Below are 113,568 nucleotides of genomic sequence, written 5' to 3'. Positions count from 1 at the left end.
TGAAGGCAAGCATTCATCTGGTGCACATTTATTATGGCATCAGGCCCCTCTCACCCCCGTCCCCTTGTAGGTGTCAGGACATCATTGTGATCATTGGTGGGTCTATGTAGTTGTAATGTCAGGGCTGTACTTTCAAATGGAAATCAGGCAATTATGCTCCACATGGAGAAATCTGACAGATGCAGAGGTTTTACACCACTGGCTGTGTCATGGGGACAAAGGCAGCCAGCGCTCCCAAGGGATGGTTAAATAAATAGAATATGTTCCAAGAGCGCAGAGAAATCCAGGAATAATTAACTGCGTGATGAGAGTTCATAGATCCTGCGGCTGTTTAACTTCAAAATGTGATAATGATATGTCAACCAGCCGCTTAACTCACCCTTGTAAAGGCGGCATCAGAAAACCCGTCACAAAGTGCACTTCAAACAGAGGTGGGCGCTGCTCTGCGCATCTGTTTCCCCGTTTCCAAATGCAAAGCCTCAGTGTTTTCTCTTGTTTTGCTTCCCCTGCTCGGAGGGCTCCAGCTGGCTTGAGGGGAAGAGGGGCTGGCGGTAGCCCGGTGTCTACCTGGTCGAGCAGCGTCCAGTCAACAGTCCGCGTTAGATGCTTAGAGGCTCCTGTGGGAAACTATGCTGGCGATGCTGTCGTGGCTGCTACTGGCCCAGCACATGTTTTGTGCCGGGCACCAGCCACGTGTTCTGGCCCTGCGAGAGTGAGGTAGGTGCCATGAGAATCCACTTTTTACAGACGAGGAAACAAGCACAGAGGTAAGAGCTGGGCCCTGCCCGACTCTGGTCTTAGCTCTTGGCCGCTGGTTTGAATGCTCTTAAGGTTTCAACAAATACATACTAGCTCTTATAAAGCTAAACAGGAGAGATGTAAAAAAACACTAAAACTGATTTTGTCCCCCTAAAATATCCAGCTATTTAAACAAATGATTCGCTTGGAGCCTGAAACATGCAGTAAGATTCACTCAGTGTGTCCCAAACTGGACTGGAGTGAACCTATATTACCAAAAAGTAAAGTGCCCCAAGAGCCATTGCTCTTTTCTGTCCGCTCTGGACTTCGCAGCCCCTGAACTTCCCCACTTTGTCATGGCCTTGGACTAGGCTAGGCTGATGCCAATCGGAACTGAGAAAAAGGAAAGACATCTTTTATAAAAGGCATTTTTTTAAACTAAGCATATGGTAAAATAAATAAAATAGGTTTATGTAGGAATCTCTAATGCTTTCCCAGATCAACAAATGCCAATGAGTCCCCACTATAGAGAGAATACATGAATCAAACAAAGCAGGGGGTGTCAGGAAACATCTACTAATTTGCCAGCAACTAATAAACACCAGTCCCAGCATACCTTGTTTTATCTTATTCAATGGTGGAAAAACTTTTAAGGAGATTCGAAATCATTTAGAGCATCAGTTTTGTCTTATATTAGGAAAAAATTAAATTTCGTCTTATGGAAAAATTAATTTGACCTTTTTCATCTCTATTGAACACATTTGTTTGGAAATACTATTATAAACTTGCATTCCAGGAATGAAAAACATCATTAAAGTATCTTCTTCAATAAAGACCTGAATGAAAAAGGATTGAAAATACTAATGACAAGCACAAAGGAGACCAAAGTCACAAATCACTCGAGAATGGATCACTCAGGCACTCAACAAAGCAACAAGAACACCATCCCGTGGGCAGGACCAGCCAGACTGAATCACTCCCCCATCACAGCAAGGCCTTGTTCCATAGAGACTGAGCACTAACGAACTAAGAGGAAAAAAACCAGAGCGTAGAAAATGGGAAGACCAATTAAAAATCAGGAATTAAAAAAAATTTAAATCAAGAAGAACTAAAATGGAGATTAACATCCTCAAAATATATGTCATAGATACTGTGATTCAACTGGTTAATGTCTATAATCAGTTCTTGGCATATCTTTCCACAAAAATTTGTCTTTGTTATAAGTTCTTCACATCAAAGAAATTTTTTTTTAAATTAAGCATTTGACCAAAAGAAAAATAAGTTTACAGAGAAGCCTCTAACACTGCCCCAGGTTCAAGAAGGGCCATTTTGAAACTTCAAGATGCCCAGATTTGCAGGGATAATTTATTAATTGAACCTGAGCTGTCTACTAATTTGCCTGTGATTGATGAATGAGCAGAAACACACACATTTAATCATTACTCATTTTAGCTTCCCAAATATCAAAACACTTAGAAAACCATTCAAAATCTTTGTGGCCATCAACTCATGACAGAAAAATATTTAAAAGTCCCCTGATCAAAAAGGAATTGGTTTTGCCTTTTTCTTTAACACATTTGAAAATATTATTATAATCTTGTGACTGTGGCTCAAAGTGATTGTGACTGGCAAATCAGAATTGATTTTGACCCAGCTCTTCTGAGAAATAGTGTGTTTGTGTGTGTATTTGAATATTAACCATGCTGTCAGGTAACATATGTATCGTGACTGTGTATGTGGCCATGTAAGCATATTTCCATAATACCTTAGCATCTTCAGTACAGCAAGCTGCTGGCCAATGAGGGTACCGATAAATAAGCAGGGATGCAACGGTGCACGAGAACTTTCCATTAGCCATTCCAACAAAAACACATCAAACTTCTTTACACGTGATCGTGGGCAATGTGAACTTTGAAAAGCATGCCCTTTGTTGAAAGAAATAAAATGAGACAGTGGGCAGACCATATCAAAACCACATGTGGGATTTTTCAGATTTCAGTCTTCGTAACCCTTAAGAAAATCCTTTTCAGACTGAGCCACGATTACTCACAGAAGTGAGTCACAGTCCTTAGAGGGACTGGGGTGGAGAAACGGTTGAAAGCCTCTGATTTATATCCAAATGTTAACAGTGGCCATCTTCAGGGGCTAGAATTACGGGTGACTTTATTTTTCTTCTTCATGTGTTTGCGCTTTCCGAATAACAATGTAATGGGTTTCCAGCAAGATGTTTAAATGGGTGGGTGCCAGAGCCAAGCCACCAGATTTGGAGCCTGGCTCTGCTGCTCATTGGCTTGTGCAAATCACTTTCCACCTTTGGACTGTTGATTTTCTCTCCGTAGAATGGCAACATGACAATGCCCGCAACAAACACGTGTGATGCTGGTTAGCAAGATAATGGTCACAAGCACATAGTGCCTTGCACGTTTATTGTGCAATAGATGTTGACTAGTTTTTTAAAAATTCCTTATACAGCCCATGTCTGTATGGTTTCTTACGAAAATAGGAAAAAAGTGAAAATCCCGTCTCACTGACGATGTCTATATTATTTTCATGTGCCCCATTGCCTGATCCCCTGCTATAAGTGAGCACCCCCTCCGTTCCTTGCATGCCACACTTCCCTGTGTTTTTCATTCATAGCACTTATTGCAACCAGAAACTAATGTGTTTATACACTGGAATCAGCCATCATGTTGATTTTAAGCTACCGATAGTTTAACAAATGGCTTGCAAAACTCCTGAATGTTTAACAATTGGCTTTCATGAGCCAGCACACCCCTGACTATCTTTGACTTTGACGATTTCGACATTTGAAATTGTATTTTAAATGGTAGTTTGGGTTTGACAATGAAGGACAATAAACCCCCTGTCCATACCCTCAGGCCAGCACAAATATGACAATTTGTAGGCAATGTTACCAGCTGTAACTAACCATATAACTGATGGACCATTTTCTGAGTTGAATTATTATGGAGGTAAAACAGAAGATTCCTTGGAAACCTATAGGACTGTAAACATAGGACCCCTTATTACTTCCTCAAGTAGCTCCAGCGCTCTGGGGAAAGGAGCAAGGTTGAGTACCTTTGGATTTTTAAGATCCAAGTATTTTCTAATTCACTTCAAAAGTCAAAATAATATAGAAAGACATACATTAAGATGTCTCTCTCCTATCTCTACACCTGTGCACCACTGTTACCATTCCTGACAATCACTTTTTGTTTTGTTTATATTTTAAGAAAATAGAAGTAAGCACACATAGGTGTTTGTATTCTCCACTCCTTCCTGTGTTACTCACCAGATACTTTTACAGTGTTCTCCACTTAGCTTTTTTCAATCAACAACAAAACCCAGAGTTTTTCCAAGTCAGTATATGGAAAGCATCCTCATTCTTTGTTATAACTGCATATGCTTTCATTATGAAGCACGTAAAAGATAGCCCTAAATGCTGTGCTTCTCTTCTCATTGAGTGGTGGATTCTTGTATATGTGGTGGCCTTAGTGACTTGTTTGGCTAACAGAATACAGTGCAAGTGAGGCTGTGTTTGTAGGTCAGGCATGAAGAAGATGTCTGTTCCCATCTCCTGCCACTCGGGACACCTTCCCTGGGAAGCTGGGTGCTTGGGGAGAATTCTGATGCCCCTCAGACGTCCATGCTATGAGGCAGCTCAAGCTAGCCACATGGAGAGACCTTGCACAGAGAGATGCTCGGCTGGTCCCAACTATTTCAGCCATGCTGGCCCACCCCCCAGACATCACAAGGAAAACGGTGGAAACCTCAGATAATTCCAGCCCTACCACCTGCAACTCCATGAGAATGCCTAAGTGAGAAGTACCCAGCTGAGCCCCATCAACCCAGAGACTAGTGAGAAATAATACATTGCTGTTCTAACTTCTATATTTTGAGGTCCTTTGTTACCTAGCAATTGATAACCTGAACACATTATGCAGGTACCTGTGATTTATTTAATTAGCCCATCAAAGATGAACATTCAGGTTGTTTTATTTTTTATCTTTTTTTATTTTTGCTATCTTTTGTTATTTCAACCAAAGATATAATGAATAATCTTGCCTGTATATCTTTACACTGGTGCAAGTATAAGTTCCCTGAACTGAAATTAGTGAGGCAAAGGAAAAATGCATTTTGCAACCTGATTTCCATTCATTTAAAGTGTCCACTTCTTTGCCCATTTTTCTACTGGCTGGTTCTTTTACTTCTCAGTTTCTAGAAAATTAGTTCTTTGTGATGAGGTGCAAATATTCTTTACTTCACTTATTTTTGAACTTTGCTTATGTTGATTTTTGCCATAAAGAAATTTTAGTCTCCCAAATTTCTTGTATTACTTTTAGCATTTAGTCTCAGATCCACTTGGAACTTGTTCTGATGCATACATATAGTTACTAGTTACAAAGTTATCTTGGTAGTATTAAACACAGGGACGTTTTATTTAGGGAGATTTGACATCTTTATGAAATTCATTCCTTTTATTCAAGAATGTGGTATACCTCCACATTTGTTTAAGACTGCTTTTGTGTATTTCGGGATCAATTTAAAGTTTTTTTCATATAGATCTGGAACATTTCTTAGGTTTATTCTTGGTGACTTTAGCTTTTTCTGTTGTTACTGTAAGTGTAAAAAGGGTTTTTGTTTTTTTTTTTTTTTGCATTACATCTTCTAACAAGTTGTTTAAACACTTGAAATCTTTTGAAAATTATATTGATTTTACATTAAGCTACCTTACTGAAATCTTTTCCTAATCTTCAGATGATCCTTTTGGGTTCTCCAAGTATACAAATTATAACTTTACTTTTCAATTTTTGTATGTCTAATTTCTCTTTTCTGACTGTTTATAGCATTTAAATCTTATTCCTGCCTTTAATAGGAATGCTATTGGTATTTCTCCTTTAAACATAATGTTGACTTTCAATTTGGTTTGTGTTAGGGAAGTACACATCTGTTCCTAATTCACGGAATTTTTTACATCAATAATGGACGTTGACTTTTGCTTTTAAGCATCTAAAGAGATAAATACAGATTTTTCTTTGATCGTTAATATGGTGAATTCACAGAACTAGACTTCCTAACATTGAACTGAAACGAAGCAGGACCCTGTGGTCCTCCCCCACCCCCCATGTCCTCAGCCTGCCTTTTGTCTGTAGAAAAACTTTAGCCAAAGAATAAGTTTAATCAGAGAAGTGAGAAAATGCAGAAACAAAGAAAATCGGTCAAACAGGACAAAACAATAATAGTTTAGTCAGTAAGCAAAGTCAAGGACCTTGAGTTCCTTCTCAAGGGCTATAGATAATATTCTGAGCCATGTTCTGTGAGCTGTCTTAGAGATACTGAAACCCCCACCAGGTGGAAGACGTTAACTACATGATGACCAGACTGTAGCCATGAAACAAGCTGCCACAATTCCGAGAACGGGCCTCAAGGAAATGGGAACAAACTGACCCTGGAACGAAAGATTAACTGTACTTAAAACAATCAAGATGATGCTGATCAGACCACTGAAGACCAATTTCAAAATGACTGTCAGAGCTGACTGTGCTGTTTCTGTCAACACATGTGGCCCCCTCCTTCCTGTCTGTCTGTAAAAGCTCTTGCCCACTGGTTGTCAGTGGGGGTGGCGGTGGGGGTGGGGGGAGTTGGCTTTCGGACAGGAGTTCCCCCTCCCCCACCTGTTGCTGGCCTCCGAAATAAAGCAAACTTTCCTTTCCACCAACCTTGCCTCTTTATTGGCTTCTGAGCAGCGAGCAGCCGGAGCCCACTTTCCGTAACAGAATCACCTTTGCATTGAATAAACCCTGCTTTGTCACATTATATTCTTCTTTTGAGTTGCTTGAGTCTATTTGGTAAGATTTTGTTTCCCATTTTTTGCATCAGTAAAGTTTTTCTTTTCAGTTGTACAATTATTACCAGGTTTTTGCATCAATATTATGCTCTTTGTGTCCTCTTTAATAAATCTTTTTTTATACCTATATCCATTTTACTTTGCATGCTTTTTCTCATTTTGACTCTCTAAGCTCCTTACTTTAAGCTTTTATTGTTGTCTCTTTTTCCTTCCAATTCACCCTTGTTTCTTTGGTTTCTTTTTCCTCCCATTCTACCATGGACCTGGCCATCTCACACATTGTCCCTTATTGTCCTATCACTGCCAATTGATTCCTGCGTCTCTGTTTTATGTCCAGGCTTTGTAGAGGTAACTGCTTCATTAAATGTTTTACATTTGCAGTAAAAAATTTTTTTTTTTTTTTACTGTTTTCGTCTGCTCTCTGGCAATATTTCGTCTGCTGTTTATTTTTCCCCGATTTCTTTTGGTTTTCTATCTTTAAAATAACTTGGGTTTGTTCTTTTTGACGTTTCACCTTTGAGGCAGGCGAGTTTTTCTTGGACCAGATATTTGCAGGGCCACATCCCAGCCTAGCAGGAATTTTCATTATGAACCAAGGTCTTGTGCTGGTTATGGATATATTCGCCCCAGCCAATAAAGACGAGCAGCTAGGGTTTTTCAAAAAGCATCTTTTTTCCCTACTGCTTGTAGGTGAGGCGTTCCCTGCAAATGTGCAATTTTTTTAAGCCCCATCACCTCTACTTTCCACAACGAAACTGAACCCAGGAGAGTTTTGCTGCCCTATTTGTACGTTGTTCCTCTGCTGTAAACTGGAGGCTTAGATTCTGTTCCTCCCCTCTTCTTACAAATGCATTTTGCTGACTCATCCTGATTTCTGCAGTCAAGTACTGGCCTCTCCTCTCTCTCCTATATGTTCCCCTACTTTTTCCAGCCCATCCACCTGTTTTGTTGTTTTGGGTTTTAACCCCCTCCTATTCTTCCTGAAAGTGGAAATTAAGTCTTCATTGCTTATTTTCCTTTTGCTTTCTACAACTTCAAAGAAGAAAGAAAAGACCCCCCCCCCATCTTAAACCAGAAAGCTACACGAACGTTAATATTTCAAATTTCGACATGAAAAGCCTAGATGATTGAAGCAGCTAATTTTGAAAGTCTTTTAAAGAAAAGCGAGAGGACAGAGGATTCATTTTCCAGAATATATAGATAGCTTGAAGCCTATATAGATTTGTGGCCCAACCAGGCTCATTTCCCTGACGCTCAGCAAGCCAAAACGCTGAGACAGCGAGGTTTGCAGCAAGGAGAGACAACCGAGCAAAGTGACCTCAGATCTATCTCCCCGAAGGCAAGGGGCGCAGGGATTTATGGGGTGGAGAATAAAGCAGCAGGGCAGTCTGGGGCGTGGGGAACGTGGGGAAAGGTGATTGGAAATAAGGAAACGGTGGGGGTAATTGACATTCTGTGCAGGTGTAACTAGGCTACAGGCCTCTGCGCGCTTAAAAATGGAGGCACTTAACACCATCTGAGGGTGGAGTTCTCAGCCCTCTGACCTCAAAAGGTCACCTCCAGAACACTCGCGCATGCCCGGTTGGAGGGTCTGTGGTCCTAGCAGCCTTAACTGGCTCTGCTCCAACTAGAGACGCAGGTGATGCCAAGTTTCTGGAAAACAACTCAGGCAAACATCTTGTTGAGGCCCCGTGCTTCCTGGAGGATGTGCAAGTCTTTTGTAGTAACAATTAAAACAACCTTGATGCGGAAAGACAGGTTACACGTGAAATGGATTTCACTGGTGATTACCCACGGTTTCAGATTTAAAGTAGTCAGGGTATTTTCTTAGTTTATCATTTGGGCAAGTCATCTTCTCTCTGGACCTTATTTTTCCAAAGAGGAGCAAGGTTCTCTGAAGCCTTAAGACAGGGTGGACAACCCAAGGTTTAACTCCAAGAACAGATCACGGGTTGGTGGAATCTAGGCTCGAGGCTGCTTGGATGGGGGATCAGCTTTGGCCTCTGAAATGTCAAGTGGAGAACAAACTTCTAGAGAGAAATTACTAGGTGCCTGGCTCTGGGCTAGCAACTTTACATGCTAACATTCCTTGGAGCACGTATTATTACCAGCTCCCTTACATACCTCCATGGTAAGAGGGGTTCAGGGGGTTAGATAACTTATTCAGGATGGCAGAGCCAGGACTGGAATCCTGGCCTTTCTGGTTTGGGGGCCAAATGTTCTTCCCAGAGCAGCTCTCACAGGTATGAAGGCCTATCCTGCCTGACATGCACTGGCTGTGGTCACATTTTTAGTCTCCAGGGCCCTTGTCTCCTGCCTCGCTTCCCATCTCCATGGCAATTATTTAAAAACCAGACCTTTTAATACTTTTAATATGTACTGATTTAGTTTCTAATCCTGAATGCAACCAGCATAACTGGATCCCCTCTGCTCTCAGTTCCCTGATAACCAAATCCAGGCTGTGTTAAGGTAACCAGGTTCTGCCTGCCTAGGCCAGTCCTCCGGAAACTACACTCTAAATAACAGGGTATTCATTTACTAGCACTTTAACAAAATTATTTAGACAAATCATCCACTTAAAAAATAGACCAAATAGATCTTTGAAGACCCAAAGCATCTTCTACCCAGATCATTTCTTAAAAACAAGACAAACAAAAAGCCATTGGTGCTTTTGTTCACGTTTAAAAAAAATAAGATGCTGCATTTTGACCATTTTTCATTGTTCACTAATGAAATCAATGCAAATAACCTTGCTATATGTTTGTTTGTTTGTTTTAAAAAAAGGTCAAAAATTCATTTCCTAAAAATACCTTTGCTTAGAAATTCATTTTACCTTATGAACTTCCTTGGCCTTATAAACCTGTCAGCAGAGCAAACTGGGAGCCAGTTTCCTGTAGCCATAAACTCCACCAGCCTTTTTACAAGTCTTTATTCTTTGGAAATGTAAACGCTTGTGTTGAAAAGTATTCGCTGGGAAGATAAATGAGCTGCAAAATGATTAGTGCCCATTCAGTGATTAGTTACCTCTGCCTGGCTTGTTAGCAATGTAAAACCCACTTGAGGGCTTTGAAAGTTGACGCCTTTCTTAGCACCTGCGTAAATGAGGTCTCCTGACTTCACTCCTGTCCCGCCTGGGCCTGCCCAACCCCAGGGACCCTAGACAGGCCACGTCCTCCCAGGCCTCTCAGCCAGCCTTTGTGGACTCTCCCAGGGGCAGAGATTCTAACCACAACCTATCTTGCCATTTTCTATTGCCGCCTTTAGGCCACAGTGCCAAGCAGAGGAAAAGTGAAATTACATCCCAAAGGGATTCTCTGAGGAGCTGACTGCCTCAGGAATTCTCCTCCACGTTTCCCCGTGAGCACAGGGCAGGTGGGTGCACAGTAGGTGCACGCACTTTGCGCCTTTGGGCCTGGCCTCAGGCCACACCCGCCTAAATCCAGTCGCTCCAGCGCAGGCCCACCTTCTCCACGGTGCCCTCCCTCTTCACAGGGCTCCTCTCTTCTGTTTGAGAACCTACATTTCCATCCAGTTCAAAGACAAACTGCTCTGCTAACTTTCAAGACCTAGATAACCTTCCTCACCCAGTTTATCACCCACTGGATTCCCCGAGCAGCCCTGCTGGGTGCTGTGAGGGAGAGAGAAATCCCAGCTCTGCCAATTAATGCGGATGCGTCTGAAGTCGGCTGCCTTCCCCAGAGAAGAGCGCAAAACTGGCAATGGGTGGGTTTACGTTTACTGGAGGAGAGTGTTTCCCCAAGGCAGTAAATGACATGCACGCCCTCATCACGGATAATGAGCTCTAACTAAATATTCAAAATAAAATTCATTAACCTCATTTTATAGGTCAGTGAAGCCTACAAGGGGGAGGGCGGCAGCCACGTGGTGGTGTAGACAGCAGATCATTGTTAAAACAGCATTCTCAGGGATGACTTTGCACGGTAGGAATGTTCTTAGTCCTTCGTGACCTGCTCTGAAGTGGCTCTGATTTCTGCGGTTTTGAGTTCCACCTTTTGGTTTGTCCTAGCGGCTCACCTCCGGTGCTGTTGAGATAAAAGGTGTTGTTTCTTCCTCTGATCAGTGTGCCTGCCTATTGGGTGTGAGCTAGGAAAGCAGAAAACAGAAATTTTAAGAGGTCTTCCAAAAAATCAGAATAGATGGGCCTTGAGTGGGAGCCCGGACCTTAGGAAATGTGATTGTCAACGTGGAGATGAGGGGAGGGAGGGAAAGAAGGGGAGTGAGGGTATCAGGAGGGGCTGCACATTGAAATCCTGGGGCCCAGACCACCCCACACACCAATTATATCAGAATCTCGAGGGGTGGGCTCCAACATCAGTTGTTTTTAAAGCCTCCAGGTGATTCCAAAGTTGCACTGCTCCCAATACTGAGGCGCTCTACTTGATCCAACTGGCGGGCAGCGGACAGACATGGTGAGGGAGGGAGGGGACAGGAAAGTCGGAAACCGCATCTAGGGCAGGGGGGCGGGCCCACGGCTCCCCACCCCTGTCACAGATTCAGAACATTCATCTTTGTGAGAAAGAAATTGCGACAGGCTTTGACATTGCTAAATTTCCTGAATCATTTTTTATTCTGCCTTTTTCACAAGTATGTACATTCTTTGGGCCATTAGAATGTAGTTGATAAGTTCTATTTTAGTTCTTTTGAGAATTTCCACAGGATAGGCTTAGCCCTGGTTCTCTGAGGTCATTTTCCTTTCTAAAAATAGGTAGTAAATCACTTATGAAATGTCAAATACTGTGCAGGGTTCTGGGGATACAATGGTGTGTTGAGCAAGACCATGCTCACATTCAAATATTTGCTGTGAGGACTCACAGGGGTTTCTGCAGTTGTATTCACAGCGACGATTTATTACAGCCATGTGATGAGGGCACACAGCCGAATCGCAAGGGAAAAGAAGCAGGCGGAGTGGGAGGAGGCATGTGCAGCCTTCCTCAGGCTCGTCTCACCCCTGGAGGGGTCAGGCCGAGTGCACCCCGTAGCCAAGTGCGGCCACGGGCAGGCAGTACTGCCGGGGAGCCCACTGGAGACTTTCTGGCCTCAGGTCTTTATTGGAGGCTGGTCAAGTGGGCACCCCCTGGCCAGCAGCAGGTTCCTAAATTCCAGAGCCCCAGAAGGAAAGCAGGTGTTCACCACATTGTGTGTGCCGTCTGGGGCACCGTGGACTGTCGGAGGATCTCAGGGTGAGGAGCCCTTCAGCAGCCAAATTCCCAGACATCCACCAAGGGCCAACCTTGCAAGCAGGCAAGGATGGCCGTCTCGGTCCTGCTGTGTGACCTCTTCCCTGCAGAAATGCTAAGCTGAAATGGTCTCTGCCTTCCTGAAGCTCTCTGTGTAGTTGGACGGAGAAACATGTATCTAAACATTATGCCTACAGACATCACCAGGTCTCTGTGAAAGTTCCAGGAAGGAGAGGTACCAGGTGCCAGGAGAGCTGCCGCAGGGAGTCTGATGTGGCCTGAAAGGTCAGCGGAGTTTCCCAAAGGCTCCCCATGGTCAACTTGGGAAGGTCAGAACTTAGTTAATTCACAAGTGCTTGCAGAACCTTTCAGGTGAGAAACAGCCTGTCTAACAGCTGTGGAGCCAGAGTGAGCATCTGTAAAGCAGCATGGCTGTAACTGAGATGGAAGGGCTGGAACTCCAGCAGGCAAGGCCTTGCTGGTCACTGGGTGGGGAATGGGGGGCTTCACCCTAAGAGTAGTGAGAAAGCACTGAGAGGCTGGAAGTGAAGCAGGGGGTATGTGTATGGGGCGGCCAGGTGGGGACTTCAGTTCTTACTGCGAAGTTGAGTAGTTTGGTTACTATTTGCTAGGGAAGAAAATCAGAAAAGGCCATGGATCAACAAATGTGAGGATGTTTTCTGTGCTTTCTTTTCATCAGTCATGGTTTTTTTCCTGTTTTTTTATTTGTTTTTGTTTATTGCCTCACCTCAGTTTTGTATGGTAATTGTACAAAATGTACACCTCAGACAGATACAGTAATTCTCAGTTCTGGTTGTGAAATACCCCAGAGCATGTGCAATGATTTCCGGGGCTCTTAGTAAATCTTCAAAGCAAAATTAATTAATTTCACCATCCGTGTACATGTCAAAAACACACAATTTAAAGCAAAAGATATATTTTGAAAGGAGAACTGATTTGCTCAAAGGCACACAACACACTCCAGAGTAAAACTCAGCAGTTGCTTGGAGCCAAAATATATGTACACTGACCTTCAAGGATAGTGTTTGGCATTGTGCAAGGAGAGGGCAGAAAAAGCCGGGTTTTGACTCCACAACTGCATGTTGCACTGTGTGTCAGGTCTTGATTCTTGTCCAAATGACCTGGCTTTCAAACAGGTAATTTCTGTGGAGCACTCCCTCTTGGAAGCCTGTGCTACAACCCGAATTCCACAACTGACTCCAAGGACTGGGTTTTTGGAGACAAGGATTCACTACGACTACACCACATGCTCAGCTACAGAGGTGCGGGGGTGTTAAAGGAGGTGTGTACAAAATTAGAATACTTTCCAGAACCTACTTACCTGATGGAATTAGAGAATCAGAAACAAAATTATTTCCCAAAGAAGAGGTTTGGGGTCCTGTTTGAGGCACGAAGATCACCCGAGCTGCTTCCACCTGAATTCTCTTGCAGGTCACGCTGACGAGTCAGCAAAAACTCCCGGACAGGCATGTTTGCACAAAACCTCCCACCACCCCCAAAACATAGTCACTGCGCATCAGAATTCTCCACTAAATTACTTTTTGGCATCTACTTCTAACTTTCCCTCGTATCCTATGCCTGCACTCTAAATAATAATAGTAATGCACGTATTGGACAAATCTTTTAAAAATGAAGCCATGTTTACAACCCCAACAGATCATAAAATGCACATGTTTGGGTACTGTTATGAACTGCCAAACTGATAGAAAGGTCAGGCTTTCTTTTTTATTTTTTTATTTTTGGGGGTGTGCGCACCATTTGGCTTGCAGGATCCTAGTTCCCTGACCAGGGATTGAACCCTGGCCACGGCAGTGAATGTGCAGAGTCCTAATCCCTGGACCTCCAGGGAATTCCCGTTTTCTTTTTTTAATAAGGGTAGAAACTTGGTTTGTCATAGCTTCTGGTGTGGAATCTAGTACTTACAGCCACCATAGGCAAACCTAAAAGTGCTCTCTTAACGCCAGGAAAGCAGAGCAGGCCAACAGGGTCAAGCTTAAGCAATGACCCAATTTTCACAATGAGCCCTCTCTTCCCAAAGTTTTGAGATCTGAAGCACTAGACTGTTTAAAGTCCATACCTTCATGGTGCGTAGGCTGGGGCAGAGGGGTGATGTGGTTTGAATTCCTCGGGGCAGAATCACACTCAGGGTGCTTTCTAGTTCCATGACGGTGGCCTCCAGGGGGGAGTTGCCGCTGCCGGAAGGCACTAGTGGTATTGATCACAGAAACAAAGCATCCCTGGTTAGTCCTTTCACATACATCTTCTGGCATTTGGTGATTTTCTAGACAGTGCAGAAGACAAAGTTGTAGCCCTTGGGGAGTGCCTTAAATCACTTGAGAAGCAGCTGAGACTTGCCATGGGTCTGCTGTCACTTGGCTCTTTTCTGTCTTTGTGCTGCCACCTAGGGAGAAAAGGAGAACAGATGTTGCATCCTGGTGAGGAGAAGCATCACCTGCAGTCCCGAGGACCATCTGCACTTTCCAGAACAGAAAAAGCAAGTCTGGCTGGTTTAGTCCTGAGATTGGCAGCTGTGCACTTGTGCTTCAAAGAGAAGCCCTCGGGTGAAGGAAGGGTGACCTCATTCTGGGGCTAATGTTAGGCTCCTGGAGGTGGGTGAAACACACATTTTCCTTCCAGGGTTCAAATGGCATGAAATACAAAATAATGTTGAGGCTGCCCAAACTCAGGGAATGGACACCCTCATTATAGAAAAAGAAAATGAAAATTCACAAAACACACGGGGAAAAAGTTCTAATGAATAATTCTTAAACCATGTTTTCTTCTCTTTTCCTTAGGCAGATGCAATTGTATAAAAAATAAATATAGACTTAATACCCTCCTGAAGAATGCCACAGAACAAGTGTAATTACTGAAAGCTGATTTCTTACTGAGGACAAAGTCAAACATAATTGGTCATTGATTCTGGAGCTCTAAGTTATCCAAAAAGATGTTGATGGCAATCAGATTTGTATGCCATAATGTGGGTACGATATGACAGAGGTTAGCCCTTCACTGACCACCCGCCTCACCAGGACTCTGTCCACTTCCCTGCTCAGCTTCTTCCACAGCCCCCGGCAATACCTGACAGCCCATCTCTCCACTCCCCTAGAGCAGAAACTTCTCAAAGACAGGTCTTTTTGTCTGCCACGTGCACAGCTGCATCTCTAGCGCCTAGACCACATTTGGCACAAAGCCGGTGCTCCATATATGCTCTTAAAAGAATAAACGAATCTAAGCTTGTTCCTTGGCCTTTTTTTTTCTTTTGAAAGAACTTATAACTTGACAAACTTTAATTCTACACATTCTGGTTAAAACACCTGTGTAAGGTAACAGTTCTCTTAACATCTGTGAAGAAACTCTGATTCTTCTGTAGATCACATTTGGTGCGTCCTTCCGCCCCCTCCCTGTCTCAAATAGGCTTGATTAGTGTGAGACCATCAAAATAACATTTATTAATGAAAGTACAGTAAATGCTAAAAAGCTGACAGCTGAATTAAAGACTTGACATGCAAATGCATCAGCTAAGTAGAAGCTTTTCTTGAATTCTGGCTTGGCACTGCTGAGGATAAACTGACCTGCAGAATGCGTTATGGGGAGCAGAGCAACAAGCTGAAGCAGGATAAATCTGATTTTTTCCTTTCTGAGGATAAAATTCACAATTAAAACAGACCACTGAAGGATAAATGGCCATGAAGCTATACGCACAATGTTAAGAAGCTTGGGGAGGCATCAAGGAGAGAGGGTGGGCTTGCGGGTGGAAGGGCCGCATTGGCCTTGGCCACTCACGGTCTGGGCGACCTCACTTTGACCATCTATAAAACAGGGATACGCCCCCTTTCTGGTCTACCTTAGAAGGCTGTTGTAAAGATTAATTTAACTACTGATATGGTATTGCTGTAAAAACTGTAAATGAAACTATTAAACATAAGGTACTTTTTATCAGCCTAATGACCCCGAGGAGTGTATAAACTGGAGGAGTGTATAAATCTGTGTATAAAAAGGTGTATGAATCTAATCATTTCTTCCTTATTCAGATGAAGTCAAAGCCTGTGGACATCTTCCAAGGACACTAAAAAAGAGCCTTTCACTTGCCTTCCTAGACCCAGAGCTCCTTGTCTTCCACCAAGAGTTTCAACTGTACAATGCACTGAACTCTGGAGATCTCCAAATTTTGGATTAGTCCTGGAGAAAGAGCTATTTGGGAAAAAAAAAATACGTGATACAAGGCAGCTAGTTAAGTTAGATCAACTTTAAGAACAGAGAAAGTCAATCTTAACCTATATGAAGAGGCTGTCTTTCAAATCTGGTGAAGAGGTGACTTCCCAGGATGTAACAAAAGTTGAAGCTGGGGCCTCTGGGCAAAGGGAATAAATTTGGGTGGAGAGTCTGGGAGTCAGAAGTCCTGAGTGTAGGTTCTGGATCAGTTATTTAGTAGCTGTGTGACCTTGGGCAAATCAGATGACCTTACCTTTCTCAACTGTAAAATGGGGGAAATAATGTCAATTGTGTCACATCATTCCTGGAAGGATTTTAAACACATAAATTCATGTGAAAAGTGCTTAAAAATTGCAGGCACTTTGCCACTCTTTGTTACTACTTTCCAAAAATTGTGCTCTTTGCATTTCTTTTCACTGCAAAATAATATAATCTATGGAAAATGAAGAAAAGAGTCAAATATATACCAGGAACACAACAGCCAGGGTGAACATGATGGTGTATTTGCTTCCAGGGAAGCAGATGAGATAATCCACCCAAGGAGCTCAGAAGAGGACCTGGTGCGGGGTGAGCATAGGACAGGTGCGAATCCAGAACACAGCCTCGCGAGTGTGGAGGAGATGAGGCTCCCTAGATGCAGTGACTGCAGGGCAGGACATCAAACGACCCAACGATCCAGTCTCATGTCACACGGAAGACACCACTGTGGGCCAGCCATGCTTGTCCACAGGTCAGAGTTAAGGCAGGATTAGGACTACAACCAAGTATAAATCCAGCTCCTTTAAATTGATTTGCTTTTTAAAAGGAAACTTTTTAGTTTAGTTTGAAACATGGTTGGTCATTTTCACTTCATTTCCATTTGTTTACTATTATTGTCATAAGTTTGTATGCAGTGTAAACACTGTACATTTAGTAAATGTAAATGGGTATATTTTAGCTTCTCACTTCCAAACTGCCTTTGTGTCTGACTAAGGGCCCAGTTAAGAGAAATAGGATCCTGGGAATGGACAGTGGCACACTAAAGATAGACCCAAACCTAGGAAACACAGTCCCACTTGATACCCACATTCAACCTGAGGGAGGGGACTCTCCTTGGAAGTGAGAACCCGAGAAGCACAAACCTGGAAGATTAAAGAGCCTGAGAGCCAGAGTATAAGGAAAATTTAAATCGAAGATAAACCAGGCACAAAAAAGGAAAGAATGTCGTAATCTGAGATCAGTTTCAGAAATACAAATGGTTTGATGAAAATGATGGAGGCTCTTGTGTGTGTACACAAGTGGTTCCAGAGTTTGCAGAAATTTTTTGAAGCTTTCCCCAAACTCAGCACATTAATCAAAAAGATAAATGATATAAGTAAGAGAAGCAAAGTGCCAAAGGATTTGAGTAAGGTACGGTACCCCATGTTTGGTGTAATAAAGTCTAAAAAAGTCTCTAGTTTGAAATTCTTTAAATTTGAAAGAAGGATAGAGCATATATATGTATGTGTGTATATACGTATATATGTTTGTGGGTGTGTGTGTGTATATGTGCATGTGTCTGTATGTAAGTGTGGGTATATAAAATGTATCACATACTTGAAGAGAATAGATCTTCAGTGTACACACACACACACACACACAGTAAATATGTGAGGTGATAAATATGCTGATTAGCTTGGTTATGGGAATCATTTCACAATGTATATGTGTATCAAACATCACATCGTACACTTTAAATATATACAATTTAATTTGTCAATTATACCTCAATAAAGCTGGAAAAAAACAAAAGCTTCTATGACAACAAGGAGTATATACACCACATATATAGTCAAACTTCAATAATGTAGGCATGGGCTTTATGTGAATAAGCTTTAAATGCCATATGAAAGCAAGTTTATTAACAGCACAGATGTAAACAATATATTCTAACTTCAGATGTTCTGAGGCAGATACAATGACTACAGTAAGTGCAGTTGAATCAACTGACTGAAGAAAACTCACAGCTCTTTATCCAGAGATTAAAGATTATATCTATTTACTTCCATTAAGCCTATATAAGGAGTTTATGAATATGTCCTTAGATTTCAAATGTAAGAGCACCACAGAAGACCACTGAGAATGAAACCTGAATTTCAAAGTTCAGCCATAAGATGTCAAGGAACCCAATGTTATATTGCAGAACAGCTTTCTGAGGTGTCCAGTAGAGACTGATTCATTGACAGATGGATGGACGATCTCATGCCTTTACAGAAGGCCTGCTCTGTGCTTTCCCGTGCCCTATGGTGGATGCTGTGAACATCACTGTGACCTAGTCAGGCGAGGTTCTGTGCAGAGGGTGAGGCAGGAAGGTGGGATGAAGAGTGACAAGTAAGAGGGCTGGAAGCAAGTGAGGAAGGTCAGGAACTGAATCTCTGAAAAAGTGTTGTTTGAGATAAGAAATGACATGGTGGAGCCAACCCTGTGAAGATCTGTGGGAAGGATATAAAAGATAAACAAGTCACACAAAGGCACTGGTGTGGGAACAGTGTGGCATATTCAAGGACCAAAAAGAAGGTCATATAACAGCTTAGACATTTCGAAAGACCAAGGCTGATCACGACTTTGAAACTTGGGGAAAAAAAAGTCAAGTCTCAACTAGTGAGGAGTTCTAAGGATCTTACCTTCAATAGCGATGATAATTTGAGCGTGTAAGTACCCTTCTCTCATCCTTTGCCCTTTGGGTTGGGTGTCACTCGCCTGGCTCCTATGGCGCCCTGCCTACAGCTACAGCTGCTGTGCGGATTAATGAGCTATTATATGTTAAGTGCTCAGAACAGTGCCAAGCACATAAATGCTACACAGTGTTTGTTGTTATTAGTATCATTAGTTATTAGTATTATGAAATGATCACATGAGAAACAGGATATTGGCACAATTTCAAGGTATCTCAAAAATGGAGGGGCATTTCACAAAATAACTGACCAGTACTCTCAAAGTGTCAAGGTCATTGAAAGACTGAGAGAGACACTACAAAAAAGAGGAGATATGTATGCTAACGAAATGCAACGTGGAAAGATGGATTGGATCCTGGAATAGAAAAACAACACTGGTGTAAAAATATGTGAAACTCAAACCAGAGGATAGATTAGTTAATAATATTGTATTATTGTAAATTCCCTGGTTTTGATAACTGTACTGGTCATATAAAGTGGTAAGATTAGAGGAAGCTGGGGGAAAGGTATATGTAAACTCCACTGTTTTTGCAACCTTTTTGTAAGTCTAAAATTACTTCAAAATAAAAAAGTAAAGATAAAGGAAAAAATTGGCATAGAAATGTCAGAGATGTTGGAACCAGCAGACAAGAACATTTAAGCGCTATTGTTAACTACAACAAACTATTTGAAGGAAAACACAAAGAGGAAAGACATAGGAAGATATAAAAAACAGCCAAATGGAACATCTAAAGGTGAAAATTCCAATATATGACATAAAAATTCACTAACTGAGGTTAACAGAAAATGAAACACTACAAGACAAAGTAAAATTGAAAATAAAGAACAGAAACTCAGTAAAAGAACCTGTGGGACATCAAGTAGTTTAGCATACATGTAATTGGAGTCCCAGAAGCCAAGGGGGTGAAGAGAAAAGGGGGCGGTAGGTGAACAGAAAAATATTTAAAGAAATACTGGCCAGAAATTTTCTAAATTTGATGAAAATAATCAAGAAAACAAAGAAAAGACACAAATAACCAAATCAGGTATGAAAGAAGGAATATCACTACAGGTTCACAGACATAAAAAGGAGAATAAAAATATAAGAAACAACTTATGCCAATAAATTTGACAACTATATGAAATAGATACATTTCTTGAAAGACATAAATTACTAAAACTGGCACAAGAAAAAGAAGAAAGTTAGAATAGCTCTATGTGTATTACAGAAATTGAACTAGTAATTTAAACCGCCCCCCCCCCCCCCCCAAAAAAAAATTCCAGGCCCAAATAGCTTCACTAGTGAATTCTGTCCAACATAAAAAGAAAAAAACAATACTAATCTCACAGAAATGCTTTCAGAAAATGGGTCATGAGAGAATAGTTCCCAATTCATTTAATAAGCCAGTTTTACTCTGATACCAAAACTTGACAAAAATCATTACAAATAAGGAAAACTACAGACCAATATCCCTCATGAACAGAGATACAAAAATTGTTAACAAAATATTAGGAAATAAAACGCAACACTATATATGAAGAGACCAAGTAGAGTTTATCCCAGGAATGTAAAAGTTCAACATTCAAAAATCAATCATTATATTTCACATATTAAAAGATATTTCTTTACTAAAGGAAAACTACATGATCATCTCAATAGATGATGAAAAATTATTTGATAAAATTCAGTACCCATTCATGATTAAAGCTCTCAGTGAACAGAAGAGAACTTCCTCAGTCTGATAAAGGAAAACTACAAAAACCATACACATAGATCAATAGCAGCAGCAAGCACACCTCTTGCCTGGGATCTTGGTTTCTAAATACCATTCTCCTGTAAAAGGAATCCTGGCTTCTGGGGAAAAAGCTGATTCCAGGGCTTGGACAGGGAAAATACATGAAGAGACTGCAATACCCTCTTGCAGAAGAAGTAATGAAGTAAAACGATGGAAACATACCAAAAAGATACAGTAGCCAGCTTGAAGGGATTCCTACTGGCCCTTCTGGGACAATATGAGGAACAGAATAATGTAATTTAACATACTGGATAAAATAACCTACAAGTCCATACTGATATAAGCTCATAAATGAATAAGTAAGTAGAGAAGGGGAAGCTCTTCCTCGTAGAAGAATGCCAAAATAAATAAATATAAATATGAAATAAATAAATATAAAAGAAATGATAGAGTTGGAAAAAACATCAGTAGTTTTATTTTAAAACTTGTGGGTGAATGTTGAATGACGAATAAGATACTTAAAAGTCCCAGAGTATTTGCTCACAAATTACTGATCAATTACAAAGAGAAAAATAATAACTCTACAGCAGATAAACCTGGTGGACACCACCTTAATCAAGCGATCAAAGTTAACATCCCTAGTATGGGGTCATGTGGCTCATGACATGGTGCACTAAGAAAGGCACAGCATTACTTCTGTGGGTGCCCAAAAGGTAAAACTTGGATCTAGTCAAGAGAATACATTTGGCAAACTCAAAGTGAGGAATGTTCTACTAAATAACCAGCCTGTGCTCTTGAAAAATGTCAAGGTCAAGTAAGACAAAGAATAGGTGAGAAATTCTTCCAGATTAAAGAAGATGACAAAAGAAGGCTCAGTGCTAGACAGTTTTACCACTGATGATTTTTTTTAAATTTTCCAGAAATAGAATATTCTTAAGCAAAATTATTCCTTCCAGAATATTGGGAAAGATCGAAAGCCAGCATAATTCTAAAAGTAAAACCTAACAGCAATATTGCTTTTGAATATAGATGCAAAAATTCTAAATAAAAACCTAGGAAACCTAATTGAGAACTAGGTTTGACAATGGTTAAACCAGATAGGGAGCATCCACGATGCTATCTATCCTGTATCTTCTACCAGGTAGAGTTCGGTGTAGGAACTCAAGTACAGTTTAATTGTGATAAAAACTCCATGACTGGGGGCGGAGTCAAGATGGCAGCGTGGGAAGACGTGGAGATCGAGTCTCCCCACAAATAGATCACTTACTGGAGGCCGGCGGGGGACCTGAGGCCCAAGCACACCACAGGAACCTCGGAGCAACCAGGTAGGACCTGGGGGAAGTCAGGGGGGTGGGGAAGGGGAAGTTGGACGGACCGGCGCCCCTGGGGGGAGGATGGGTAAGGGGGGAGGTTCCGGGCTGGAGGGATCATTGGGGGCTGGGGAGATCAGGAAACAGCAACTGGGTTTCTCCCGCCTAGGAGGCCAGGAAGCCTGCTGAGGTCTCCGGCTTAGGGGCCTACTGGGTTCCTCAGTGGGGTCCTCCACCCTCCAGGGCCCCCTCTGGGTTGCCTGGGTCCTGGGGATGTGAGAAGGAGGGAGGAGGGGCAAGGAGGTGGAGAGGTGGACAGGTTGGGGGTGAGGGCTTTGAGATCGGGGACAGGGAGTCGAGAGGGCGTTTCACCTGCCCTCTTGGCCAGGGAGGCCGACTGGGCTCCTGGGCCTGGTCCTTCACTCTCCGGGCCCCCCTCCGGCACATGGGTCCTGGGGGTGTTGGGGTGGGGAGGGAGAGAGGCAGACAGTGGGGGTGGGAAGGGATCTCTCCAGGTCAGAAGAATAGGGGAGGCGTTGCTGGGTATTTCTTCTGGGGGGGTCCTCCACCTTCCAAGGCTCCTCCCAGCTGTTGGTCCTAGAAGTACAGGAGGGAAGCAGTGGGGGCAAAAGAAGAGAGGTGGAAGAGGGGAGGGACGCTCTGGGATCAGAGGATTGGGGGAGGAGCAGAAGGCATTTCCGTTGCCCACTGGCCTGGGAAGCCTGCTGGGCTCCCAGGCCTGGTCTCCAACTCTCCAGGGCCCCCTCCCAGACACATTGGTTCCGGGGACGTTGGAGTGTGGCAGGGGAAGAGGAAGAGAGACAGACTGGTGGTGGGACATTCCAGGAGCAGAGGACCAGGGGAGGTGCGGAGGGCCTTTCCCCTGCCCATTTGGGCCCAGTGGGGCTGCTGGGCTCCCTGGTCTTGTCCCTTGGTCTCTCTGGCTGAGTGAGTCGTACAGGCATGGGAGGGAGGGAAGAGAGGAGAAGAGGAAGAGAGGCAGACAGTGGTGGGGGGGACCTTGCAGGACCAGAGGATCGGTGGGATGCTGCAGGAAATCTCCCTACCCACTTGGCACCGGGAGGCCTGTTGTACCCCCCAGGCCTGGCCTTCGGTCCTCCAGGGGCCCCTCTAGGTCTCACTGGTCCTAGGGGTGTAGAAGGAAGACAGGGGAGAAGAGGAGAGGCGGGCACGGGAGAGGGCCTTCTGGGATTGGAGGATCAAAGGAGGCAGAGAAGGTATTTCCCCTGCCCACTAGCTCTGGGAAGCCTGCTAGGCTCACAGACCTGGTCTTTCACACTCCAGGGCCCCCACCAGCTGCTTGGGACCTAGGAGAGTGGGGGGTGGAGGAGAGGAAGAGAGGTAGACAGGGACCCTACAAGACTGAGAGTTCTGGGGAAGTGCCGCAGGCGTTACCCAAGCTCAGTTGGCCCTGGGAAGCCTGTTGGGCATCAGAGTCTGGTCTCCTGCCTTCCAGTGCCCCCTGCAGCTGTGAGGGTCCTTGGGGAATAGAAGAGAGGGGGTGAGGAAGAAGAGAACCCAAGGGGGAGGGACTCTCTGAGATTGGAGGACTAGGGGAGGTGCCTAGCATTTTTCCCACCAACTTGGGCCCAGGGAGCCCTCTGGGTACCTTGACCTGGTCCTTTGCCCCAAGGACCAAGAGGCATTCCTGGGCCCCTCTGCCTCATTGGGCCTAAGCCCCATCCCCCATCACCCCCAGGGCCTTTTCTAAGCGCAGGCCCTGCCCATTGCCTAACCTCCCTCCCAGCCCCGCCCTTGCCTAAGCCCTGCCCCCACAGCCAAGGCCTTTTCTGGCTTTTTTTTTCCTTTTTTTTTTTCTTTTTCTTTTATTTCTTCCCACCTCCTCACTTAGGCTATTGCAGTTGTTTTACCTTCCAGTTGTTGCTCCATTTTTTAAAAATTTTTTCTAACACATCTGTTAGTTTCCTGTTATCATATTTTTTATCTTGCTATTGTTCTGCTGTTCTCTCTTTTTTTTTTTTTAATTTTTTTCATTTTCCTGCTCCACATGGCTTGTGGGATCTTGATTCACAAGCCCAGGGTCAGACCTGAGCTCCTGAGGTGGGAGCTCTGAGTCCAGAACATTGGACTAACAGGGAAACCCAGTTCCCAGGGAATATTCATCAGAGTGAGATCTCCCAGAGGTTCTCACCTCAACACCAAGACCCAGCTATACTCAACAGCCTACAAACTCCAGTGCTTGAAACCCCAGGCCAAACACCCAGTGGGACAGGAACACAATCCTGCCCATCCAAAGTGGGGGGAAAACGAGACGACAAAAAAATATGTCACAGGTGAAGGAACAAGGTAAAAATACACAAGACCAAATAAGTGAAGAGGAAATAGGAAAACTGCCTGAAAAAGAATTCAGAGTAATGATAGTAAAGATGATCCAAAATTTCGATAACAAAATAGAGGAAATACAAGAAACAGTTAATAAGGACTCAGAAGAACTAAAGAGCAAACAAACAGGAATAGATAACAAAATAACCGAAATTAAAAATACTCTAGATGCTCTAAACAGCAGAATAACTGAGGCAGAAGAACGAATAAGTGAGTTGGAAGATAGAATGGGGGAAATAACTGCCACAGAGCAGGAAAAAGAAAAAAGAATAAAAAGAATGGAAGAGTGTCTCAGAGACCTTGGTGACAACATTAAGCGCACCAACATTCGAATCATAGGCATCCCAGAAGAAGAAGAAAAAAAGAGAGGGTCTGAGAAAATATTTGAAGAGGTTATAGTGGAAAACTTCCCCAACATGGGAAAGGAAATAATTAATCAAGTCCAAGAAGTGCAAAGTCCCATACAGAATAAACCCAAGGAGAAATACACCAAGGCACATATTAATCAAACTAACGAAAATTAAACACAAAGAAAATATTTTAAAAGCAGCAAGAGAAAAGGAAAAATAACATATAAGGGAAAACCCATAAGGATAACAGCTGACCTTTCTACAGAAACTCTGCAGGCCAGAAGGGAGTGGCAGGATATACTGAAGGTCCTGAGACAGAAAAACCTACAGCCAAGAATACTCTACCCAGCAAGAATCTCATTCAGATTCAATGGAGAAATCAAAAGCTTTACAGACAAGCAAAAGTTAAGAGAATTCAGCACCACCAAACCAGCCTTACGACAATTGCTAAAGGAACTTTTCTAAGCAGGAAACACAAGAGAAGGAAAAGACCTACAAAAACAAACCCAAAACAATTAAGAAAATAGTAATCTGAACACACATGTCAATAATCACCTTAAATGTAAATGGATTAAATGCTCCAACCAAAAGACACAGACTGGTTGAATAGATACAGAAACAAGACCCTTACATAAGCTGTCTACAAGAAACCCACTTCAGACCAAGGGACACATGTAGACTGAAAGTAAGGGGATGGAAAAAGATATTCTATACAAATGGAAGCCAAAAGAAAGCTGGAGTAGCAATACTCATATCAGACAAATTAGACTTTAAAGTAAAGAATATTACAAGAGACAAGGAAGGACACTACATAATGATCAAGGGATCAATCCAAGAAGAAGATATAACAATTTTAAATATCTATGTACCCAACATACGAGCACCTCAATACAGAAGGCAAATGCTAACAGCCATAAAAGGGGAAATCAACAGTAACACAATAATAGTAGGAGACTTTAACACCCCACTTACATCAATGGACAGAGCATCCAAACAGAAAATAAATGACATACAAGCTGTAAATGACACATTAGACCATCTCGACTTAATTGATATTTATAGGACACGCCATCCAAAAACTACAGAATACACTTTCTTCTCAAGTGCACACAGAATATTTTCCAGGATAGACCACATTTGGGGTCACAAATCAAGCCTCGGTAAATTCAAAAAAATTGAAATTGTATCAAGCATTTTCTCTGACCACAATGCCATGAGACTAGATATGAATTACAGGAAAAAAACTGTAAAAAATACAAAAACATGGAGACTAAACAATACACTATTAAACAACCAAGAAATCACTAAAGAAATCAAAGAGGAAATCAAAAAATACCTAGAAACAAATGACAATGAAAACACAATGACCCAAAACCGATGGGACGCAGCAAAAGCAGTCCTAAGAGGGAAGTTTATAGCAATACAGTCCTACCTCAAGAAACAAGAAAAATCTCGAATAAACAACCTAAGCTCACACTTAAAACAATTAGAGAAAGAAGAACAAAAAACCCCCAAAGTGAGCAGAAGGAAAGAAATCATAAAGATCAGAGCAGAAATAAATGAAAAAGAAATGAAGGAAACAATAGCAAAGATCAATAAAACTAAAAGCTGGTTCTTTGAGAAGATAAACAAAATTGATAAACCATTAGCTACACTTATCAGGAGAAAAAGGGAGAAGATGCAAATCAACAGAATCAGAAATGAAAAAGGAGAAGTAACAACTGACACCGCAGAAATACAAAAGATCATGAGAAACTACTACAAGCAACTATATGCCAATAAATTGGATAACCTGGAAGAAATGGGTAAATTCTTAGAAAAGTACAATTTTCCAAGACTGAACCAGGAAGAAATAGAAAATATGAACAGACCAATCACAAGTACGGAAATTGAGACTGTGATTAAAAATCTCCCAAAAAACAAAAGCCCAGGACCAGATGGATTCACAGGCAAATTCTATCAAACATTTAGAGAAGAGCTAACACCTATCCTTCTCAAACTCTTCCAAAATATAGCAGGAGGAATACTCCCAAACTCATTCTACGAGGCCACCATCACCCTGATACCAAAACCAGGCAAAGATGTCACAAAAAAAGAAAATTACAGGCCAATATCACTGATGAATATAGACACAAAAATCCTCAACAAAATACTAGCTAACAGAATCCAACAGCACATTAAAAAGATCATACACCATGATCAAGTGGGGTTTACCCCTGGAATGCAAGGATTCTTCAATATACACAAATTAATCAGTGATATACCATATTAACAAATTGAAGGATAAAAATCATATGATCATCTCAATAGATGTAGAAAAAGCTTTTGACAAAATTCAACATCCATTTATGATAAAAACTCTCCAGAAAATGGGCATAGAAGGAAATTACCTCAACATAATAAAAGCCATATATGACAAACCAAGAGCCAACATCGTCCTAAATGGTGAAAAACTGAAAGAATTCCCTCTAAGAACAGAAACAAGACAAGGGTGTCCACTCTCACCATTATTATTCAACACAGTTTTGGAAGTTTTAGCCACAGCAGTCAGAGAAGAAAATGAAATAAAAGGAATCCAAATTGGAAAAGAAGTAAAATTGTCACTCTTTGCAGATGACATGATATTATACATAGAAAACCCTAAAGATGCTACAAGAAAACTGCTAGCACTAATTGATGAATTTAGTATAGTAGGATATAAAATTAATGCATAGAAATCTCTGGCATTCCTATGCACTAACAATGAAAGAGCAGAAAGAGAAATTAAGGAAACTCTCCCATTTACCATCGCAACAAAAAGAATAAAATACCTAGGAATAAACCTGCCTAAGGAGGCAAAAGATCTGTATGCAGAAAACTTTAAGACATTGATGAAAGAAATCAAAGATGATACAAACAGATGGAGGGACATACCATGTTCCTGGATTGGAAGAATCAATATTGTGAAAATAACTATCTCACCCAAAGCAATTTACAGATTCAATGCAATCCCTATCAAATTACCAACGGCATTTTTCACAGAACTAGAACAAGAAATCTTATGATTTGTATGGAAACGCAAAAGACCCCGAATAGACAAAGCAATCTTGAGAAGGAAAGAGGGAGTTGATGCAATTGGGCTTCCTGACTTCAAACTATATTACGAGGCCACAGTGATCAAGACAGTATGGTACTGGCACAAAAAGAGAAAGGAAGATCAATGGAGCAGAATAGAGAACTCAGAGGTAAACCCAAGCACAAATGGGCACCTTATCTTTGACAAAGGAGGCAAGAACATACAATGGAAAAAAGACAGCCTCTTCAATAAGTGGTGCTGGGAAAATTGGACAGCAAATATAAACGAATGAAAGTAGAACACTTCCTAACACCATACACAAAAATAAACTCCAAATGGATTAAAGACCTACATGGAAGGCCAGACACTATAAAACTCCTAGAGGAAAACACAGGCAGAACACTCTATGACATCCATCAAAGCAAGATCCTTTTTGACCCACCTCCTAGAATAAAAGAAATAAAATCAAGAGTAAATAAATGGGACCTAATGAAACTTAAAAGCTTTTGCACAGCGAAAGAAACCATAAACAAGACAAGAAGACAACCCTCAGAATGGGAGAAAATACTCACCAATGAAGCAACGGACAAAGGATTAATCTCCAAAATATACAAGCTGCTCATGCAGCTTAATACCAAAAAAGCAAATAACCCAACCCACAAATGGGTGGAAGACCTAAATAGACATTTCTCCAAAGAAGACATACAGATAGCCAACAAACACATGAAAAGATGCTCAACATCACTAATCATTAGAGAAATGCAAGTCAAAGCTACAGTGAGGTATCACCTCACACCAGTCAGAATGGCCATCATCAAAACATCTAGAAACAATAAATGTTGGAGAGGGTGTGGAGAAAAGGGAACTCTTCTGCACTGTTGGTGGGAGTGTAAGCTGGTACAGCCATTATGGAAAAGAGTTTGGAGGTTCCTTAAAAAACTAAAAATGGAACTATCATATGACCCAGTAACCCCACTACTGGGCATATACCCAAGGAAAACCATAATCTGAAAAGAAACATGTACCATAATGTTCACTGCAGCACTATTTACAATAGCCAGGACATGGAAGCAACCTAAATGCCCATCAACAGATGAATGGATAAAGAAGATGTGGCACATATATATAATGGAATATTACTCAGCCATAAAATGGAATGAAATGGAGCTATATGTAATGAGGTGGATAGACCTAGAGACTGTCATACGGAGTGAAGCCAGAAAGAGAAAAACAAATACTGTATGCTAACTCATATATATGGAATCTGAAGAAATGGTACTGATGAACCCAGTGACAGGGCAAGAGTGGAGATGCAGATGTAGAGAATGGACTTGAGGACACGGGGCTGGGGTGGGGGGCGAAGGGGAAGCTAGGATGAAGTGAGAGAGTAGCATAGACATAGATACACTACCAACTGTAAAATAGATAGCTCGTGGAAGTTGCTGTATAACAAAGAGAGATCAACTCGATGATGTGTGATGCCTTAGAGGGCCAGGACGGGGTGGGGGGTGGGGGCGTCGCAGGAGGGAGGGGATATGGGGATATATGTATAAATACAACCGATTTACTTTGGTGTACTTCAAAAACTGGTACAAGCAATTATATTCCAATAAAGAGCTTTAAAAAAAAAAACTCCATGATCATCACAAGAGGTGTGAAAAAGATATCTGATAACAGCCGATACCAATTACTGATTAAAACTTTAAGAAAACTAAGTATAGAAGGACATACCAAAGACAGATACTCTTTATCACCTTAACAACTGCTGATATCAGAACTAATGGTAATGCACATTAATAAAAATCACAAATTTGGCAAAGATAACCACTCTTACATACCATTCTTCAATACTGCTCTAGATGGTCTCACCCATATAATATGATATAAAAGATATAAAAGAGGTATATCTATCAGAAAGAATTGCACACAAAATTTTCAAAGTAAGATTAAGCACCTTATTATGCATTGAAAACCCATACAGATAAAATAAAAAATTTTAGATTAATGCATTTAGTAAATTAGTTGCTTAAAAGATAAATATATAAAAATTTAAAATTTTTCCACAAAATAGCCAATTAGAAGATATAACTCAAAAAAAAAAAAAAAAGATTTCATTAATAGCAACAAGAATACCTAGAGATACTCCTAAAAAGAAGTATCTAAACCTACATGAAGATGAACCAAATGTTAACAAAAGGTGTGATTAGGATTTTAGTAAATACAGACAAATACCATATTCCAGAACAAGAACACTGACTTCTGTAAAGATGTGTTTTTATCAAAATAACTTATGGGTCTAACAAAATCTCAGTAAAAACCCATTAGAATTTACTCTTAAAACGTGACAGATTAATCCTACAAATCTAATGGAAAAAATAAGTAGGTGAGAAAATAATTACAAACCAAGGGGAAAAAAATTACAATGAACACGGTGGACAAAAACAAATGTCTTTAAGTTATAAAATACTTTCAGAGTCAATAAGAAAAATGCTGACATTCCAACAACTTAACAAAGTGGATAAACAGATAATTCTCTATAAGATGGCAAATGACAGGTAAATGTGAAAAAATGAACAATATTATTACTGTGGACGAAATTGTTGCCTGCCATTTCAGAAAACAACAAATGTTGCCCACCATCAAGCCATTAGGCACTGCAGCGCTCCCCCACAACCCCCACCACCACGGTGCACCCTGAGGGGAATTCAGGATGGAGAAAAGGCAATACCGGCCCTAGACAGTTAAAATGCATATCAAAGGAATAATTTCAGTGAGCCCAGACTCTTGCATCTCCCCATTCACAGAAAAGCACTTAAAATCATACCGTGAGATGTCCAGGTTTTTGTGTGTGTGTATGATTAGCAATAATCTTTTAACGTTTGACTACATGTTTTTTTTTCAACAGAAATTCCTACATTATCCTGGCTCCCTTACCTCTTTGGAACAGTTCCTCAGAGCTCTCTGAGAAGCTGCCTCCCAGCTACAGTCCTCTGTAAGGTCCCCAAATAAAATATAACTCTCAACTTTCAAGTTGTGTGGTTTTTTTTTTTCACTCGACATTATTAATCAGGAAAATGTTAAATTAAAACCACACTAACATGCCTTTTTCCACTTATCTGCAAAGATACTGTTCAAAGCTAATAAGAACTCATACTATCACTTGTTAGAGTGAAAGATACCATAACCTTTCTGTGAAATATATTCCCAAAAGTATATATTTGAAAAACTTGGTTATGAACCAGTAAGCCCACATCTAAAAATCCATTCTAAGAAAACAATAAAAGATATGGACAAATATTTACATATAATCTGATTCTTCCAATAGCAAATGTTTAAAAATAATATAAATGTGCAAAATAGGGCCATGAACATTAAATAATCAAATTCTCAAATAATTAAAAATTACTGTCATTAAAAAAGTATATTTAAGAAGAATAGTAGCCTGAGAAAATGCTCACAAAATGATGTCAAGAAAAAAGGTTATAAAATTACTATTATAATTCCTTTAAAAATTATTATAGAAGAAAATGCACCATATTATCTCTAAGTAATGAAAAGTCAGGGGATTATAATTTTTGTTTTATACTTTTCTCTATTTTCTACAAAGAACATATACTCATAAAACAGAAAAATACATTAAACAAAAGACTTGCCAAAAACAAAAGGCTTTTAAAAAGTAGTAGTTTATCTGATAGTTGTGTTATCCGATTTCTCTAAGGATATTGAAAACCATACTGCTATAGCTACCATGTGCAAAGCTGCATAAAATAACAGGCATACACTCAAAAATTGTCACACGTCAGTTTATTGAGGAAATTGTGATGCTAGAGGTTAATTCTATTCACTTGATTACTTTTCATGATGTCAAACAAAATTGCAAAGGCCACAAGCCATGAAGTTGTTATACAATTACTCGCCCATATTTTGTTCAGGAAACACAAAAATCAAATACAAAGAAATGTTCAAGTGAATCTGAAAATTGCCCCCCTTCTACTTTTTTTCAAAAGGTGGTAATTAAGGATTAAGGAAGTACAGTGGCATGGAGGAAGGATGAAAATGGGACATGTAAAAAGCAAATAATTTTGCTTGATTTCATTTTCAAAGTTTCAAATCTTTCCAATTTTTTTAACATGTTTTGCTCCAAAAAAGGAATCAATACTTTTCATTCCACTCTTGTCAACTTTAGCCAAAGCCTTCTGAGCTGCAGTCATTTTGCTATTTTTCTGTTAATGAAAATGAGAGAAAAATTGTTACGAATGTAATATTTACAAATCATACGTGCAAATTAAATAAGACCATGCATGTCTCAAGGTTCGTTAAGGGAGGCAAGCATTTGCTGCTGACGTGCTTCATAAGGGAGTAATTCTTTTTAAAAGTTCTGATTTCTATTCAGAATTCAGATCTAAGAGACAAAATGTGTTAAAAGAGGCAGGAGACAAAACTGCTGCCTTCTAACGAGTGGAATGTTACAACCAATGGTTTACTTTAGGGGAAATAATTCTGGAGGGTGTATTAAGTGCAATAACACAACAATGGAACTGACACAGGCAGCAATTGTCAGAGGGAGGAATTACAGCCTTGTATTACCGCATGATGAATAATTCACAACAATCTACCATCTGATTTTATTCAAAAGCTCTATGGGAAACCAAGGACAAAACTATTATATTCAAAAGATAACCTGTATTGCAAAGCATCCAGGACCAGCAGGATAGCTGTCCCATTTCTCCTCCAAGAACAAAAAAATACTTTCCAAAGAGCTGACTCCAAATAACTGCATTGTAAAATTCTCTCTCTTCCTGGTCACTGTTTTTGTTTTGTTTGGTTTTGCCATGTCCTCTAACAAGCACTGGCAGTAGGGAAACAGCAGCTGATTTTACTTCAGTGTGTTCAGCAAAAGCATAAATGATGGGAATCAGCAAAGAAAAAAATCATCTGTCTCCCTGGGAACTGTGAGACAAAGTCATTGCCAATGTATCTTTTAAGGGCACAGTCAGTATATGATCCCTAAAAACTTTTTTTTTACATTCTGTCACTTATAATTTAGTAGGCTTATATTTTGGCTGGATGGGGAAAAGTGACAGTCTCTGAGACGTTATCCTCTATCCCCTGCATTTAACTGACATCCTGGTCCAACCTCTTATCTCACTGGTGCTGTGCCCAAGCGGATACAATGGGAAACAGCACTTAGAAGGGTGGAGCAGAAATGTTTCTCAGAGAGAAACTCAAAAACGTCCTTGCTTACAGAAAGCACTGACAGAACCAGCTACTTAGCCGAATCTTGAGTTGGATTATCCCGATAAATTACATGTAGAGTAAAGAATACAACTTTTAGAAAACATTACATCTAAGGAGAGTAAGTGTTGTTAAAATCTAGGTGGAAGTTAACCTATCTGGGGGCAGGCAAGGTCTTTCTAAGCATAAAAATAATGAGAAAATAATAAAAAAAACTTCCATATTTAATCAGAAAAACTTAAAATAGTTCAAAAGTCAAACGAAAAGGCTAAACAAGTGGGAAAGTTATCTGTACCCTACATGTCATGAAAAGTGTTAATAGCCTTAATTTACAATGAGCTCTTACAAATCAACAAGAGAAACACTGCTATCCCAACATAAAAACAGGCAAGAGACATGAACTGACAATTTGCAAAAATGCGGATAGGCAATAAGCATTTGGAAAAACAACCTTTCCACCTAAAGAAATATAGCCTAATTCGACAGGCAAAATTTTCAAGAATAAAAATAATACTCAATGTTGTCAAGAATGTGAGATGAATACTCATCAGCAATAATGGCTGGGAGTACAAATTTCTGCAACATTTTTGGAAAGCGTTAGCTATATATATATCTCAGTAATCATGGAAAGAGCTCACGTTTTCTAAGCCTTTACTCTTAAATTGTGTCTAATGAAATAGTCAGAGATGCAGACTATAAATAAGAATGTTTATCACTTCATTAAAACAAAAAAACAAAAAAAAGCTGAAGTAACCTAAGTGTCCAAAAATAGGGGAATGATTAAATAGATTATAGTCCATATGGTGAAATTAACACACGACTGAATATCATGAAACCATTAATAATTTTTCAAAGAAAGCTTAATGACATGAACATTTTCACAATATAGAGCTAAATGAAAAGGGCAGAACCCTAAACTATATGTGTGTGTGTGTGTGTGTGTGTGTGTTTGCCAATTTTAAAAGCTATACATGTATTTATAACGATGCATAGGATAAAGCTTAGTAAGAAATGTTATGAAAATATTTGCTGGGATGATTGCTGAATTATGGGGTTGTTACTAATTGCTGTCATTATCAGAATATCTAGACTACTGGGCAGTAGAGTCAACAAAAAATTACCTTTGGAGCTCCTTCCTCTGCCCCACCCTATCACTCTAAATATACTGCAAAGTTTAGGCACACTCTTGCTAATAAGTGTGCTGCCTTTCTTTATCTGTAAAAAGTCTTCCTCGCTTGACACTTTCATTGTCATGCCCAGTTCTGAATTAATTCTTAAGTCACAGAAATGCAAGTTAATGATTCTTTATGGTTAAAATTATAAAATCACAATCAAGCATGCAGTTGTTCCTGGAAGTCCCCACGCAGCATCAGCCGCAGAATTCAGGAGTATGCCGCTGCACCCGGACACGTACCTTTACAGCCTTCAAATCTTTAGTGTTAAACTTAGTGTAATCTTCTTTTGCTTCTACGGGCTCATCTGATAACTTTACTTTCTGCAATGTTAGAGCAGTGAAGTGTCAAACGTCACTTGACACATCAATCCATTAAAAAAAAAACCCAACATGTGCAATTTGGACCCCCATCAAGGCCAAATAGAGCAGCAGACCCTGCAGAGAGCTTAATGTTTTACAAGTCCTTTCAATTTTTGCCAGTTACCTAGGAACTAAGCCAGACGTCCCTTCTGAGAAGCAGCCTCAGTGATGGGGGATGTGAGCAGGCAAGCCCACGACCCAGCCTTAGGCCGTCTTAGCAGTATGACCACCTACTGTATGTACCAGGGACGAGGGGCATCTAGGTGACTGCTGACTTCCAGGACAGTCTAAGCGAGTGAATGCAGGCACAGAAGTCAAAGAAGACAATTTCCTTTAAGATGGCCAGGGGTCCAGCTAGAACCCCCACTGCATTCACCTCCAGGGCTGGTGTAATGCCCATTTAGGAATACAGAAACAGCATTCTTATTATTACCACCTTTATAGCCTTATGTTCTTACCTCCTTTCACTTCAACTATCTCATTTTATCCACATAGGAACAACCTTGCAAAGCAAGCAGCCAGCAGAAGGAAACACAGAGGTTAAATGAACAGCTTAAGCTCACCTAGCAGAGGACCTGAAGTGAGATCTCAACTACTGTACAAGGGCTCTTTCCGCTGGGCCCAGCGCAACCAAGTCAGCCTCTTACCTCTTGCTTTTACCTTTCACATGAGCATTTTGTACCAATCAATGAATGTGAGAATCTTGTCAAGACCCAGACTGTGGCCCACGTGTTCACGTTATAGTTGGAATCATGACACATTTATGATGTCAAAGGCACATAGTAAGGCAGGTAAGTCTTGATGTTTAACATGGAGACCTGACTGCACAGGGGTCACAACTTGGACTTGTACAGATTCCTCAAGCTCTTTGTGGAGACGCTGGGTTGACAAGACCCAACGTGGACCCACCCTAGGAAATGCAGATTTGTTCCAGCTTCACTCTTCACACCCAGCTTTCACTACACAAAGAACTGCAGAGTTGGTACTAAAAGATACCACAGCACATGTATAACACAAGTGGGTAAAATGACACGTCTTGAAATTCTTCACCAGCACACTGTTGAATATGTTGGGGAGAAAACATTAACTGTAACGTCTACTTAAATTTTTGTTATTTAGAAGACTGAGCTGCTACAGATTTGGGGGAATGTTTCAGAAGAAATAGAAAAGTGGCTCAGAAAGACAGTAACCAAGGGTCTGATTAAATGGGTACAGTTCTGGAAAGAAGGGCAGACAGAAGAGTACACAGGAACAAACACTAAGACTGGTCTTATCATTCTTACAAGTAATTTGCAAAGAGGGGAACTCAGGAACATCTCCAAATCCACTGCTTGCATTCAGCTCTGCTGACAATGATAAACTCAAACGATGGAAGGGGCGAGAATAAGAAGCTGAGCCTCAAGATACTCAAATGCAATAGTAATAAAATAATGCAAAATATATTAAGGATGAGAGGCTCCATGCTATGGATTACAACACAGATGCAAAGCTACCTAATAGCCACGAGAATGTTATTTCCTGAACGCAATCAACTATATTTCTGTAAAAATCAGTCAAATCCTGGACACAGATGGGAAAGCTAGCAACAGACATTATCCTACTTGTTTAAACTATGGTACATCATCCAGTACAGCTTGCGATGCACACACTAGAGCCCCAGGAAGACACAATAGAGCAGGAAACCTCAGAAAGCAACTAAAATAGTCCAAGACATGAAGCTGAGATGTAGGAGAAATGAGATGCCGAGATCTAAATCTGGGCTTAGCAAAGTACTGCCCAGGGGCCAAGTCCAGCTGGCTGTCTGTTTTTATGTTTTTCTGGAATACAGCTGTGCTGAAGCATTTATGAATTGTCCGTGGCCATCTTTGTGTGGCTGGAGGGTAGGTTCTTGTTTTGTCACAGAAAGAATCCAGAGGTGGGACTCAGAGGCCAAGTAAGCAAAGGATTTACTGAGTGACAGGACACTCTCAGGAGGGAGCCCAGGAAGGCTCAGGTGAGCAGGGGTGAGTCCTTTTGGCAAGCTGGTTACATGAGGTGTGAACATGATTGGGCGGGATATTCATCAAGGAGGGAGGAGTTCGGGGTATAATTTCCCAGTGCTAGATCTGTCATCCCTACCCTCAGAGTGACACGTAGGGGTTAAAGGTGTTACATTTTATGCCTAAAAATGACAACCTCACTCTCACCCTGGCAGCAGTTCTGCTAAACCTGCCCCTCCTAAAGTTCATATGTCACCCCTAGTGTAGCCTCCATGCTTGAATCTCACCCCTCACATGAATGTTTCTGACCAATACAAAGTGCTTATTCTAAAGTGCGATGAGACTCGCCTCTCTTGCGGCCCCTGCCCCTACGTGACCGTTGGAAGAACGTGCAGTGACAGCCTGGGGCTGCTTTGGACTCTGATTGCTGCTTCTTCCACTACCCCACAGTGTCAGTGCCCCAAGCCTCCATCTGTATACAGAAGTCTCACCCGTTAGTGCCCTCAGCACAAATATGATCCAAAAACAAACAACCCGGGTGGGATACCTACTTACTGGGGAGGGAAAATGTCAGTTGTCCGGCGTTTACAATGTGGCCCCCCTAAGGCCTATGGAAAGGTCCCCACACCTCATGACCCCTCTTATAATCGTGGGCCTCTCTCCTCAAGCTGCACGGAGACCCCCTCTTGGCCAAACAAACCACTTACAGGAATGGTTCTACTCCTCAGAAGTGCACCAGGCATGCACGCCCCCCGGATCCCTGTCCCTCTGTGGCCTGACCGTAAACCAGCTGCCTCCTCAGACTAACCCAACGCCTCCGTCCCTTCCCCAAGACTGGCTGTGGCCTTCCTTGTACAGGTTATGCCCTGTCTGTGGGACAGTGCATGCCAGGCCAGCTGAGTAATCAGGCGAACCTAGCTGCAACCATCGATAACACCAGCCACTCCTGAAATAAGAGGGTGGTGGGCCTCATCCCGGCAGGAACTGGAGCTGCTGCTGGTTTGGCAGCCCCATGGCGGGCTCTGCCCACCTTCAGGCAATGCTTTGTAACCTGTCAGATAGTCTATCTGCTCTGCCCAGGACCACAGGGAGCCCTTAATTTCCTAGCAAACGTAATGATCATAAAGGACTGGCCCTGGACTACCTCCTAGCTGAACTGGGAGAGGTATGTGCAGTAAAGGGTAAAACATGTTGCATCTACATCAACGCCCCAGGCCAGGTGGAAGAAGACATCCAAGAGATAAACGAACAGGCCCAATGGCCACACACTTTTGGAAAGGGTAACCCCAGAGCCAACTCCAGAGGGACTGCAGTCAGAGGGGTATTACCAAACATGGCCTGCTTCCGTGTATGGACTTCTAATCACTATATTATTTTTACTGGGTTTGGGCCCCTGCCTTTTTAACCCGGCGCTTGTTAAGTTTATTTCTTCAGGTTACAACCGTCTCACCTACAGATGATGGCACACCAGGGACTTCAACCCAACCTGCATGAAGATAGAGACTAAAACATCCACCGGACAGGGCTGCAGCCCCCTTCTACTCCCCACTCTGCCTCCTCCACTGTGCGTGACCCTGAGGCCCCTCTCTCCGACAGAGAGCAGGGTGATCGGGGCCCTGCAGGCAGGGACGACCCTCCTGCTCAGCTTGAGGCAGCTGCAGAAGATGGACCAAAAAGATTTTAAGGGTCCAGACCCCTTGAGGAGGGAAACGTTAGAGCAGACCGTTACCCAGACATGAGCAGAGAAGGGAGGCGTGGGTCACATGACAGGAGACCATAACACACCTTGCGATGACACAGATCCTAGGGGCAAGCACAGAGCAGCAAGAACCTGCGGGCTGACGGGAGCCCACACATCTTGTGAAGACAAGGGTCCTGGAGGCAAACACAGAAAGGCGGCCCCTCCTGGTCCACGTGCAGCCTTCTGCTCCTCATGCCTCAACACAGCAGTCAGCGCTGCAGCCAGAGCAGCGCCTGGCAAGCACTGCGCCACGGCACATCCGAGCAAGGCCAAGAGAGGCCAGAAACTCCCCCTCCTCTCGGGAAGGTGGAGCTGGGACAGAAACCAGGAAATCATACCCCGAACTCCTCCCTTCTTGATGAATATCCCGCCCGATCATTTTCACACCTCATATAACCAGCTTGCCAAAAGGACTCACCCCTGCTCACCTGAGCCTTCCTGGGCTCCCTCCTGACAGTGTCCTGTCACTCAGTAAATCCTTTGCTTACTTGGATTCTGAGTCCCATCTCTGAATTCTCTCTGTGACAAAACAAGAGCCTACCCTCTGGCAACAATATCAAAAGCTAAAACTTTCAAGTATAGGTTTAGATCCGTTCATGAATGATCTTTATGTTACTAAGGAAGACAAATATTGGGGAAAAAGAAGTGTGCTTAAATTTTGGAGGGAGAGAAACAAATACACCTATCCTCTTAGAGCAAGACAACTGTGTCTATGTCCCCTGGTACTGCTGTCAAAGGTTACTACTGGCCTCGAAGAAATGTGGGTTGACCTAAAATAACTTTAGATATTACATCAACTGACTTCCTCCAGTGCTATTCCTCCAGAGAGGAAAAGATTGACTCCTTAGGCAATTTGCTGAAAAAGGCCCACTACTAACACTGATGCACTTCAAATTTTATGTCCTCTCCTAAAAGTCAAAGTAATGAATGTTTTTAGAGCTATGACCACCTTCAAATAGAACATGATTAAAAAAAAATTATATTCTAAGCATGTTGGGCACCTCGAAGGCAGGGAAAAAGGAAAGTTGTCTAAGAGCCACTTTACATTCATACGCAAGGCACTCACTGCTCTGTTGGCAGGAGAATGACCTCACTGATAAGCTGGTGCATGTTTATTTCCCTGTGTCTGAGCAGTGCTCAGTGGTCTGCGATCACGCCTGGACTTAGAGATGCTACTCTTTGCTCTCTGGTGTGGTTTATAACTGGCTTTTCTACTCCCTGTATCTGGGAGACAAACCTAAGCTGTAGCCCTCAGTGCAGAGGAGCTGTGGGTGGCAGTCTGAGGACATCTGGAAGAGAAAAGCTTTTCCACTGATAGATTCTCTGTGTTGCAAAAATCATGCTCTATGTGCCTTTATGTCCATGACAACTGTATTTGGCAAAATGAATTTTAATTATACATAGAGTATTCCTGGTGATTATAAAGTTAATTACAGGATCTAGCTCACTCAAAAAGACTCAATTTTAATTATGCTCCTCTAATATTTTGACATAGGGACCTAGCTAAAACCAACTCTGATTTTCACAGCAATTCATCATTCATGTAAAAGCCACAAAAGTAAAAATACTGATGGAGAGCCCAGTATAATCTTTATTCTACATAAGGTGGATTAAGTATGCTTTAAAATATCCTAAAGTAAACTAAATTTATGTGGGGAAAGCATATTTTCCAAGTCCTCCAAAGATATCTTAGTAACAGCTTCTTACCTTTGATGGAGGGTTTGGCGCTGCAGCTGGAGGTTCTGGAAGCCTAAGGAGTAAAAAATAGAAGTTATAGTCATGGTTTTTCATAGACAAACAAACAGAAAAACTGGGCCAACTTAACACTTAGTTGACGAAAGTCCTACTTTCATCTTACAGTTTCACCTCCATATATCTTAATGTTTAGTCACCTCAGCGTAAAGAATGAAATTCTCTAAGTGAATAAATGTTCATTTACCTCCTTAATTCTCTGTATTGGAATTGTCTGAGCTAAAAAACAAATAGAAGTCATTTGCTGAAATGGAATTGCTTTTCTTTAGCCTCTAAAAACTTGCATTTTCGTACTGTAGTTTTTCATCATAAATGATGAATCCAGCATATATTTAAAAGTGAAAATTATTTTAACTGTTGATTAAAAAAAAAATCACACAAACTTTTCTTTTGTTAAAGAAAAGTTTAATTGACCATATCTTTCTCAAGTCTTTAACCAAAATTTAAAAAATTTAGCAGAGAAGAATATTAAAAAATAATGGAATACAAAGACATAAGTTCTCCAACAAGATAAGCAGATACAAAGAAAGCCAAGAAAATATTAAACAGAAGGATATATTTATCAATTCAAAGCAGGCTTTCAACATACTATATTACTATACTACTACAGAAACTTTAATTGTTTTTTAAAGTAAGACCTAAAATGCAATTTGCTAAAACTGCAACTGTATCTTTTGAAAGTCATGTTATCTTCATGTATCAGAGGAGAAAATTATTATAAGAATCAGGAAAGGCTATTAAATCATCACAAACTTAAAATCTGAACAACAGTTGCTAAAATACAGAAAATAAACATTTTTTTCAGCCTAAGGTAGAGTCTTTATATTTATTAAAGATCTTTATGAAGGAAGGGACACAAATCATCCCCAAACTCTGCTTCCCCATCAAAGACATGGATTGTGTTTCATCCTTCATTGAGTTCCAAGTGCTGGGCATTATAAAAATACTTGGTGAACATCTAATGATAATAAAAATGGTACAAAACCTTTATAACTTGCAAAAATATTCTACTCTGCCATCTACTCTTTCCTTCCCGTGAACCAAATTAGTTAAGTCTGGCTGGGGATGAAATCTTAACACAGTTTGCGGTCTAACATCATAACAACCCATAATTCCAATGCTAACACTCAGGCACTCCTGCAACTAGTGTCCACTAATCAGTCTGTTCAAATCAAACAGCTGCCCATTAAAAATCACCCCCAAACCACAGAGTCTATGACATAACTCAAGACCAATCTCTTATAGGAAAAAGTGATATAAGCTGTGAAGAAATCCTGTTTCTAGGAAACCAAGAAGCACAATTATGCTTAATTATGACTAAAGCTGAACCATACTTACTTTAAATATTTAGAGAAGTCATCACTTAATTCTTTAGGGATGTAATCAGATATCAGACCATGGGCATAAAGAGTATAATCCTCTGAAAATAATAGAATGGAGAATGAAAAAAAAAAAAAAAAGCAATAATTATAGCAGTTTTACAGTCAAATTGACCAGAGTTCAAATTCTGGCACTATCTGGCCTTAGAAAGTCACTTAAGCTTTTTTTGTGAAATGGGGATGCTCATATCTCTTTGCCACAGTAGTGGGGTGATATGGTGGATGGATATGTAGGAGGATGTCAAAGATATGATGAGACAGTCAAGGACAATACAGTAGATGCCCACTAAATAACAGGTAAAAACTCAGAGTTCTTTTTTAGTTAAGGCCCTTGAATACAAATAAAGTCCAAAAATCAGATGTAACAATATGAAATATTCATGCCTTTTTAAAAGACTAATCTTTTCTAGGTCTACTTCAATGTAAAATCAATCTAATTATTGAACAGTAAATGAGCATGCTCATTTAAGGGAAATAATATATATGTCTTTATTAAGTACTTGCTTTATAAGAGTCCTGAATGTTATATATACACCCAACCTAATAAAATGCCTTAAAAACATAAAAAACAAAACTCACCAGAATGTATAATCGTTACTCCTAAAGCATTTGGAGCCTTAGTACTAAAATGAAGCTCTGGTATCAATTAAATACAGGCCATAAGAGAAAATCTGTTTTAAAGCCCTGTTCCTCAATTCAGTATTTTTTGTAGAATACTAGGGGATAATCAAACTTAAACAGATGAGATAATCACAAGGGGATATAAACTACCAAAAGCAATATCCCAGGTTTGTTGCTGGGATATTCATCATCTTCTTTCTTCCTTTCTCTTCTACCTTCACTGTCAGGATAACAATTTGCCTCAGTATTAGTCAGAAAGTGACTGCTATGTGGACCACCTGATCTCAAAAAGTCTTCAGTAAGAGATTTTCACTGTCAACACAGAACTGAAAGTTATCACTGGACCCTTCTTAAAATCTGCTCATGGTCCTGAGTTAGTAATTATCTAATGAGTCATGAACAGACAAAGAAAGTTATTTTAAGAAAGCCAAAATATCATTTGTTTGCTTCTTCTGGTAGCATATCAAGCTAAAGATCTAAAAAAGGAAAGAACGTAAAGAGTAGAAAGCTTATTTTATGGCTGGGACCCTAAATGGCAATATAGCCAAGTCCAGATTCTTACATTTAGAGACTGGCACAAACACTGGACTCAGAGCAGAAGACCTGGCCTGCTAGCTAGGATGGGTGACCTTGAATAAGTCATCTACTTCTCTAAGACCACAGTTTTTCATTTTTAAAATGAGAAGATGTCTAAATAACCTCTAACATCCCTTCTCCTATGTAATGAAAATCTATGGTTTTCTCCATCCATCCACCCATCCATCCATCCATCCATCCATCCATCCATCCATCCATCCATCCATCCATTCATGCATCCGTCTATCCATCCAGCCATTTGACTCAGTCAGTCCCTTTTCTTCTTCTGTTAAAGCCAATCAAAGACACTGATAGCCGGTAAACTCAGATGTCAAGGGCAAGTCTACCACTCCCAGAATGGCAGGAGCCAGCTATCATCTGTATGTACAAGGTACTGTAAGGTGGATTTCTGCAAATCAAAGATTGCCTGAATTACCAACAGGCCACCGTTCCTAGTTTGTCTTTTTTTTTAATGATGAAACTCAGATGTTTTGGAGTTGTATACTTAGAACAGGAGAACTGTGAATTGGAGCTTAAAGTCAGAATAATTTCTGTCCTACCATTTTAGAAACTTAATTTTATTAGATAGCTGTTTTTATTCAGCTACACATATAAAAATAAGAGGACACTACACTGGAAAAAAGCAAAAAGTGTAGCTTAATAACCTAAAAAAATAAATTGCCAAGTGAATACATTTTCATTTAAAATCAAAATATTGAGACCTACGGTAGGACCTATGCTTCTTGAGAATAAGCTGTACACAGATACAGCTCACTGGAAATCCTTGTGCCACACGAACAGTACAAAAAAAGGTTATGAGTGTGGGCTTACGAGTCAGGCAAGCTCCATTAGTAGCTCAGCTCTACCATTTACCAGCTGTGTGACTTTGGACACAGCCTCAAGATTCTCACTGTAAAATGAGACTTAGAGGGAGGGTTAGATGAGCTCATGTGCGCACACTGGCAACTTAGTAAAAGGCTTGGCACACAACACACCCTCAATAAATGTTAGCAGGGTTGTTAGGGTTCTTATTACTATTAGCGCAAAACATATATTTCTTGAATGAATATTTTAAGTATCAATTAGTAACAGAAGTGAACTATGGCAGAAATACTACTTGGTTCTGAAATAAAATGCACACCTGCCACGAGATCTATGAGAACAGATCAGCAAGAATGCGAAGCTTCTGAGACATTAAGACTTTAAAATCGTAAGACTGGCATTTACATGTCAGCAACTTACTCCAGACAAAAATAATTTCTGATGAAACAATTTACTGACCTTCCTTGTCACTGGAAACCTGGTCACCAGAGAAAAATGCAGTAGACTGTACCCGGGCACCGACATTTACATTATTGGTTTTTAAGGCTGCCATAGTCTGATTAACCTATGAAATAACCAAAGGGGGAATATCAGAGTATTTTCAACTAACTTTAGAAACCCATGATTTCCATTCAGTCCTCAACTCATTTAAGATCCAGGAAGAAGTAGCTGAGGACCCAGAAATACCTTCACCAGATATCGGAAGATGAGAGACAGCTGCACATTTGAAAAAAGGTGAGGGGTAGTGACAGCACTGCAGGATGAGCTCAGTATGTGGATTTCCTAAGGCCCACACAATATGAGAGTACTAACTCTGGAGGCAGGCTGCTTGGGTTTGCTCTGTGACCATGGGCTAGTTACTTAACCTCTCTGTGCTTCTATCTATGAAAGGGAGATAAAGATAGTAACTATCTCATAGTACTGTTGTGAGGATTAAATGAGTTAATCTGTGTTAAGCTCTTAGTACAGAACATGGCACAGAGTTTATACATAATAATTCTAAACAGAATAAATAATATAAAATTTTCACTTCCTAGGAACTTAAGAAAGGAAACACAACCAATAAATATAAACTTCACTTTGCTATTTCATGTCATTATCATTTGCTAAGAGCAAAAATTAAATGCCAGGTTTCTGCTCAGTACTTCTCATTCTTCACCTACACAGAATTCTAATAATGCAAATACTACTTACTATCAATGCAAGTGAAAAGTCAAACACAGGCACTTTTCAAATCTTTTCACCACTTTGTACATAAGAACCTGACTAATTCTGCAAGGTTCATTTCCATGTTCCCAAATTCTCAATGTGCCCAGTAACATGATATAATAAACATGTTTTTCACATACAAAATAGAAAAGAATCTTAGGAATCAGTATTGGAACTGGTATCCACTGAACTTGCAAAAACTCTGTCATCCATAGATCTGGTCTGCTGAGATTCTCTATCACTGTGAAAGTATGCAATATCCTTAGACCAGTAGCTTTTTTGTCTTTTCCTTTACTATACCCATAATAAGAAATACACAGCAACCCAATGCCCCAAAACATACATAAATATGTTTCATACAGTCAGACAACACTTGCCCTTACTCTGCGCTTTCCTTTAACACATCCTATTCTGTTCTATTCCAATAGAAATACCGATAGTAATCCACTAAATTGATTCGAAAAACACTGCCCAAGACCTTGTATTAGGTCTAATTCTTAGCATCACTAAAATACAGGGTTTGCCTGGAAGATGACCCCTCTTCAGCATCTAGACACCCAGCCTGAATCCCATCTGCCTGGTCCCCTGCAGGCCACATGTGAGCTACGTCAACCTCTGAGACGGCTGTAGGACTGACAGCATCAAGTGCATGTAACCCTGGTCTTACCTGGCTTGAAAGACTCAAGTTTACACCAACAAAGAGCAAGAACTTCTTCATTCAGTGGTGAGGATCATGGGGAAAGGGGGACGCAGGTCAAATGAACACATCGAGCTAAGTCCAAAGACATGTGAGTTAGGGAGAATGAAAAGTCAAAGATGCTTCTCACACTTGGAGGTCTCTGTACAGCTTCACTCTTGTAGTTGGATGTTCAAGATGGTCTTTGGGGTCAGACTTACTACTTTCTCTAAATATGTTTAAAAAGGAGCATTAAACTCTTTCTGCCACGAGGCATTGGAGACGTACCGTACCTTTTTTTCCAGCCATTTTAATGTCTTCTCTTTGCTGTACTTATAATATTTCTTCTTGTCTATTTCTGGATTAAATGAAAAGAAAAAAAAGTGCAGTGGATTAAACAAAAAATAAACATAAGTTTATAACATACACAAGATAACAGTTTTAAAATATTTCAGGGAATTCCCTGACAGTCCAGTGGTTAGGACTCCAGGCTTTCACTGTGAGCGCCTGGGTTCAATCTCTACCCTGGGAACTAAGATGCCATAAGCTGCGTGGTGTGGTCAAAAAAAAATATTTCATAATATTTTATATCATAATATTTTATATTCTTGAAAAACTCAATTTATAACCCTAAGAGCATACTTGAGACATTAAAAAAAATCCCTAAACAGAATCTGGATACCCCGGATTTCGACCAACTCTTAAGTGAGTGGGAATTTAAGAAAATTATCAAATTATACAAAGAGCTCTCATCACAAGGAGAAATTTTTTTTCTCTTCCTTTTATTGTATCTATTATACACGAAATGGTGGATGTTAAGTAAATCTACAGTGATAATCATTTCAAAATATATGTAAATCAAACTCTCATTCTGTACAACTTAAACCTACACAGTGACGTATGTCAATTATTTCTCAATAAAACTGAAAACAATTATACAAATAAATCTGGAGGAAAGGTAATTTTTTAATTGAAGTATAATTGACATACAATACCATATTAGTTTCAGATGTAGTGATTTGATATTTATACACATTCTGAAATGGTCACCACAATAAATCTAGTTATCGTCTGAAAAGGTAATTTTTAAAACTCAACAAATTAACATACCAAACAATCTTAATTTTTCTGAATAATTTTAAGCTCACCTCAGTGTTTTCAATGAAAGACTTCTTTTCTAAAATAAAAATGGAAATCCCAAGAAAGAAAATGGAAGCTAAATGCAGATGCCTATGAAGTTCATTGCACACGTTGAGGAAAAGAGGCATGTTAACTATTTAGTACTGTTCTGGTGGGATTAGTGGAAAAAGAAGAAAAGATTCATCTACCTTTTAATGTATTACCAATATAGCCATAGCTATTTCAGGGGAATTTAGATTTATGATAGGCTCAATCTGGCCCTTTATGGGGATAAAAGTTTCATCTCTTATAAATTATACTTCCTCTCCTCACAGTCCAGCTAGCTTTATGTAATCTAATGGCTTAATGTTATATATGGTATACAACATGAAGCCGTTATTTCCTTGGCAACACTTCATTCACAGGGTTTCTTGCTTTCTGTGCAGTCAGCAGAGGCAGCCCTTCCACTCCGGCCTCCTGCCTCCACGCAGGATTTACCTTCGTGACCAATGGAATTCCTAAGACCAGATGCAAACTTGCCACATGTGACCCTGCTAGAGTTATACAGAATGATGCTTTTTCTTTCCTCCGTGATCATGGTGAGAAACGGAAACTGCTTATTCGGGGTGGTTTTCTGCAGTCTGTTAAACTGCTTGAGTTTCACTAAACGGTTGGTATGGGGAGGGGCTGGCCTGAGCTCTTGCATACTTCCTCCCCATCTCAGCCTGTGGTCCTCAACACTGTGGGCAACAGGAGGCGGGTGGCCTGGGGGCTGGACCTCTGCACCCAACTCCTCAGGAAGCGTCACTGGAATAATGAAAAGAAGGGACCACTGCAAACAGCATTCTCAGAAGTTTGAAAATTCCAAGGTGCAATGCCTGTTCTCCTGGAGCCAGGACTGCCTGGCAAACAGCCTGCTGCAGAACCAAGGCAGATGAGAGTAGACTCAGCCTCCCTGGAGGTGATATAATAGTTCTTTGTACAAAAATAGGGGGAATTCTAAGAGCATACATCACTCACTCAGTGCATGTACACTGCTAAATGAGTCTCAGACGTTCTGATCACTGCCTGAGACAATCTCCATAGAGGCTCAGTGGTCAGCTCTCTCCCAGGAATCCCACCTTGACTTTGCCGCTCACTTGTCTCTTGCCTCTACGTCCAAATTTCCTGAAAGGACGTTCTACAATCTGCCACAGCTTTCCTTCCTCTCGTTCACTCTCTGAGCCCCGTGCAGGCCCCTCCTTTCCCTCTGGAAATGCTGGTTCAGAGGTGGAGACCAGGCTGTGAGCTGTACTGCTGGGGCTCCTACATCCCCAGTGCATGATGTCACCTCGGGAAGTCACCTATTGAATGAGGTGATGGCACAACATCTGGCACATAGCAAATACTTAATATTAGTTATGAAAAAATGAAATGATAACGATAATAACATCAGAATCTAATGTATAGTCAGGCCTGTGCTAAGTTCATACACATTTTCTCCCTGAATGCTCAGAATGAATCTCAGATAAAAACTACTCTTTGTCCCCGTCTTAAAAAACTAGGTTTGAGTGAAGTTAAATAAATTGTCCAAACTCACTGAGCTGGTCAACAGGAGCACTGGCTTCCTTCCCAACCTGACTTCAAAGCCGTGGATCTGGTGTTCATTTTACTGAGATCAATTAGTCCTCACCCTCCTTAGCACTTCCAACCCTATTCTTTATGGGAAAAAACTCTCCACCATGGTTCTATAAAACCTTTCTCTTGGTCTTTCTGCATCTCTGATGGCTTTTCCTCTGACTCTTCTGGCTCCAATGCCTACTCCTTGGACGCCAACGTGTATCCATCTCCAGGGGTGACTTCATCCTGTCTCAGCAAGACTAAACCCATCCAGGAAGCCCAGAGCCCTGAGCTGAGGCTCCTTGTGTCCCAAACCACCCTCCTGGTTGCCCAGGCTCGAGTCACTCCTGCCTTGCTTCCCACACTCCATCACTGGATTCTGCGGGGACGGGAAGAAGCCAACGTTACCTTATAGGGAACAATGAAGGAGGAAAAAGAAAAAAAAAAAAAACCCAAAAAACAAAAACAAGAGAAAGGACACACAAAAAAACCCAACAAACAAACAATCTCACAGCAAACTGTGTCTGAAATCAGGAGGCTTAGCTTCTTGTGCTGGATCAGTACTACTTCATTTTTTTAAAAAAGCAACTTTATTTAGGAATAATGTTCATATGATTAACACATCCATTTTCAGTGCACAATTTGAGAAGTATGGACAAATGTTTACGTAGTCTTGTAACCATCACCCAAAAAGTTCCCCTGAGCTTGCAGTTAATTCTCTCATCCCTATCCAGACCCCAGGTAACCACTGATCTGCTATGATTATAGAACTGTTTTTGCTTTATTCTAGAACATCAGAGAAATGGAATCATACAGTAAGGACTTTTTTGTGACCCTCTTCTTTTGCTCAACATAATTTCTGTGAGGTTCTTTCATTTCACGGCAGCTAGCAATAGCTCCTTCCTTTGTATTATGGAGTACTATCCTGTGTATGAATATCCCACGTTTTGTGTACCCACTCACCTACTGAAGAGCATTTAGGTTGTTTCCAGTTTTTGGCTACTTTGAAAAAGTTGCTCTGAACATTCTTGCACAAATCTGTGTATGGACATATGTCTTCATAAGTCTTGGGTAAATACCTAGGAGTAGAATTCCTGATCCGTAAGAAATTGTCAGGTGGTTCTTCCATTTTATGCTTCCACTAGCCAGGCAGGTGAGCCCCCGTTGTCCCACAGCTTATTGGTATTGTCTGTCTGTTTTATTTTAGCAACTCTGGTGGATATCAATGATATTTCCCTGTGGTTTTAATTTACATTTTTCTGGTGACTAATGATGTTGAACATCTTTTCATGTGCCTTATTCATAAATCTTCTTTTGTGAAGTTTGTTCAAACCTTTTTGCTGATTTTTTTACAGAACCAGATATCATCTTATTACATGTTCTTTATACATCTATATATATCTTTTATCAGATATATGTCATGTAAATATTTTCTTCCAACCATGGCTTGTCTTTTTTTTTCTTAACTGTGTCTTTCAAAAATCAGAAGATATTAATCTTAATGATATGCAACATAATTTTTTTTTACGGTTAGTAGTTTTTGTGTCCTATGAAATCTTTGCCAACCCTCAAGGTCACAAAGGTTTTCTTCTATGGCTTCTTCCAGAAAGTCAATAGTTTTCACTTTTGCATTTAAATTATTGATCCATTTCAAATTAATTTTTCTGTATGACTCTGAGGTGAGAGTCAGCATTATTTCTCATATGTATATCCAACTTTTCCAGGTCATTTGTAATAGATTATCCTTTATCCCATCAAATTATCTCACTGTTGTCTACATAAATGTGGGTCCACTTCTGTTCTATTTGGTTCCATTTATCTATTTACCCTTATATCAATGCCATAATTTCTTGATCATTATAGCTTTACAGTAAGTCTTGAAATCAGATTGTGTTAGTTCTCCAACTTTGTTCTTTTTTTCAAAATTGTTTTGGCTACTGTAGATCCTTTGCACAGTCATATAAATTCTAGAATCAGCTTCTCAATTTCTACCAAAAAAAAAAAAAGCCTGATAGGCATTCCATTAAATCTATAGATTACTTTGGAGAGAATGGACATCTTAACAATATTGAGTCTTCTAATTCATGAACATGGTATATCGCTCTACTTATTTAATTCTTTAATTTCTCTCTACAATGTTGGTTTAGCGTCCTGGTCTTGCATATCTTATGTTACATTTATCCCTACAACTTCATGATTTTTTTACATTATAAATGGTATGTTTTTATTACTGTCCAATTGTCCACTGCTAATATACAGAAATAGAATTAATTTTTGTATATTGGCCTTATAGCCTGAGAACTTGTTTATTAGTTCTAGTGATTTTTTTTTTTTTTGGTAAATTCTTTTGAGCTTTTCACATATATGACCATATTGTTTATGAAAAAAGACAGTTTCACTCTATTTACTTTCTAATCAGTATACTATTTATTTATTTATTTATTTATTTATTTTTTGGCCGTGCCTTGGGGCTTGTGGGACCTTAGTTCCCCAACCAGGGATCGAACCCATGCCCCCTGCAGTGGAAGCATGGAGTCTTAACCACTGGACCACCAGGGAAGTCCCAATTTTTTTCTTTTCTTATTGCAACTACCAGGACTTCCACTACATTGATGAGTAGAAGTGGAGAGAGCTGACATCCTTATCTTGTACCAATCTCAGGGGAAAAGTGTGTTCAGTCTTTTACAGTGAAGTATGATATTAGCTTAGGTTTGTCATGGTTGCCTTTTACCAGAAGGAGGAAGCTCCCTCCCATCTCTAATTTGCTGAGAATTTACATGATGACTGAATTTTGTCAAATGTTTTTTCTGCATCTATTCAGATGATTGTAAAGTTTTTCTTTTGTAATGTATAAATATGGTGAATCATAATGATTGATTTTCTAATGTTCAACCAACTGCATTCCTATGATAATAAAGAATTGGTTATAAAGAATTATCCTTTTTATATAGTTAATTTGTTAATATTTTGAAAGGATTTCACAGTCTATGATTATATGGGATATTAGATTAGTTTTCTTTTTGTAATAGCTTTGACTTTGGTATTGGGGCCATTCTGATTTCATAAAATTAGTCGGGAAATATGCCTTTTTCATTTAATTTCTAAAAAAATTTGATTAAGTATCACTATTTCTTTGAGTATTATTTTTTCCTTAAAGTATGGTAGAATTCATCAGTGAAGCCAGCTGGGCATGGAGTTTTTCTCCTAGGAAGTTTTTAATTTACCAAATTATTTCTAATTAAACATTCCCTGAACAAGATGATCACTAAGAAATATCAAGCCTGAATATCCCAAAATGCTATACATGGACCAAGTACATAAACTACTGCTTACTTTTAAGATCTGCATATTTTGATAAGTAACGTGGTTTAAAATATTCTAAAAGGCCATAGATTATCCACAATTACGAAAAATACCATAACATGTTCTATTATGTCCTAAATTTAATATTTGCGAGAGTTTGTAAATTAGATAACATGCATATGCTGGAAAGGTTTCTTTCCCTAATGTGTCTGGTGCCTATAAAAGTGGTCTCAAACATCTGGAAAGATTGGGTTTACAAAATAAAGATGGAATAAAAAGGAGTCCACAATTAAATAACATGTTCAGCAATTGGGTAACCGGTTCACAAACTTGAATTTCCCTGATGTATTGCTGAACAAACTGCCTGGAGCACATTTTCACATCTACTTTCTGAATGTTTTCTGCAACTGAGAAACTCATATGGTCTCTTTTTTTTTTATCTGCCTCCTGGGGATAGGAACTTGGCAACTGTGCTTGGGGTATTTTAATCAGGTAAGTTTTCCTGGCTCTTCTTGTTAATCACATTGGACAGTGCAGTGCAGCTTTTGTTGCAATATGAAACAGAGTGTTACACTCAAGATGAAGTTCATAACCCTTTATTAGTCCTCTCCCCTGTCATCTCTCCACTGAATGGGAGCTTTTTTGGCAAGAAGCATGCTGGGCCCCAGAGCTAGCAAACTGAGACACATCGTTTCCTTCACTAATAAAGCAGGCAGTGCTAACTAAGGTCACCGCCATCATCATTCAGGATACAAACAACTGTGGCTGGGTTTATTCGGCAGAGAGAAGGCAAGGGGGGGAAGGTTCTCATAAACCTAGCAGGCTTAACGAGATCTTTAATGCCACAGACTTTTGAGACAGCATCTGGAGTCTAATATCAAAACAGCTGGCTGGGGAATTTGAGCGTCTCAGGTTTTTATTCTCTCTGCACAGTGCCTGTGGAGAAGATGGAATTGAAAAAACATCAGCTTTCTTCTTTATCTCTGCTCCCTGTTGCTAACAGTACCTGACCACTCTTTAGCCATCTTCTTTGTTTCTTACTTAACAACTCTAGCAACAAAATACAGAGAATGGAACCAAACACTAACTTGAAATAGACAAAAATCTAAATTCAAATAAGCAGCCAGGACCCAAGGCAATCGCTAAAAGAGGGTGCCTGGAAAACAGAAGCTCACTGCCAGGATGAGAACTGTCATTTCCTTAAGCTGTAGAAGTTCCTGCTGTCTCCTTTCCTGTCTCTCTCTTTGCCTCACAAAGAGAAATTATTAAGGGGATATACAAGAATTTTTTAAAAATTAACTTTCTATTTTTACAGGAGACAACACCTAAAAACTCTAACAGAGTCTTCTGGAAGTGTTACACAGTTGTAAGAAGGAAGAGAAAGAGTTGCTGTCAGACAGACACAGTTCAAATCTTGATTTTACCACTTCAAGTTCTATGATGTTAGTCAATGTGCTTAAACTCTTTGAGCCTCAATTTCCTCATTTGTAAAAATTCAGATTCTAATAACAATGGAAAGGAATTACTGCAAGAATTCAATAATATACATAAAAAGCATAGAGATGATATATAATAATTTATTAATATATGGTAGACATTTTTATTATTATCTGATTATCCCCATTCTCCTACTTAAACCACTTGATTACACATTAATCAACGAGCCATCAAACAAGTGTGCACTGGTCACTTACTGCATATCTAGTACTTAAATGTCAGCAAAGAATTAAAAATTTCTAGTTCAGTACAAGAGTGTAAAGCAATTATATTCCAATAAAGAGCTAAAAAAAAAAATTTCTAGTTCAGAAGCCTTAATGGTACTAACATTTATTGAGCACTTACTCTATACCCATCACTCTCTGGGTACTGATTTACTTGTATTATTTCATTTAATTCCTGAAGCATCTCTTTGTGGTAGATACTAGATACTATTAACTACAATGCTTAAATAATGTTCATATGCTGGCCATTTAGAAATCTCAACACTAAAGCTAAGAGAAGGGGAGCTTTATTTTATGATTTGGAAAAACTTACAGAGTACTAATTATCACGTATGACAGAATATGAAGCATACTCTTAACCCTTCAAACTCTTCATCTTACAGATCAAGAATGCTGAAAAGTTTCAAAACTATGTACCAAATACATTGTTAATTTTTCTTGTAGGCCATCAGATCCTGTGATCAGGTTACCAGATTATTCCTAAAGAAACTCTTTCCCTGAAAGAGATATGAAGCAAACATAACAAAATATTAACACTGGTTGATGACTGAGGTTGGGGACAAATAATGTTTGTAGTTTTTTCCTCTGAGTTTTTCTGCACCTTAAATTTTTTAATTAAGAAAACTGCCTCACCTGCCCATATATTTTCATTTTCAAAGCAGATATATCATCAACCTTTAAACATCCCGGGTTTCTAAAAACTCTAGGCCTCAAATTTTTCTTTCTTTTCTAATGACAGTCAGACAAAGTAATTTAAATTTAAATTTCACAGGGTAAAATATGTATACAATTTTCTAAAAATCTTGGCAGTTCCTTAATAATTCTTCCCCTAATGAACTACATTCTATAAATCTTAAAATAATGGAAGGTTTAAAAATAAAACCAAAAATTTTAAAAACAAGAAATATCAGGCTGGCCAAAAAATTTGTTTGGGTTTTTCTGTAAGATGTAACAAAAAAAGGCGAAAGAACTTTTTGGCCAGCCCAGTAATAAGATCTCTCAGCCTCAAAAAGGCCTCTTCATCAATAGACAGAAGCAATTCTACGTCGCTTGCTTCACCCCTTGGAACAGAACACAAATATGTGTGAAACATTTCCTTTATCTTCTGTATAAAAGGACAGCATACTAAGACAGATATCATTTTCCACAAAGATCCAAACTGAAATTCATAGTAAGCTGAAGTTTACAACTAGTTATTTCGAGTTGGTCAAACAAGACAAGTATAGGGCATGCACTTTCTATTACAGCAGAACTTCCAAAAGTTAGGCAATGTTGAGAAGTGAGAGAGATTAGGACAGGAGTTCAGATAATGAACCAACAAATGGTTGGGGGGTCAGTGTGCGAGGAGGAGAAATGGGAGCAAGGAAAGCTCTTGCTTTGACACACAGGCTGTACACTAACCAATGCCAGTGCATTTGGACTATTTCTGAATCTGGGTTTCTGGGTTTTGGTTTACGATAACTGTCCTTGTATAGTCGCTGGAAGATTTTTGGATAATGAGTTAATTGAATTTTCAGCTTCCGTTAACTTGGCAATATTAAAATGACTTGTAATTATTCCTCACTGCTTTAGCTTTCAGAAATGGCTATGAGCTACTTCTTTTGTCACCCACAAAAAGAAGACTGTCTCCTGCCAAGATCAGCACCAGGAATGTCATCAATGGGACTGCTTTGATAAAAACCTGGGCACCACACCCCCCTCAAACCCAAAATAGAGCTCTGTGTCGCGCCAAATGTGAATTTAGTAGACCTTTCAAATGTGAAATGCAATGAATGAGGTTTTCCCCCTTTCTATCATAAGCTTACACTTCTTGGAATCACCACTTTCTTGGTCCTAGAAGAACTACCATTGTTGGCCAAACTGTCTGTAACCCCTGAATAACCTTAACTTATCAGCCTGTTGTTTTGGTTCTCACACTGTGTTTCTATATTAACCCTGAAACTAACTGGATGATTTTTTGAGACACTGATACTAAATCTGTATGCTATTTCTAACCTGTCAAAACACATTCACACACTGCCTCACTTCCTCCTCTCAAAATTCAAGTGAACAATATCTACATCTCCCTGTTACCCCCAGGCTGCTCCTCCCACCCATGTCCCCTGTCTTCAGGAGGCCCCCCTCTATGCATCCTGTGGGTAGAAGCACAATCCCAAAAGCCATCCTTGACTCCTCCTTCTCCTTGACCACCGTCCAATCAACACATGAGATTGCTAACTCCTTCTGGTTGCATCTCCTAAGCTCAGGAGACTATCACCTCCCACCTAGACCGCTGCAGCAGCCTCCGGGGACCTGGCCTTAGCTTCTCCACACGACAGCACTGCCCTACCTAAAAATTCATTGACACTCCACTACCATTAGGTCAAGTCCAAACACATATAAAGCCCTTCACCATCTGAACCCTTGCCCAGCACTCTCACCTGTTCTTTCCTTACTAATTTAAACGCATCACTTAACTCACTTCACTTCTTGGAACTTGCTAAGCGTGAAAAACTTTTCCATACATCCATGCTGCTACTCTGACTTACCCTCCACTTAGAGGTTATTTCCCACAGGAAAGCAACACAATGTCCACCTACCTGCACTTCCCACTCTACCCAGGCCAGGGTATAAACCTGTCCTGTGCAACCCCACAAAACCTAGAGTTCACTTCCCTTACTCCCTACTGTCATTGTCCTACTTGTCGTTTGCCTCCATCAGAGTCGAAGCAAAGTGAGGTAAAGGATAATATTTTATTTATAACTATCTCTAGAGCCTGGCTCCAGTGCTCAATATATGCTTCTTAGTAGGTGCTCAATAAGTGTATCTCGAAGCAATAAAGGCATAGATTTTATGCAATTTTACAAATGAGAAAACTGAGGCAGAAAGCAGTTGAGGGACTTACCTAAAGTCACAGCCTAGTTCAAAGAAGAACTTTAGAGACTAAAGCCCTAGCCTCGAGAACCCTGGCCATGCAGGCGACAGGACACCACACTTCATTGGTTCAAATTTTGCAGACGGAACAAGCCAGTGCAAAAGAGGAGGAATACTGGCAAGTGGAAGCGAATCTGAACGACAGCTTCCCCTATGACCCACACAGAATAAGCATCACATTCCGTGGGCCTTCAAGCTGCGCTGTATTCTCAGCTGCTAGATGCCAAGCTTTTCTAGCAGCCACAAGCCTGATTTCCAAGGCCATATGCTATACCTTTCTCCTCTGTCACGTGTCGAAGTAACTTCTCAAGTTCAGGAAGTTTCAGCAACAAGATGCAGTTTGGAAACATGTCATCCATCACAACTTGATCCAGGGGCTGAAATTTTCCCTGAAAAAAGACTTTAGTCAGTCAGGATGCAAGCACTGCAGTCAACAAACTCATACATTAAAAAAGAGAGAAAAAGACATATAACCTTATAGCTGGACCTTTAAACTAAGTTCAAAGCCACTTGTTCCACCGAAGGATTCCCTCAAAGGAGACAGGTTGCAGAACTGACTCTCAGCTCTTCCTTCTCAAAAGGAAACTTTTGAAAGCAATGGGGTTCCATTGACAAGCGGCAAGAAATGCTTCAATTTAAATGTTCTCTTTTTCATTCAGATAGTAAGACCAATTCACAGGTTTCCTAAGTCTTACTGTCTTTAGATTCCTACCTTAATCTATATTCTTCCATAAGCACCCAATGTGTTAAATATTTAAGTACTTTAAGACAACATTTTACTTATACGTAATGGATTACCACGCAGTCATGACATAATCATAATGAGCGAATGTTTCATTCTTGTTTTGTTTACCATATATATATAAAAAGGTTTTGCGATAAGAAATCTGTCTGAATATAAAGTTAATAACAGAATGGGAGAGCTAGACAGAAGAATTATTTTTACTGATGTTAAAATAAGTTGTATGTTTAGAAAAGAATAGGTCAACATTTCAAAAGTGCATACCAATATATATTTTTTTAATTACATAGGAAAAGATCACATCTAAAATGTAGGGGAGGAAATATCTGAATGCCTCATGGGCTGTTTTAAGGAGCACTTTAAGTATTTGAGAAAAGAGAGCAAGATGGTTTACAATGAAAGCCAACCATCACCATGAGCTTCACTCTGCATCTGCCAACCTGAACCAGCCACAGCACCCCCAGAGCCTCCCAGAGGGTCAGGGTGAGGATTAATTCACCAGAGCCAGGGTCTTAAAGGGAAACAGGCAAACAGTCCCCCCAAATGGGGGGAGGGCCTTTAAAGGTGCATCAGCACAGGTACTGATACTACGGTTGGTTGGTGGCTTCCTGCCTGCTAATGTATCCTAGAAAACACCACAAATGGGAGCATCTGAAGTTTCCATCTTCTTCCCTGAATACTTCTAGGGCCTTCCTGGTGGTGACTAGAACATTGCTGCTCCTTAGAGACACGCGGCTTATCAGCCTCACTGCTCACGTGCCCTCATTATATCGGCTACCATAGTAGCTTCCAGATCAGGGGAGACATGATTAAACTAAGGAGCAAAGCTTCACTAATCCACACTAAAGAACAGAGGCTGTAGGAGAGGAGGAGAATAAGAGAAGACAAGGCACGTGAGGAGAAAGTGCAACTTAAAGTTTTAAGTCAGTCTCATTACTTTCAGTATTTTTCACAAATTAAACCAATATAAATACAAAATAGGAGTTTTGGAAAATGGGTCTTAGTACTCAATGAGAACTCACAAGCAATTAAACTATTTGCAAACAGGAGAGTGCAAAAATAACATCCTTCTAAGTGTTTAAATAACGCTATTCTTTAAACTTGTTATTTCGAAGGTTTTCGAGCTGCGGCTGGTGGAGCCCTGGGAGCCCCCGGTACCCTTGCAGGAGGTCCACAGGCTCCAGGCTATTCTCATAATAAGGCTGCGCTGCTATATTTTCGCTGTGTTAACATCTGCCCTGACGGCTCCCATGCCGGGGCGGGTAAACCCGCTGGCTCCTCAGCACCAGCCGCGGCGCCGCCGGCAGTTGCGGCGCAGCCACGACGATCTTCACGGCCACGGACAAGTGGCTAAAGACACGCCAGCTGCACCGAAGGACTTCCTTGATCAAGGAGCGAAAGCAAGAACTTTTACTAAATCTTGACCCGCGAGTACAAGTAGGTTAAATGTTCTGTGTGATGAGAGTCAAATGTGGCTGAAGGACTCTGCTGCGGCCGAGGCTCAGGGATCATCTCAAGGAAAAGGGCTGCGTGACTGACGGTCTGAGTTGCGAGCAGAACCTCCATTTTTTACCTGAAAAAACCCACTATGAACTGTGGTTATTCAGACTTGAGTATTTGACAGAACATAAATGAAGTGAACCTGTCACTTCAAGGGAAAGATTGTACTTGTAGCCAATGATAAAACTTGCACTTTAAAGCAAAAATTAGAATTGTAGAAAATTTGTATCTGCCACTATGACAAGCTTCTCAATACTCAAAGAGTTTTCTAAAGAGATTACTGGTAATATCAAATTAACAAAGGGGGTTGTGTGTGTGTGTGTGTGTGTGTGTGTGTGTGTAATGAGTTGCGTCAACATTTAGAAGACCTACATAATTCAGTGATAATATTTTCCAAATGACCTATGTATGACATTGCAAAGTAATATGTGTGAAAGATCCATTCTCAGGGCAAGACAATAGATCTTAATGTAAGAGAGTGTTAAAAACAAGACAACAGGCCCAAAATGCAGTCACTTGTGCTAATAAGCCTAGAGACTTAGTCTCAGCTCTCCCAGAAATGGAATCTTAAACAATCAATCATAAACCTCCTAATCAGCACTAGCTAGGTCATTTGCCTGATAGGCCCCTGCCATCCCCTAAAGAAAAGTGACCTTGCCATAACAAATCTCCTTTAGTCTAGTTTAACTTCCTTGTTCCTATTCCCTTCTGGCTATAAAAGTCTTTCATTTCGTACAGTTCCTTGGAGCTCCTTTCTGTCTGCCAGAATAGATGCTGCCCAATTCGTGAATCATTCAATAAAGGCAGGAAGAGCTTAAAAATTACTCATTTGAATTTCATTTTTTTAACAAGAACATGGAAAGTTCATTGACAGAGTTTCAGATTCCACATTGCAACTAACTTTTAAAAAACTACCACTTGGTTTCTGGAATAGTATCAAAGCAGAGTGTCCACAACTGTCTAAAAGTCTAATATACAATTCCTCCCTTTTCCGACCTCATCTGTGTAAGGCTGCATATTCTTCATACACCTCCACTGAAACAGTGTATGGAAACAGACTGAATGCAGAACAAGATGTGCAAATCCAGTTGTCTTTTCTCAAGCCAGACATCAAAGAGATTTGTGAAAATGTAAAACAGTGCCACACTCCTCACTGACTTTTACTATTTGTTTCATTAGAAACATGTCATATATGTTAATGGGCTTATTATTTTTATTTTAAAAATAAATTAATAAAATTATTTTTAAATTTCTCGGTTTTAATTTCTAATGTAGTCAATATTGATAGATAAAACACACAGGAACAAAAAGCTCTTTGGGATCCTTAATAATTGTCACATGTAAAGGTATCCTGGGACCAAAATGTTTCATAACCTCTGGCTGGTACTATTACTATTAATAAACTCTGTCTTGGTATCACCAGAGGTAAATTTTACTCCATCTGGGATTCATTAAGTCTCAACTCAGCTTCCGCATTAATGAATTTTTGCTGGCCACACCCCAGTGTACCTTTTTCACAGTCTCTCACGAAGAAAATGAAAGATAATAAATTTTCTTTCTTAAGGCCTGAGGTCTTCACATTTGTACTGTATTTCAAGACTAATGAGTACGTAATAAGATGTTCATTGTTAGGCTTTGTCAAACAAGTAAGGCAGGGAACACAGAGGGTTAGGCAATTCTCAGAAGTCACTGGTGAACTAGTCCAAGATTACAATGCTGGATCTCAATCTTCCGGTCAGTGCTCTAATCTGTACCAGCACACGTGATACAGGTGTTCTACACCAACCAAGTTAAATCTGAACTGTGGGGAATCTACATTTGGACCGTTATAAGGAGAGAGGAGATCAAGTTAGAAAAACAATCTATTCTGTTTCCCCACTGTTAATATCCCAAACTAGGAAACTCACCTCTTTATCAGCCTTTATAAGGTAGTGGAGAAGCAGAAACAGAGGGTCCATGGGTGTGGCAAAGTGAAGAAGACCTCCTATCAATTAAAAAGAGAATTCAACATCTTGGAAAGACAACTTAATTATTTCACCTTAATTCCAGTGTGGGAACCATTCACTGAAAAATATACATGAAATTCCAAATTCAGAAGCTCCTCCTACACAGGCCCAAGATTCTATGTGATTCTCTCAAAAGGCAGAATGTGGTCCATGAGATTTCACTTCAAAGAGCTTCAAATCCCTGGTGTAGAGAGGACAGCCAAGACACTGAACTTGATCTTTAACTTTCCATTCCTTCTTCAGAAATCATTTTTAACAGAGGCCCTCCTCTCCCCAATTCCCACTCCTCGCCAAAAAAAATAGCAGGGTTGGGGGGAATACAGACAAAATGTGAACCAGGAAAACATTAGGAAACCTGTATAAGTCTATCTACAAAGCTGCAGTAAAATGTAATTTCCTGTACTTTTGAGGACGAAGCCATGGGAAAGCAATATTATTCCCTCTGTACGTGGCTCCTTCTATGGGCTCTGGGCTCACAGCTTTGAACTGTCAATGACTCAAAGTTCAGAGGTCATTACCCACTCCAGACCTTACCCCATCCCCCCTCCCAAAGAAAAATGCAAGAGGGCAGGAGTCTAATAAGACTGAGCATAAGAAACTGGAATCTCTGCAGTAAGATGAGCGATGCTCCCAGGCTGAAAGGAAAAAAGGCAAATCAAACCAATGAGGCTGCCTGCGCCCCACTTTTGTTTACCATATTCCTCTCCAAGCATCCCAGAGCCCTTCTTCCATGGAAGTGAACCAGTACAGGTATTTCATCAAAAAGAACAATAAACAATTCATTTATCTCCATACTTATTAATCTGGTTTCAGGAAACGTGTACTGACTTTCATCCTTGGACAGAGCAACCTACCTATACAGCCAAGAAATTCTAACCCTAAATTATATACATGAATCTATTTCAAAGTATGTTAAAAAAAAATTAAGGATGTAATTTTATTTTATTTTTTAAAATTTTTTAAAAAATTTTTTATTTATTGGCTGCATTGGGTCTTCGTTGCTGCACATGGGCTTTCTCTAGTTGCAGAGAGCGGGGGCTACTCTTCATTGTGGTGCATGGGCTTCTCATTGTGGTGGCTTCTCTTGTGGTGGAGCACGGGCTCTAGGCACATGGACTTCAGTAGTTGCGTCACACGGGCTCATTAGTTGTGGCTCGTGGGCTCTAGAGCATAGGCTCAATAGTTGCGGAGTAGGGGCTTAGTTGCTCTGTGGCATGTGGGATCTTCCTGGAGCAGGGATCAAACCCGTGTCCCCTGCACTGGCTGGTGGATTCTTAATCACTGCACCACCTAGGAAGTCCCAAAGATGTAATTTTATATGATGACATAAATTATTTTTTTTAAGTAGAAAAGAAGTTTATGAAAACAACCTATCAGAAGCTCTAAGCTCAGTTTATATGAGCCATCCATTATATTCAGAAATTAGAAACAGGTTTCTCAGTCTGAAAACAATATCCTGGTGGCCATTCTTAAAAACAGTTCTTTCTTCAAGGTTATGTTTTAAGAGAAGACAATGATTAAGAAAAAAGAAAAAAAGCAGATGCCTTTGCTGTGAACCAAAAACTATAAAAAAATAAGGCCTATTAAAAAAAAACAAAAAAAACAGGTACCAAGTCAGACAGTCCAGGAGAGCTGATCAGTGACTGCCTCTGAATATTTTCCAGTTTCATCTGGATGCTACTGTGTCTATCCAGCTAAACCCAAAGACAAGTATATTACATTAGAGGTTGAAGTCTCATATATTGCCAAATGAAAAATAATAAAAGGGAACAATAAGAAGGAATGTATACTTGGCACCTACCAGGCTATATACACAGTCTACCATTGCATTTCAGCAACTGAAAACCACTTCAGATCGTCTCATGCACACAGGTATATAAAATTCCCCACAAGCAATAAACCCTTCATCTGGATGCCTTACAGGATAGGGCAAAGTGGCCTTTCTACCTTAGCACGAAATGGTGACTTAGATGGTCAAAGCAGAGGGCTTAGAAAGCAATAGCAAGTTCTCTCCGGAAACAATAAGAGACAGAGGGACAGAGGGAACTGATATCACCTCAACTATCCCATGATTCGCCCCCCCCCCAACCCCCCAAGAACCATCAGGGCTACACGTGGCACCCTTTTTCCTTCCGCGTCAACACTAACCTCAAATCAAATGAACACTAAAAGAAATAGAACTTGGGCGTTGGGTGTGTGTGTTGGGGGGGATGGGGGGTGGCAACAGTAATTTATATGACAAAACATTCAAAAAAATCTTTGTTCTATTTTAGTCTATCTTAGAAGCTGTATCAGCAACCATTTGCAAGGAAACGAGATGTTAGAAACTTTTAAGATTCTCCAAAGTGGATAAGAGAAGAGCAAAGAGTTTCCAGTCAACACAGTGTGCACTCCACAGTACAAAGTCATCTAACTTCTGACTCGGGGTGTGCCAGTGTTTTAGGAGAAAAATTAGAGTTGTTAGTTAAAAATTTCCTACAATCTAAGACATAATTATTGGTCTAAACTTGTTTAAATGATCTTTCCTTTCTCCTTGATTAAACCCTGCTCGATGCCAACAAAGAAAACACCATGGACCAGACTCCAAAGCAGGCAGATAGACATGAAGAATGGCAAAGTCTGGATATGTGTTTAGTTGATGGAAATACATTAACTAGTCACTTACCTGATTGAACTGATTCATTTATAAACCAAGAGTGGTTTTTTTCCTTGAAAACTTTTATTTCAAACAGCTGCGGTAGACACATATTGAACAAGTAAAGGGCTCCTTCCCCTGTTAAGACAAATCTGTTTTTTATTTGTAAGTTTTCACACACACACACACACACACACACACACACACACACACACACACTCTCTCTCTCAAAAGACTATCTAACAGTTCTGAGGAATGTTCCTAATATGAACATAAACATATACAGATATAGTCTATACAAAGTGACTCCAAGGAAGGCTTGTAGCTATTATATACAGATGCTTGTTTTCCAACTCTATAAACCTCACTGAACTTAGACCAATAAATACGAAAGTGCAAATCATTTATCTTAACTGCTACAAAGCTTCTCATTGAGTCCTCCATCAGACCAGGAGGGAAAACCCACTTTTAAACTACCCAAACCTAGTGGCTCAGCCAGATGAACTGAGTTGGCCTATGGGCCCCATTGCACACAGCCTCCCACACAGAGGGAGGGAGACAGGGCCTGCACACCCCAGAGGTGAGCTCCACATGAGAAAGGCTAGGGCCCTATAACAGCAACAGCAACATGCTTTAAGCCATGAGGAGTGAGGAAAGCCACACCCAACTGGATGCAAATTTCCCTTTCTTTCTTGAAACACCAAAAAAAAAAAAAAAAAAAAAAAAAACAGGTTAGAAGGGGGTGATGAGGACTGCACATCTGCATGAATCCCTTTAATGCATGGATTTTTTTTTCTAAATGTAGCACAATTAAGGACCCTGAGTTTGAATCTATCTCAACTACATGCTAGGCGTGTGCCCTTGGGGAAGCTGTATAATCCTTTCTGTACCTCTGTTTCCATATCTGTAAAATGGGAGCAATACTGAACCTACCTCAGAAGGTTTTTACAAGGATTAAATAGAATATGTACACGTGAAGCTCCTAACACAGCACATTAGTAAGTGCTCGGGCAAAGGTTAGCCTTTATTTTTCCATAGTTGGTAACAGCAAAATGTTGTCCACAGACATTTAGATGAAATGAATTTTATAAGAAGCCTGACTTTTTTTGTATCTTAGTTTTGTTAAATGCTTTACTGCTACCTAAAACTTCTCTTGAAAAAACATTTCTCACCTCATCTTAGTCTTACACATACCAAGGGGTTCCAAATAAGATAACTGAACAATCACACTCAATTTCGTTTTGAGGAAAAGAAAACTGGAGGAAGCTGGAATTTTTGCCTCTTTTGTCGCTTTTATTTTTGTGTCTTTCCAACAACAATAACAACACGGCACTGCCCATTGGATTTCTCTTGCTTTCACAATTCAGTATGACAGTCACCAAGAGGATGCTCTAATTTGCTAAATATCAGGTATCTACTCAAAACCTTATGCAATTAATAATAACTTATAAATCTTATAAAATAAACTAACGGAGAAACAATTCCACACAGAGATAAATAATATCACCAATATTACTATATACTTAGAGTACATTTTAATATTTTTGCCTAAAAATTACAAGACAAAGCAAAAGACACTGAATATAAAGTTAAAATTATTCCTGATAAAATATGTATCTCCTCAAAATACAATACTTTTAATGCAAAAAAATCACCCCTTGACAGGGAAATATATATATACTACTTTTCAGTCTGAACAAAATAAGGAAAGTACAGCTAAAAATGAAACTATTCAAAATCTTGGCATGTCCAGTAAAAGCCTTCCTTTTTTTTTTTTTTTTTTTAAACTCTGGCTATTTATTTTACTTTATAACATAAAATGAGTAAAAATGGAGGGTAATATTGGATAACTACTTTAAGAAAAGCTGGCTTTAAAAGACCAAGGAAGATTAATCTGTTTTCAGAGAGAAATCAAAGATGCAATGTTTTTTGCTTGTTTGTTTTGCCATCATTTCTGATGAATAAACAGTTCTATGGATTAAAATTAAGAAGAAATAAAAAAATGTTTAGGTCGAGTTAATTATCTTAAAAGACTGGTTATGTCATTAACCTGCTTTTGTCACCAGGTAATGCTATCCTAACTTTAAAAGCTATTCAGGAAGAACACACATGCAAAGACAAATAAACATACACACTTTTCAGCCAACGTTTTAAAAATGTTCAGGTTACTGTTATCAGAGGAGAGGGGAGGGGAGGAGTGCTTACCTGAACACGGGTTAGCCAGTTTTACAACCATAAGCCCACTTTTCGGCTTCTTTGAAGCATCTTTTAAATATTCTGCAAATAAATGGTGATTTTGTAAAATTAAAAGACATTTGCTTTGTTGCTCACTTTACTTACTTCACTCTTTTTCTTCTATTTTTATGATTTTTTCTTTCTAAAAATTTTAGCTCTATTCTATTGCTTATAAATGGTATGGTCTTGTGCAAATTATAAATTTCGTTGTAAAGTGCCATGGAATTTAAGGTAGTTTTAATTTATTTCTTTGAGTAGTGGTGAGGAGCAGGACTCAGATGGCCTGGGTTAAACCTTGGCCCCACCACTTGACAGCTTCGGCAGCCCAGGCAAGCTTCCTCACGTCCTGCCTCAGCTGTCACATTTACAAAATGATGACGATAACACGTACACTTGCCTTTCAAAGGATTAAATTAGCTAATTTGATGGAAGTCCTTATATTCAGACAAACAGAAACATAATAAATGATAGCTCATTACTATTATTGCTTTTTATTGTTACTACTATTATGAAATAGAACATTTTAAAAATAAACATGTACTGGGCATTTATGTTTATTGCCCCTGATTAGGATTAGCTACTCATGTCCTCGGCCCATTTTTCTAGTAGGGCATTCATCTTTCTTTTCCTACCTTATTAGGAGTCTCTGTTGACATCCTGCAGTAAGGATATCAACTCTGTTTTTAACAAGGCGGGGGAGGGGTGCCACACTGTGTGGCTTGTGAGATCTCAGTTCCCAGACCCGAGACTGAACCTGGGCCACGGCAGTGAAAGCCCCGAATCCTAACCACTAGGCAACCAGGAAACTCCCTGTTTTTAATGATTATTTTGCCATCTGGAGATATAAAATCTTTGTATAATCTCATCAATATTTTCCATCATGGTTGTACCTTTTGTGTCATACTTAGAAAGGCCTTCTCTTCCTCAAGATTCTGTGAATTGCCCATATTTTCTTCTAATACTTTAAGATTATACCTAACCTATTTGGAGCCCACCTCTGTTAAGATATGGCAAGGAGATATGCAACTTTAATTTTTTTGCAATGAGCTGTCCAGTTATCTCCACACCATCTACTGAATAACCTACGCTAAACGTTTAAAACACATTTATGAGTCTGTTTATGTACTTTGACCCACGAATCTGTGGCTATATTAGCATTAATACTTTAATATTTTAATTACTGTAGCTTTAAAATACACTTTAACAAGTGGTGAGTTAAGTCCTCTCATTATATTTCCTCCACAGTATTTCAATGTCAAAGTTTAAATCATGTAGATTAAAACATAAAGACTATGACAATTTTATTTATAACACCCTCATACATTTTGAATGGCATATTTAAACCCATTTAAAGAATCGCTCTCCAAAAGGAACCAAGGGACTCTGATTAATACGGGAGCAGAGCAACAACCTACCAAAGAGTAAATCAGAAAGCTCTGGGGAAGGAAGGGAACTTATAGTCACTTTTATTTTCTACAGCCCCACTTCCTTTTTCTCACTTTAGATCTTCATAAACTGAAATACAGCAAGCATGTTTAGAAACTGGCTTACTTATAAATGGTATAACTTTTTTCTCAATAGTGACATTAAATAGATAAACAAAAAACTCCTAATTTTGAGATTTTCACTTGCAACCAAATGTAATAACAGAAACCCAATTTAACAACCAAAAAACAAAAATAAAAAAGACAAAATATGCAAAACAACTATTTTCAATACACTGAGGCTGAGCCACACAGGACAGTTATCTGAGAGATGGAAAACAAATGAGGTGAGCCCTGTGATCGCCCCAGCTTACTGCCTTGAGAGAGGTTCCAGACCACGGTGCAGAATGGGAGAATCCAGGTGAAGCCTGGCTGACCCCCTGAGTTGAAGAGATGGAGCGGAGAGTTCTCAAGACACCATGGCTAGAGTTCACAGGTCAGCATACAGGAAAGGAGCGAGCTACAAAGAGAGAAAACCCCAGAGATCTAAAAGAGTACTGCTTGAGTAGAGTATTCAACAGAGTGCTGACCAGTGCATGCACGTGATGAAACTAACAAAGGGTAGGAGAAAAACCAGCTGAACAGATTAGAGGGAATAGTACCGCACATTCACCAGGGCCCTGGATTGGGCCTATTCCCAGGCAGACTGGAAAATCTCATAATTGAGAGGACACTGGGTACAGTACTCCAACGGGTCTTGCCTCAGCAGGAGGGGACAAACAGCCCTAGACTAAATGTTGCTCCAGTCCCACCAAACTAATTTTAAAAAGCAAGACCTAAAAGAATCAAACTGTTTCCAAGTACCTCCGCTGCATCCCAGAGTAAAGCTCAAGAGTATTTACAGGAATACAAAAATATTCATCTGCCAAAAAGGTAAAATTCACAATGTCTGGTGTCTAATCAAATATTACTAGGCATTCAAAGGAGCAAAAAAATATGACCTATAATGAGAAAAATAAAGAAATCAATTATTGAGAGGGGGTATTGATGTTAGACACACATGTTAAAATGAAGACACAAAAGGATTAAACACAGTATTCCTCATATACAAAAAGTTAAGTAGAGACACAGAAGATTTTTTAAAAAGACCCAAGTTGAGATAAAATATACACCAGATGCAATTAATGGTAGAAGAAAACATTAATGGCAGAAGAAAATTTGAAGACACAGCAATAGAAACTATCTAAAATGAAAACACAAAGAAAAAAAGAATTAAAAATTAAATACAGTATCAGCAAACTGTGGGACAACTTCAAGCATCCTAATAATATATGCAATTAGAACTCCTGAAAGAGAACAGGGGGGAAACAGAAGAAATATTTGAAGAAAGTATGGCAGAATATTTTAGAATTTGATGAAAATGATAAACCCACACATCCAAGAAGTGCAATAAACCCAAATAACAAGAAACAGGAATAAAATTACTCATCAGAATCAATAGTTCAAAACCGGTAATAAAGAAAATATCTTAAAAGCAAAGAGGAAAAAATGACATTATGTACTGAAACACAAAGCTAAAAATGATAGCAAATTTCTTGCTGGAAACAATGCAAGCCAGAAGACAATGGAGAAACATCTTTAAAATATTAAAAGAACACATGATGAACCCAGAGAAAATACCCTAGAAAAGTGAAGGTGTCAATAGACTCTTTCAGACATACAAGGGCTTAAAGAAATAATCACCAGGGTACTAAAGGAATGCTAAAGGAAGCTCTTCTGCTAGAAGGAATATGAAACCCCATGAAAATATGAATCTAAACAAAGGAATGAGGAGCACTGATAATGGTGACTGCAGGGGTAAAGAAATTTTCTTATTATTTAAATCTCTTTAAAGATTACTGACTAAACAAAAATAACAATCTAGTGCAGGGTTTATAACATATACATAAATAAAATATATGACAACAACAGCATAAAGGCCAAGAAGGGAGAAATGAAAAACATATCATTGTAAGTTTCTTATGCTATATGTGGAGTGGTGTTATATCACTTGAAGGTAGATGTAATCATTTAACTATATGTACAGTAGACCCTAAAGCAGCCAGTAAAATTACAAAACAAAACAAATCAAAATACTGTCACTAATAAGACAACAAAGGAGATGAAGTAGAATCATAAAAAAGCACTCAATTCAAAAGAAGGCAGAAAGGGAGTATAAGAAGTACAAAGAACAGATGAGAAATGAAAACAAATAGTAAAATTGACAGACTTAAACCTAACCATATCAATAATCACATTCAGTGTAAATGGACTGAACATTCCAGTTAAAAAAAATTGTCAGACTAGATAAACAAGTATGATAAAATTATATGCTCCCTATAAGAAACAATTTATATATAAATATCAAGTAGATTAAAAGTAAAAGGAAGAAGATAGAGTGTGCTTATCATGTTAACACTAATTAAAGGAAAGATGCAATGGCTCTGTTAATAACAGACAAAGGATATTTCCAGGGATAAAGAAGGTCATTTCATAATGATAGAAGGGTCAGGAGGAAATAACCCTAAATGTTTATGATCACACACACAGAGCTTCCAGACACATAAAGCAAAAACTGATAGAACCCTCTGCCCCATCTCTAACCCCTGGCAACCAGCAATCTGTTCTCCATCTCTAAAATGCTGTCATTTTGAGAATGTTATATAAATACAACCATACAGATTCAATTTTAAGAAATCTTCTAAGACTTTCCTTTCTGCAACTTACAAAAATGTAAAGGATAAAGTTTAGCACTCTTAAAAACTTCTTCACAAAACTAAAACAGGTTGTGGTCTTCTCTCCTTTCCCTGCCTGCTGTTTCTCACTTTCCCAGCATAACATTTCTTCCTTATGTCTCAAAGCATAGAAAAGATGACCTCTCTTTTTCAGCAATACAGCCTTTATTTTACTTCGGTACGACAGTCAATCTTTCAGCTTTAACTTGGCAAATTATTATGATTTTTGTTTTTTGTTTTTTTCAATAGAAAACTTTGATTCTAGTGATCCTTGCCAGTTCTCCCAGCGTTCCCATTCCTCCAGAGCTTAAAATAATCAAACCTTACAAATATCCAAAATCTAAAAAAGATATTTTTAATAACTATTCAAGGGAAGCATTGTTTCCATTTTTCCCAGGAAGAGCAGTAAATCCAGAGGATTAGCTATAGCCTAAAATGTCAAACCATAAGAACTTTGGAATTACTAAGTACAAATAAATACTGACATTAATGTGTTCTGTTGCAAATGCCAGTGTTCTCTGAAACATGCTTTACGATATATTAGTGTACATAACACTGAAATGTCCACGTAGTAGTAGTAGTAGATATTCCTTGTGTAGTAGGGAAGAAAAGTCATCTTTTCTCATATAAAGCTGACAAAACAACTAGCTGTTGGACTCAATCTTTCAACACAGAATTCCAAGTGAGATGCTATACTCTTTAATTATAGAATGCATTTCAAAATTCACCTCTCCTGCCCAGTTCACTCATTCATTTGTTAATTACTGATTAGTAAAAACAGACCCGGTCCCCACCCACGGGGAGCTTTTGGATGTCCCATGGAAGAGACCTATCTTTAATCAAATAATTACACAAATGTAGGCTGCAAATGTAACCACTGCTGAGAAGAAATACATGGATTATGAGACTTTATGATAGAGGGTATAACACAGATAAGGAGGTCTGGGAAGGCTTCCTGTGTGTAGCATTGGTTGAGTTCTTTATTTTGATTCCTAAGGAGTCAAAGGAAGTATGTATTCACTTTACGAGGTAAATATTCAGTTGGCTTCTGGGCCAAATCCAGTGCACAGGTGGGTTTTGTTTGATATGCACATTTTAAAAAATTTGAATTAGGTGCCAATATTTGGAAATCAGGTAATTTTACATCAGATATATTTTCCCTAAATATGAAAAACAAAAAAAGAAAAGGTTAGTCAAAGATTTTGCCTTGCACTATCAAAACACCCAGCAACATTTTGTTAAATGGCCACTCCCATTGCCTGGTTCCCTTTAGTCCTCCAAGGCTTCCGTACGCTCATCTCACGGTTGGATGATTATCAAATGCCACATCTGTGCCCACTAAACTGCACTTCCATTTTCTAGAGTCTAGCTACCTACAGCAAATATCAGATGTGAATAAATAACCATTTAGTAATAAACACTATCCTCTTACTGAAACTGATTCTATTACCAATTTTACTGTTCTAGGCACTGAGGATATAGCTGTGAATAAAACAAAGCCCCTGTGCTCACAGAAAGACTGCATTTAATATACCCCTTCCTTTTCCCCTGTCTGCTTCTTCTCCACCCCAGTCCCTCAGTCCTCTGCCCTCATATCTCAACTATCCAGTCCTACAGGGCAGGAAGTAAGACTCAGATCTGCCAGAACCTAGAGGCCCTGTGTCCAGAACTGGATTGTCAAACAGAAGTAAAATGCATCCCATAAATACGAGCCACACATGTAATTAAAAATTTTCTAGGAGCCACATTAAAAATATGTAAAATAAATTTTCAGTGATGTATCTTATTTAACCCAATGTATATATCTAAAATATTTTTATTTCGATACATTAAAACAATATGAAATATGTTAGCATGATGTCAGCTGTGGGTTTTTATAGATGCCCTTTAACAGATTGAGAAAGTTTCCTATTCCTAATTTTTTGAGTGTTGTTATCATGAGAAAGTATTTTCTCGAATGCTTTTTCCGTGGCTATTGAGATGATTATGTGGTCTGGGGCCTTTATTTTACTGAAATAGTACAATATGTTACATTGATTGATTTTGGTACGTTGAACCAACCTTGTATTCCTAGGACAAACTCCACTTCGTCGTGGTGTAGAATCCTTTTTACATACTCCTGGATTTGGTCTGTTAATCTCTGAGGATTTTTGCATCTATGTTCAGAAGGAATATGGTCTGTAATTTTCTTCTCTTATGACATCTTTGTCTGGTTTTGGTAAGAGGGTAATATTGGCCTCACAGAATGACTTGGGAAATAGTCTCTCTTTTTCCATTTTTTGGGAAAAGCTTGTGAAAAATTGGTATTAATTTGTTCAGGGTTTAGAAGATTTTGCCCATGAAGCTATCTGGGATTGGGCTTTTTTCTGTGGAATAGTTTAAATTTCTTAATCTAATCTCTTTACCTGCTATAAGTCTGTTCAGATTGTCTGTTTCTTCTTGAGTCCATTTTTGTAGTTTATGCCTTTCTAGGGATTTGTCCATTTCATCTAAATATCTACTTTGTTGGCATACAGTTGTTCATAGTATTCTCTGATGTTCCTTTTTCACTGACTACTTCTATAAGATCAGTAATAATGTAACTCCTTTCATTCCTGATTTAAGTAATTTGAGTTTTCTTTCTCTTGGTCAGTCTAGCTAAAGATCTGCCAATTCTGTTGATCTTTTCAAAATGGCCACCTTTCATTTCATTGATTTTTCTCTGTGTTGTTTTTCTCTACTTTTTCTCTAATCTTTATTTCTTCCCCTCTGTTGCTTTGGGTTCAGTTTGTTCTCCTTTTTCTAATTATTTAAGATGAAAGATTAGGTTATTGATTTGAGATCTTTCTTCTTTTTTAATATAGGCATGTACAGCTATATATTTTGCACTGAACACTGCTTTAGATGCATTCCTTATGTTACTGTTTCATTTTCTTTTATTTCAAAGTACTTTCTAGTTTCATTTGTAATTTCTCCCTTGATCCATTTATTATTTAGGAGTATGCTGCTTAAAATTTCCACATATTTGTGAATTCCCCAAATTTTCTACAATTAATTGCCTATTTTCATTTACTATTTTTAGAAAGCATATGTTGTATGATTTCAGTCCTTTTAAATTTACTGAGGTTCGTTTTATGGCCCAGAACATGGTCTGTTCCGGAGAATGTTGTTGTCAAGTAGAGTGTTCTATAGATGTCTCCTAGGTCTTGTTGGTTTATAGAGCTGGTCAAGTCTTCTATTTCCTTGATGATCTTCCTTCTAGTTGTTTCATCTATGCTGAAATGGGTTATTGCAATCTCCCACTATTGTTGTTCAATTTTCCACATTACCCTTCAATTCTGTCAGTTTTGGGTTCATGCATTTTGGGGCTCCATCATTAGGTGCATATGTTTATAATTGTTAAAACTTCCTAATTATCATTATAATGTATCCCCGTGACAATTTTTTTTTTTAATGAGCCTTGCATACAACAAGGCCTCAAAAAATTGGGTAAACACTCAGAATTGTTCCTCTCCACGGAAATCTTTAGTAAAAGGCAAAAGATTTATACGATCTGAAGAGAAACCAGAGCCCCAGGACAATTTTTAAAGTCTGTTTCATCTGATAGTAGTATAGCCACTTCAGCTCTCCCTTCGTTACTGTCTGCATGGTGCATCTTTTTCCATCCATTTATTTTCAACCTATTTGTGTCTTTGACTCTGAAGTGTGTAACCTGTAGACAGCACAGAGCTGTTGGATCATGTTCCTCCCCTCCCCATTCTGTCAATTTCTACCTTTTAATAGGAATGTTTAATGCATTTACATTTCATGTAATTACTGATAAGGTAAGATTTACATCTGCCATTTAACTCTTTGTTTTCTATATGTCACAATGTTTTTGTTCCTCTTTTCCTCTATTACTGACTTCTTTCCTGTTAAATAGGTATTTTCTAGCATATGGTTTTAATTCCCTTGTCATTTCTTTTACTATATTTTAGGGGGAGTTATTTTCTTAGTGGTTCTCCTGGGAATTACAATGAGCATCTTAACTTATAAGAAAGTAGTTCAGATTAATACTAACTTGAAAATTTCAATATCATAAAGAAATTTCCCTGCAATGTATTATTTTCCTTCCCTCTCCTTTGTACCATTATTATCATATGAATTACACCTTTATATAAGCTCATCAACAGTTTTATAATTATTGCCTCATGAGGCCATATTTTAAATCAGCAAGAGAAAAGAGTTGCAAACAAAAATACATTTGTACTGCCTTTTATATTTATCTGTGTATTTATCTCTACCAGTGATCTACAGTCTTCACGCAGATTCAAGTTACCATCCAGTGCCTTTTCCTTTTAATCTGAAGGACTCCCTTTATGATTTTCAGGGGTCAGGTCAGTTAGTGGTGAATTCTCTCAGTTTTTCTTTATCTAGGAATGCCTTAGTTTCTCCTTCAGTTTTGAAGGATGGTTTTGTCAAATACAGAACCCTTGGTTGAGAGTTTTTCTTTCAGCATCTTGAATATGTCATCCCACTAACTTCCAACCTCTGTGGTTTCTAATGAGAAGCCAGCTGTTAATCTTACTGAGGCTCCCTGTATTTGATGTCACTCTTCTCTTGATGCTTTCAAGATTCTCTCTTTGCATCTATCTTTTGACAGTTTGATTATGATGTAAGTGTGGATCTCCTTTAGTTTATTCCCTTGAAGTTCACTGAGCTTCTTGAATTTGTAGATAATTTGTCATCAGATTTGAGAAGTGTTTCACCATTAATTATTTAGATATTCTTTTTCCCTCTTTCTCTTTCTCTCCTCCTCTGGGACTCCCATTATAAACTTTTTTTTTTTTTTAATATGCTTGATGGTGTACTACAGGTCTCTAAGACTGCTCGATTTTCTCAATTCTTTTTTCTTTCTGTTCCTCAGACTGGATTATCTCAATTGATCTATCTTCAAGTTTGCTGTTTCTTTCCTCTTCCAGCTCAAATCTGCTTTTGAGCCTGCTAATGAAATTTTCTTTTCAGTCACTGTACTTTTCAACTCCAGAATTTATATGTTATTTTATAATTTCTGTCTCTCTTTATGGATATATTCTATTTTGCGAGATTTCATTGTCATATTTTCTTTTAATTCTTTATACATAGTTTGCTTTAGTTCTTTGAGTATACAGTTTCTATTGATTACTCTTTTCTCCTGTATATGAGGCATACTTTCTTGTATCTTCATGTGTCTCATATCTTTTTATTGAAAACTGGACATTTTAGATAATGTAACAATAAATGTGACAATTCTAGAAATCAGACTCCCTTTTCCTAACTCTCCAAGATTTATTGTTGTTGCTGCTTTTGGTCATCATTGCAGTTGTTACAATTTGTTTAGTGACTTTTCTGGACTAATCCTGTAGTCTCTGTTCCCTGCAGTGTGAAACCACCGACGTCTCCATTAGTTTAGCATTAGCTAATGACTGGCCTGAGATCTCCTCAAATGTTTTGAACCAAAAAGTCTCCCAACATTTGCTGAGGGGATCTGCATGTGTGTTGGAGAATGCCTTTAACACTCAGGCGATTTAAACTTCTGCCTTAGCTGTTATTTACTGCTTGCCTAGGGCCTCAAAGTCAGTCCCAGGTAAGAGAATCAGGCCCTCTCAGGTCCTTCCTGCGCACAGCCCTCTAGTTCCCCAGGAATATGACAGAGCTCTTCGAAGTCTTTTATGGTGACTTTACTCCCGTATCTTCCTTTTAAGTTTTTGGCCAGGTTCTTATTTCCCCAACTGGTATCACCCCCTCAGCAGCTGAGTGTCAACTGCTGCTGATTATTTTTGACAAAGGTCCTGGGGACAGGGTTTTCCTGCAGAGCAAGTTCTAAGCTCCAGTCAGGTCAAACGACAACAATGCCCTGTGAACATGGCTTTTCCAGGGAACTGAAAGACAGGTCAAATAGGGACAATGCTCTGGGAATGGGACTTTTTTTTGAGGAACTCCAAACAAGGCATGCCCATCCAGTGGTTGAAAGCCTGCTGGTTTTCAAGGTTACTGTAGACCTGAGCAAAGGGAGATGGGAGCAGTTCAAGCTGCAATGCCACAAACTCTGCTCAATGAGATTCAGCAGTTTTTCTTGAATAAACACTCATATTGTTGGAAGCCTTTGGCTAATTTCAAGAGTTCTGAAAAAGTTGATTTTGGCCATCTTTGCCAATATTTTTGTTGCTTTTATGGAGGGGTGGATCTCCTCCCACCAGAGTTTGAAGGTTTAGTATGAAAAAATAACTCATATTGCTATAATACTTCTAATATATTCCTTAGTTGATAATTTTGTGTGTGTGCCTTAAGCACACAAAATTGCTTCTTACTATAAACTAAAGGCTCTGTCAAAGATACAGAGTTTAAAATTTCTCATTTAAATTTTGAAAATCCTGAGTCATCCCATGGGCTAGTTTCTCACCCACCAATCTTGGAAGCTCCATCTTTTTTCTAACTTTTACCTGCATCTTCAGCACAGCTGAAGGATAGCTAAGTTAATTAGGGAAGAAAAAAATCTGCTTTTAGAATAATGGGAAAGAATCAGAAAAGTAGGGGTAGAAGTGTAAAGAAGGGTTTCCCTCTATAAGCCTATTTTTAATGGATACCTATTTCTTTGACCATGTCAGCATAGAAAGAACACAAGATCTAAAGCCAGACAAATCCATAATCCATTCCCAGCTCCTCATCTTACTCAGCAACGTGACCTTGGGCAAGATATTCAACCTCTCATGCCTCACATTTCATTTACAAAATGGGCATAATAATTATTTTACAGGTTTTTGTTAGGCTTAAATAAATGCGAAAGTGCCTAGAACATGCAATAAGCACTCAATTAATAATCAGTTTCCTTGCTCTTAACTACGTGGAAACATTAAGAATGTGTTGGGAATATTAAGATCAAGAAGTCAAGAACTCCAAGTACAGAACTGCCAAAGGACCTAACAATTAGCTTACTAAGAGGAAATTAAATTAGGACCAGTACAGGCATACCCGGAGATACTGCGGTTTCAGTTCTAGACCACTGCAATAAAGTGAATATCGCAATAAAGCAAATATTGCAATAAAGTGAGGCACACAAATTTTCTGGTTTCCCAGTGCACATAAAAGTTATGTTTATACTATACTGTAGTCTATTACGTGTGTAAATAGCATTATGCCTTTAAAAAGTACATCTTAATTTAAAAATACTTTATTGCTAAAAAATGTTATCATTTAATCTTTCAGCTAGTCATAATCTTTTTGCAATAGTAACATCAAAGATCACTTATCAGGGACTTCCTAGGTGGCGCAGTGGTTAAGAAACTGCCTGTAAATGCAGGGGACATGGGTTCGAGCCCTGCTCTGGGAAGATTCCCACATGCCATGGAGCAGCTAAAGCCCATGTGCCACAACTATTCAGCCTGCGCTCTAGAGCCTGTGAGCCACAACTATTGAGCCCCTGTGCTGCAACTACTGAAGCCCACATGCCTAGAGCCCCTGTTCTGCAACGAGAAGCCACTGCAATGAGGAGACTGCGCACCGCAACGAAGAGTAGCCCCCGCTTGCCGCAACTAGAGAAAGCCCGTGTGCAGCATCAAAGACCCAACACAGCCAATAAATAAATAAACAAATTTATGTAAAAAAAATCACTGATCAACATAACAAATACAATCATAATGAAAAAGTCTGAAATAGTCTATGAATTACCAAATGTGACGCAGAGACATGACGTGAACAAGTGCTGCTGGAGAAATGGCACCAATAGACTCACCCCATGTAGAGTTGCTACAAACTACCAATTTATAAAAAAATGCAGTATCTGCAAAGTGCAATAAAGCAAAGTGCAGTAAAATTATGCTTGTATATTCTTTTTAAGAAGCCAGAACACAATGCATTTTACGTGCAAAAATTAACATAAAGTACCCAGCAGAGTTTCTGGCACATGGCATATGCTTGATAAAACCATGCTGAATAAAATAAGACTTCACATTATATTTTTTAAAGAGTAAGCTTTACACTTTCTTTTTTTTTTGACTGTTTTCTCTTACATAAGAGATGACATAAGCCATGCTAGCTAAAAGAGTATTTTTACAAAAACAAAAAATTCTGACAAATCAGAAGCAGGTACTCAGTCTTTTTGGCCATTTCAGATTCAGTGATATCTTAAACTTCCCAATTATCTCAAGCCCTGCCACTTGAGTTTCTTACATCTTAACCAATTCCATACAGTTTTTTCATGGTCTCTACCTTCTCTATAAAGATCCGATTTCATGTCCCACTGATCACCATGAACTCTAGCAGCAAATCTTCCACTTAATATTTGTTACCATCCCAATCTAAATAACTCAACAGAAAGGAAACTGATTGCTACTTTTCTGACATTTGAACTTTAAAGAAAACATACCAATGACAAGAGACAACTGTGTCCAGGGAACGTAAAATAACAAATAATAGCTAATATGTATGCAGCATTTACTATATAGCAGACAACATTATATATATATATATGAGATATATATACACCAGATTTTATATATATATATATAAAATCCTCATTTAATCCTTGTAATATCTCTATGAGTTAGGTACTATTTTAATTTCCAATTTTTAGATGAAAAATTTGCTATGTCAATTATATCTCAATAAAAGTTCTTAAAAAAAAAAAAAGAAACGAAACATTTGCCTAAAGTTAGGAAACCTAAGGTCACAGAGCTATTCAACTATATAGAGAGCCAAGATTTAAATCAGGCAACAAATGTTTTAAACTATGACGCTTTAGAGAAACTCTTAATCTGAAGTCCCATCCTTCTTAACTCAGGAAACGGCTCTGAAGGCTCTGAAGCACAATAATTATCTTGGTGTAACTGTTCTTCTGTGACACAAACATCTCAAACTAATCTGTCCCCCTCCTGTCCTGTCCTCCTCAGAGTCTTCTTTCTAATCAGCTGCCCCTGCTCCAATCCAGCCAGTACCCCACACTGCCAGGGGTGCAGCAGAAGGAAGAAAAGGAGGGCGAGCTAAGGAAAGTGAGAAAGAGAAAAAGACAGGATCAAAAAATAGATAAAAGAAGGATGAGAGAAATTTGTTGTGAGGTACAAGAAACATCTGGTGATAAAAACAGATAAAGTCAAGTGTGACCGATGGCACAAAATGGAAACTGATCTCCTATCAGCAATTACAATATCCTGTGCACAGCTGCCCCCAATTATCTATGCCATTTAATGCTTAAAAATTACGAGTGCACAGCACATCATCAATGCATAGACTTAACCATTCAGTAATTTTGAAAAGTTACTTGCGAAGTATTATACAAGCCAAAATGTAACATTATTTTTCATCTGCAGAGTATATAGTATGGGGTGTTGTACACTTGATAAGAAATTATTAATCAACTAGTTTTTAAACTTGGCAGCTCATTCTTATCCCTCTCTTGGTTAAGACAAGTTTCCTCATATCATTTAAAGTTCAAAGACATGAGACAGGAGAGTGAGCAAGCCACCTTTTTGCCAAGTGTTCTTATGACTTGGAAGCAATGGGCATTTGTTCGTGACCCTGTCTGGTTTTCAGCACAGAGCAGATAAGCTCTGAGAAACATACACCCACTGTTATATGGAGAAGAAAGAACAGACATCAAAGCACCACTCGTTTTATTTTTAGATACCATATCAAGGCTATTCAGGTTTCTTAAGAAGATCCAATAGAAAAAAAAAAGAAAGAGATTATCCCTCTCATGCTCGTGTAATACTGTGCCCTAAATAGGTCTCAGTTCATTTTCTTTAGATTGCAGTCCTTAGAATATACTCAGACCCACTGGTTCCCTTCTGCCTGATTGCCAGATACCTCCGAGGGAACGCTTTGCTAGGGCACAAATACAATGCATGTAAGACAAATCAGCATAATTTTCAAGTTACTTGCCGCTTCCAGGAATGCTAATTTCAGTAATAAGTATATGCCTTCCCTTCCCAAGACGTTAGCACTGCCATCAAAGAGATCTGGGTCATTTTCCTAGCTTTGAAGCTGTCAGCTTCCTCAAACACTACAGGAGGCAAACCAAGAAAAGCTAGAGAATGGCACGCACTAGAAAAATAATTTCCAAGTAACAGGTTCCTCCAAGAATATGTTTTCATTTTGAAGTTTTGAAGAAAAAGGCCTTTGCCAAGATCATAGAAGATAAAACCTCCATTCTTTTAGGGCTGACCTATCAATGGCCATATTTCTAGGAATGGCTTGTGCACTGAAGAAGAAACTAATGCAGAGCTTCAGGTCTGTAGCCAACTCAAAGCCACAAAGAGCAGCAACACACAGAGATGGAGCCAAGGCCCTGAAATATCCAGGAAGCAGGAAAATTCTGGAGAGGCAGAAAGGATAGACCTGACAATAACGACAACACTGGCTCACGGAGAGGAGGTGTGCCTGGTTCCTGGTCATCAAACTGATAATGGAGGGCACCCAGCCTTCCTGGTCCTTCCACCTCTTCCACCGTGACAAGGACTACCAGCAGCTGGCAGAGTGGCCTTGCGCACACAGCAGGGCCCTGGAGGACTTGGGAGAGCGGACGGTCTTTGCCACTTAATTCCTGTTGAGTGTTGGGCAAATTATTTGACTTCTCTTGAGTCTTGTAAAGTGGTGATAATAAAGCTTGTGTTGACTACTTCCCATGGTCACTGGGATGGTCAAATACAATAGCATACATCAGAGTATATTACAGTGGTATAAGAGATGGAAGATACAGGTCTAGGAGATGGGTTTCCTAAAAATTATATCAACCTAGGCAAAGGAAGGAAAGTTTAAGTTACAGCCAAACCCAATTCTCCATACAATACACCCCTGTCATATCTCTATGCCACTCAAAGACCACTAATTATTAGAAAACTCAGAATGCTTGGCTGAGACAGGCCAGGTGACATGTGGCAGTGGCTGGCTTTGTACTGTTCATCCTGCACCTTTTCCTTCTTCTGAACAAAGCTCTCTCTCCCCTCAGCACCCTTTGTCGTCATCCTCTCCCACTTGTGCTGGTAGTGCAGCCTGCCCCTCCCTGGCTACAGCTCCCAGAGGGTGGAGGCTGGGGTTACAAGTGATCTCAGGGGGCTGGTCACAAAGCTGTCTTGAAAACTGTAACAGAGAACTAAGAGAAGAGAGGCAGCTCCTCCCAGCAGACATCAGGAGGTTGGAGGCTTTGGTGCAGGGTGTATGCAGCCTATTTTATACAAATCAGAGGACGTTGGTTTGAGAAGAGGAAGTTAACACTAAGAGAGACAGAAACCCTGGACCTCCGGCTGCTGCAACACCCTATTCCAGAGGTCCTTGAGCTCTCCACCATCCCGCCACCCTGCCCCAACACAGCCCGCCCTTCTTAGGAACACGTGGCCCCGCTAAGGAAGTCCTAAAGCAGCATAAGTCAGTTTTTCGAACACATGATCGGGATGCATGGGCCCCACACTAAAGAAACAGTAATTTCCATACTAAGGTAGATTCATGGTCCATCGAAACTGGCATCCCATTTATGGCAAACACACCGAGGTCGTTTGCAGGAAACCATGCTTGTCTTCAAAAATTCAAGCTCAAACGGCTTTCAAAACATCCTAGCCTGGCTGTATGTTCACTATGATTCTGTGAATTTATCTTCACCCCTCTTGCTTCTGATTGCATTTTCAGTCTTTACCCACCCTTAAAGACAATCCATTCCAAATACGTACTGCCCACCCTGTGAAGCAATACTTATTCGGTATATTTGCTGCAATATAAATAAACTCATAAGAAGCCTCTTCAATGCTCAAAGTATGGCCTACAGATTCTCTTTGTCAGCTTTATTCATGTCACTGAGTTTCTGTCTTTATCAACATTAAAAGAAAAAAATTTCAGCCCCCTCGTTCTCCATTAAATCAGTCTAACCATCTTTCTCTAATTCTATGTATAAGTATAGTAAACAGAACCAGATAGAAGTCTTGTGTAATCTCAATGTCCCTGAGTGTTTTAGTCAGTGTTCCAGCAAATAAGAAGTAAGAGTAAATGGTGTGATAAAGGCAGAAACAGAAAAATGAGAAAAAATTTATGAACCCTAGAATTTATTCTAGGGTACATACAACACAAAAAAGCTGGAAAAAATACTTCCGAAATTGTTATTTTTGAGAGGCAGGATGATGGACAAATTCTTTTCTTACGTATATTTTTCTGCATTTACTAAAATTTCTACACTGGGTTTGTACTACTGTTCTAATTTTTAAAAGTTATTGGAAGAAAAAAAAAAGAAACATTGGGGGAAAAGTGTGAAACTGATGAGTTAAATGGTCAATACTGGGGTTAAAAGAGCAACTGATGACAGCAGAGAGTCCCGTCAAATGCTGTGGGGACTTTAGGCCCTTGCAGGGAAATCAGCTCCCATGCGGAGCCCTCAGCCAGCCTGGATTCCGGCAGTTCCAGAGGCAGGTAATAAAACAGGCTCAGAGCAGATCAGACCCTTTCACCAGAGAGCCTACTCCACTTTAGCAAACAATCATACCTAGAACAGAAAGGCACTTTTAAAGATATTTTAAAAGCAAATATAAAGGACCTCTAAACAAAAAGGCTGGAAGGCCTAGGTAGCATGCTTGCTTTCGGAGGCACCAGGCAAGGTTGGGCTCTGAAGCTTAAGGCCAACGAACCCACCACTGAGGAGCTAACGGTGGCCACATGGGGAGAATGTGCCTGGATCCTCCCCAGCTACTGGCACGTACTGGGTGTCCAATACATACCTGTTCATATAAAAATGACAGTTAACTGAATAACCACGATGAAATGTGTAGGCGGCTGAAGAGGTACCACTAACTTGCACACTAACTGGGAGAGGGGCCCAGAAGGAAGGCTTCCTGGAGGAGGTGACACTTGCACTGGGTTTAAAAGATAAGTAAGCATTTGCCAAGCAGAGAATGTTGAAAAGTGTAGGCAGGGGTCCAAGCAGACACAAAGTTATCAGCACTCAAAAGAAGTTGTGTAACCCCAATATCACTAAGTGTTCCAGTAAACACGTAGTAAGAGTAAATAGTGAAATAAAGGCAGAAATAGAAAAAAGAACACTGGAATTCATTTTGTGATACATACAAATGGCTTAGCTTCATGGAAACTAAAGTTGAACCAAGCTTTGAAGAAAGGGTAGAATTTGGATGAAAGTGGAAAGGGAAGAAAAAGGACAGCGTGAGCAAAGAAAAAAGGCTGCAGGGAAAAACGGAATGTGAGCTATTTATTCTTTTAGCAAATGTTGACTGAATGCCTACCATGTCCCAGGCCAGGGGACTAAGAGCTTGGGGTGCAAGAGAGAGCTTACATGTAATTCGACACACAACAACCCCATGAGACCGGTACTGTTCTCCCCACTGCAGAGATGAGGAAACTGAGCCTTTACAATGAGCATGCAATTTGTCCAAGGATACAGAACTCATAAAGAGCACAAACGAATTTTAGGTGTATTTTATTATAGCCAGGCTTTGGAGAACATTGATGAGCTGTTTGTTTCTTAACGTCATGGTTAAAGCTCAGAGGATATGGGGGAAACCCATGCAGCCCCTCTTCTGCTATTCAAGTGAAAAAAAGCATCATGAACGCTTCTTACTTTCCTTTTATGAATTTTTTTCAGCCCTGGAGGATAAATATGTGGGAGTCATGAGTTCTGACTTATAATCGTCCTGGTCCCCTTAGAATGATTACTAGCAGGATAAGACCAGGCTCTGGAAACAGCCTGATTATACCAACTGGCAACTGATTACGTCCATCCACTTCAGACTGTGCTCAGACAGCACAGGGAGCTGATCCAGTGAGTGGCCATCTGAGAAAGGTCAGTCGGGTTCCCTCCAAAAACGTTTCATAAAGACAAAGCCAGATTCAGGATTTGTGTGGAAAATGTTAAACACACCCTGTGCTGGAAAACTCAGAGACTCCCTAACGGCTGACGGCCTGCAGGAGACTATTCAGTAAACGACAACTCTTCCAAGAAGCTGAGCTGAATGATTCAGAGGTTGTCTAAAGTCAGCACTTGAACCCTTCAGGTTCCCTATCTCTGGCCAAGTTAATGTAGGTTCCTCCCAGGTGAAAAAGCTCTTCTTAAAGTAGAGAAGCTTTCAGCCCACAAGGTATGTTTCTAAACACAAACATACATACATGCAAACAGTGTTGATGAAGAACAAAAAACTTGCTTACAGTCTTCTTCTGAGCCCTCAGGTAAAAGAGAAAAAAAGTTTTATTTTTTTTTAGGGTCACTGAAAAGTCATTTGGGTCTATAGTAATTCTTCCTTTGCCTCATACTTTAAACTTCTACTTTTCAAACCAGAAGTGTTTCTTGTGGGCTTATTAAAAAGCTACAAGTCGCTAATCAGAAATAATATAAATGTTCTCCATTATTAAATAGGAAATTAGTTTTTCCTTTTAAATTTGATTTCTTTTTTAATTTTTTAATTAGAATACAGTTCTAAAGCTTGTAGTTATACAAATCTATTTTTCTGTTTCTTTTGGAACACAAAAGAGACAAATCTGATATTATTACATGTGATGATCATGGCAGCTCACGTAAAAGGGTCATTACTGTATCTGAAATGTCTAAGGTGAGCAGGCAGGCCCGTGGTTATCTCCCAGAGGGCACCCCCTTCCTCTACCCCCCAAACCTGGCATTACGTATGCTCTCTGTGGGGGAAAAATAACAAATAGAAATACTCTTACTAAAATATTTTTAAATGTGTATTTTCATAAAATAAAGGGTAATAACTTTATTGCAAAACTTGTCTACAGTTGAAGATGTGATCTGAAGTCCAGTTTGACCTGGAGGCTCTTTAACCAGGGGGCTGACTGCAGGATGATTTCAGCCTAAGTGGGTGCTGAGATCATTTCTGTCCTTCCCTTTTTCCTCACGTAATGTTAGGGTTTCCCAACGCTTTAACATTTCCTTGGAGATGGCTAAGTAACAGAGTTCAGCCACAGCAGCGGTCCACACAGTCCTCTCTTCTGTGTTCAGTGAATCTGTTCCCGCTGGCCTTTCACATCAGAATCCGCTCCAACTTATTAGGGCTAACAAGCATACAAAACTTGGACTAGAGAAAAATATTAAAAATATAACTTAAACATTTACTTTTAGGGCAGCAAAGAGAGATGGAAAATTCTACCTTATTCCAAAAAGTAGAGATGTTCACGGTCTTTTACAGTAACCAAAACTGCAAATAGGCTAGTGTTCCAGGCCGTGTGGGAGAAAAGTTTAAGACCATCCCAAACTGCAAGAAATGCTTACCTTGCGGAAACGGGAGGCATTTCTGTCTCCACTGGCCTATGAAAATCAAGGCCCCACATCTGACTACCTCACAAGTATCCCTTCCAAGTTTCGGCTTTTGTTTTTCTGGGACATTCAACTTTTCCAGACAAACTGAAAATAAGCAGCAGAGAGACCTAACTAGTATGTTTTAATATGTCCTTCACTATATCCTTTATGATATAACACAGCCCTATGGTAGGGTATCTCTTAAATGCATAACTTACTGGGGCTGACTTCCCGTCTGCTGGAAAAAACAACAGGAGATGGGCCTCCCACCCTGTGCTTACATCCCTGTACTTACACATCCACCATAAAAACAGCTAAATCTGAGGCTGGCCGTTTCTATCTCCCAATCCAGCTCCCTCGGGCTGGTCCTACTGCAGTGCTTCCTGGCAGTGTCCTCTGACCAGTGGCATCAGCATCACTGGAGGACTTGTCACAAATGCATATTCTCAGCACCCCCCCCCCCCCCCCACTGAATCGGAGACTCTGAGATGGGGCCCAGCTCCCCAGCTGACTGATGCCCTCAAGTTTGAGGAGCACAGTTGCCCAGCAGTTAACTATCAAACCAGCAGCATTTGTACACTCAGGACCTGCAGGTGGCAGTAAAGGCCAGCTAGAAGAATCAAGGCTCTAGAAGCTCAAGTTCTAAGTGCTACAAAACCAGCCTGCCTGACCACACTCTTCTTTTTAACAGTTCCGTAACAGCTGGCTCGGCCTCCTCCAATGAGTTCGAAGGTCACAGTACAGCTCAGCTTTGAACAGGAACTAGACTGAAATTCTTCTCGCCAGCCGACAGTAGACATCTTAAACCTACAATTTTCAGGGATGCAATCAATAGTTAACTATCTTAAAGGTTTTCGTGTTTAATATGATGAGCATACTTTAAGAACAAAAATTTCAATACTGATTAAATAGAACAAGATAAGAAACTCAAAGTATTCTCAGCCATTGTGTGTATCTGAATAAAAATAATGCACTTGATTCTGAATGATTAAAATCTTACTGAATTAATGTGACAACAGTGAGAAGAGAATTTTTTTTCTATAAAGCATGTATCTGGTAGTCCTTTACTAGATTCAGTGAAAACTCTGAATTTTGCATTAACTTCTCCTATACAAACTACAAACATCTCTAGTGAGGAGATATGGAGCAACAGGAACTCTCACACGCAGCTGGGAGTATCAATCGGTACAACCACTTTGGAAAACTGTTGAGCAGTGTCTACCAAAGCTGAACATAACAATATCCAGGACCAGCGATTCCACTCCTGGGTCTACACTGCAGAGAAATGAGCACTTCCATCTACCCAACGCCTCATAAAAGAGTGTTCTTAGAAGTGTAGCCCATAATAGTTGCAAACGGGAAATAATCCAAATATCCATCCACGGTAGTGGAGATAAATATTATGGATATGCATACAATAAAACATACACAGCAAAGAAAACACAAACCGGACTACTGCTGCACAGAATGCGGATGGACCTCACAGACGTAATGCTGAGTAAAAGACGGCAGGTACAAAGGAACACACACTTATCCAAACAGGCGGAACAAATTTCTGGTGACACAGGTCAGCACAGAGGTTACTGAAGCTATCTACCAACAGGCAAGAGGAGCTCACTGGAAAAGTTCTAGGTCTTGACCTGGGGAATGGTTACAGGAGTGTACACGTATGAAAAGTTCATTGAGTTGCACACTTAAACGTGTACACTTTATGTGTTATACTTTTTTATAAAGGGAGAAAAAGTTAAACATACACAAAATATTCTTGACAGATGGTCATGTAACAATTTTCAATATCCATCAGAAAAATCTAGATTACTTGGCAACTATATCGTCATCAGAACATCATTTACTACAAAAACACTGTATTTGCTGAGCTAAATCTCAAAATCAGATACAGAAAACAACGGGTTTCCCTTATACCCAATGTTACGCCGTCAAATCAATGTATCATCCTATGAAAAGGCCAAACCTTTCTGGCTTGCACTCCCTGGTCCCAAACTCCATTTATTCTGCCACTTCATGCCATCATGGGTGGCAACTGATGTCCATCATCCCAAGCCCCAGCACTCCTACCGGCTCCAGCATTCCTGTCTTTAGCTACCTGCCTGAATCTCTTTGAACCACCCTTGCCCTACGCCCCCCGCCCCCAACCCATCCAGCTTCCCTCCTGCCTCACAAACCAAGGCCTGTCCCTGGGCAGGGACTGTGTTAAGACAGCGCTGCCCCGAGGCCAAGGCGGACCCACTGGATCCTAGGTTCCAATCCAGCGGGACTCATATGCTAAGCCAGCGGGATTCCAAATTACACCCCAAAAGGAGAGTCCTCCAGGCCTCGCAAGCAGGCCCCGAGGCCCTGAACCGGTGCTGCTCTCCCCAGGCCTGGGGCCGCTCCCTCCGGCCCACCAGACCCGGAAAAAAAACTCGCTCGGTCTGTTTCTGCGCGTAAGGCGGAGGTTTTGAAAAGCGTAGCTGCGGGCCCTTGTGACCAAGACGAGGAACCACGTGTTCCGGGAGACAGTCGGGTCCCGCACGAGCGGCCGAGGGGCCCGCAGCGCCTGCGCCACGGCGCCTCAGCTCTGCGCTGACCCGGGAACCAGCTGGGGCGCGCGCGCGCGGGGTCCGCAGGCCGGAGGGGGCGCGCCCGGCCGCCGCCGGCGCCTCAGCCAAGACCCCGCCCGGGCGCCGCCCCCGCCGCCGCTTGGCGCGCTCTCGGGCCGGGCCGCCGCCCCGGGGCGGGCGTGTTTACCTGGGACTAGGAACACGTGCTGCCGGGCGCGAGCCCCGTCTCCGCAGTCCGCGCCGCCCGCCATGTCGCCCTCGGGGTCCTCGCGGCGCCGGCTTGCTGAGAGCCCGATGGCAAATGGCGGGAGAAGCGTCGATTCCGGGGAGCGCGGCGCGCGGGGGGACTGGCGGGGCCCCGGGGGCGGCCCGCGGGGCGAATTTCGTTTCGTTTTCGGAGCCCGCCAGCGGCCAGGGTTAAGGGTTTAAATGGAGCGCCAGGCCCAGGCCGCCGGCCCACTGGCGCGTCGCCCACCGGCGGGGAAGGGTCGCGGCCTCTCCCCTCCGCGGCTCGGCCAATGGTAGGTGCTCACCCGCGGCGCCCGGTGACGCGGCGCCGGGGGCGGCGACCCAGAGCGGCGGCGGGCGGGGTCGCCTCGGCCCTGGGGTGCTCGGTCGCCGCGCCCAGCCAGCGGCCCTCCGCGCGAGGAGGGGCCGCGGCCCAGGGACCCCCCACGCTGCCGGGCAGGGGGGACAAGTCCGGGTCTCTGGGGAGTGGGGCTGCCGGGGCGATGACGCCCGCCGTCCCCGGAGGCTGGGGGACTTGCGCATACCTAGCGGGAGGAAAAGCCTGGAGCAGATGCACGTGAAGGACCGCAGCTATCACGTCGGAAGCCTCATTTAGAAGCCTCATCCTAACTGTTCCTCGTCAGCGGATCTTGATCTCATTTGCATTCCGCGATGGAATTAATGTCAGAATCTGCTGTGCTTCGTGATTCATAAGAAAATGCATGTAAATCGGTCCTCTGAGTGGGCTTAGTCCTCATTACTAAAAAGAGGGGCACAGTTTGAGGCTCAAAACGTGCTTTTCGTTGTTTTGGAAGACGTTGATTTGTAATGAGTTAAAATTAAGACTTTTAAAAGCGGTGTTTAACAAGGTAAGAGTCATGAAATTTGGGGATTTCAGATTTTAAAAATAAAATCTTAATTGTACACAGTTTTAGAAAAGAAGGTAATCAATATTTGTCTCATACTTAAGAAGAGTATGACTCCCTGCTACCCCAGATCCCCAATCCTCCTCCCCAGGGGTAATTACTATTAAAAGTTTCTTGTCTGTTCTTCCTGATTTTTCCATTCGCAAACAAGTTCCTGTGTTGTTTTTTTTTTTTTTTTTGCACAAATGTAAGTACAATACATAACTCATGATGTACTTACCCTTTTTTGTTTCAACACTAGATCTATCTCAGCCTCCTGAAAAGATTCTTATTTCAATCCTCTTTCCTATGAAGGGAGACAAACGCAGCTGAAGTTGACTGCAGGATACACCTGGCAGAGAGGAAGCCTTTCTGGTTCAGGAGGGGCACCCAGATGCCAACTCTGGGGCAAGCAGCAGATTGGTATTGCTCTAGAGCTGTTTTCATCTTTCTCTGATCCTTTCCAGCCGTTGGCTGTTTGAATGTGTGTTTTTATGTGGTTGCTTTCACAGTGCAAGGACAAGTTTGTCTGCTTTTTTCCTTTAACATTGCCATAAACGTTTCCCGTGGCATTCAGAACTGTCATTGGAGACATGCTATTTCACACTGCCAATGTACCAAGGTTACTTGACCATTCCCTAGTGTGCAATATTTAGGTTATTTCAAACTATTATTCTAAAAAATGCTGCAGTGTATACTATATATGGACTAATGCAGCAATTTGAAGCAGTGAACTAGAGGTACACACAATGAACTAGATGTGCACATAGCAACATAGATGCTTTATATGAAGAGGAAAAAAAAGAAGCAGGAAAAGATTTATGGCAGAAAACCATGTAGGTAAATGAAAAACACCCATAAAACAACATTATATCTTTTAGAAGGATACATGCACGTTTAAGGCCAAATATCAAACACATAAGAAATGGGTGTCTTCAAAAGGGAGGGGAATGGGATTGGGCATGGATGAGGAATGAAAAGGCAAGAAAAATCAAAGAGGGGCCAGGGTGCACGTGGACGACTGTCACTATGTCCTATGAAAGAGTATAATTCATTCTCTGACATTTAGGTCCAATGAGGAAGACTTTTTTAAAAATGTGCTGCAACAGACATCTCTAAGCAATTTCATTTATCCACTTAAAAAAATTATTTAAGTGCCTCCTTGGAAGAGGGATGAGTGGTGATGTTGGAGACTGGCCTCAGGGTAAAGTCCAAGGTACTAAGCTTAGAACACACGGCCCATGAGATCTGGTCCTCACTCGCCCCTCCAGCCACAGTTTCCACTGCTTCCCTCCCTCCTCACCTTGACCACAGTCTGGCCTTAAAAAACTGCCCTCTGTCACATCCAGCACTTGACACTGTTCCTGATGATGGAACCACGCTGCTCTCAACTAGCCTCATTCCTCTGCCTTTTCTCTCACCCTCCACTTCTAGACAGCTTTTCCTCATCCGTCAGGCTCACTGAGACTGCCTTCTCATTGCACTCATCTCCCTGCCTCCAAATACTCTCCCCATGGATGAGTGAGCCAGTCTTCCCAGTTATCTCACTAGGGAGTGAGCCTTTCAGTCAAGTCAGTTCCTTGAGGAAGGACAGCATCTAATAATTCACCAGTTTCTTCTCAAAAAATAACAGCGCCTTTCACTGTGTACTAACTGTGACAAGCACTGCGCTGAACATGTAACTCTGAGTCTTTCAGTCCTCCGTACAGTCTTAAGGGCCAATGTTAGTATGATCCCCACATTTTACAGAGAAAGAATGTAAAGTTTAGAGAGATCAACTAATTACCCAACACACACAACCAGCAAGTGGCAGAGCAGGAATTCCACCCCAGATATTGGGCTCTTAACTTTCCCTCCCCTCCTTCCCTAGTGTCCCAAAGCCTAGGACAAAGCTGTATGGGCACATAGCATATGCTCCGCAAATATTTTTTGAGTAAACATGTATGTGGATAGATAGGCAGTTATGGTAACAGCCAGTGTGGCTTGTGGCATTCCTAAGTTTTATAAATAAGAACAAAGTGATTACATCTAGTATATCATAAAATATTCCATAAATTAATTTTTTTTCATCAGTTACTTAAAGATACTTCAATTGATTATTATGCAAGGGAAATTTTTCCACACCACCGTCTTGTAAAATATGGTACTTGAAATTTGATGTAATTTATATTACAATTTTTTTTCAAAGATAAAACCTTTTTAATCTTACACTACAGCACTTTGAAAAGTACAGTACAGTACAGCTACATCATCGCCGCTTTTACACTTGCTTCTAGACATCCTGGGCTTGAAACAAAGACACTGTACTACTGTACTCTATACAGTACTGTACAGTAAAGTACACAAAAGCACAACCACTTGTAGAGGACACACGCATGTGACAATGTATGCCAGACATGTGAACTAACATACATGACTGGACATGCGAACACGTTTGCATCTTTGAAAGTTTGCAACTTGAAGGTTCGTATGTAGGGGACTTACTGTATTTTCCCCTTTACCTCCTATTTTCACTCCTATTTCCTTTCCCCCATCATAAGTCCATTCTCTTTTTTTTTTTTTCCTTTTTTTTTTCTTTTCTTTTCTTTATTTTTTTGGGGGTACACCAAGTTCAATCATCTGTTTTTATACGCATATCCCCGTATTCCCTCCCTTCCTTGACTCCCTCCCCGAGTCCTCCCCACCCTCCCCGCCCCAGTCCTCTGAGGCATCTATGCTACGCAAAGAGACAAGCAGATCATTCTCCAAGGAATAATAAGGGAACAGCAACATTTAATACCTCTGAGTAGAGAAACATAGAAATTCTCCTAAATGCCAGAAATAAGAAATGTTCATTTCCTAGTGAAAAAGGGGGGGGGGGGGAAGGAACTTTGGAAAATTTTTAAAAACAGAGTCCAGTGACCTCTAGCAATGCTTAGTGCTGACCAGAACAGAGAGAGCTTGAATTAAGGGTAGTGAAATAATTTTTTCTTCTCTCATAGATTATTAAACACTTATGAGAATTCTTCTTTCAAAACAAAATAAGAATGAAAATCCATGTTTATCATCACTTTTATCCTAAGAAAGTACTGTTGCTTTGTTTTCTGTCTTGTTGTCAAAATGCTCACCTAGGGACAACAGGGAAGGCAACACGGTACAGAAGCATAATATGGGGAGGAGAGGCGACAGCTCTCGAAAGGGCCAACTGTTGAGAAAGCAGACCAAGCAGTAGTACTGAACTGTTCTTTCTAGGGAGAATGTTTCCTTTATATTCACTCTCTTATCCAACCCAACCCAAAACAGGATCCTACTTGTTGCAAAAGATTGCATATTTTATATGCAAATACCCACATATAAAAAATGTGAGATCTGCCAGTTATACAACAAGAATGACTGAAGCTATTGAGAAAGAGAGAAGAGCAGCCCCAGACATTCAGAAGCTAGCCGGCAGCACCCTGCTGGATCACATGACTCTCCCAGGACGGTAAACAAATCTCCCAGAACACCCGCCTCAGACAAGGCTGCCCTGAGACCACGACAAAATGAGACAGAGCAAGTCCACTTCATGATTTGGGCAAAGCAAGACAAAAACAGGTCACTCTGCCGTGCACAAAATACTGAACACTGCCGCTTGTAACCGCTATTTCTTTACCAATAGCAGCTTCATCTTCACCCCAGCTTCCCCTCCCTGTAAAGGAGATTCACTGAGACACCCGATCGATCGTGGAATTGCCCTGCTTTCTAACAGCACCCAAGCTAGAGTGGATCCCTGTGTCCTCAGACCCTCCCCAAGTCACCCAGCCAGAGCCCAGCCCTCCAAAGCTTCTGCCCAACACCCTCCTACTAGACACCCCTGACTTCCCATGGCCTGTGTTCTTCCCCCCACAGTGAGTAACAAACTGGCTTGTTCAACCACAGAGGTATTACTGGTGGTCTTGGGCTTAACACTGTGTTTACACATTTCCCTGTGTGTATGTGTGTCTGTGCAGTTGTAAACTTTGTATACATTTATATAAAATTAAGGTAGTAAGAAAATTCAGGCAATTCAAGCTCCAAAATGTACTTTTGCAACTGAACTATCTATAGAGCTAGACCACTATGCTCAACTGAATCAGATAGTCAGATAATTATGTATTTTGCTGCATGACAGCCTAAGCAATCACTATAGACTTCAGAAAATTTCAGTAACTTGATGTCCTAGTTATTCTCACTTTGCTTGTTTGTTTAACAATTTCTGGGGAATTCTTTGCCTCTCCTGTGTTACACATTTTTATTTATTTATCTATTTATTTATTTATTCAGTTGTTCTGGGTCTTAGTTGCAGCAGGCAGGCTCCTTAGTTGCAGCACACAGGCTCCTTAGTTGTGCCATGCAAACTCTTAGTTGTGGCATGCATGTGTGATCTAGTTCCCTGACCAGGGATCGAACCCGGGGCCCCTGCATTGGGCATGTGGAGTCTTACCCACTGCGCCACCAGGAAAATCCCTCACTTTGCTTTTATATGTGCATTTAATATTTTCTACAGTGCAGAGTTTTGAGATGTATTTTTTAAGCTATGAGTTACCTAACAAGTTAATAAATGGAGAAATGCCAAAATGCTGGCTATTTTTCATTTAAATATTAATTTTCAAAAGCAGGATACAAACTTGTATAGAGAGTATGACTACAACTAAGAAGAATAAAAATAAAAGATTGATGACTGATATCTTACCATAGTTGTCCTTTAATCATTTCTTTCTGCTTTAATATATTTTCCAAAATTGTTCAGTTAATATTTTTAATTTGATAATTGCAATATTATTTTCTAGGTTTTTTTTTTAACTCTGTGCTTCCTTCTAGGTGCTAAAACAATAATATTCTGGTTCTTTTTTTGGTAAGTCCTGATTGCTTTTACTAATAATTTCATAATTAAGAGGCTTAAAATATACACATTTATAACATCGACAGTATATTTCTGCTGTTCTCTGCCTACAAGTAAAATACTCTTCAAATAGTAAGATATTTTATTAACTAATTCTGTTGAACTAGCTGAAAATAGCAACTGCAACTGCTAAATATGGCTGATGTGTTGCAAAAGATTAAAAATTTTTCTGGTAATGTGAATTCCACCCAGTGTTTTGTTCAACAACAAAAATAAGTAATGACTGGCTATTTAAAGAGGAACTGCTGCATCTTCTACAGAGTAATATTCAATTTCATGTTGACTTTTGTAATTACATTGACCATGTGACATTCCTGAAAATTTAGTCTTCATTAGTTTATTAAATATTCCTAATTCTTTAAGAAGTTAATAAATTGATTGTCCTTTAAAAGTGCTTACAAACTTCAGTTTTTATGAGCTTCTGACAAAAGGCAGGAAATAGCCTAATGATGCAATAACACTCCTGGTTACTCTGTATTTGCTGCTTGGTCCCTCTCATTCTCTCTCTCTCTCTCCCCACATGGGCCCGTCTAAATTCAGTGGGCCCATCTAAATTCATTCTACAATGTTATTACACCTACTCTGTGCCAGACACTGCTGTGGTAGCTTGGGCTGTAAATAAAACATAAAAATGCCTGCCCTCCTAGAGTTTACATCTAGTAGAGGGAGACAGACGGACAAATAATAAATACATTCAGTAGTGCAACAGAAGAGGGCTATTACTGTGTATGAAATACAACAGGGCAAGGGGGCTTGTGAGGACAAGGTGGGTTGCAACTTAAAATAGTCAGGGTTGGGCTTCCCAGGTGGCACAGTGGTTAAGAGTCCGCCTGCCAATGCAGGGGACACAGGTTCAATCCCTGCTCCAGGAAGATCCCACATGCTGCGGTGCAACTAAGCCTGTGCACCACAACTACTGAGCCTGAGCTTTAGAGCCCGTAGGCCAGAGCTACTGAGCCCATGTGCCACAACTACTGAAGCCTGTGCGCCTAGAGCCTGTGCTCCACAACAAGAGAAGCCACCTCAATGAGAAGCCTGCGCACCACAACGAAGAGTAGCCCCCACTTGCTGCAACTAGAGAAAGCCTGCCTGCAGCAATGAAGACCTAACACAGCAAGTAAATAAAATTAACTAAAAAAACTTTTTTAGTTACTAAAAAAATGAAAAATAAAAGTCAGGGTGGGCCTTATTAAGAAGGTAACATTTGAGAAAAGACTTGAAGAAGAAAGAGAGGCGTGTACATATTTGAGGGAAGGGTGTTCAGGCACAGGGAACAGCCAGTGCAAAGTCTCCAGACTGCAGCTTTTATGTCATGTTTGAGGACAGCAGAGGAGGCTTTGTGGCTTGAATGGAGTGAGTAAGGGGAAGAGGTAGTAGGAGATGAGTTTGGAGAAGTGAGGACCTTACATGCCCATGGGAGGGGGTAATATAGGATTCCCCAGAGGGCTGACTGAAGAATGCTAAAAGAGTGTAATAAACTATAAGACAAGGGAAAAAGGCAGAACCACCAAAAGTAGTTGCAAGTTCTTGAAAGAAGCCTAGTGCTGCTCAAAATATTTCCACTGTAATCCACAGTAGGAAATATATTTTACAGCATGACTCAGCTGTCACACAAAAGACACACATACAAATAAAAGTTTCACAAACCAACACTTACATTATGTTCAATGTACTCTAATTCTAGTCTATTAGGTTTCTTTTTTTATTCAATGCTGATAACATTGACTAAGTTGATCTCACAACCTAGTAATGGGTTGTGACGTACAGTTAAAGGAGCATTGCTAATCAGCAATGTGATCATTTTGGCTACACCCTGACCTGTGGATGACATAATCAACATCAATGTCAACTCTGAGTGAGCTTGGATGAACACATGTAAGGCCTAATGACTTTAAACAGGGAACCACCATTAGCTCATTAATCAAAAGCCAATGTATATATAAGATATTCTGCTTTTATGACAGCTGTCATCATATAAAAGTATTGTGTGGGCTGGGTCACTATTAGGAAATGTAAAACATGTGAAATTTGGGTACATCATTTCTGACAGGCAGCCAATATTTATGGTAGCTGACTAAAGAGACTTTACTTCAAGTAAACAAATGTTTGATGTTTCCGTAAAAGTGTAGACATGACCCTAATTAGTAAATTTGCTAATAGATTTCTGTTCATTATCTCCAGACCAATCTTTAGGTATATTTGCTTTAGAAAACAGGGCAAATTTTAGAACTGGATCTCAAAATGTTTTGAGAGTTCCTCAAAATGCTTGAGAACTGCTTGGTTTTATGAGTATATAAGCATTGGTACTTTTCTGAACCATTAAAATTGTCCTTTCAAAACTCAAAATTTGTTTTCAACTAGGTTATACTTCTAAATATATTTTTTTGCCACTGCAAAAGTTCTTAGATTTGCCATTGGATAGGTTCAGGCTTTATTGTACACTGGAAATGTCCCCTCCAACCCACTTACCACACAGCATGAGTGTCCAACTCACAGCACTCACACCGCACACTGAGTTCATACTTCAAGTCTCCACCTACACTACTCCAAACAGAGAGCATTTATAGATATGATGTAAAAGCTGAAAAGGCATAGCTCATGTTGTAAAGCCAGACAAGCACCCCTATGGACTGTGAGTAGAGAGGAAACACAGAACAGTAGGTTAGGACTGGCCCTGCAGGCCTACGGTCTGGGCTCAGAGGCAGCAGAGGCAGCTGGGAGTCCCACTGTGGTGGGTACCAGGAATAAAGGTACCCCATATGAGACAGGGGTCAGGGTGGCCTCATTACTTCAAACCAGGGAGTGAGGTAGGGATGGATGAAAGGTAGGATAAAGGGATGAGGGAAGATGCAGACGTAGCCTCTCAGCCAGGACCTGGCAAGGCCATCTGTGACGAGGTGACTGGACCTTGAATATCCGCAGTGTGACCAAGGGTGAGAGGCCTGACCTACAGATATACAACATGACTTAGCCCTGAGCTGGGAGCTGGGTGGAGGCAATCACAGAATTGCTAGATAAGGGGACACAGGTGGAGCTGGAGGTACGGATGAGGAGGACAAACAAACAAAAAACCCTACCTTTCAAGATGAACCTAGAAGCTAGATTCCAAAATGCATGAGGAAGAGGACAATTACTGAGTAAAACGTGGTCCACAGAATCTACAATAGGAACTTGGATTCTCTCAACACGATAAAAAAATAACAGAGCAATCTGAATCTGGTTTAGAATAAATACCTCAGAGTCCCCAAGAGGTAAAGGAATGCCCTCATAAGAAAGTGACAAGATATTATAAAATTTAAAAATTGGTAGGAATAAAGCAAGAACAATGGTATACTTTTTAAAATCCATTTAGATTCCTTAAAAAATACAGTCGTTAAAATAAATGCATTATATAGAATAAATTCTATGCTGGACATAGTCAAATAAAGAAGTGGTAAATTGGAAGATAGTAATGAGGAAATGACTGCAGTATATCCCTATATATACACATATATATATGATATGTGCATATGATATATGTACATGATATATACATATATGTGATTTTTAAACTGGGCAGGAGGAATATGCACTTTGTTTCAGGATAGTTCTTACTCTTCCAGAGAGAGAAGAGACAGTGGTACAAAAGAATCAACTATATCCTTAATATCTTAATATTTAAAATAAAATATTTAAAGCAAATGTGACTAAATTTCTCTGTATTTCCCCAATGGTTGACAAGTTAAAGGACTTGCCTTATTACAGTCAGTACTACAGATAACCATTTACTTTAAAACTGAAACCAGATACAAAACACAACACCATGTCCTTCATTTGTAAACAAGATAGGCTGGTAAATATGTTTTAAAAAATCAGTTATATGGTGTGGACATGGTTTTCAGCAAAGAAAGCCCTAGTCCCTATATCTACTTAGGGTTGTGATAAAGGGAACAGACTTGAGTTGCAGTCAAAGAGATTTAGATTAGACATTAGAAATAACTTCATATCTCTGCAAGATGTTCAAGACTGCCTGGGGATTTTGAGAATAAGGGCTTTGCTGAAACAGTTTAGATCCTAGCCTACTTGGAACTAGAAGGGATTATCAATGTCATAGATGTCCTTTGAAATTTGAGATTCTCAAATTTGCCAACTCTATAGATCTGAAATTCTTAACTGATCTACTCAGAATCTACAGCAAGGGAAGAAAGGATACTGAGGAATAGCACAAGAAAGCTTGGCCATCAGCCCTTATAAGAGCTTTTCCTCATATGAGAAGCTAGTGGCACCCAGGTGGACCAAGGTGACCAAGGCTCTGGGGCGCCGGTGATGTAGCATAAGGTGCTGCTTCACCTGTACTTCAGGCTACTTGTCTCCATCATCAACAAGCATTGTTAGAGGATCATTCACATTCCACACTGTGCAAGGTGCTCTGCAGAATGAATATGGAAAAGAATAACATCATTGCTTATTCTTAAAAAGTATACAATCAAATTTGAAAAGGCACATGCGTATGAAATAATTAGGAAAACGTAACACAGCAATTGATAATCAAGGCTGAGCACTTCAGTAATAAAGACTGCAGACTGGGCTCACAGGTAATGAAGAGGGGTTTATGAGGAGTCTTGAGGGATGGATGGAACTTGAATAGTCACAGAAGGGTTGGGGGCATTTCAGATGTTGGCTAAATGTGGGCTAAAACCTGAGGAAGGAATATTCCTGAATATTAGAGAATGTTGTTAAACAGAGGGTCTGGCTATAGTGCAGATGTTTTGGAGAGCATGGGAGTGGTGAAGTGAAGCAGTTGATTAGTGGTATATGGTCACAGAATGCTTTGAAAATCAGCCAGAGAATTCTAGACTTGAGGAAGGAGGAGCGGAAAGAAGCCAGTGTGTGTTCTTGAGTAGGTCAGGGATATATTGAAAACCACATTTCCAAGGTTTCTTTGGCAGCAATTTTCACAATTATTTCATACAGATTAGGGGTATAAATTAAAAGGTCCGCATGCCTTTTTTTGCTTCTTTTTTATATAAAATATAGGAATTTTGTTGTTGTTGTTAAATGACCACTCAATTACTTTAGAACACACTGATGGAAAAAAGCCCAGGTATAACTGGGCTGACCTTATCATCAGTCTGATAACATCTGCTGAGCTTTAACCTGGAGTTTAGAACGCTTTCCCAATGGTTTGTTCTTCTTTAGATTTTCACTGCATCCAAGTCCTATTTCTCGGAAAATAGCAATAATCACATTAACAGTTAATTTGGCAAATATGAAAAATTCAGACTTCTTAAGTATAGAATTTCAGCAGTTTTATTCCAAATCTCCAATGTAATGCGTGTATAATGCTCCCAGGACACTGGGAAAGGGCATGAGGGTTATGCTGGAAGGCTTAGTGTGTCAGAACCTCAGGCTGAACCCTGAACTGAGAGCAGGGACCTGGGCTCAGTCCCAGTTCAAGTTTCCTCATTTGTTCTCCTGAGTCCAGCCTCTTCCTCAGTCCAGGTTTCATCTAAAATAGAGGGGGTAAAGATAGATAAACTAAAAAAGTGGGTTTTGGCTCAAATGTATAAAAATAAATTTGTTTATGTAACAGGAGTTCTAGTTTGAGCCTAGCCTGGCATATTTTTAGGGCATAACCGAGCATACTCGGCAGGTGGATAGGAAGAGTCTAGTTGCATGAGGACAGAATTGTCTTGGGAGAAGAACTCATTTTTAGAGAGCTGAGCCCACGCTTGGTTCAAAACCAGGTCTCTAGCACTGGAGAATGGAGACAGTACGGAGTATATGCTCTACTGTTTAGAGCCTCTCGGCCCAGCTCCCGTGAAGTGGTGGTTGAATTCTAGGAAAAATTCAGAGACATTGGAGTACAAATTGTTCAGAATACCACTTAAATCAGTTGAGTATTTTCAACTGCAGGAAATTAAAATCTATGACCCAGGCTGGCATGAACAGTAAGAACATTTAACTACATAACCAGATCCCAAAGGTAGAAGAGCATTAGTTTCATCCTAGGACTGGTTCTCTTTGAGCTCACAGTTTGGCTGCCAGAGGCAATGGGACCTATGTGCTTCCTGGTTTACACTGAAGCATGAAATAGAAGTCCTTCTTTCTTCCCTGCCTATATCATCTCAGATTGTGTGCCCATCCCTGGCCTAATGACAGTGGCCTGGGGACTGCCATTGACTTGAATGAATCAGGTTCTGTCCTTGGTGATCTAGGTGGTTGTCAGATCCCCTGAGATGTGTGGAAGAGGGCTAGGTTTCTGAAAAGCACTTGGGTTCTGTACAGTAGTAATGAGTATTCTGCAGGCAGTGAATGTCTTCCATGACTCTGATCCAGTGTCTGGGAAAGCGGGGAGCAGAGAAAATCGCCTAGTGGGTGAAAAACTTACTGTGAGGGCACCAGAGCACAGGGGTGTTGACAAGTGTGGGTGTCTGTGATAGCTTTATAAGACTTGAAAGAACATATGTTCCTGAAATCTCCATAATGTAGTTTTGGTTATTTTGGTGGTTAATATTCTTTAATATGAATTGGGTTTCTCATTCACTACTATTGATTTGGGTGGAAATTACATGTTCCATGCAGCTGGAAGGAAGTTGCCTACAAGAAGTTATCAACTATGTGTGAGGATTGGAGATTACACCAAAATGTACAAATGATGGTTGGGATTTGGGATCAGTGAAAATTCAAGAGATGCATTTGGACAGGCCTCTGGGAATTTGGCTAAAGCAAAGAATGCAAGATATTTATAACAATGGCTTTTCCTTGATTCATGGTATCATGAATCCAGGTTATTTCTTGATAGGTGGGTTTGAACTGCAGAAATTCTAGCTCAGCTTTTACCTCTGCTGATGGCATCATTTTAATGTTAATGCCGATTGTTATATGCCTCCTTTCTTTATCAATAAGACCTCCTTGAGCTTATTAGAGGAGCTGTGCTCTCTACCTCTTTCAAAGCATCTACTTTGCATGTAAACAGGGAGCTTGGCTGCGGGGTAACTGAATTTCTATACACACAAGTGTGGTTTCCTGATAAAGAAAATGAAACCCTGTCTGCAAGTCCTTATGAGTCCAACATGCATGCTAGCTTTTTTTTTAAACTGTACATCAGACTCACACTGAACAATCCTCTTCTACTCCAAAGGAAAAGAGAGTTCAATTTATGTTACATGCCTGTAAGGCATTTTAAAGTTAATCGGGCCCTTTGGGTCTAATTTAATTTGTGTAAGATTGCTGTTGGTGATTAGAATAGCTATTTAAGATTTTTGTTAACAGTCTATTACGTGGACTTAATGGAAACACTCCAAAGGCAGTCTGTTCACTTTCCCTTGTCAAATTCAGGTTACAGAGCCTTCACAGATGTTGTAAGTAGACATTAATATGAAAAGGGGACAGAACACAAATTAAAATCATAAGCGTACTTAAACTGCCAACTTTGAGTTTGGTTAAAAACATCTGTCATATAAAAGCTAACATTCAGAGCTATTGTGTCTTGTAACAATTGTCTTTATTTTTCATATCTTTGGCATTTTCATCATTTTATGTTCTGCTCCCTTTGGAATTTTTCTTCTAAATGATGGCTTTCTTTAGCATCTGATTTCTCTACACAAACAGCGTTTGTAAGGCCCTGGTACCAACACTATAAAGCGAGTGGATCCCAAGTATGGCCGGGATCCCAATGGTCTCATAGAATCGGAAAAGTCCACTGACTGTTGCAAAGCACTTGAAGAAAGTGGGTGTAGTTAGCTTGTTCAGGCCCATATTAAACCAAACTAGCACTTTGATTTTCCCTACAAGGTTGTTTTCATCATTTATATTTTTACACTTCCCATTCTTACAGACTTAAAATGACTGTGAGAAACACTTTGGTCCAGTTCTCCCTTTAGTACAATCAAGGGAATTTCAGGATGCTCTTGAGTCAAGTCTCCTGTTATTTGTTATCATTAAACTTTTTTTTCAGAGTTAAGATTTCATTGCTTATATTCCTTTGTTCCATAGCTTTAAACTTTTTATTCTTTTATTCTGTTTCCATTTTCTGTTATTCAGGCTTTGTGTTTCAAAACCACAGCCCTTCTAATTCATCTTCCTGTTCGTGCTTTTGTCTTCCATTTTCTTGATTTCCTTTCCCCTCCTTTACTCTTTTTCCTTTTATAGAGTGAGAGATGCTCTGAGAGAACGTTAAGTGTCCTGTGAACTGCAGCTGAGCAACCACTCCCCATCGGGAAAAGAAGGAGTCTGAGAGCACGTCCCCAGCACCACATTGCACTGCCCAGGAACACTCCTTGCTTCTCCAGTGGCTGGTGAGGGCAGGGGCCGTATAGGGCAGCACAGATGCTGAAGACTGCAGGCAAATATTTTGAAAATAATCAAGTCACTCATTGAGTGGGAAGGGGTTGCACCAAAATGCTAATCTTTATTCTTGATTTAACCTTACTAATGATAAGTTATGCTGTTGTAATTTATACATTATAATTGGTCAGGTGTATCTGTTAGGGGAAATACAGATTGTAAACGCCCACCCTGGCCATGCAGACAGTAACAATTTGCATGAGTTATTTTAGCACAGGGAACTAACAAGCCACTACCAACTGGAAGAATATGGGAAAGGTCAAAAGGAAATGCCAGTCCACATGTCCTTCCCACCTCCCAGAGTTCTCCTCGCTGGAGTCCATCTTGGCTGAGAGATGCATGTGCCACCGGAAAGGGCCCTAAGGCAAAGTGATTGGTCAGAGACAACCCGGAAACCCTTCCCGTCACCATAAAACCTGAGACTGTGAGCCACGTGGCACAGCCGTCCTCCTGGGTTCCCTTACCCTGCTGCTCTCTGCCCGGGTGCCCCTTCCCAATAAAGTCTCTTGCTTGTTAGCACGTCTGTCTCCTCAGACAATTCATTCCCAAGCGTTAGACAAGGGCCCCCCTCTCGGGTCCTGGAAGGGGTCTCCCTTCCTGCAACATATCTGCCTGCTCTAACAATTAGTATAATGCTTTATGTGGAAAGCATTATCTTGATAGGCATTTGGCTTGAGGTTCACCATACAGTACTCTTATCCTAAAATGAATTTTTAAAGTGTATTTACTCGTAAAGTGGAACATAAGATTTCGATTAACCCCATTCCTTATTTTAGAAAAGGAATCTCTATTTTATAGGGTTTATTAAATGGGTAATTGGCATTAAGAAAAGGGATTTAAAAAACTAATAGAAAATGTGGATCACCGGCCCTCCCACCATCCACTCTCTTCCTGATGACCCCAGGCTGGTCACCATGCTCTCCTTCCTTAGAAGGTCATGTACAATCTATGAGATTATATCAGCTCTCACTTCCTTGTCATTCAAAGTGAAGTGTCTTTTATACTAAAGCTGAGAATATGTTCAATGTCATGAATGCTGACACTCAAATACAAATGCAGTCACATTCCCCTCATAACTACTTACATAATTTTACAGTTTTGCTAAGCCTTTGGATTTCCCCTCAAATATATACATTTAAAGATTGTTTTAGACCACCCTTGTATTTCTATATCCCTGATGGTAATGATAAAAACACCCTTACCGCTTCCATTCCCATATGTCTATCACATTTTTATACTCTTGATGAAAACGTGGAATCACTGGGATTAATGTAGAAATGTTACAGAGTCCAAGTTCATTCTGCTTGCTGCAGGACCAGCCAATACACTGAGAGATGGGGTGCTGGGCAAGGAATAAAGACTTTATTCCAGAAAGCTGGAATCGAAGAAGATGGTGGGCTGAAGACATAGAGAACCATCTTGCCAGGGTCTGGATGCTAGTTTCTTTTATAGAACAAACTTGAGGGAGGTGAGGAGGTAAAGTAAAAAAGGGAGAAGTTGTTGTAACTATTTCCTGTTTTCGGTCAGACTCTGGCAAGAGATGTGTTAATTTCTTCTTTCCTGCAGCCATTCACAGGTGGGCTGGGTCAGGATGTTTCCTGTGAGCTGAACAAAGGTATTTCAGTTAAACATTCAGGCATGGGGGACAGGGTTCCCTGAGGTGGGCCACTGTGTATACTTTAAGCTATAGGCAACATCCCTTTAGTGATTAAGTTGTAGCAAAAGCAATAGAATTTAAAGATTAAATTAAAAGAAACAGATCTAATATGGAGTCAGATTTGTTATCCCCTATTACAGAAAGATCTGGCAGGCCTTTCACATTTATTTAGACCGAGGAAATCTCACTTGAATGCGGGCATTCTTTACAACAGGCTTGAGCCACACTCTTGCATGGAGTTTTACCAGCTGTGACACCATCTGAAGAGCTGTGTTTGCTTCTCTGTTGCAGACCTATTTTACATCTGCCTTAGTACCTGATGTGCAGGTAGATGTTAACAGCTGGCTCTCACAGGGGATGGGGAACATGGTGTAAATATTCCCAGCATTACCAATTTCCAGCCACCAACTTGACATCACAGAACCCCATATGTGCAATGGGCCAAACTGAGACTTAACTACTACTTTGGCTCTCCCTGAAACAGACTCTTAAATCAGTCAATCAGAAATTGCCTGATCAGGGCTTCCCTGGTGGCACAGTGGTTAAGAATCCGCCTGCCAATGCAGGGGACATGAGTTCCAGCCCTGGTCCGGGAAGATCCCACATGCTTCAGAGCAGCTAAGCCCGTGTGCCACAACTACTGAGCATACGCTCTAGAGCCCAGGGAGCCACAGCTACTGAAGCCCACGTGCCTAGAGCCCATGCTCCACAAGAAGAGAAGCCACGGCAAGGAGAAGTCCGTGCACCACAAGGAAGAGGAGCCCCCTCACCGCAACTAGAGAAAGCCCGTGCGGAGCAACGAAGACTCAACACAGCCAATAAATAAATATAAATAAATAAATAACCTGATCAGCATAAGTTAGTTAATCTGCCTGATAGACTCTGCCATCCCCAAGGGAAAGTAATCTTGCAAAAACCAACCGACTTTTTTTTGCCTAGTGTAATTTACTTGTTCCAATTGCCTTCCGGCTATACAAGTCTTTCATTTTGTACAGCTCCTCAGAGCTCCTTTCTATCTGCTAGATTGGATGCTACCTGATTTGAATTGATTTTTGTTCAAATAAACTCTTAAAATTTTTAATACACCTCAGCTTATCTTTCAACACTATTCAGCAAGCATTTACCTACTGTGAGTCCACTGCTTTTGTTGTGCACTGTGGGAAGAGATGATATCCATATAAAATAATACCCCTGACAAGGGAAAAAGAGACCCAAAGCAATGACCGCAATAGGGATCCACAAACTCCACTGAGGGACTCAGAGAAAAGCTTGAAAGGAAGGCACCTTAACAGAGGAAGTGTGCTCAAAGGACAGTGAGGACTTTACTATATGGAGGAAAAGGGAGAAGGGATTCCAGCCAAGAGAAGGCTTGAATGCTGAAATCGTCATGGCATATTCTTAGAAAAAACAAATACAGGTTTTCAGTCATCAAGACTACCCTGATGACCCCACATGGAAAGCTGTTTGTCCTATTACAGAATGTGCATTTCACACCTACCAGGCATTTTTACACACAGTGCTTCCTTTGATCCTCACTGTAACCTTGGGAGACAGGTAGAATAGAATAGGTATTATTATTCTCATTTTATAAATAAGGAAACTTAGAATAAAGGAAGTTAAGAGTGTTCATGGACTCCTATAAGCTCAGGTCCTGAACACTTTATCCCACACCTCATTGTCTGCCAGTTTGGGGGTCTGCTCTGAGGTCCCTTGCTAAGCAGTACACCTATACAATGGCCCCTCAAGTGCGTGAGTGTGATCCACTTTCTTTTATAAAGAAATAAGAACTGCCTCAACGCCTTTACAAAGAAAAGCAGTCTTCTAATAGAGTTATTATCTACAACATTTATTCAAGATATTGCAAATCTACTTTGGAAATAGAACAGTTATTTGAAATAAATAAATGAACAAATTTTTAAGTAAATGGCTTCATTTTACCTACTATTCCTCTGTCTACTTCCACAAACACTTGATTATTATTTTTTATTTTCTTCCAATCTTTTACAATATTGCATTTTTTACATTTAGGTTTTTCATCTACCTAAGTAGCCAGGTTCTCCAGGGCCACTAATTGTAATGCTGCTTCTGTCATATGCCAAATGTCTATGTCTAAATTCTTAAGTTTGTAGACTTCGTTGTCCTTGGTATTCTGAAGTTTCACTGTTATGTGTCTAACTATGGACCTATTATTTTCATTCAAGAGTGACGGTAAAATAGAACAACAAAGCCTGAAAAATTGACTAGATCCTTACTGAAAGAGCGGCTGAATGATGTTCTTCAGGAAGGAGAATGCTGAAACCAGATGAGAGAATTGGGGTGTAAGAAGCAATGTATCTTTGCTTTATTTGTCAAAGAAGCAAATAAAACAAAACAAGCTCTGACTACCAATCAGTAATCATTACACATGTTGGCTATTCTAAGGGTTATTTAACAGCCAGTTTCTTCTTAACTATATCATAAAAGGTAAGAAAGGGAAAGATAGAGAAAATCACAAAAAAAGTAAATAGAAAGTGGAAGATTTTGAGACATCTTGGCTGGCTGAGATCAGTTTTGTGTTTTTCTCTCTCTTTTTTTCCATTAAGCTAATTAGCAAAAAAAATAACAATTTTATGCATTTTTTAAAATATTGAGAATTTGCAGATTTTTAGTCTGAAGTAGTATAAGCATCTTACAAATGTTATTTTAAGCTTTAGAAAGTAAGTAAATATCCAAAAGGTGGGCGCAACAGAAGTACCCATCAGTGGATGAATGGATAAACAAAATGTGGTCTATACACAAAATAGAATATTTTTCAGCTTTAAAAAGGAAATTCTGACATATGTTACAACATGGATGAACTTTGAGGACACTATGCCGAGTAAAATAAGCCAGTCACCAAAAGATAAATACTGTGTAATTCCACCTGTATGAGATACCTAGAGTCATCAAAACCCCATAGAGACAGAATGTAAGTGGCGGTTGTCAGCAATGCAGGGGGAGGAGAATGGGGAGCTACTTTTAATAAACGCAGACTTTCGGTTTCACAAAAGGTGCAAATAGTTCTGGAAATGGATGGTAATGATGGTTGCACAGCAATGTGAATGTACTTAATGCCACTGAAATGTACACTTTAAAATGATGAAGATGGTAAAATTTATGTATATTTTAAGATAATTTTAAAAATAATCTAAAGAAATGAGTAAAATTATCTTTAGATCTGTTTTGTAATGTGTTCAGGGGTGAAAGCATTTCTGAGAGAGGAGTCAAGGCTCTGTCAAGGTTCTAAGACACCAAGACCCGTGTGGTGGGGTCATACCTTATCCACCTCCCAGAGTGTCATACCCGATTGGTCCCTACTCACTGGAGTCAGTTCCTAACAACTGTAGAATCGTTTCCCCTCTCTCCAAGACTTAGATCAGGCACTATCATTTCTTACTTTAATTAACACAATAATATTGTAACCATTCTCCCTGATTTCATCTATTTTCCATATTTCAAACTGAGTGATCTTCCAAAAGCATGAATCTGTTTTAAAACAAAAAAGAAAAAGAAGAAGAAGAAGAAGAAAGAATGGACAAGGAGAAGACAGTAATTAACACTGTGAAATGAGGCAGAAGAGTCAAGGAGAAAATGCTGTCTGAGAAAGAGGTGATGGGATGGTGTCCTTCAGGAGAGAATAGTTTTAAGTCATGGAGATAGAAGCTGGTGACAAGAGGTAAGAAAAAAGTGAAGAAAATAAAATGAAATTGCCTGTCTCCCTAGAATCCTCTCTCTTATTTGTCTACCTGGTGAACACTTAGTCTTTTTAGACCAAGTAAATGACATCTTTTTCACAAAGTCTTCCTTAATATCTTCAGGAAAAATTGAGAACTTCCCTTTCCCCATATCAGAGTCCCTTATTCGTGCTTTCGCTATGGGATTTATTAAATCCCTCTAATTATTGTTTTTCATCACTCCCTGTCACTAGACTCTGAGCCCCTGGGAACAGATATTATTTTCTATTTATCTTTGTATCCCCAGATCCTAGCATGATATGAACAACATAGTGCTGGTTGAATGAATGAATGAATGAATGGTGTTGAAAACATCTATCTATAGCTTAAGATCTTAATCAAATTAATTCTTCCCCACCCAGTGGAAGCTACTACATCAGAGTCTATTGAGAATCTATCTCCCTGACCACCCTGAGGAAGAAAGTCATGATGTATGGGTGGGTATATGATACCCACTCAGAAATCCCATCATGTAGGTCTAGAAATATTTGCATGATAGAGTCATAATTAATGTATAACACACAGGCTTTAGCCAGGCACAGATCAACACATTTTGTGTATAACCTGTAAATTCTTATGGAGAGTCTAATTTTAGCTCCACTGCGCCCAACTTTTTGTTCAGGTGTTGGCACACAAGCCAAATTCAGCCTGCCACCTGTTTTTGTAAATAAAGTTTTATGAAAACACAGCCATGCTCATTTATTTACCTGTTGTCTATGGCTGCTTTCGTGCTACAAAGGCCAAGTTGTTGAGTAGTTGTAACAGAAATTGTATACTTTGCTTAGCCTAAACCATTCACAATCGGGATCTTTAGCGAAAATGTTTGCCAACGCTGGTTTAGCTGATAAGCTAAAACTGTGTAAGTAAACATGATTTCATGTCTAACAATATGTTAGGTGAATGGTACAATCTTTTGGTTTAAGCTCTTAATATTATACCCAAATTGTCTCTACCATGAAATGCATTTTCCACTTCTCACAGTATCAGCTGTTTAAGAAAAGAAATGGATGCAGTTAACACATAAGTCAGGATGTTACTATTTTTAGGTTCACTCTTCACCCACTGTTCTTCTCTATCGTACACACGACACTCAAAATTGTAGATGAAAATTCATTTTAACTTGAATTATTAACTTCCGTTAAATTATACTGTATTGCTTATTAAGTGAGCATTATTATCCACATTAAATCTGTCACCAGTGAAAAAAATTACACACAAAGGAGAGCAACCCCCTCATTAGACTGAGGCCCGAGGGCGTACCTGAAAATGCACACAGGGCTCCGAATACTCAGCTTTCCTTGTGGAACTCTGACTCTGCTTAAAGATGTCTAGGAACTGATGTCGTCAGGCAGCTCGCTGCTAGCTACACATCTGTACAGAACTCAGAAGCATTGCTTATTCCAGCAGAGATCTAGAATAAATTATCCTTAATAATTTGGCTCCTGAAATAGCTGTTTCAAAAGTTAGACTACATGAACTTGCGTATCATGGGTGCGCTCACATCTAAATCATGATCCTTCTATTGTTCGCTAAGTCCACTAGAATCTAAATGCCAGGGGACTTTTATCCTGCATCTGCAGGCCCTGAAATAGTCCTTAGTACATAGCAGGTACATAATAAATGTTTGTTGAATAAATTTATTATGAGAATTCCGTTGCAAATATGGGAGATCCTAGAGGGCATTTTTGAAGACCAAGGAAAGTTGAAGCTCCTTCACACTGAGTATGAGTGGTGAACTTTGAGGCTTTACAGCATTGTTTAGCCATATTTAAAAATGTGTGGGACTTCCCTGGTGGTGCAGTGGTTAAGAATCTGCCTGCCAATGCAGGGGACACGGGTTCAAGCCCTGGTCTGGGAAGATCCCACATGCCATGGAGCAACCAAGCCCGTGTGCCACAAATACTGAGCCTGTGCTCTAGAGCCTGCGAGCCGCAATTTCTGAGCCCACGTGCCACAACTGCTGAAACCCGTGCGCCTAGAGCCCGTGCTCCACAACAAGAGAAGCCACAGCAATGAGAAGCCCGCACACTGCAACGAAGAGTAGCCCCTGCTCGCGGCAACTAGAGAAACCCCGCACACAGCAACAAAGACCCAACACAGCCAAAAATAAATAAAGTAATTAATTTTTCAAAATAAAAAAATAAAAGGAATGCGTGTATGTATGTGTGTGTGTTTTTAAGGTAACTTTGTGACAGGTAAACAACCTATACCCTGAAGGCAATGCACAGCACGTAATTAGGGGACAAAACTTAATTTCTGTATAAGACGAAGAAAGTTACAAGAGTCTGTCACTCTTCCCCTAACAAGGAGAACAGGCCAGAAACACTACGAATTCGTTGTTTGATTTGTTGTTGTTTTTGTTTACTTGTTTTATATCTATCAGAGAACCCATGAGGCAAAAAAAAAAAACAAAAACACCTAAATTAACAAAAGGTTAGGAAGAATCAAGCTGTTCCTAGAAGAGAAGTCCCACAGCTGCTTTCATCCCTAGGGACATGTTGGAAGGATCATAAAAAGGAAGGGAGAAACCAGTTTATCTTCAAACAAACTTTCAGTGATTGCATTTGGGCTGACAGATTGGAATCACAGGGTGCCTGGTAATAAAGCTGGCATGTACCCCCTCAGCCTGCACTATGCATGGGAGTAGTACACTAAAAGGTGGTGCCAGGGCAGGAAAGCTGAGAAATTTCCTACACAGGTACATCAAGTCTTCCCCTAGTAGAAGAAAGTGGCCTGCTAAAGTGGAAGCAAGGCAGATGCGATGAGAGAGAATCTCCAAGTTATGTGAATTTCATTGATTGTAAGGCAGTGATGCAGTAAAGTTTGGGCATAGGGCAGCAAAGCTGAGAGGATCATCTCCTAAGAGCATGGGCTTTCACCTAGTGCAAGGCAGCAGCCTGTAGAAGCTGGGGGGAAAGCAGGAGAACTGAGAGAAAAGCCCCCACCCAAAACACAGCAGGCCATTATTGAGTACATTGAAGCTGCCTACCGAAAGCTGGAGGAAGGGCGTCAGAGTGGAAAGAGATATCTCAGGCTTCTATAATGTGAAGGCAGAATTATAGAACAACAACAACAAAATGCCACAGAAACCCAAAAAGTTCCTGGCTGGGTTATAAAGCACAAAGAGGTTGCCCAGTTTAGAAAGCTGGGGGCTGGGCTGTGAAGCTGGGAGAAATTTCCAGAGTCCTGCAAGCTCTAGGATCCCAAGGTATACAAAAAAAAGTTCTGATTCCACACTTAAAACTCATGAAACCAGCCATGAACTGAGTCTAAATACCTGCAACAAAGCTCAGAACCACCCCAACTGCAGATAAGATTGACCAGTCAAAACTGCAGAGGACTAACAGAGCAAGGGCCGTGCTATTTAATAGGAGAAAATATTATTTTCCTCCATCTCTATTGCTCTTTTAAACTTCATGGCCAGTATACAACAACCAAATTTGAGATACTAAGAAGAGTAGGACAATGTGACTCACAGTCAAGAGAAAATGTCATTAGAGGTAGATCCGCAAATGGCCCAAATTTTAACAATAGAGGAAACTAGTTACAGGGTACTTGGCAACTATATTATCTTTGCAACTGTTTTGTAATCTAATACTGTTCTTTAAAAAAATTTTTTTTCTAAAACACCTGTGGGATAATACCAAATCATCTAATATACACGTAATTAGTGTCCCAGAAGGAAAGGCAAGAGAAAATGGAACAGAAAAAATAGTTGAAAAAATAATGGCCAAGAAGTATCAAACTTGTTGAAAAACACTAAGCCACACACTTAATAAGTTCAGTGAATACCAAGCAGGCTTAAAACAAATAACAACAAAAACACATCCAGGCACATAATAGTCAAACTGGTGAAAACCAAAGGTAAAAAGAAAATTCTAAAAACATCCCAAGAAATAACACACATTACATTCAGAACATCAATAAGAGTGATGATTACTTTTACTTAGTAAAAAATGGAAGCCAGAAGACAATAGAACAACTTTATGGAGTGGAAATAAAAAAATCAACATAGAATTTGATATATATCTCAGCAGTGTTTAGTAGTTTTAACAATAGGGTGTGTGTGTGTGTGTGCACCGTTTAGTTTTAACAATGTTTAGGATAGATGGATAGTCACATAGGTAGGTAGGTAGGTAGGTAGATAGATAGATAGATAGATAGATAGATAGATAGATAGATAGACAGATAGATACTGAGACCATGTTCATAGGTGGAAGATTCAATATTAAGATTCTGGCTCTCTCCATACTGATCTGTAGATTCATCACAATCCCAGGTGAAATCTCAGAAGGGTCTTTTGTAGGAAATGAAACGTTAATTTTAAAGTATGTATGAGAGTACAAAGAATCTAAAATAGCCAAATTAGATTTGAAAAATGAAAACAAAGTTGGAAGATGAACACTACCAGATTTCAAAGCTGAGTATAAAGCTGCATGAATCAAGACAATATAGCTCTGGCATAAAGATAGACCAAGAGATAATGACACAGATTAGATAGTCCAGTAATAGACTCTCATATGGACGAACAACTGATTTTTAACAGAGGTGCAAAGGCAATTCAATGGAGAAAGGATAGTCTTTATAACAGTGGTGCTGGAACAATTTGACATCCATATTTTAAAAAAAAGAACTTTCAATGCACATCTCACATCATATACAAAAATCAACTCAAAATGATTCATATACATAAATGTAAAATGTAAAACTATAAATTTGGAAAAAAATTAGGAGAAAATCTTTGTTACCAAGCACTAACAAAGATCTTAGCTACAATACCAAAAGCATAACCCACAAAAGAAAAAAATGATAAGTTGCACAATATCAAAATAAAAAACTTCTGCTCCTGGAGAGACACTGTTAAGAGAATGAAACAAGAAGCCAAAGACTGGGAAAAAATACTTCTAAAGGATATATCTGATAAAGGACTTGTATCCAGAATATATAAAGAGCTTTCAAAACTCAGTAGTAAGGAAAGAAACAACCTGATTAAAAATTGGGCAAAAAACTTGAACACTTTACCAAAGAACATATGCATATGGCAAATAAGCCCATGAAAAGATGTTTTACATCATCTGGAAATGCAACTGAAAACCATAATGAGATGACACCTGTTAGAATGGCTTAATAAAATTAAAAAGACTGATTGTACCAGTGTTGGGGAGGATGTGGAGTAAGTGAGACTGCTCATACGTTGCTGGTAGGAATGTAAAATTGTCCAATCACTTTGGAAAACTTTCAGCAGTTTCTTAACAAGGTAAACATAGATTTACCCTATGACTCATTCATTCTGCTCTGCGATGGTTAATTTTATGTGTCATCTTGATTGGGTCAGTGGGTGTCCATGTGTCTGGTTAAACATTATTCTGTGTGGGTCTGTGAGGGTGTTTCTGGATGAGACAAACATTTGAATCAGTTGAGCAAAGCAGACTGCCCTCCCCACTGAGGGTGGGCCTCACCTAATCTGTTGAGGGCCTGAAGAGAACAAAATGGCTGAGGAAGGATGAATTCACTCTCTCTGTCTGATCGTCTCTGAGCTAGAACACCAGTCTTCTCCTGCCCTTGGACTTGAACTCAGACTGGAACTTACACCATCGGCTCTGCAGGGTCTCAGACTTTTGGACTTACACTGGAACTATACCAGTCATTCTGGGTCTCCAGCTTGCCAAATGCAGATTTTAGGACTTCTCAGCCTCCATAATCAAATGAGCCAATTCCTTATAGTAAATATTTCTCTCCATCTCTCTATCTATCTACAAATGTATCTATATAGATATTTATTAAATATATATCCTATTTATTCTTTTTCTTTGAAGAACCCAGACTAACACACACTCCCAGGTGTTTACTCAAGAAAAATGAAAACTTTATGTCTACACAGTATTATACACAAATGATAATAGAAGATTTATCTAAAATATAAAAAACTAGAAATGAGCCAAAAATTTGCAGGTGAATGCATAAACAGAATGTAGTATATCTATACAATTAAATACTACTCAGCAATAAAAAAGGAACTCCTTATATACATACCACATGGATGAATTTCGAAACCATAATGATGAGAAAAAGAAGCTAAATAGAAAAGACTACATACTATATAATTCCATTTACATAATGTCCTAGAATAAGGTAACAAAAAAATTGATTAGTGGAGGGAGTATTGAACTGCAAAATGACATGAACAAACTTTTGGGGGTGATGGTAATGTCTTATGTTCTGACTATGATGACAGTGTGACAGGGAGGTACACCTGTCAAATTCATTAAATTGTCCACTTTAAATGTAACAAAGTTTATTATATGTAGTAACTTCATTTTCAATGAAGTCATTTTTCAATATGCATATATACCTTTATCATTATGCAAGTGTATAGAAAATTGTTTGGACTTCTGCACATGGAAATAGATTCGGAACTTTACCTTTTCTCTCTATACAGTTCCAGATTTTAAAAATGTACTTTTAAATGTATTTATGATAAATATTAAAATATAAAATTAAAATGTATAGCTTCATAGCAAAGATTGGGGAAGTACAGAAAACTTTAAGAAAAACTACAGATTACCCATGATCTCGTCACTGAGAAAGAGCCTTCTTAACATTTTGGTTCAGTTTAAACTAGTATCATGAGTGTATATTTTGGGGAGCATGGCTGCACAGATTCACATAAAACTGAGCTCATTCTGTATGTAATTTTTACATCCTGCTTTTTTATTGAATATTATATTATAAGCACTTCCAAATGTCTTTAGCTATTGTCTGAAAAACATGATTTTTATGGAAGCATAGTGTTCCACTATATGGAAGCACCATAATTTACTTAACCAATTCCTTATTGTTGGATACATGGATTATTTCCCATTTTTATTATAAATAATGCCCCATAAATATACATATATGTTAATATTTTCAGGCATCTCTATTTATTATCTCAAAATAGATTCCTGGGGGTAGAATTATTGTATCTAAAGCAATGCAGGTGCTTCTCACTTTGCACAGTTCT

At 40.0% G+C, this 113,568-nt stretch overlaps 1 protein-coding gene and 1 non-coding gene across 5 annotated transcripts; both read right to left on the bottom strand.

Moving 5' to 3' along the window:
• Window positions 1-13,550: 13,550 nt before the first annotated feature.
• Window positions 13,551-87,313, bottom strand: RNASEH2B (ribonuclease H2 subunit B). Of its 4 annotated transcripts, XM_057707775.1 has the most exons (11): window positions 86,983-87,311; window positions 64,775-64,846; window positions 62,600-62,707; window positions 59,836-59,912; window positions 55,961-56,075; window positions 45,325-45,389; window positions 43,606-43,711; window positions 41,087-41,168; window positions 39,704-39,746; window positions 34,157-34,237; window positions 31,298-31,730 (listed from the first exon to the last, which is right to left on the bottom strand). In XM_057707775.1, the coding sequence occupies exons 1-11, from the start codon at window positions 87,044-87,046 to the stop codon at window positions 31,614-31,616; spliced, it is 930 nt and encodes a 309-aa protein (XP_057563758.1). In that variant the 5' UTR covers window positions 87,047-87,311; the 3' UTR covers window positions 31,298-31,613. The 4 variants fall into 4 exon arrangements, with proteins under 4 accessions (XP_057563762.1, XP_057563758.1, XP_057563760.1 ...); XM_057707779.1 differs by lacking the exons at window positions 31,298-31,730; window positions 34,157-34,237 and adding an exon at window positions 13,551-14,206 and having other exon boundaries at window positions 86,983-87,313; XM_057707777.1 differs by lacking the exon at window positions 34,157-34,237 and having other exon boundaries at window positions 86,983-87,312.
• LOC130836029 (U5 spliceosomal RNA) lies at window positions 72,438-72,554 on the bottom strand. The gene has a single exon (XR_009049093.1). It is a non-coding gene; the product is annotated as a U5 spliceosomal RNA (small nuclear RNA).
• Window positions 87,314-113,568: the final 26,255 nt, after the last annotated feature.

This window comes from Hippopotamus amphibius, chromosome 14, assembly GCF_030028045.1.
Source record: "Hippopotamus amphibius kiboko isolate mHipAmp2 chromosome 14, mHipAmp2.hap2, whole genome shotgun sequence".
NCBI lineage: Eukaryota > Metazoa > Chordata > Mammalia > Artiodactyla > Hippopotamidae > Hippopotamus > Hippopotamus amphibius.
The sequence above is the reverse complement of the archived record's forward strand: the minus strand, read 5'-3'. Positions and strand labels throughout refer to the sequence as shown.

Bases quoted from the DNA above. Each gene is read 5' to 3' on its own strand.
- RNASEH2B (XM_057707775.1), bottom strand. From the start codon at position 87,046: ATGGCGGGCGGCGCGGACTGCGGAGACGGGGCTCGCGCCCGGCAGCAC. The intron at 64,847-86,982 runs GTAAACACGCCC...ATTTATTTGCAG, and splicing joins GCACGTGTTCCTAGTCCCAG to AATATTTAAAAGATGCTTCA. The intron at 56,076-59,835 runs GTGAGTTTCCTA...GTCTTTTTTCAG, and splicing joins TTATAAAGGCTGATAAAGAG to GGAAAATTTCAGCCCCTGGA.